General features: G+C 36.2%; 2 protein-coding genes across 3 annotated transcripts in view; both read left to right on the top strand.

The window, feature by feature from the left end:
• The first annotated feature begins 23343 nt into the window (after positions 1 to 23343).
• TTC39C (tetratricopeptide repeat domain 39C) lies at positions 23344 to 130348 on the top strand. The gene is made up of 14 exons (XM_044666556.1): positions 23344 to 23695; positions 57668 to 57716; positions 59937 to 60065; positions 68256 to 68370; positions 75580 to 75928; positions 79112 to 79280; positions 110254 to 110347; positions 112413 to 112520; positions 114548 to 114657; positions 117854 to 117977; positions 121857 to 121954; positions 127299 to 127403; positions 128779 to 128817; positions 129850 to 130348. Exons 1-14 carry the CDS (start codon positions 23529 to 23531, stop codon positions 129937 to 129939), a joined length of 1746 nt encoding a protein of 581 aa, XP_044522491.1. The 5' UTR covers positions 23344 to 23528; the 3' UTR covers positions 129940 to 130348.
• A 10396-nt stretch (positions 130349 to 140744) lies between these two features.
• CABYR (calcium binding tyrosine phosphorylation regulated) overlaps positions 140745 to 144179 on the top strand; it is a 24871-nt gene continuing 21436 nt past the window's right edge. For both annotated transcript variants that reach the window (XM_044658048.1, XM_044658047.1), the window contains exons 1-2: positions 140745 to 140892; positions 140999 to 141052. In XM_044658048.1, coding sequence (XP_044513983.1) covers positions 140745 to 140892; positions 140999 to 141052 — 202 coding nt within the window. The remainder of the gene's footprint in view (positions 140893 to 140998; positions 141053 to 144179) is intronic.

The following is a 144179-nucleotide window of genomic DNA, read 5'->3' as shown; positions in this document are numbered from 1 at the left end:
TGTTACAATGGTTTATTTAATGGTTATCAAATATCCTTTAACACTGCTTCTTAGAGTTATCTGTTATAAGGCAATGTAATCTAATCAAAGACCTGGATTCAGTGTCTGGGTTTGACTTCTTCCATCACTTAGGGTCATAGGAAAGTGTGGGAAAAGAGCTTAGAGTCAAATATGTCCAACTCCCTTTATTTTTCAGGTGGGAAAACTGAGACCTAGAAAGCACACCTGATTTGTCCAAGGTCACACAGGAAAAAAGAAGCAGAACTATGTGTTTATGAGTGAGTTTTTGTTTTCTCATCTGCTAAATGAGGGAGGTGAGATGAGACAGAGCAGCTAGGTCTATCCACCCAGTGGATAAAGTATAAGGCCTGGAGTCAGGAAGACACACCTTCATAAATTCAAATCTGGCTTCAGACACTTACTAGCTGTGTAATCCTGAGCAAGGCACTTAACCTTCTTTGCCTCAGTTTCCTCATCTGTAAAATGAGCTGGAGAGGAAATGGCAAATCACTCCAGTGTCTATGCCAAGAAAATCCCAAATGAGGTCAGGAAGAGTCAGAAGCAACTGAAAGACAACTGACAAAGTATTAGATGGCCTCTGGGGTCCCAGAGCTATGATTTTATGATTTTATAAATGAGATAAAAAACCACTTGTGATATTATTGAGAGATCATGTGGAATAGGATATAAGGCACTGGCTGTGGGAGTATGGAAGAATTGTATTTAAGAGTTATCTCTTACACATATCAGCTATGTTCCTATAAGCAAGTCACTTAACCTCTTAGCACTGCTGTCAATTCTCCTTGACTATACTACAAACAAATTGAAAAGCTATAATGATGGCAGAAGTTTCCAAACTAGGAATTCCTCACATGAATGGAATCATAGGTCTCAACCAAAAAACCATTCATTCCTTTAGCAAATATTTATTAAGGCACATGTCAAAATGTTACAGATGTTCCAGATACTCCTATTTGAAGACTATATTGTATTTATTAAATCAAAATCCAGAATATCATAAAATAGGAATCTGCTGATTATGTATGGCCTATTTTTAGGTAGAAGGCCATACCAAAACAAGCAATGAGCAATAGTTTCCTAACCCCTACTACAGATTCTTCTTAGAGTGATCCACGAACACTGATAAGGTAACAATCTATACAGGAAAAAACAAATGGAAAAAAAGTGCCTATTGTTTAGCCCAGTGATGGGCAACCTTTTGAGCTTGGTGTGTTAAAATTCACCAAAAAACTGAGCATAACTTGGAGTGGTGTGTCACTTCGAGAAAAATATCACAATTTCACAATATTTATAGTTTAAATATCAAAAATGTATAATTATAATACAAAACTGTATTTAATAAACTGAAATAGGTACATTAATATAAGTAGAATTGTCATCTATAGTGCACAGAGTGTCTACACTAACTACAGCAAATGTTTCATCCTCAGCATGCAGCCTCATACTTCTCTGTATGCAGCTGTATGTGGCCATGTGTCATTGAAAATGGCCATGTGTGTTAGTGCTAACATGCATGTCATAGGTTTGCCGTCACTAGTTTAGCCTTTGAAGTGCAGTGAAATGGACAGTCCAATGAATTAGTCCAGCAGTATGTTCTTCTTGGACGAATGCTGAAGATTCAGTTCATTTTCAAGTCAACAAACATTTATTGAGCACCTCTTATATGCTAGGAACTATGCTAGATGCTGTGAAAGTTCCACCTTCCACTAGGAGTTAGAAGAATATAATATGCACACAGACAGAAATTCAATAAGTACATAGAATAAACATAGAAATAAATTATAATATTATTAATCAATAAATATTTTTAAGTGCTTACTGTATGCTAAGCCCTAGGGATACAAAAGCAACAAAAGAGAGTTCCTGCCCTCAAAGAAGTTTACTATCTATCTATTTATCTACCTATCCATCTATCCAGTCATCTATTTATCCATTCATCCATCTATCTATCTACCCATCTATTTATCCATCCACCCATCATTTATGTAGCTATCTATCCATTCATCTGTCATCTACCTACTTAGTCATCCATCCAGCTACCTATCCAACCTTCCATCCATCTATCCATTTATCTAGCTGTCTATCTATTTGTACTATAGTAAACACAAATTAATTGAAGGAGGGGAAAGAGCCGCAACAAATGGGGGCAATTAGGAAGCTCATCTGACAGGAGGGAGTTCTTGAAGATGCTTTGAAGAAAACTAAGGATTCTATGAGGTAGAGTGAAGAAGAAGAGCTGTCTAGGTATGAGAGATGATCTGTAGAAAGGAATGAGAAAAGATGAAATATCATGTGTAGGAACAAAAAATAAGACTCTATGGCTGGATTTTGAGTTTGTGAAATGAAATAATATGTGGTTTGTCTGGAAACATTATTTAATATCAGATTATGAGGCCTTTTAAGTGCTAGATATTTTATATTCCAGAGGAAAAGGGGAGCCTTTGGAGATTCTTGAACACAAGGCTTACATGGTCAAATATTCAGAGTTGGGCCTACAATCGAAGAGAAGAATAAAGACAAACAAAATTGATTTAGAAAACTGCACAGTGGTTTTCATGATGCCAAGCTGTTCCTTTATATAAATATATACATAATATAATTATATTATAAATTATATAATATAATAATTATAAATATACAAATACACACTATATGCACACATATATATTAAATATCAATACTCTATTACTATAGATCAGGTAAAATGCTATAATCCCTGATGAATAAAAATTATAGATGTTCAATAGAGCAATAAAAGGAAGAATTATAGGCTTAATAGACTGCAGCAATTAACCAGTGATGACATGTGCACCAAAAATAGACAGGAAATATATAATTGCAAAAGAAAGCTCATCACATAATATGAAGAGAGGATAATAGATGAACAAGCTATCTACTACAGTGCTTTCCTGGAACATTAAAAGACCTAGAAGAAGACTCCAATGTATTGGTCAAAATCTTCATGGAAGATGGGGCAGGAGAATACAAATAAGAGGGGAACATGATGAGAAGGAATAGATAAGATCTTGCTTTCTGCATCTCTAATTATAACTTCATTTGAATTTTGCAAACCTAATTAATTCAATTCTATTTCATTTTACTCATCCCATCCAACAAATACTGATATGTGGCTAATTTACAGGAAATGTTATAATATGTCCAGGTAGTACAAAAAGGGAGTAAGACTCTGATGCTACCTCCTGTAAGGAGTTTACAATATAATGGGTGTGAGGTACTTGGGAGAAAGGGAGTTGTGTTGACAAGCTATGTAAATAGGTAAATATGGTGCATGGCAAAAGGTGATTCAGTAGTTCAGTGGAGAGAGAACCAGGTCTGGAGTTGACAGGTCCTGGGTTCAAATGTGGCTTCAGACAGTTTCTAACTCTATGACTCTGGGCAAGACACTTTATCCTGATTGCCTAACCCTTTCCACTCTTTTGTCTTGGAATCAATACTAATTATCAATACTTAGGCAGAAAAATTGTTATGAGAAATAAGAGAAGAAAGAAATTCCTGTCAGATGGTGGGAGTAGAGATGAAGGAGATTGCACTAGAGCTGAGTTATGAAAAAAAGGAAGAGATTCCAGTCAATGGAAAAGAGCAGTTGTGGTAGTGTGGAGCCCATTTCAAGTCATGGGGATGCTATGAGACACCTCAGGAGATGGGAGGTTGGTCAAGAGCAGAAAACAGTGATTAGTCCAGAAATGAGAATCCCATTCGAAGCAGCCCTAGGAGATATTCTTGGTAATCATGAATCAGATGGTTTAAAAATATTTTACTTATTCATGATGAAAAAGGTATCCACCATCAAAGAAGGAACTAGTGGAATCTGAATGCAGATTGAAGCATACCATTCTCCACTTTATATCCTCCATGAATTTTTCTCTGCTGTAAACAATATGTGTCTTGTTTCACAACATGATGAACATGGAAATACATAGTATATTACCTACTGTCTTAGAAAGAAGGGAAGGTTGGGAAAGAGGGAGAGAACATGGATCACAAAAGGTCAGGAAATTATTATTAAAAATTGTATCAACATGTAAACAAAAACTTAAAAATTAAAAATAAAAGTAATTTACTTATTTAATTGATACTGAGGAACTTGTAAGTATGAAGAAGGAAAGTTTATATGCGTTACACAAAATCCTATGGCTTAGTCCACAGGACAAAGCTGTCACTTTTTACATAGACATTCAGGTGAAATCCTTTTTGTTTTCTAGACTATTTCTTGCTAATAAGTATCTGAAGTGGGGACACATAGGTCACTCAGCAGATTGAGAGCAAGGCCTAGAGATGGGAGGTCCTGGATTCAAATCTGACCCCAGACCCTTCCTAGCTGTGTGAACTTGGGCAAGTCTCTTAAGTACCATTGCCTAGCCCTTAATGCTCTCCTATCTTGGGACCAATACACAGTTTTGATTCTCATATAGAAAGTAAAGATTTTAAAATAAGTAAATAAATAAAAATGAATATCTAAAGCAGGATTTAAATCTAAATCCTCTTTACTCAGGTCCAGCACCTTATTAGTGCTTTCAAACTCAAAGACAAATTCTTCTGTAATGCATATTGACTTAGAAAATCACAAATTAAAATAACTTATGATGTATCATATTTACTTATATTTATTTTGTTAAATATTTCCCAATTACAGTGTACTTTAGTTCAGGACTTTTGCAGGGCAGGCCTCAGTTTGATAGAGTCTCTACCTATATGATACTGCCTGACTTAAATTTCCTCAGAACATAAAGCAGATTAATTTAATTAGATATTTCACATTTCACCTGGACTTTGCACTGTCCAATCAACTCCTGGTACATGCCTACTGGTAAGATGTTTAGGTTTAACCCAAACTTCTTGTTGGTAGTCAACCTTTCCAAGAGATCCAGATTCATTCTGGGAATTCTTCCCTGTGTCATCATTCATCTCTAGGTCAATGGGATCCAAGATCTCTGGGCCTCTCAAACTTACAAAGTCACTTCCAAGCCTGGACAAGTTCAACTTGATATAGATACTTATTCAACTTAAGTCAGTAAAGAGCAAAAAAAAACCCCACAAACACAAACAAACACATACACACCAAAACAAATTGGGGTCTAAGTGTAAGCTCATGTGGTATGTGTATGGTTGCCATGATGTTGGGTGGGGATAGAGATAAGCCAGACATCCTGACCTCTCACTAGAAATATTGGCTAGATTTTGTCCCCTGAAGTGTTGAAGTGAGAGACAGACAGACAGACAGACAGACAGACAGAGACAGAGGGAGAGACAGAGAGACAGATAGATACAGAGAGAGATAGAAAGCGAGACAGACAGAGACAGAGAGACAGATAGAGAGATAGAAAGAGAAAGACAGAGAGAGACAGACACAGACAGACAGACAGAGACAGAAAGACAGAGAGACAGATAGCTACAGAGAGAGATAGAGAGACAGAGACAGAGAGATAGATAGATACAGAGAGAGATAGAAAGAGAAAGACAGAGAAAGAGAGACAGACAGACACAGACAGACAGACAGACACAGAGACAAAGACAGAGACAGAGAGCCAGTTGGTTGCATCCTCTTTTACCAGTCACAGTACTCTTGCTGCTGTTATAAGAGAGAGAATGACCAAGGGAGCCTTCAAGATTTGCCACATGACAACAAAAAGCAACGTTCTTTTAGTGCTGGGCCACCATCTACCTGGAAGAGATCCCATGTGGTTGAATAGTATGGAGAAGGACCACTCTGAACATATTCCACAGAATGGTCAATTCAATCTCTGCTATACCACAATTCACCTATTGTGATCACCCATTAGTCTCAACCACATATTATTTTATACTTTAATATCACAATTGTGGTAGGATTCCCCCAAACAAAAGGCTCCCTACTTGAATTCTTGTTGCAGCTTGCCCTAGCTAACATTCTTCTGCCAACATCCACATAGCAGAAGTGATAATGATGACAGTGGAGTTCTTTTCTAAAGAATGATGTTTTAGAGTCATAGTTTTCCCCTCACTTTTCTTTCTCCATTGGTATCATTCTTCCACTGCATTGGCCACAGTAAAACATAGTCAGAGTTCATTCAGCTGTATTAATAATCATTCGCCCCAGAGTGTAGGATGCTAGGATGCTGAGAGTAAATACCCTATATAGCTGAGGATAATCGTAACTCAGTATTTCAGAGGGTCAAGATTTCATCGGTGTGGGCATTTCTTCTAATAATAAAGATAGGATCACTTCTATTACTTAGTGGATAATATTGGAGGGTTGCTATATCCAAAATACTCATCAACCTGAAAATTAAACTCAGGAAAATTACAAGTACACAATCCTACATTACTCAATTATCTTGGTGTAGAGAAGTAGTTCCCAAACTTTTTTGGCCTACCACCACCTTTCCAGAAAAAAATATTACTTAGCTCCCCCTGGAAATTATGAAATTGAACTCAGAATAGAATGTAATACAAATAAAGTGTGGCCATCACCTCTTCCCTGGATCTCTGTAGCACCCACCAGGGGGCAGTAGTGCCCACTTTGGGACTCACTGGTGTAGATTTATAGCTCTAAGAAAACTTTCCCAGGCATTTTCTATTGTGACTAATTTTGTGTTAGAAGGGACCCATTCATAGTCCTAACCCTAAAGGTCACTGTCCTGTCTTCCTAGTAAAAATGACTGCCAGAAACAAATTCTAGCCTATCTAAATTTCAGGTCTACCCTAATTTGGCTCCCAGTTGAAACTCATCAATCTCCTGGCCAGTCAATTATTGTGACTGCTAGCTGGCCTAAAAATGGGACTTTCTTAGCCCCTTTCTTTAATCTGGGCATTCGATATCTTGCTAAATTATCTATGTTCAGCATATTCTAGTTCACCCCCTTTCTATCGTTCTCCACACTCAGTTCTCTCCTCTTCCCTATTCTTGCTTTTCATTCTTTTCTAATGGAATGAATACTTGAAAAAACCAAAAACTTGTCTTCTGTCTTAGAATTGATATTAAATATCAGTTCCAAGACATTAGAGCAGGTAGGCAATTGGATTTAAATGACATGCCAAGGGTCACACAGCCAGGTAATGTGTGAGGCAAATTTGAAATCAGAACCTCTCATTTCCAGGTCTGACTCTCTTTCCACTGAGTCACCTAGCTGCCCTGGGATGAATACTTTCTTTTTTTCTTTTTTTAAACATTTATTAATATTTATTTTTTAGAAAAGTTAACATGGTTATATAATTCATGCTCTTACTTTTACCTTCACCCCCTGAGCTCCCCTACCCATGGCTGATGCGTATTTCCACTGGTTTTGACATGTGTCATTGATCAAGATCTATTTCCAAATTGTTGATACCATTGGTGTGGTAGTTTCAAGTCTACATAGGATGAATACTCTCTAATATTCCACTGTCCTGAGTTTTCTCCCCAACCTTGAATCCACAATTATTCTAAAAAAAACTTTGCAATAGCTCTTTTCAATTTTACCTTTAGCACCATTAACACCAATCTATTTCAATGGCTGGGAAATCAGATAAGTCTTTATTACGTTTTTTAAATTTTCACAATACTTTTGCTTTTTAATATTTATTGGAAATTTGAAAAAAAGAAAACAAATTTAGCACAAACATACATGCAAACACATGTATAAAATTCTTCTATGACACATGAGCCTAGGAATGATGAGGTCCTGTCAGCATGGCACTTTTTCAAATCCACAAACTAGAAGAAACGGAATTGGAAATCTTCTTTAAAGTTTGAGGCTAAGACACATATCCTACTACTGCTGGGGAAACAAAGAGGCTTCTCTTATTTTTGAAGTGCTTTTAATTATTCAATATTATTTCTTCAAAATAATGACATTTTATGCACAACAATTAATAGTTCAACCCCTCTGACTTTAGCCAAGCTGCTTACTCCCTAAATCTATTTGTCATAGGGTAGAACAATGAACAAGAGTAAGATGAAGTTCTTTTTCTGTTTATATTTTTACATAGTAGGCACTCATTGTCATTGAATTAGAGAATCTTAAGAACTGAAAAATTACCTTTAACAGCTTCTTAATTATTTACCACTTTCTTTTTTTACAGATGAAGTCTCCAAAATTTTGGCAGAGTATAGATTCTATAACATGGCTCAGCAGATCAGACAAGCTCATATTACCAGTAAGTGACAAATCCAGGACTCAAATCTGAACTCCCAGTCCAGGTTTCCCCCACCCCTCACTGTGCTATGCTCCTTCCCTAAATATTGTGGAAGAAAATATATCCTTTAACAACTAACCTTGTTTAAGGCAGTGATAAAGTTTCACCCTCCCCAGGGGTTTTGTTTTCATTTCCAGAATAGTAGAAGAAATGAAATTGTTCTGAGTTCAGCCATGCATTATTCCTCTACTGGCTCTTGTGAATGAAAAAACAAGTCCCTCAGGTCTCAGGGTATCAAGTTTCTCAGTCTGTGGCTATAAAGTTCTTTCTCATTTCTCCCATCACACAACATTCCCTAATTTCACAGTTTGTTTCCCAGAAGAGGTCACAGAATAGAGAGACTGAGGAGACATGAAGAAAGATGTTTTATTTTTAGCCATAATAGAGCTTGCCTCTCTGGTTTTTTTCCTTCACAAGTACTATTTAAATTAATTCTCAGGGTTAGGGTTCAAATTAATGCTAAGGGCATTCTTCCCAGACTTCCTTCCTTAAAGAAGGCATTAATCAAAGAGCAAATTCAATTTTTGACTCACCAATGAAGAGTATATCTACCCTAAAACAGATCAGTTTGATTTTACTCCAAAATAGTGCACTGTATAAACCACTAATGAATAGAATGCATTACTAGATGACCATTTGTTAGGGATATTGTAGTGAGGATTCCATTAGGTTATGGGTATGATGGTACCCACTTGGGTCATGGAAGTCTCTTCCAAATCTAAAATTATGCAATTCTATGTTTTCTATAATGATTTTTTGTCATTACATTTGTCAGACTACTTGAGTCTAAAAGCTGCTTGTCTTTTCAATGTTGTTGTTATCGTATAAATTGTTCTCCTGCTTTTGCCCATTTCACTCTGCCTCAGTTCATACAAGTGTCATGAAACCTGATAGTCAAAAGCTGTATATTGTGAGGGCTACCCACCCCACCACCTGTAGCATAGGAGTGTTCTTATTTAACTTAAAAGGAGGCAGAATAGATATTTCTAGCCTCTTCTCCAAGGGAGATTTTCATTCTTGCCAGACAGGGAGGCAGGAATTTAGAGCTGGAGGCCAATTTATTCTCCTCAGAGAGAAAGGGTACCAGGCTAGAATTATATATAAATATAAGTTATATCTTAGATATTGTTAGTCTAGGGTAGTGATGGGAAATTTTTTAAAGAGGGGGCCAAAGGAAAGGAAATGCTCATTTGTCAGTCTGTTTCTAAGGCAACTCTTTTGAAGTTTCATTGTATTGTATCCTACTCATTGTATTTGTCAGATTAGGAATAATATGGCACTGGCAGATAGAACATTTCAGGGCTGTCCCCCCTCCCCACATACATCTGGCCCGTGGGCCATAGTTTGCCCATCACTGGTCTAGGGGATATGACCAGGTTCAATCTACCTTTTGATTACTGAGTAATTATTGGGGTAAACTAAAGACCATAACTCTGTATCCAGGGCTTTCCCACCAAATACTAATTCCATAATGCAAACACACAGAGAACATAGCCAAAAAACTCATTTATCCAAATTGGTAGCAAAATAAAAATCATATAAGCTATATATATGAGATATATGGCAGACAATACAGAGGGAAGGAGTTCTTCCATTGGGAGTGAGATAACTCAGTTCAATCAAGAGAGGAAATATCGGATTTTATCCAAGGGGAACCTCCCCAAAATTTCTACTTTAGCAAGCGGGGAATAGGGAAATGATGGAGCTCCTTTCATGCCCTCCCAGAGCCTTTTCCTTCACCAATGGAGTTGGATTTTTCCATCTTCCTTCTCAAAGCTGGAAACCAAATGTAGCTGAAGCAATCAAAGATTGAAGAAGAATGGACAAGAATTGAAGTTCTCTTGCTCTCACCAACTCCTCTCTGCTCCTCACATAGGGCAGGACATTCATATTTATCAATCAGGAAAAAGTTCCATACCAATGAGCTTTGAAAGTAGGATTACAAAAATGTACCCAGGTTTCTCTGAAATTATCTCTTTCATCATTTCTTATGGCAGAGTAGTATTCCATTACATTTATGTACTATAATTTGTTCGTCCATTCCTCAATTGATGGCCACTCCCTTAGTTTCCTGTTCTTTGCTATCACAAAAAAATTATATAAATATTTTATATTATATTGTATTTTCCTTTTCTTTTGATTTTTGTGGAGTTTATATCTACTAGGTCAAAGATTCTAGACAGTTTAGTAACTTTTTGGCTATGATTTGACTTGTATTCCACAATGGCAGGGCCAAATTCATAGCTCTATCAAGAATTCATTAAGGTATCTGTTTTTCCACAGTCCATCCAACATTTGTTATTTACTTTTTTTTAACTTTGTCAATCTGAAATTTGTGAATTATATCCTCATAGCTACATTAGTTGTTAATAAACTGTTTTAATCTCACTAGTTATTAGTGATTTGGAGTATTTTTCATAGGGTAAAGGATAGCTTTAACGTGTTCCTTTTAAAAACTGCCTTTTCATACTTTTTGATCATTTATCAGTTGAGGATTGGCTCTTTGTCTTATAAATTTGAATCAATTCCCACTTCCCAGTGTATCTTGGAAAAGAGACTTTTATCAGGGAAATTTGCTGTAGTTACATGTGTTCATGTGTGCACACAACACACACACATACACTCAATTACCTCCTTTCTTTATAATTAGTTACTTTGGTTTTATTTGTGCAAAAATTTTTTTTATTTATATAATCAAAGTTGTCCATTTTCCCTTTAAGGATCTTCCCTGTTCTTTGATCCTGAACTCAATCTATACATCTGAATGGTCTTTCTCGATCCTCTCATTTGTTTATCATCCTTTTACATATAAGTCATATGCTGATTTAAAGTTTATCTTGGTATAATGGTATAAGATGTTAGTCTGCCCCTAACTTCTGCCCAGCCACTCTCTGATTTTTCCAGTAGTTTTTTTAAAGAGTTTTTTCCCCTGAGTAGTTGAGGTCTTTGAATTTATTAAACACTAAACTACTATGCTCACTTATTTCCATATGTCATGTACCTAATCTCTTCCGCAGATCAACCTCTCAGTTTCTTGACCAGTACAAGATATCCCATCTCCTGACTTTGTGTCTCTATATAAGTGGTTCCTAGTACCTTTAATGGATTCCCTACTACCTTCCCCTCATAGAATTCCTGGCTTCCATTAAAAGTACAGCTCAGATATCTCTTATATGATAGTCTTTTCTGATCTTCCCAGCTATGAATATACACTCTCTCTTGAAACTACATTGAATTCAATTCAATGAAACAAACATTTATTAGGTACTTATTATGTGCCAAGAATTATACTAAATGCTAGTTACATAAAGAAAAAATTAAACAATTCCTGCTTTCAAGGAGGTAACATTCTACTTTACATATACCTCGAATTTATTGTTTACCTGTGATTCCCTCTATCTCCCATTGAGTATAAAGTCCTTGAGGACAGAGACTATTTTATTATTACCTGGTAGGCAATAACATAGTGATCAGAGGAGAAAGTGAGAGACAATTGATTGGGAGCTCATATGCTCCAATGTCAGGAAAAAGTGAAGAAGGCCCCCTCATGTTGGGTGGAATTCTTGTGGTGAGCTTATGGAAGAATATGAATGAGAATAGGTAAGATAGGCAAGCATGGATTGGTTAAGATTTCTAACATCGATGATATCATGGATTCATTTGAATATTTGAATATTTGAGTATCCATAGAGCCTACTATAATCTCTCACAAATAGTTCTTAATAAGTGTTTATTGAGTTGAACCAATACGAGGTTGCTACCAAATTTTTATTATAAAATGTCTTGAAACAGATTAGGCATTACTCATTTTTTGTGTCACTCTTGAAAGAATGGGCCAATCCAGAGTAATGGATACATAATTCAAAAAAACTCAGATTAACCTTTTTTTTTTACATTTTCATAGATTTTAAAGAAAATCTACTTATGCTCCTTCCTCAAGCTGTATCAATATGTGCATGGAGTCTACTGCTAGACCTGAAGATTCATTCTTCTGACCTCTTAAAGTTCACAAGGTCATAGATATCTCCAAACTCTTTCTTTAAAATAGGAAAGAACAGATGTCAAAGCAAAACCTGAGTCCCATATTCATAGACCATATTTCAGCTTCAGATGGTTGAGAACCAGATGCCTGTCCCCTCTTCTCTCACTGAAAACTCACCAGACAGGAAAGAGTCAGATCAAAGTACTAAACTGACTTGTAGTGCCTTTTGTATACATGCCATTTCTGGCTACATAGGCAATCAGAAAGGCTCTGTTTCATCACTTGGTTAGCAGACTTGGAACCAGGCACTGAATGTTGGCGCATGCTCCAAGTCTCTCCAAGGTACTTCTCTTGTATTTCAGCACGCCTCTTTGGAAACATGGTCCCAAGCCTCTTCTACAGATGAGGATTACATCAGCTAAATATGTTGAAGCCCACTTACCAACTCATTATATGTATAACAAGTACAATGTACTTAAGATTCTAATTCAAAGAGGCAAATTTGACCTCATTAGATACCTATATAATTTAGCAGAATGGGACATATTGGGGCAGCGAGGTAGCTCAGGGGATTTGAGCCAGACCTAGAGATGGGAGGTCCTAGGTTCAAATCTGGCCTCAGACACTTCCCAGCTGTGTGACCCTGGGCAAGTCACTTGACTCTCATTGCCTAGCCCTTACCACTCTTCTGTCTTGAAGCCAATACACAGTATTGACTCTAAGATGGAAGGTAAGGGTATAAAAAAAATAAAAATTTAAAAGATTAAAAAAAAATAAAGAATGGGTCATATGCCTGGAATATGACTTTGCAAGCTTATCATAAGTCAAAAGGAACATGATAGTAAAAAGGGGGGGAAGGAAGATTGTATAATAAAAAATATACATGTGGGGAAATGCAAGAGCCAGCAGAAGCAGTGCAGAGAGCATCTGGGTGGAAATCAGGAGAGGAGAAAAAGAAATGATCTGACCACGGAAGCATACTACAGACCATTTGAACAGAAAGAGAGAAAAAAGCTGATGAGTTTGGAAACATCTCAAATCTGGCATAGAAGCATAACATAGATTTAGTGGAAGACTTTGATCATTCAGACATCTGTTCAAACTCTCCCAATAATTTCTTTACTTGAATTAATGATAATTTCATCCTTTGAAAGGAGGAATAATTAGAATAGAAATTGATTTTTACTAAAAGTAAGAACTAATTTGTTTTAGAGTAGAAATAAGGGAAATGTAGAAAGGAAAAGAATACCCTTTTTAGAAAAATTTTAAACTCTTACCTTCTATCTTGGAATCAATTGATTCTAAGACAGAAGAGTGATACGGGCTAAGCAATCAGAATTAAGTCATTTGCCCAGGTTCACACAGCTAAGAACTGTCTGAGGCGAGATTTGAACCCATGTCCTCCTGACTCCAGGCTTGGCACTCTAGCCACTGTATTACCTAGCTGCCCCATCACCCTACATTTAATGTTCTTCTTTAAGAAAAGTGACAACAATTTTCATATTATGTATTTAAAAATGAAATTTAACTTTAACGTGCCTATATTTCAAATGCATTGTACTTGTTATTCAATCAATACATGAATAAAGAAGCATATATTACTATATAGCATTTTAAAATTTTAACTGTATTTCAATATAATTGGTTTCCTTTATATTTTATGTCTTTAAAATCATTATTCTGAGAAGGTTTATAAACTTTAAGAGATGGCCAAAAGGCAGCATGTCATAAAAAAATTAAGATTAACTTCATTTTGGGTATATTGTTGAAGAAATTCTTATTTGGGGTCAGGTCATACTAGATGTCCTCTGTGGTCCCTTCTAATTCTTGAATTCTGTGTCCATACTCAGCATTTAAGTTTTAATGAGAGTTGCTTCACAAATTTTTAGAAAGAGGATAAATTGATAGGTAAATTATATTTTTAACGACAAAGTACTTTCTGAGACTTAATTCCAATTGGTTAAACCACTGGTCCTGAAGTTAGGAAATCTTTAACTCCCTCTTTGAATTTCACTTCTGATATTTATTAGCTGGGGGACTTTGAACAAGATCCAACCTCAGTTTTCTCATTTTTGAAAAGAAAACAGTGGTACCCGATCTTATGGAATTACTTTGAGGCTCCTATGCCTACTGAATCCCTACACATCTTTAAAATGTCACGTTTTATATGAAGTCATTTCTGGTCTCCCTCATTGATAGCAGCTCTCCTTTGTATAGTGTTTTTGTTTATTTTAAAAAACCTAATGCATTTATCATGTCACGATGAGTAGTGTAAGTGGAGAGGTGAAAGGGAGAAGGTCCAGAATTACATGTTCTGGATGAATGTGGGATAAAAGTCACAGAGTTCTATTGCCTGCATAGCAGTTGTTATTTGTCTAGAACAGAAAGGGGCTGCTTAAGGTGAGGTTTAGTTTCCTGACAAAATATTTTACAATCTCTCTTGTGTTTGAGAAAATAGAGTACTAGGAAATTTTACTTTAATGAGAAGGTATGATAAGATCTAAGAACTACAGTATAATGGGTTTCAGACAAGTGACATTTGAACTGAGGGACCCAAGAGCTGGGAGGAGCAAAATTCAGTGGAAGAAAGTTGAATTAGTTGGAAGTTAAAGATTAGCTTTCAGGAGAACTCTAAAGAGAAGCAATTAACAGATGAATGCTAAAAAGAGTTCAAAGGGCAGGCTTAAGCTTTGACTCTGTACTTTTTGGTGCCTGTTGGCTATGAGGGCTGCTTTCTTGACTATTAGTTGAGAATGTTGAATGAGGAGATTAATCTTCAGTCTATTCTGTTTATATCTTGTAAGTATATTGTTATATCCATGTTGTTAGCCCCTTTTAGAAGGTGAGCTCCTTGATTACAAAATCAGTGTCTTTTACTTTCTTTGATATCCCTAATAATTAGCAAAGTGCCTGGCACATAGAAATAACTTACTCAGTATTTGTTGACTCACTGTAGTCTTCCCTGCAGGAGAAAAGGCTTATTAATTCTACTGCGTCCAAGTGAATGATAGAAGTGGCTCAAAGAGCTGTCACAATAGCATCTCTAGGAGATGTTCTTCAGGGTTAATGTCCTGATCCTGAAAATTTCTGGAGTTGACAACCATAGGGAATGAAGAGCAATGCCTGGTAGGGAGAAAAGGCAGATCAGTGTGTCAGGGAGTAGATCCAATGGAAAGTGGCTTGACAGCATTGGAGTTATAAGTTGACTCTCTATGCATGGGCCCTGGTCACATGTATTCTTCCTTGTATGTCGGTGATGGCAAACCTATGGCATGCGTGTCAGCACTGACAGCCATTTTAGATAACACGTGGCCACATACAGAGAAGTATGGGGCCACATGCCAAGGATGAAACATTTGCTGTAGTATAGTGTAGCCACTCTGGGCACTATAGATGACAATTCTACCTATATTAATTTACCTATTTTGGTTTATTAAATACAGTTACATATTACAATTATACATTTTTGTTATTTAATTATATATATCGCGAAATTATGGGTTTTTTTCTCAAAGTGACACACCACCCGAGTTATGCTCAGTTTTTTGGCAAATTTTGACACACCCAAGATCAAAAGGTTGCCTGTCACCGCTGTATGTATATCCCTTCACACAAAAATCCTGCCCAATCCTCTATCTCTATAAAGGTCCTTGTTTCCTCTTTATTTGTGAGAGAGTAACTCAAGGTTTTGGATTTCATTTTTTGGGGGGTATTCTTTAGTTATTTTATTTGCCTTGCCAATTAATGAACTAAATGTATCAATCTGACTAATTTGTTAAAAATAAAATATACACTAAGGGCTCATGGGTTATGGCTTGAAGAGGATTCTTACCTACAAAAATATCTAGAATCTAAATGAACTAAATCTAAATGAACTATCTTCATGGGTGTTTTATTTTCCTGCTAGTCTGAACTCCCTGAATCTTCCCTGGTAGTGCCTACCACAGCGTTCTACATATTGGAAATGTTTAATAAATCTCCAAAACTCGTTTGTAGTTATTCATTAAAATATTTATGTTCCTACCATGTGCAGTGTAGGGCAGTTAGATGGCACAGTGGATAGAGTATCAGGTCTAGAGTCAGGAAGACTCATCTTACATTGAAATATGGTCTCAGACACTTACCACTAGTGTGACACTGGGCAGATCCTGTTTGCCTCAGTTTCCTCATCTGAAAAATGAGCTAGAGAAGGAAATGACAAACTACTCCAGTATCTTTGCCAAGAAACTCCTTGAATAGAATAAGACACCACTAAAATGACTGAACAATATCAAGGTGCTTGGGGTGATAAATAGTCTAACGCTATAGTATCAACATTAATTACTGAAGTTCAGAATTTTAGGGGAAATAAAAGTTTTACACACATATATGTATATATATACATATATATATACACATATGTATATATATATCCAATGTGGGGCTATTGCATTAATAATGTTTTTAAATGAGATATAGAAGTCATATTATTTTTGAGTGTATGGATTGGGGGACAAGTCTACAAATGAATGACGCATATATATTTTCACTTCTTTACTGTTGATTGGTCTGAAACTTGAGTCAAGAACACTTGAAGTGTTCTTAAAAAATGATAATCCAGATTTATGCAAAAGATAAGTAGGATGTAGTTATGTATAAAATTATTTCTTAGTTTGCTAAAGAATACACACTAGGGTTCCTTAACTCTTAAACTCTCTATGTTTCTAATATGAATCAATTTATACATGACTTTCCAGGAATATGTTTCTATTATGTTAGCAGAAGTACTTATATATAAAAATAATTCACTTCTGACCAAGATTTATGTTTCATTTTTATAATAAAAGTACATGAATATACATTAATATGCTGAAGGGAACCTAAAAGAAATAGTCTTTTCTATTATTGTGAAAGACCTTGTGGATGGTAAAAAGTGAAGCAGTCTCAAAGCCTGGGTGATCTAGGCTCAAATTTTGCTTCTGATATCAACTGGCAGTGAGATCCTGGGTAAGTCATGTAACATAATCTATGGCTACTGCATGATCTATGGCTACTGCATGAAACTCCAAGTTGCAGAGAAAATATTGTCTGATATGTACTAGTAGAGATAGTGTCTTTATTTCAGTATTCCTATTCTAATAAAGTCATCAGTCTAGTCCCTATTCTTAGTCTTGTGACCCAAGCTTTAGATCTCTTAATCAACTTCCTCAGTAGACTGCTAAGTCCTATTCTGTCAAAGTCAGTTTTCCTGAAGGCCTTATTAATTAAATCATTCGGTCCAGCCAAAATCTTCAAGCCTAGAGTTTTCCTGGAAAACTAGTAGAGATTTGGCTTTCTGTTCCTTCAGTAGGGAATATATACATTAGTAAATATCTAGATCTATTTCTGTTTGCACTTACTAATTGTGTGACCTTAGGAAAGTCACTTAAATTTCTCTCTGCCTCAGTTTACTTAACCTTCCAGCATTGTTATCAGGATAAAATGAGAAAATGTTTGTTAGCTGCTTTACAAACCTTTAAAGCACTATATAAATGCTAGTTGTTAGAAAAGATCTAGGTGGCTTAGTGGATAGTGTTGCAACTGGTGTCAGATAGACTTATCTTCCTAAATTCAATTCTGGTCTCAGACATATACTAGCTGTGTAACTATGGGCAAGTCACTTAACCCTGTTTGCCTCAGTTTCCTCATCTATAAAGTGAGCTGAAGAAGGAAGTGGCAAACCACTCCTGTATCTCTGCTAAGAAAACCTCAAATGAGGTCACAGAGTCAGACACAACTAAAATGAATGAACCACAGAGCACTATATGAATGGTAGCTAAGAGACCTTTGAAAAAAAAATATGCACTTGACTATCCCCCTACTAGAAGTAATCATGGCAGGTAGTAGTAGTAAGAACCAACTATAACCGCTACATACATCTTGTATGTCTATATGGTTGGTCTCCTCAAACAAACAATAAGCTTCTTTCTATAGGGCAGGGATTATGTCTGGACCTCTTTAATGCCATATAGTATTCCTATTGCTTAGTACATGGTAGGATTTCAAGAGGGTGACTGATAATCTTAGGAGCATATGCCACAGAATCATTGATTTAGAGCTAGAAGGATCTGACAAGTCATCTTGCTAATTTTTTTTAATGGATTAGAAAAGTCAGGTTTGTAGATTTGCCCAAGGTTCCCCTCTTAGGAAAGGGAATTCTACCCAAGGTGCTCCACATAGTCATGATGAAATAATACCAAGTGTTTGGGCAATTACAGCTGCCATCTCTAAAACTAGGATAATATTTGCTCAACCTACTCCACAAGGTAACAATTCCATTAGTGTCTACTATGTACTAAGTGTTGGATCAAATGACCTAATAGAGGGAAAAGTACTCTATGTCCTTAAAGTCAGAGGTTTGCTATGGGACTGTCATTTGCATGAGCATATCTTAGGAATCTACAAATTAGGACTTGATATATTTTGTTGACTGTCTAGCTTTAAGAAAGTGATAGTGAAAATGTTAATTATACAGGTTAAACTTAAAAGAGTGTCTATATTACTTCCTATTCCACCCTTCCTCACACATCCCCAAGCTCTTTGTGTACTAGCACAAAGCTGTTTAAAGCCCTCTATAAATGCCAGCTGTTATCATTCTAAGGACTTTGCCTTTCCTTTCCTTGTCTTGTTTCAAGTATGTTTTTCTTGTGCCCATATTTTTAAGGGTAATGAAAGTCTCATAGTCCCTTAGCATACAAATAAGACATGGTCATAGGTGTTGAGTTAGGGGCAAGGGACAGAATGATTAATTATGGAAACATGGAACAGGCCAGTTTGTTTGGAACATAGAGTGCAGGAAGGAGAATAATTTGAAGTGTTTGGAAAGGTAGGATGAAGACAGATCGTGAATTGCTAGGCATTTAATATTTTATAACCCAGAGGGGAATAGGGAGCCAGAATATTCTTGTGGAGGAGGGTGACATGGTCAGACCCATACTTTTGGGAAGAATACCTTGGCAGCTATGTGGAAAGAGACTGGAGTTAGTAAGTCATTGCAGTAGTCCAAGTTTATAAAGGTTTAAAATAAGAGTGATAGCCACAAGGGGGAAGAGAAGGGTATAGATAACCAAGATTTTTATGTGGGTAGCATTCACAAAACTTGGCAACTGATTTTATTTGGAAGGTGAATAAGGGAAAAAGTCAAAGATGAACTTATGGGAACTGATCAAATCAAGAAAGGAAATGTAGAGAGAGACTAGGAGAGACTACCCAAAGCTAGGGTGTCAAGGGAGAAAACTAAAGGAAGTGCATGGAAAGAAAGAGGGACAGGCCTACCCACTTTGTGTTAAGTAATGATATATGGGCAGAAGGAATAGTGTCAAAAGACATTTGAATGATATAAGCATCAATTTGTTTTTTGTTTTGTTTTGTTTTTAAAGCATAGAGTTAGAATAAAATCTTGATTTGTAATATCCAAGGGACCTTTTTTTGTCACAGGCCCCTTTGGCAATCTGGTGAAGCATAAGTACACCTTATGAAATAATGCTTTTAAATACATAAAATTAAAAAAAACATAACATTATAAAGAAAACCAATGATTTGAAATTAAGCTATTAAAATATTTTAAAATGAGTTCAAGGATTTCAGGTGAAGAATTTCTGCCATGGGGAGTACAGGCATAAAGTGCAAGGCCTGGAGTGGGAAGGCCCTGGGTTCAAATGTGACCTCAAATACTTCCTACCTATGTGACACTAGGCAAGTCATTTAACCCCAATTGCCTAGCCTTTGCTACTCTTCTGTCTTAGAATTAATAGTAAGATAAAAAGTAAGGGTTTAAAAAAATCTCTTTCTTAGGGACAGTCAGTCACTGCATTTATTTCAGTGTTCAGTATATATTTGTTGCAATAATCCACATAGATCATAGATTTAGAACTGGAAGGAACCTTGAAATATATCTGGTCTAATTAGGTAGCTAGTTGGTGCAATGGACAGAGTACTAGACATGTAGCCAAAAAGACCTAAGTTCAAATCCTGCCTCAGACACCTACTGTGTGACTCTGGGTAAGTCACTTAGCCTTTGATTACTTCAGTTTCTTTAACTCTACAATGAAGATAATGATAGCAACTGCCTCAAAGCGTTGTTGTGAGAATAAAACTCGTAAAGTTTTTTTGCAAGCCTTAAAGTGCTGTATAAATATTAGTCATTCTTAATGCCTTAATTTATATATGTGACCTTATTTGATTCTTTTCATCACCTTTTTCAGGTGGATGATGGAAAGTATTTCATCTTCCAATGAGGAATTGAGGTTCAGAGAATTTAAGTGATTTGTCTAAGGGCTCCTAGGTAGTAAGATGATAAAAACCAAGTCTTCAGATAGCCTTCTGATATAGTCTCTTGTATTCAATAGATCCTAGTTTCTTGACTACATTCACCTAACAGTTATTGAGCACCTACTTGGGCAGAAAGGCAAGGGCGGTTTATTGGATAGAGGATTTGCCCAGGAGTCAGGAGGACCTAGAATCAAGTCCTACCTCTGACATAAACAGGCTAGAGGGCAAGTACAACCTTTTGGTGTACAGCACAGCACAATAGAAAGATCCCTGAGTCTGGAGTCAGGATCTGAGCTCCAATGCCACCTCTCATCCTTCATTTGGAAACAGCTACTCTGTATGGTTTCAACTCAGTCACACTATTCCTGATACTCCACTTGGGATAAAATGGATAAACTCATCACCAGAAAACTCACCATCATGGAGATTCTTTTTGTTTTGCAATTCAGATCACTTCAATATTTTTAGTCTCTTCTGCTTCTCTGATTGGAGGGCTAAAGGGTAGAACAATAACTAGCCTCCCTTGATAAAAGATTAAAATGCCAACCATTTCCTTTGCCACCTGGCTACTCTGCTTGTTTTTGTCTCCACTATCACATCATGTCCCTGTACTGTACTAGATACCTTTTCCCTATCACCCCTTTCAGCTTCCTTTTGTGAATTGTCTTCTCTACATAGATTATAAACTACTAGTTTTCCTCATGTGTAATCTCCAGCACTTAGTATAGTGACTGGCACATAGTAGGCACTTAATAAATTTTTATCTTATACTTTCTATCTATGAATCTTAGACAAGTTATTTAACTTCCTTGGGCCTCAGTTTTCTAATCTCCAAATGAGACAGTTGGATTTAATGGCTTCTTAATGCTCTTTCCAGCTTTTTTCCTAAGATCTTGTGAAATTATAGCTGAATCATGGATCTCAGTTGGTAGAGGTGGTATCTCTAAAGAGATGAAATCATAGCTTTTGACAAAAACACATGCACAAGCATAAGCACAAGCCAAAAACTCAAATCCCTAAATGATTTGCAAAGTACCATATGCCACAAATTAAATTCTTAGATGACTTGAAGAAAAAAGTGGAAACGGGTTACCAGTAATCTGGAAAGATTGCAACGATAATATAGAGTAGTGGAAAGTAGATTAGGTTTAAATCCTACCTCTAGTCTTTACTGCCTGGGTGAACTTGGGCAAGTAATTTAACCTCTTTAGACCTCAGTTTCCTTATCTGTATATTGAGGGGACTGGACTAGACTCAGGTCCCTTTTGGCTTTAAATCTGGCCTATGAATTAATTGGCAAATCAAGGGAGCAAGAATATGGCAGTAAATGGAATATGACAGTACCATGGCAATGACATGCAATGTGGTCAAAGTCAAAGCCTTGGTGAATTGTTGACCTACTTTGTTGGATAACCTTTGACTTTTTGTCTTTCTCAGTGACTGAACATGCTCTTCCAAAGGCTTTAGGATTAAAATTAAGATAAATTCCTAAGTAGAAGTGAACCTAGAGAAGTGTAGTGGGGGTTAAGCTGTGTAGATGGGATGATCTTGTCCTTCCCTTATGCTTTTCTACTTTTTTCCTAACTATTAAAGGAAATTTTCTGGTGTTTAAAGTTGTCAATTCTACACTTTCATGACATCCTAAAATGCATAAAACAAACAAAAAAACAAACAAAAAAGCACTCGCCAGGCATCTAAATGCTTCTAAGAACCAATGTGGAGGAAGAATCCTCCTAGGTCGTGACACACCTGGGGCTCTTCCAGGAAGTAAACAGGAGTCCCTGAGCTGGCTAAGGCCCAGAGTAGCTGAGCACCCCTAATAGAGCTGAGGTGTGCAGCCTTCGTCTTTCTAACAGGCCCCCACGTGCTGGAGTGACTTGCCCCTCCTCTTTCTTCCCACTTCCCTCGGGATTGGCTGCTGCAGAGAGAATGGGAGGAGCCTAGCTGTTAGAATGAAGAAAGAGGCTCGATGGGGTAGGGGGATGGGTGTGTGTGAAACAGGCAAGAAAAGGGGAGAAAGAGCTTACACCTGCAGTCCCCTTGGAGTCTAGGAGTGTGACACAAGCACTGAGAATAGAGAAAGGGAGCAGGTGGAGGTTGTCTCTATATTCTTGTCCTTCCTCGAGTTTCTTGGTTTATTGCCAAGATTCTTTTCTTACTCAATTTTTATACTCGTCCTCTCGCCCCGTCTTTTTTCTCCTCCAATTAGCCCTTCTTCTTCTCATTCTGCACCCCCCCCCTCCGCGATTTTCAAGGATGGTTCAGTCCGGGTTGGGGGAAGGGGTGCTGCTCTGGAGCAACCCGGCTTGCACAGGGCTCGAGGAAGTGGAGATCTGCGCGGGACTGAGCGGGGGCCCTCTGCCGGAGCTACCCGCCCAGTGCACCCAGCAGCCTGGCTGCGGTTCGGAGCGGGCGGTGGCGCGGCTCTGGGGCTAGGGAGCCGAGACGCCCCGGCCACTACAGCTCCGCTCCTAGCCGGGAGGAGGGCCGGGTGGGCTGGCTCCGCGTGGGAGCTCCAGGGGCGGGCAGTTCATCTCCCCGCCTTCCCCAGCCTCGAGGCTAGCTTTTCACCAAGGCTAGCGGGAGGGCAGGGGTGCGGGTCCCCTAGAGTGGGAACAAACCTGGGGGAGTGGGAGACGCTGATCCCAGAGCTGGGACTTAAGAAGGGGAGAGCGCTGCAGGAAGTGGGGGTGGCGCCACGGCCCCTCTGGGGACCGGCACAGCGGGGTCGGAGGCACCCCGGAAACGGATTCCGCTTCTGTGCGACCGCGATCTCTGAGCTTGGGGAGAGGAAAGAGATCTGCCGGCCCCGGGGAGGCTGCTGAGTAATTACCGGCAGCGGCGGCGGCCGCCACGCGAGGGTTTGGCTTCCACGTCCTATCGAAGAACTGCAGGGACAGCAGTTGCAGCAGCAGCTGCAACTCCAGTTCTTCCTCCCTGTTCTTCCCCTGCAGCTGCTGCTCCTCAAGCTCTTCCCTGGGCCAGTGCCCCTCGCTCCTGGGGCTAATCAAAGCCCCCTCCCCCATACCCTCGCATCGCAGCCTCCTCTGCCTCTTCCTCCATGGCCGGGTCGGAACAGCAGCGGCCGCCTTGGCGGCGCGGGGATGAGAGCGAGCCGGACTCGGCAGCTGCAGCGCCCCTGCACGATGCCGAGCTGGCCCTGGCCGGCATCAATATGCTGCTCAACAACGGCTTCCGAGAATCGGACCAGCTCTTCAAACAATACAGGTGATACATACCCTACCCCATCTCCTCTGGACCCACTTTCTCATCCTTCTCCTTTACCGCTCATTAACCCTCCTGTTCCATTTCCCTCCACTGGGTCTGGGCGCTGCCCCTGCAACTGGGCACCGAGCCTTCCTGGATTTCTGCCCTGCGCTGTCCCGCTCCCAGATTGATGGCCATCCCGGTGCCCACTGTACCTGATCTGTGTCTTCCCTTTCCAAAAAGAAAACATGCTGTAATTAGCTTTGATTCTTTTCTCCCTCCTCTTCCTTAGTTCTTTCTGCAGCTGCTTTTCCCCATCCTTCTCTTTCCTTTCTCTACCTCCCTCTCAAGGGAGGTGTGAGGGTATATGTGCCAGTATGTATTTTTTATGTGTTCATTGACCACTGTCTCACCATAATGCCCCCTTCATCTCTTCTTCTTTGGAGATCATATATGTTTGGACCAGATATTACTTGAGGGAGCAACCCGAGGTGGAATTGCCTTGTTGTGATCTTAGGCTGTGGAAAGGGAACATTTCCTGGTGTATGTTGTGCAAGGATTTGTAGAAAGATTCCCTCTGATAGTTAACTATTTAGTGGGTACTACTAGCTTCTCTAGGCGCTTTACCTTAGTGGTCTGAAATATTTGCTCTTTGAAAACTAAGATACATAATAGCCATGAGGGATTAAAACCAGACTGAAGACTGTAAAGACTGTATCTTTCCCAAGTCTCCTGAAAACTCATCCTAAAATATGAGCTCCAGAAGGGTTTGGAGAACATTAGAAATGTGTGTTTCTCCTAAGATACATAATGTAAGGGGAGAGGAATAGGAAATAGAAGTAATTATATTAAGCAAAATACAGCTGCACCTGCAGGATGTGTCTGTCTGTATCTTAATGTAGACAGATCAGTAGATACAGATAATGATTCCGAAGTCATGCTTTGCCCATGGTCCTTAACAAGTGTTGGATTTTTCTGATGAGTAAGTTTAAAAAGTGATTTGGGCTTTTATAGAAAGAATATAGCTCGAAGTTAGCCACATAGTAGACAGATGCATAAAGATGGTGGGAGAACATTCATTTTATTATAAGCATTTATTTTTTTTCTGGCTAAACAAGTAGGCATATGTTTTGAAGTATGACAAGATCCAGTAGTCTTTTACACACATTTTCTGTTAAATATATTTCCTGAAAAGTTGTAGCTGTCATCCAGTTTGCATATTAAAATTTGGTTTGGTTGAAGTGATAGTACATAATAGATTTACTATGAGATCTTCAAGAACTACTAAAAATTATAAATGAGCCCATTTATAGATTATATCAGTATTACACCTTTAAAGATGTTAGATCTCTCAGTGTTAGTGATTAGTTTCACTAATTTGAAACTTAGTTGCTATAGGAAAGAGTCTTTAGGCAGGTGAATTTTATAGGTAAACATGTTACATTTTTAGATTTTTTTCATTAATAAAGCTCATTTTCATCCAGATTTAAGATAACCAGACTATTTTCTGGTTATCTTATAGTGTGGTTATCTTAAAGGCAATGAAGGGTAACAGTTTTAAAGGATTCATTTGTAGAATTTCTTGTTAATTAATTACCAACATACTGTTTCAAAGTAGCATACCATGATTTGTTGAGGAACAGTGAGGGAATTCATGAAGTTGAATTTTTACCCTTGCAGCATTTGGGATACTGGTCAGTTAAGTACTTTGGGTCATTCAGACATATGTTAATTTTAGTAGTTGTCCTCCCAAGGCATCCTGATAGCACCCTTTCTCAACATTTTTTATAATATGCTATAGGTGTGCAAACTCTTTGGTTATCTTGAAATTATTGATATGTCTGTCATCCAGATTATACTTGCTTCATCTAGAAAATTGTGTGAACAAACATTTTAGGATAATGGGATAAAGTGTGGGGAAACTCTTCTCTTGGAAATGACATGCAAACAGGTAGCCTGTGTTTGAAGTAAAAATTAAAGCTATTAACATGATTTAATACAGTTTGCTTCTTATCTTTTTCTTTTCTATCCATGCTTCCCCAAGCAGTTTTTTAAGTTTTGAAAAATATTGTCACCGGTTATTTCACATTCTGCTGCATTTTTAAAAAATCTATTTATGATGTAGAAAGCTATAGAGCTCTTAATAATTCCCAACAATGCTTCTTTTTTCTCTTGTTTCACATCCATTCCATTCTGGTCAGCCTGTTTATAGGATTTTCATCTTAATTGGCTAATCTAACAGTAGGAAATAAAGTATCCTTAAGGCTGTTTTCATTAATCCAATTTGGATGTTGAATTTATAAAATTTCAGATTTCATTTTACATTGGTACCTTGCATTCTTATATTGCTGTCCATCCTCTAGCTACCACTCTTTCTCTGAAAAGCAGAACAGGTTAGGGAATATAATCTTGGCCTGGGATTCAGAAAAATCTGGCATTTCAATTCTGATATCCCATTCAGCTCTAAATCCTATGATCTCTGTCTTTTTTTCTTACTTACTGTGTGACCATAAGCTGGTCATTTCATTTCTCTGTACTCAATTTCTTTTTTCTATTAAAAAAAAGGAATAATATACTTGTAATTATCTCACAGTTTTGTTGTGAGGATTAAATGAGATAATGTACATGAAGGACTTTGCAGACTTAAAAATGAAAGCTATTTAAATGTCAGGTATTATCTTTTACTTCTACTTACAGTATTAGAATAAGAAAAAAATCATTTTTGCCTATGGGAAATAATTCTTTATAAAAGTAGATTCTCATGAAAATGAAGAAAAGGAAATAGTTTTAAGTAGATAATTTACTCATACAGAGCAATTGGGATAAAGGGTTTGTTTTTTTTAATGATGCTGTGTATCTATTTCTACAAATAGATTTCATTGGCTTTGGAACTTCTAATAAGGAAATTCCCTCTACCCATGCTAGTCAAACTTATAGTCTTGAAAGTTGTCTAGGAGCACTAAGAGATTTAGTGACTTGTCTATTGTCACATTGACAGTATGTATCAGATGCAGGACTTGAAATCAAAGTCTTAACTGATTGGAAGGCTTGCTCTTTATCCACTATACCACCCTCTCTATTAAAAATTTTTTTTTACTAATATTTTATTTTTTCCTCAGTTACATGAAAAAGCAATTTTAATCCTTTCTTTAAGTTTGTGCCAAATTCTCAACCTCCCTTCCTCCCCTCCCCCTCTCTGAGAAGGCAAACATTCTGATAATAAATTTTACATGTGTAATAATATAAAACATCTTTCCATATTAATCCTTTTGTGAAAGATAACTTAAACAAGCAAAAGTGAAGAAATAAAGTGAAATATATTATGTCTTGGTCTGCATTCAGACTTCATCAGTTCTTTCCCTGGAGGTAGATGGCATTTTTCATCATGAGTCCTTGAGGATTGTCTTGGATCACTGTATTGCTGATAATAGCTAAGTCATTCATTAAGTGTTCATTATATGATAATATTGCTATTACTATTTACAATGTTCTCCTGGTTCAGTTCTCTTTATACCAGTTCATGTAGTTCTTTCCAGACTTTTCTTAAATTATACTTCAGGGGCAGCTGGGTAGCTCAGTGGATTGAGAGCCAGGCCTAGAGACAGGAGGTCCTAGGTTCAAACCCGGCCTCAGACACTTCCCAGCTGTGTGACCCTGGGCAAGTCACTTGACCCCCAGGGCCTACCCTTACCACTCTTCCACCTATAAGTAAATACACAGAAGTTAAGGGTTTAAAATAAAAAAAAATTATACTTCACATAATTTCTTATAGCACAGAACTATTTCCATTATAATCATATATCACAACTTGTTCAGACATTCCCCAATTGATGGACCATCCCTCAGTTTCCAATTATTTTGCACCACAAAAAGAGCCATTATGAGTATTTTTGTACAAACCATTCCTTTCTTCTTTTAAAAAAATCTCTGGGAGCCAGGCCTAGTAGTAGTATTGCCAGATTAGAGCTCTTTGGGCATAGTTCTAAATCATTGTCCAGAATGGTTAGATCAGTTCACAATTCTACCATTGGTGCATTTGTGTCCCAATTTTGTCACACCCCTTCCAGCATTTCTTATTTTACTTTTCTGTTATATTAACCAACCTGATTTGTGTTTAGTTTTACATTTCTCTAATCAAAAGTGATTTAGAGCATTTTTTCATGTGATTATAGTCTTAATTTCTTAATCTGAAAACTGCCTTCTCATAACCTTTGACTATCAATTGAGGTAATGATTTGTATTCTTATAAATTTGACTCAGTTCTCTATATATTTGAAAAATAAGGTCTTTATCAGAGATATTTGCTATAAAATTTTTTCCTTGCTTTCTTCTTTTCTTCTGTGTAGCACAGTATATTTTTAATGAAGTTTTATTATTTGGATGTGTCCTACATGCACCAGCCTAAACAATATTAGTCAACAACAGCATAATAGGCTATCTTTTAAGAGCCAGAAGAGGCTACTTTTCATCTTTAGAGGCTTTTTGACAGATTTTTGCTGATCCATTGGTCTGATGCCCTTGGTTGACTTGGAGCATAATATACGGTCATCAAACCAAGCCAAGGGCTTATGGACTCAAACCCTAGCACCTTGTGTTTATTATTTACTTAGTGCTCTAACCATAGTGAGCTCACCAGGCACAGGCATATTGCAGGCATATGTGTATTTAAATGGATGTTTTGAAAGTGCTTGAAAAGGATGTTCTTTTCATAGACAAACATTAGCCTGGAAATCTTTTTATTTATACTACTCATTTGCTTGTCATACCCACTTTTCATACATAGAATTCTGTTCCAGTCAACAAATATTTATTGAGCTCCCAACTATGTGGAAAGACAAAGATAAACGTTAACTTAGTCCCTGCCTATAATTATGGTAAATGACAAATTAGTGATAGCCAAATTAATGACTTTTTCCTATGTATTTTCCCCTAACACCATTGAGATTTCCCTCTTAAAAAAAAGTTAATATTTATTTTAAGTTGATTGGCATGTGGGTTAGGGATTATTTTACTGATTGTTTTAAATTATCGCTGTAGTCTCCATCTAACTCTTTAGATGAGTGTGGAGAATCTTCCTCAATATGGCCTTCACATCTATGTATACATCTAGCTCTGGTTATTCAGAGACTGTTTTCCTTCTCCTTTCTGTTGCCCACATTTTAGTTATTCTCTTAATTTTTAGTTAAGTACAAAAGACTAGTAGGAGAAGGAAATAGTTAAACTTGATGAGTTGTTACTTCTTGTGTGTTTTGTTTTAAATTGGAAGGAAGAGATAAAGGGGCTAAAATGAAGGGCTTGATTATTACTCTTGTATATAGGCTTCATTTATTACCCTTATACTTTTGAATCCCAGTAGCAGATTGAAATGTTTAACTAAAAAAACTACTCTCTAAGAAAATGACAATGCCTGCCTATGCAAGATATACTTAAGTACTCTACAGTGATTAAAAATGTGATCCTCTCTCAAGGTCTTGGTTTTAAGTTTACATTACACAGCAAGATCAAATAGTGATGACTCCAAATTCCAGAACAAGAAAGAGGAAAAGAAGAATCTTGATAGAGGGCAAGGGCCAAAGGAGTTATACTACCTGCCTTTTTCCCATGTGAAAATGATATGATGGATGTGCTCTACCAACCAAAACCAAGAATATATTTGAATTGGACTTACCTATTTCATGGTCAAGCTGATATTAGAACCCAATCTAATGTCTTTTTTTTTGTATTACTGAATTATAACTGAAATGGAGGTGGAGGCTATGTCTTATACCAGCCCTAATGAATAAACTGCCTAGACAGTTAGCATTTATTAAATATTCACTGTGTACCAGGCACTGTGCTAAGTGCTGGGCATGGAAAGAAAGGCAGAAAATAATCCCTACTCCCAAAAAATTCATAGCTTAATGAGGAGACAACATATGAACAATAATTTACAAACAAGATACAAGAAAAATTGGATAGTCTTAAGAGTTAAGATGTAAAGTTAAGGACTCGTAAAGGCTTCTTGCAGAAGGTAGGACGTTAGCTGAGACTTAAAAGAAATCAGGAAATGGAGAAAAGGAAGGAAAGCATTTTATATATAAGGGTCTGTCAGAGAAAATGTTAGGAGTTAGGAGATGAAATGTTAACTGCTAACAAGAATATGGAGGTGGAGGGCAGGTTATGAAAGGTTTTGAATGCCAAAGACTTTATATTTGATCCTAGAGGTAAAAGGAACATCTAGAATTTATTGAATGTAGGATAATGACATGGTTAGACCAACCATGTATAGTTTGGGTTGAAGATGAGAGACTTAAGGCAAGGAGTCCAATTAGTAGTCTTGCAGTCCATGAGGTGATGACACTGCACTGGGAAGGTAGCAGTGTTAGAGGAGAGAAAGGGTCATATACAAGAGAAGTTATGAGGGTAAATTTGACAGGTATAGGCAACAGATTGGATATAGAGGAAGTATGGATGATATTTAATCTGTGAGTCTGAATTAATGGGAAGAGGGTGGGACCCTTGACAATAATTGGGAAATTTGGAATAGGGGAGAGTTTCTTGGGAAGATAATGAGTTCAGTTTGGGTCATGTTGAGTTTAAGACGACTATAGGATGTCTAGGCAGAGATGTTCAATAGGCAGGTGGAGATTGGAGCCTTGGAGATTGGGAAGAGAGGTTAGGACTAGATAAGTAGATGAATTACAAAAGTTTTCTGTCAGGTGCTGGTAACTTGGAATATTTTTTCCCCTAGTAAAACAAAGATTGTTCAATTTCTATCCTGGCCCACTAAATCTTTTTAAATTTGAAGCTGTACCATAGTATTACCAGCATGTATTCATAGCCTGACAAACATTGGATCTGGGAGCCAAGAAAAGTAGATTTGAGGAAGTAGATGAATTTTCCCACTTTTCCTGGCTTACAGACAAACCTAAACAAAATTTACAAAGGCTCTCTTTGACCCTGTCCTTTTCCCTTCCTTTTCTGTACTCTTCTCTCACTTCATGATGCCATTCTCCATAAAATATCTCTTGTTCCAAGTTTTCCACTGCCCCATGAGGTAGCTCCTACAACTTTTAAAAATGACTATAATGTTAGGAAGTATTTTCCTTAAATTAAACCTAAATATTGTCCTTTGGTGTTTTGTTTAGTGCTTTCCTGGGCACCAAGTTTGTCTCTTCAAATATTTTTAGGGTCATAGAATTGAGAGTTGAAAGTCAGTCAGGCAGTCAGTCAGCCTTTATTAAACACCTAGTTCCAAGCATTATACTAAGTGCTAGGCAAAGAAAGGCAAAGGACAATCACTGCCCTGGAGGAATTCACAACCTACTGGGGGGAGTCATAAGATAAATAACTAGGTACTGAGACAGTATGTGAACTGGGTAATTTGGAAATAATCAACAGAAGGAAGGCACTAGCATTAAGGGGCCTGGGAAAGGCTTCTAATAGAAGGTGGAATTTTAGCTCTGGCTTAAAGGAAGATAGAAGAGCCTGGAGATAGAGATGAGAAGTGAGAGCCTCCCTAGCATGGGGATCACCAGAGAAAATGTCCAGAGCTAAGAGATGGAGAATCTTGTTTGTTATATATCCAAGTCAGTGTCACTGGCAGGGGTGAGGAGAGTTAGTGGGGTAAGTATAAGAAAATTAGAAATGTGTGTGTGTGGGTATGTGTGTGTGAGTGTTTTAAGTTTTGAAGGTCTTTGAACATATATATTTGCTCCTGGAGGTGATAGGGAGCTACGAGATGTTATTGAGTAGTAGGATGCTCCTTAGGAGAATCACTTTAGCAGCTGAATGGAGGATGGATTGGAGTAGGGAGAGACTTTTGTCAGGTTTGCCTACCAGCAGTAGTAGTATTGCTCAAGTATGAGTTGTGGGAGAGCTTTGAAGTAAAACCCTGGGTTGGGATGGGTACCCTTGTCAAGAATGACACACTCCAATAATTATCTTAAAATGAAAAGAGAGATTTATTAAATTGAATATAAGTTGAATTATTGGGTTGAATGGCCAGAGAGGCAAGAGCAGGTGGAATACTGCCTCCCAGAGGAGATGGGATTTGGGATACTTATATCCTGCTGACAACACGGCCTACATGACTAGAGATGGGATGATGGAGTGACATTTTTGGGACTCTGGAACCCAAGATGGGTCATGTGCTTATGTCCTATGATTCAGAGTCAAAAGGTGGTGAACTTGTCTAGTTTAGTGGGTGGTTAGATATCTGAACTCAAAACAAATGCTCTCAGAAGCAAGCTGGAAGGTGCCCGAGTTCATCAAGAATGAAGGGAGAGGCCAGAGGGGATATTCTTCTCACCTCAAAGTCACCTTCCCTCAGCACTGCAGGAATGCAAAGGAAAATGAATTCTTTATGTATTCTCTGGCCTAGGACACCTTTGGGGTTTGGAAGTGTCTAGGGGAAGCCCATACCCCCATATCAGCAGTATCTGAGGAGAGAAGGGAACATAGTTGAGAGATGTAATGAAGGTAAAATGGAGAGGGGTTTAGGATGATGGTGATACTACCCTTGGAATTAATAGGGAAGCTGAGAACGGGGGAGAGATTAGGGGTGGGAATGGTGAGTTCAGTTTTGAACATGTTGAATTTACAATGTATTCAGAACATCTAGTCATTTAATAGATAATTGGAGATGCAAGACTGGAGGGAAGCAGAGAGGAATATTAGGGAAATAGTCCAGCCTCCTTTGCCTGCAAATTTATATCTCAATAGTTTTAACAGATTAAAGGAAAAGTGATATGAAACTATAAATTAGGCATTTATTAAGTACTTTATAGGTATCAAGCACTATGGTAAGTGCTTGGATACAAAGACAAAAATGAGAGTACCTGTTTTCAAAGAAATTGTATTCTAACAGGAAAGTCAACCTGTACATATATAAGCATATGCAGAATAAATGCAAAATAAATATATGATAGCTAAATACAAATGGGTTAAAGAGAGCAATACCAGTTGGGAAGATCAGGAAGGTATAGTATAGAAGGTGGTGCTTGAAAATTGCATCTCAAAGGAAAATAGAAACTCTGTGAAAAGATACTGTATTTCAGACATTGGGGAGAATCAATGCAAAGGCATGGTGATGGTAAATGGAATGCCATGCCATAGAGAGATCTATTCTACTTGGATTTGGTGTGTGGAAAGGGAAATAATGTATATGAGATTGGAAAGATAGGTTGGGGTCAAGTTATGCAAGTTTAAAGCCATTCATGAATTTATATTTGGCTCTAGAAGGAATAGGAATCCACTGAAGTTTATTAACTAGGGGAGTGACATAGATCTATCTTTAAGGAAAGTGATATTGGAAGCTCTGTGGAGGATGGAATGGAGGACCAATTAGAAGGTCATTGCAGTCATCTAGGCAAGAGGTGTTAAGAAGCCAAACTCAGTTTTATGTGAGTAGAGGGAAAGGTGTCAGAATTGTAATATGTTGTGGAGGTAGCAAAGTCAAGATACCTTGAGGTGATGAGTCTAGGACAGTGATGGTGAACCTATTGCATGGTTGCCAAAGGTGGCACAAAGAGCACTCTCTGTGGGCACTTAGCAGCCTCCCCTCAAGCCCCCCCCTTCATTACTAGAAAGGCAGAGCTGTTCCCCTCCCCTTCTCCACTGTGCCTTATGACATTTTTTCACATCTTCCACCCCTCTGCCCAGCAGCCCAACAGGATCGCTTTCTCCTTCCCCTGTGTGGGGTAAGGAGGGGTGGGGTGTGCCAGGCAGTTGGTTGAGGGGAGGGGTACGGTGCTCAGTCTGGGGGATGGGGTGAGGGCAGGATCTGACACTCTGTCTCTAAAAGGTTTGCCAGCACTGGTATAAAAAAAGGGAATGAAAATGGTGTTAGTGGAGGGGAGGTCAGGGAGACCATTTAGAGCTTATATTCTATCAAGGAAGGACAAATCGTACATTTATAGGGAGGTGTATTCAGAAAAAAAATGTAAAATAAATATATGGTAGCAAACTACTGGTTAGTTAGAGAGGGTACTAACATTGAGGGGATCAGAAAGGCATTATTGTAGAAGATGATGGTTGAACTACATCTTATAGAAAATTGAGATAGAAGGAAAACATTGATAAACTGGACAGTTTCCAGAGGAAGGCAACCAGGCTGGTGAAGACTGGAGAAGAATGAATTAGGCTTGGTCAGGGGTGAGGGGCAGAGTATGGAGAAGAATGGAAGTTGCAAAGAGTTCGATTTGGGCTTGATGTGAAGAAAAACTTCCTGACAGTTAGTACTGTCCAAAGTGAAATGGATTGCCTCATACCTGGGAGGTTCCCTCCTTCCTTGAAGGTCTTTAAGGAAAGTCAGCTGGCCACTTGATAGGTGAAATATAGTGAGAAATCCTTTCAAGTGAATTTTGGAGTAGATGACTGAAGAGGTGTCTTTCCACTCAAATTTGTTTTCTTTTGTTTTTTAATTATGTTTTTTTATGGATTGGAAAAAATCTAGATTTCAGTTTAAGTCTGGGTAACATTAGGATTACTCTTAGTGTAGTGAATCAATATCTTGGCTTTGAATTTATTTTGTGTTTTTTTTTCTTTGAATTGTGAATCTCAAAAGCTTTTCCTGTGTATTGGGAGCTGATACTGAGGTCTGTGTTGCTTATAAAGTAAGCACATATTTGTCTACTTCTTTTATTTAGATCTAGGATAAAGAAGTGGGATAAAGTCATTAGTTTCACATTTGTGTGGTACTATTAAGAGTGCTTATCTAAGCCTAGAATTGTCAGGGGAATAATGGTTTACCTGACTCTCTTTCCATTATTTCTAAAATCTACATGTTCAGTAAAAGGCTCAGTTTACAATGGGAATGATTTTTGCTTCAAATATTCTGTGTTAGTGGGCATATATGCTTCAGGGAGCCACTAATTTTGGATTTAATAAAAATTTCCAATAGGTGCTATGAAGTATTCCTAAAGTAACAAAGAAGGAGCACTGGTGTTATAATAATTTATTAATCACCTCCCACACCCTGTGTCTGGCACTGGGAAAGAAAAAAAAAAAAGCTAAGACCTAGTCCCTCACCCCCACCTTGGTGCTTACTGTTGAAGGGGAAAATCAGGGCCACCCATTGAATGAATAATGATAATAGGTGCTGAGATTATTAGAGGGTTATAAAGTGAATTGCTAGATCTGAAGGTTTTCTTTGAAGGAAAACTTTAGGGGAGCAAAGTGACTTTTGGATTGGATTCTAACAGTTGTGTAAGATTTTAAGAAATGGACAGTGATCTTTACAATCAATGTTGAACTGTGCCCCTTTGTACTGCTTCCATAGATACAAATGTTAATGAAGGAGTAAAGTCTAATTAGCCCTGTTCTTCTAGAGAGATTGCCTAAGTAAAATTGGCAAGACATGACAGATAACATTAAACATTCCTGAACAGGTTTTGTCTTTGGGTGGGACTGATTTTCTGTAGTTTACAAAACTTGAGACTAATTTAAAGGAGTTTTGGATGTTTCTCTTAATACAGAGTTAAGGTGTATTGTCTCAGTGTATTGTACTGGGCAATTAAGGCAATGACAAGTTCTGAACTCTTAATTGGCATTAATAAAACCTTAATGAGTAAAAAAATCAAATGAATGGAACCATGGTAGTTAAGGCTAATTCCAAACTAAAGGAAGCTAAATTGCTTGCTATTTCATTATTCAGGCAAAGAAATTCAGTTCCTAGTTACAAAGCTCTTTGGTGAAATACTTTTTAAATTGCAAAACAATGCATTTTCCTGAAAGTAACACTATTATCTACAATGAGTCCCATATAAATGGAAACATTTTTATTACAGATTTGTATTCTTTTGACAAATTTTCATTTTTAAGTAGTCTTATTTATCTAATCAAATTGTGGATTACTGTACTTTGTGATCTTGTTGATAAGCATCCCTATGAGAGTTTGTAGGGATATACAAAGGAATGAAAACTCAATTTCATTTTCTTTTCTTTTTTAAGTTGCACTGGTGAAAAGTTTGGGAAGCAGCTTAAGATAAGAAACATATCTTAATTGTTTTCATAGTTCCCTTATGATTTAAGTGCTTTTCATAGCGAATTGTAAATGAAGCCTAAGGATACTCTGGATTTTACTTACTCATGCTAACCTTGTGTTGGTTAGCATAACTAATTTAACTGATTATGATAATGAATTGTATCCATAGTGAAGGGAGGAGAAGAGAAGGAAACAAGTGTTTATTTAGTGCTTAGTAAAAGCCAGATGTTGTGCTAAGTACTCTTAAAAAATTCTGTCTTATTTGATAATGAGATAGAACTAAAATAGGGGCTGGCTTATAGCCTATGAAATTGGGCCTAACATCAGTTTCACAACAGCATTCTCATTAAGACACTCCATTAAAATTCTGGGGAATGCTTTTTGTCCAGCTCCTATAGATTGCAAGAAATCCACCTATTTGGCTTAGTAAGAACTAAGAATTCCTCTCATTTGTCAGGCTTCTGTCCTGCCTCCTCTGATCAGGTTTGAAGTAACTTCCCCTTGGAATGTATGCTACATTTTAGTAGGGTCAATTAATGATGGTGAGGCATATCTGTAGATCAGAATGATGCTGTCCATTCTTTAGTGCATTATTAACCTAATTGGGAAAAGTGCTAAAAGAGGAAAAGTGAACTTATTTGTTTAACTAGTTTTGGCCTGAAGAATATGCTTCAGGTTACAGTTATATCACTTAACTTTAATGACTGAGGCTTAGTAGGAAATGCAAATAATGAATAAGTTAAACTAGAAATAGACAAAAATGCAAAAAAATAAAGCACAGACATATTAGAAGAGATAATTTAAATGTGTTTTAATTACCTATAAATGTATAGAATAATAAAAAGCAGCAAACTTGAAAAATATTTATAGTTCATCTTTTCTATTGTATTGCAAAGTGTTTTCCTTTCAGCAAAGCTCTAATTTAACTAGTGCAAGTGTTAGTATTACTATTTGATGTTCCAACAACATCCAGAGAAGAAATCCTAGCTCAGATTGTGGCTTGCTAAGGTTGCATCACTAATAATCATGAGAGCTAGAACTTGAGCTCAGGTCTTGTAACTCAAAGGCCAATACTCTTCTCTTTAAGGCAACTAAATGGCACAAGAAGACCTGCATTCAAATTCAGCCTCAGACACCTAACTAGCTGTGGGACCCTGGGCAAATGTCAGTTTCCTCATCTGCAAAATGGGTATAATAATACCATAACTCCCCCACCCCATCCCACCAAGGTTTGGAGTGAGGATAAAATGAGATAATATATTTATAATGCTTAAAGTGCTATATAAATGTTAGCTATTATTACATTCGAATTTCTTTAATGTTAGTAAAACTTTTTTTAGCACTGTTTAGTATTATAACATTTGGACTCTTTATTGAGATTATGTCCTCTAAATAATTTCAGCACATAAAGCAAAAGCCTAATGCCTTCTCTTCCAAACTTTTAAATTTAATTACTTTATATATATATTTGTATTATCTGTGTTTATTATTACATTATATTTGTTTTATATATACTTATACTTGTACTTATATTCATCTTCCCCATTAAAATATTTATAAAGTCCTTGTGAATAGGGATTGTTTAATCCACTGCATATGTGCACATTGCATATTGCCTGATATGTGGTAGGTACTTAATAAATGCTTTTGGATTTGGTGATGACATTATTGGCTAACGTAGGTCTCACTCTCAAACAACAGCTTATGATGGGATTTTGTTGTGTTTTCTTTTTTTCCTTCTTCCCCTCAAAACTGGACAATTTTGAAGATCCAATTCATTATACTTTCAGGCTTGGAATCTTGAAATTATCTTTGACTCCTCTGTCTCCTTTATCTTCATTTCCACTCAGTTATCAAGGTCTGTAGTAGCTGTCCCTTCCTTCCCTCTTTCCCAGGCCCTAGTTACCTTCGTCTAAATTAGAAGACTATCTGTACCTCCCATCTCCTTTTTTTAACCTCCCTTCATTCCTGCTATATTCTAGGAAGATTAATTCATCAGTAATTAATAGAATAGTTTGGTGTCTTCTCAGTGGGTTTCCTAAAGTGTCCTGTACATTGTTCTTGAAGCAATGTCATCATTTTACCACCTTGATTCACTGGGTAGTGGATAACCATTGAAGATTCTTCAATTCAAATTAGTCATTTAAAATCATCCATGGCTGCAAACTACTTTTAAAACCTAACCTCTTACTATTCCTCTTCAGGCAACTTTTGCTTACAATTATCTTAGGTTTAGTCTGTTTTCTGACTTTCTACCTTTATTTGGGCTTTCTCCTCTTATTGACTTTACTCTCTGCTTTTCCTTCTTTTCTGCTATACCCTTCTCCCTGGCCAAATCCTACTGTTCTTAAAAATTCAGCTTGGATGTGACTTCTATCATTTAGCCTTCCATAATTTTTTTCTGCTAACCTCCCAAGAAAAATTCCTCCTTTACAAAAAGAAAAGAAAAGAAAAAACTGGAAGTTATCTCTCCTTCAGCTATATACTTGTTACATTTTGTTACTTCTCTTGCAGGAATATATCACATTTGTTCTATTTTGTATTTTAATTATTTTTATTGTTTAAAAACCCTTATCTCCTGTCTTAGAATTGATACTTAAGTATTGGATCCAAAGTAGAAGAATATTAAGGGCTAGACAATTGGGATTAAGTGACTTGCCCATGATCATGCAGCTAGCAAGTGCCTTGAGGCCAAATTTGAACCCAGGACCTCCTATCTCTAGGCCTGGCTCTCTATCTACTGAGCTACCTAGGTGTCCCTTATTTGAATTATTTTTATACATGTTTTACATGTTTTATCTCCCTTACCTAGCTGTAAACTCCATGAGTCTTTTTTGGTAATTGTGTCTACCACAACCTCCTGATATATTGCTTTGTACTTAGGAAAAACTTAGCAAGTGTTTGCTCACTAAGTAATCTGGGAAACTCAGCTGAATTGCTCAGTTATATTCCAGTGCCTTATCAGGAATGAGCTTACCTAGAATTATGAAACCTGCTATGTAAGGTGAATCTAAAACATGAAGTTCTTCTTCCTTTTTTCAGCAATATGGTAATGGAATGACTTGGGAGACACCTGGCAGTTGTGGACTATGAAATCTAGGGAACCTGCACATTGCTTGTATTTAAAGGTATCTTTGGTGACTGTTCATTTACAAGTCAGAGACAAAGAAAGAAGAAGCAAGGTGCCTTAAACCACTTTGATCCTGCCTCTTTGCCACTTTCATGAGTCTTATTAGGCTCTTAATCCTGCAGTTTACCTACACAGCTCATATTATCTGATATCAGATCATAATATACACCAAGCAGCGGCATATTAATCAGTTTAAAAGAGTATGTCTGTTGTTTCCAGAGGGTGACCTGAAGAATGGTGGTATCCTGGACAGTAAAAGGGAAGTTTGGACTGAAAGAGGGTTTGGGAGGAAAGGAATGAGTTCAGTTTTGTATATGTTGAATTTAAGATGTCTACCAGACATCTATTTCCAGTGGAGATGTGAGACTGGAGGTCAGCAGAGAGGTTTGGGCTGGATAAGTAGATTTGAGAATCAACAGCATAGAAATGGTGATTGAATTACTGGGAGGTGAAGTGATCATAAATGAAACAGCATACAGGAGAAGAAAACCTAGGATAGGACACTGGAGGACACTCAACATTAGCACATGTGACCTAGATAAAAAATCCATTAAAAGAGAGATCAGATAGGTAGGAGGAGAACCAGATGACAATAGTGTCATAGAAACCTAGAGAAGAGATTACCAGGGAATAGAGGGTGATTAACAGTGTCAAAAACTACAGAGGTCAACAAGGATTAGGCCTGAGAAAATTCCATTAAATTTAGCAATTAAGAGATGGTTGGTAATTTTGGAGAAAGTAGTTTTAGTTGAGTGGTAAGGTTGTAGAGAGTTGAGAAGAAAGGAAGCATCAATTGTAGATAGCCTCCTCGAGGAATTTAGCCATGGGAGGAGAGATCTAGGATGAGAGCTGGGAAGAATAGATGGATCAAATGAGGGTTTTTTTTGCAGATGGGACATATTTGCAGCTTTGGAGGATAAGGGGTAAGGGACTCAAGAAAAGGACAACATAGTGTTGAACTGGTTTGCCAAGGGGTCAGTATGGGAAAGGGAAGAGAGTACAGTTAATGTAGGGGTGATGACTTGTGAAGTAACTGAAGGGTTGAGGGATTAGAGGTCTCAGTGAGGTAGAAGAACAGAGTCTAGGGCTGCAAGGCAGAGGGAGAAGTGGGATAACAACAGAGTGTGATCAATTAAGGGGATTTTAGTTCATATCCATGAACATGGAAGTGGGCTGCTATGAGTGTTGACAAGATTAAGAGTATGACTATTTGTGTTGTCAAATGAAGTGAAGGAGTAGATTATAAGAAATGAATAAACTTGAGGAACTGGGAGGTCAGGGTTTTTTGAAGATATATCCATATATATGTTGAAGTTCCTCAGTATGAAGGCAATAGCTGGGGAAGAAAGACTATGAGCCAGTCACTGAACTTATTGAAGAAAAGAGGACAGAGTATCCTGGAGGTAGGTAGACAGCAGCTAAAAAAATTTTCATTAAGTGGTAGATGTGTATTGCATGAACTGCAAAGGAAAGAAGTTACTCAGTGATGGTAGGAGAGGGTGAGCTTAGAAGTGGCCCATGGTGGAATGGAGGGAGATTTGAGTTTCAGCAGGATGAGATTAGGAAATTTGTCAGTGGGTAATAAAGAAAAGATCTGAATAATGTCAGTGGTGGGGTGGAGTGGTGGTGGTTTAGAATCACTGAGATGGAGAGTGTATGATCCAGATGGAATTTGTTAATCATTTGATGAGTAAGTTCAGGTGAGTTATCAACATCACTAGAGGTTTGGTTATTTAAAGTTCTCTGACCCCTTTATTTATTTTGTTAAACATTTTCCAATTACATTTTAATCTGGTTCTGGTAACCCTGGCACTTGGGAGTTTGGTGGAGGTGATTTTGATAATGATCTTTTAGTCCACCTTTCTCCTTTTACATACGAAGAAACTGAGGTTCAAGAAAGTCAAGTGACTTACCCAAGGTCATATCAGTAGTAATAAAACTCAAGAAAAAGTATGAAAATAAATTCCATTTTTTAATCCTTTGAAATAACTTCTATTCCTTTCAAATTTATCATTATTTCAGCCATAAAAAGAAGGCATATGAGGTTTTTTTGGAAAAGGCATTAATATTGAATCATACTTATCTGAAACAGTTTTTTAAATTACAGATATTTAATCTTGAAATGGTAGTGAAGCAAAATTTCCCAGGCTACATGCTAATAGATTTCCTTTTTTTGTGTCAAAACCATTGAATGTTAAGATGTAAATTTGATTGTCTCTTATCCTTTAAAATTTTTTACCTTATGACTATTTTTCTTGGTAATTCATATTGAGTTCACATGTAGATTTTTATTATGAACATTTGACATTACCACCACCAAAAAAAAAGCTTACAACTATATACATTTCACCAAAGAACTACAGCAAACATCATTAAGACAATTTAGAAAAGTGAATGTAGATTATATAGAAGGTATTATACAGTAAAGATATCAAAGGCATGGGGGGAAATGACACATATTTCCCATTTGTACAAAATTTTTATGAAAATAATTGAAATACAAATCAGATATTTTTGATGAAGACATGAAAATACACATTATTCTCTGCCCAAGCTCTGTGCTCTGCTGCCTAGGCTCTGCACTCCTCAGCCTTGGGTCTCAAGTCCTTGCACTGCCCTTAGGGATGATCTTAAGATGCACCAGCTCCTTCTCCAATTCGGGGTTGTCACCATTACTGACCAATGCCTGGGCACTGGCTATGCTCTCTTGCAGCTGGTCCACCTGTAGACTGCCCTTGGCTGCTGTAGCTGAGAATGAGGAGGAGGTGCAGGAGGAGGTCTCAGCCTTGGCATCCACGCAGTTGAACTGCAGCTTATGGGCATCTGTTTCCATGCTGGGCTCCATAGCTTCATCCATGGCTTGGGCCACCTCCATGATGTTGTTTACAACACCCACTGCTGTGAGGGTGCTGCTAGGGAATGCTAAGCAGATGAGATTAGGCCCCCTCTTAGCCTGTACTCTCCCCCTCCTCACACAGAACAGATTTACCACTACTTTATCTATTTTATTTGTTTTTTCGACATTCCAGTTCCTGATCTTATTTATTAGTTTAGTAGTTCTTTTGTTTATTAATTTCCTCTTTAATTTTTAGGATTTCCAATTTAGTTGTTATCTGGGGATTTTAAATTTTTTCCTTTTCTAATTTTTTAAGTTGCAAGCCCAGTTCATTGATCTCCTCCCTCTCCATTTTGTTGCTATAGGCACTCAGAGATAGAAATTTTCCCCTGAATATTGCTTTGACTGTATCCCATAGATTTTGATAAGTTGTCTCATTATTGTCATTCTCTTTAATAAATTGTATAAGTTTCTATGATTTGTTTTTTGACCCACCAGTTTTGAATAATTAGATTATTTAATTTCCAATTAATTTTAAATTTGCCTTTCCATGGACTCTTATTAATTATAATTTTTATTGCATTATGAAAAAATACATTATACGGTAATGTTTAAAAATAATACTGAAAGGGGGCAGCTGGGTAGCTCAGTGGATTGAGAGCCAGGCCTAGAGACAGGAGGTCCTAGGTTCAAATCCGGCCTCAGACACTTCCCAGCTGTGTGACCCTGGGCAAGTCACTTGACCTCCATTGCCCCTTACCAATCTTCCACCTATAAGTCAATACACAGAAGTTAAGGGTTTAAAATTAAAAAAATAATAATACTGAAAGTCAGAGAATGGAAGAATTTCCCATTGGATAGTTATAAGAGAACTGCAATGAAACCAAGAAAAAAATGAGCAGAGAGAACTGCTGAAAAACTATCGGATTGCACAAGAACTAACAAGTGGAAGAGTTTTCTTTTGTAATTTTTGTTCAGTTCAGAATATAAACTCTTAATCCCCAATAAAATTATTTAAAATGATTAGTTTTGGAAATTGTCCCACATGCTTTATTTATATATTGCCACTGCTAACAGCATTGTTGGTTAAAGAAACTAATAAATGCTTCATACTTCATTACTTAAGATTGATAGACTCCTCATTAATTGGCTAACAAGGAAATAGAAACCTTTTAGTTCATTAAATATAATCTTGTCTTTACCTTAAAAGGATCATGTAGTTAATGAAGTTATGATAGGAATACTTCAGTTCCACTCAGCCATTCATTCATTTAGGTCATTTGGCAAACACTTGTTAAATACTTACTGTATACAAAGCCCTGTGCCAGGCATTAGGGTAGATATAAGTTTAGATAAGAATTGTTCTCTGCCCTAAAGAAGCTTCTGTTTTAGTAGGAAAGAAGGGTAGTTAACATTGGAGTATTATCTTTAGTAATTTGCCAAAGCATTTTGTGAGGTTTGGGGGGAGGCAATCTGGGAAGTCTTCCTAGGGGAGATAGCATTTATATTGGACCTTAAAGGATGGGGAGGAATTCCAAAAAATTGATTTTTAAAAAATTGCTAATAAAAGCAAGACTTATTTTAATGTAGGTTTTATTTATCTTTCAAGTAGTATGAAATATGCTCTGATGAGTACGTCATATTTCTAGCCTGAAAGCTTTCTCAGACTATGCTAACATTGTTTTACATGATGATTGTTTTTTATATCTTAGTGATATGTATATTATTTTCCTTATTTGAAATAATTCTGTTCACAAGAGGGAGAAAAAAGAAGCACTTGAACATTTCTTTGTACCACTGCTAAGGGATATATAAGACATTAATTTTAAAGATTTAAAAAGTATAGGAAAGTAAAAATATTCATACAAGTTAAATAAGATATATTGAAAAATTGACCATTACCAGCAAAACCACTTTACCGTATATTTAATTATTTGTTTATATTGTCTATCCCACTAGAATAAGGGTCGGCAATGTATGGCTCTCGAGCCATATCTGGCTCTTTTGAGGGCCAGATATGGCTCTTTCTGCAGGAGCCATAAAGTCAATTTTTTTTCAGGTGCTGTTACAGGAGCGTGCACTGTGAGCACTGTATGGCTCTCACAAAATTACATTTTAAAGAATGTGGCATTTATGGCTCTCACGGCCAAAAATGTTGCTGACTCCTGCACTAGAGTATAATCTTCTCAAGGACAGGGATTGTTTTGTTATTGCCTTATATTCCCGACACCTAGTACAGAGATAGTTTTTAATAAAATGTCAGTCACTCAGATGTCAGTCACCCCTTGAAAATTATTGATTTTCCTTATCCCCATAACTTCCCCTCCCAAATCAGTAACTGTCAATAGCATTCTCTGTCTTTGACCTCTCACAATAAATCAAATAATAAATCAAATTCATTTACTATTCAGAGGCACTGCATTTTTTTTTCATCAGGTAAATAAGGTAGTGATAGGCTATTAGGGTATAGAAAGGAAATAGCATGGCCTCTACTCTCCAGAAGGTTATAGTCTTGATTGAAATTATGCAATATGCACATGCAAAAAGAACTTCAGGTAATTCTTTTTTTTTTTTTTATATTTTCTGCCTTAGTATGAGTTCTAATTCTTTTTTTTAAACATTTATTAATAATCATTTTTAACATGGTTATATGATTCATGCTCCTACATTCCCCTTCACCCCCTTCACTCCCCCCACCCATGGCCGACGCACATTTCCACTGGTTTTGTCATGTGTCCTTGATCAAGACCTATTTCCAAATTGTTGGTGGTTGCATTGGTGTGGTAATTTCGAGTCCACATCCCCAATCATGTCCACCCCGACCCATACGTTCAAGCAGTTGCTTTTCTTCTATGTTTCCTCTCCTGCAGTCCTTCCTCTAAATGTGGGTAGCATTCTTTACCATAAATCCCTCAGAGCTGTCCTGGGTCATTGCATTGTTGCTGGTACAGAAGCCCATTACATTCGATTTTACCACAGTATATCAGTCTCTGTGTACAATGTTCTTCTGGCTCTGCTCCTTTCGCTCTGCATCAGTTCCTGGAGGTCTCTCCAGTTCGCCTGGAACTTCTCCAGTTTGTTATTCCTTTTAGCACAATAGTATTCCATCACCCACATATACCACAGTTTGTTCAGCCATTCCCCAATTGAAGGACATACCCTCCTTTTCCAGTTTGTTGCCACCACAAAAAGCGCAGCTATAAATATTTTTGTACAAGTCTGTTTATCTATGATCTCTTTGGGGTACAAACCCAGCAATGGTATGGCTGGATCAAAGGGTAGGCATTCTTTTATAGCCCCTTGAGCATGATTCCAAATTGCCAGCCAGAATGGCTGGATCAGTTCACAACTCCACCAGCAATGCATTAATGTCCCAATTTTGCCACATCCCCTCCAACATTCATTACTCTCCCCTTCTTTCATTTTAGCCACTCTGCTAGGTGTGAGGTGATACCTCAGAGTTGTTTTGATTTGCATTTCTCTAATTATTAGAGATTTGGAACACTTTCTCATGTACTTATTGATACTTTTGATTTCTTTACCTGAAAATTGCCTATTCATGTCTCTTGCCCATTTATCAATTGGGGAATATGAGTTCTAATTCTTAAGAGAAACATGGGTTAGGACAAGCAGTTGGGGTTAAGTGACTTGCCCAGGGGTCACACACTAGGAAATATTTAGGGCCACATTTGAACCTAGTTCCTCCTGACTCCAGGTCGGTCACTCTTTTTACTGTGCTATCTAGCTGTCCCTCAGGACTTGGTAATTCTTAAAAAAAAATAACAATAATATATGTGTGGAGTAATAGTAAAATTTAGTTTAAATAGTGCCTTGTCCTATAATGCTTCATACTTTTTCCTTGACCTAGAATGCCCTCTGTCATCAACCCCCAGTGAATTCCTGCTTGTCCAGCTCAAATGTCAGTCATCCCTTAAAAATTCTTGATTTTTCTTATCCCCATGACTTCCCCTCCCAAATCAGTAATTGGAAATAGCTTTCTCTGTCTTTGGCCTATCACAATATTTTACTTGCATCTCTAGAATCTGCTTATATATTTTGTACATATAATCTAAATACACATACATGTAAACTATATACAGTCATTTCTTTGTACAAGACTGGAAATTCTTTGAGAGCTCTGTATCTCTCAATCTGTTCTAATGAAGGGAATTCTAAATGCCAGTAGTTGTAATATACAATATCTGGGAAGTAGAAGAGCAAGCTATGTCTTAGATAAACTTTTATTGCTTACCACAGTGCTCAGCACACAGTAGGTACTTCATAAATATTCAGATTATATTGATGTTCTTAAAGATTAACATAGCATATTCTATATTTGGTTTAAAAAGAATAGAACTCAGACCAGCACCCTCTTCCCCTAGTCAGTTTTTCTGTTTTATAGGATTAGTTGATAAAGCCAAGAAGTTATTTTGCTTTACATAGCATATATAAGCACAAAGCCTCAAACTTAAGAACTTGATAATACATTTGTAGATGTGGAACCCAGGTTCCTTAGGCATGGGCTCTAAAGTTTTTTAGTAGAAGGGGGAAGTTAAGGTATTTTGAAGGACATTAGTAGTGTTGGAGGGAAGATCCTAGAAATGGAGAAGTGATCAGTTCTGTCTATGTTGTAATAATGCTAACTTGTGCCACAGTGCATTAAACTTTACTTTTCAGTGAAATTTTTCTACATGAAATATATTTCATTTTTCATAACATCAGTCAATATAAAGGTCACATATGCTTCACAACCATCTTTATTAAGGAGATATTCCTACTATATTACCTCATTTTGATGAGGTGCTTCTGAGTTTTAGAAGGCTATGCCAGTGAAATGTGAACTCTGTTCTGCCAAGTTCCTCCAAGCTATAAAGGTTATGAATATTGTCCCAGAAATAGAATATGTATACTATCCAAAGATGAGCCTCATTCTGTTAAGAGAGACTCATTCATATTAGATGATGATTATTTTGGTCAAACAACCAGTAAAACATATTTCATAGAACAAAGGCATACCTTATATATTTGTGTTGAGGAGCTATAGACTAAAGGAATGTTTGTAGGAGAGAGAGAAAACAATGATTGAAAGAGCGAATGGTTTTTTAACCCAAGTTTTTTAAAATCGATCAATCAATTAATTAATTTGCCTGTTTAGTTTTTAATTTTAAATTTTGAATATTTTCCCATAGTTACATATTACATGTTCTTTCCCTCTCCCCCAAACCTCCTAACCCCCCTTAGCTGACATGCAATTCCACTGGGTTTTACATGATCAAGACCTAATTCCATATTATTGATAGTCGGACTAGAGTTATCGTTTAGTGTCTACATCGCCAATAATATCCCCATCAGCCCATGTGTCCAAGCAGTTGCTTTTCTTCTGTATTTCTCCACCCACAGTTCTTCCTCTGAATGTGGCTAGTTTTCTTTCTCATAAGTCCCTCAGCCTTGTCTGGATCCTTGCATTGCTGCTAGTGGAGAAGTCTGTTATGTTTGATTGTACCACAGTGTATGAGTCTTTGTGTACAATTTTCTCCTGCTTCTGCTCCTTTCACTCTGCATCAATTCCTGGAGGTCATTCCAGTTCACATGGAATTCCTCCAGTTCTTTATTCCTTTGAGCACAATCGTATTCCATCACCAACCGATACCACAATTTGTTCAGCCATTCCCCAATCAAAGGACATTCTCTTATTTTCCAATCTTTTGCCACCACAGAGTGTGGCTATAAATATTTTTGTACATGTCTTTTTCCTTATTATCTCTTTGGAGTATAAACCAAGCAGTGCTATGGCTGGATCAAAAGGCAGATAGTCTTTTAAACCCCTTTGAGCATAGTTCGAAATTGCCATCCAGAACTGTTGGATCAATTCACAACTCTACCAGCAATGCATTAATGTCCCAATTTTGCCACATCCCCTCCAACATTCATTACTCTCCCCTGCTATCATTTTAGCCAGTCTGCTAGTTGTGAAGTGATACTTCAGAGTTGTTTTGATTTGCGTTTCTCTAATTATTAGAGATTTAGAACAATTTCTCATGTGCTTATTGATAGTTTTGATTTCTTTATCTAAAAATTGCCTCTTCATGTCTGTTGCCCATTTATTGATTGGGGGATGGCTTGATTTTTTGTACAATTGATTTAGCTCCTTATATATTTGAGTAATTAGACCTTTGAGTTTTTGTTATAAAGATTTTTTCCCAAATTGTTGCTTCCCTTTTAATTTTGGTAGCATTGATTTTGTCTGTACAAAAACTTTTAATTTAATATAGTCAAAATTATTTATTTTACATTTTCTGATTTTTTTCTAACTCTTGCTTGGTTTTAAAATCTTTACTTTCCCATATATCTGACAAGTATACTATTCTGTGCTCACCTAATTTACTTATAGTTTTCTTCTTTATGTTCAAGACATTCACCCATTCTGAGTTTATCTTGGTATAGGGTGTGAGATGTTGATACAGGCCCAAACTGTCCCATATTGTTTTCCAATTTTCCTAGCAGTTTTTGTCAGATATTGGGTTTTTGTCCCAAAAGCTGTGTTCTTTGGATTTATTGAAGACTGTCTTGCTGAGGTCACTTACCCCTAGTCTATTCCACTGATCCTCCCTTCTTTCTCTTCACTAGTATGATATTGTTTTGATGACTACTGCCTTGTAGTACAGTTTAAGATCTGGTACTGCTAGGCCACCTTCCTTCACATTTTTTTTTCATTAGTTCCCTTGATATTCTTGGTCTTTTGTTCTTCCAAATGAACTTTGTTATAGTTTTTTCTAATTCAGTAAAAAAGTTTTTTAGTAGTTTGATAGGTATGGCACTAAATAAGTAAATTAATTTGGGTAGAATGGTCATTTTTATTATCTTAGCTCGTCCTATCCATGAGCACTCAATGTTTTTCCAATGGTTTAGATCTAGTTTTAATTGGGTGGAAAGGGTTTCATGGTTGTGTTTGTATAATTCCTGTGTTTGTCTTGGCAAGTAGATTCCTAAGTATTTTATATTGTCTAGTGTGATTTTGAATGGAATTTCTCTAACTCTTCCTGCTATGATGTGTTGGAAATATATAGAAATGCTGATGATTTATGTGCATTTATTTTGTATCCTGCAACTTCGCCTAAGTTGATTATTTCCACTAACTTTTTTGTTGATTCTCTAGGATTTTTTAAGTAGACCATCATATCATCTGCAAAGAGTGATAGTTTGGTCTCCTCATTGCCTATTTTAATACCTTCAATTTCTTTTTCTTCTCTAATTGCTACTGCTAGTGTTTCTAGTACAATAATATTACATATTGTTATATACAACAATAATTAAATAAAAGAGGTGGCAATGGGCATCCTTGTTTCACTCCTGATCTTATTGGGAATGCTTCTAATTTATCCCTATTGCAGATGATGCTTGTTGATGGTTTTAGATATATACCATTTATTATTTTTAGGAAAGGCCCTTCTATACTTAAACTTTCTAGTGTTTTCAGTAGGAATGATATTGTAGTTTGTCAAAGGCTTTTTCAGCATCTATTGAGATAATCATGTGGTTTTTGTTGGTTTGCTTGTTGATGTGTTCAATTATATGAATGGTTTTCCTAATATTGAACCATCCTTGCATTCCTGGTATAAATCCCACCTGATCATAGTGAATAACCCTTGTAATCACTTGCTGGAGTCTTTTTGCTAGTATTCTGTTTAAAATTTTTGCATCTATGTTCATTAGGGAGATTGGTAGTTTTCTTTCTCTGTTTTTGATCTACCTGGCTTTGGGATCAATACAATATTTGTTTCATAAAAGGAGTTTGGTGGAACTCCTTCTTTGCTTATTGTGTAAAATAGTTTGTAGAGTATTGGAATTAGTTGTTCTTTAAATGTTTGATAGAATTCACTTGTGAATCCATATGGTCCTGGAGATTTTTTCTTGGGGAGTTCTTTAATGGCTTGTTCAATTTCTTTTTCTGATATGGGATTATTTAAGTATTCTATTTCTTCTTCTGTTCATCTAGGCAATTTATATTTTTGTAAATATTCATCTATATTACCTAGATTGCTATATATATTGCCACATAATTGGACATAATAGTTTTAATGATTGCCTTGATTTCCTCTTCATTAGAGGTGAGGTCTCCCTTTTCATCTTTGATACTGATAATTTGGTTTTCTTTACTTTTTTAAATTAGGTTGACCAGTACTTTGTCAATTTTATTTATTTTTTCAAAGCACCAGCTTTTAGTCTTATTTATTAATTCAGTAGTTCTTTTACTTTCAATTTTGTTGATTTTTCCTTTGATTTTTATAATCTCTAATTTAGTTTTTAACTGGGGATTTTTAATTTGTTCCCTTTCTAGTTTTTTTATTTGCATGCCCAGTTCATTGATCCTTGCCTTGTCTAATTTGTTGTTATATGCACTCAATGACATAAATATTCCCCTGAGTACTGCTTTAGCTGCATCCCACAGATTTTGGTAGGATGTCTCATCATTGTCCTTCTCTTCAATGAAATTATTAATTGTTTCTATGACTTCTTTTACTATCTGATTTGGGAGAGTCATTTGGTTTTTTATTTGCCTGTCCATGTTCCCTTACTGATTATTAGTTTTATTATTAATCTGAAAAGGTTACATTTATTATTTCTTTTCTTTTGCATTCGTTTGCCATGTTTCTATGCCCTTGTACATGGTCAGTCTTTGCTAATGTGTCATGTGCAGCTGAAAGAAGGTGTGTTCCTTTTTGTCTGTATTTATTTTTCTCCACATATCTATTAAATCTAATTTCTCTAGGATTTCATTCACCTCTCTTATCTCTTTCTTATTTAATTTTTGGTTTGATTTATCTAGATCTGAGAGAGGAATATTTAGATCTCCCAGTAGTATAGTTTTACTATCTATTTCCTCCTTGAGCTCTGACAGTTTTTCCTTTAGAAATCTGGATGCTATACCATTTGGTACATACATGTTGAGTACTATTATTTCCTCATTATCTATACTGCCTTTTATAAGGATGTAATTACCTTCCCTATCTCTTTTAATCAGATCTATTTTTACTTTGGCTTTATCAGAAATCATGATTGCCACTCCTACTTTCTTTTTCTCAATTGAAGGCGAAAAGATTTTGTTCCAGCCATTGACCTTAATCCTGTGTATGTCCACCTGCCTCATGTGTGTTTCTTGTAGACAACATATGGTAGGATTTTGGTTTCTAATCTACTCTGCTATATGCTCCTGTTTTATGGGTGAGTTCATCCCATTCACATTCAGGTTTATAATTATCAGCTGTGTGTTCCCTAACATTTTGGTATCTTCTCCTAGTTCTGCCCCTTCTTCTTACACTATTTTCTTTTAAACCAGTGGTTTGTTTTAAATCAGTCCCCCTTGTCCCCTCTCTTGGTTTACTTCCCTTTCCACCCCCTCCTTTTCCCTCTTATTATTTTTTTGAGGCCTAATAAATTCCCCCCCTCTCTTCCCCTCCCCTTTTGAGCTCCCCACCCGAATGCCCCCTTGATTTATCCCTTCTAACTTTATCCTTAGGGTTAGATAGAATTTGATATCCCAGTGAATCTAGCTACTCTTCCCTCGCAGGATTACTTCCGCTGAGAGTAAGGTTTAAGTATTTCCTATTAACGCTCTCTTCCTCTCCTTCTTATAATAGTATTTATCCCCTCCCCTTCCCATGTCCTATTTGTGTGATATAGATTATCCTATTTTTCTTATTCCTTCAAGTTACTCTTGGTGCCATCTTCTATTCCCTTCCCATTTTCTGCCCCCCATATCATATTAGACCATTTAGTACTCCAATCTCTCCTTATGACTAATTCTTCTAATTACTATAACAGAGTACAATTTTTTAGAATTACACATAATATTTCTCCATATAGGAATACAAATGATTTGATTTTATTGAAACCCTTAAAGAAGCAAATGTAAAAATAAGAGTTTTCTTTCTTTCCCCCCTCTTTCTTATTTACCTTTTCATGTTTCTTAATCCAAGTTTTGAAGGAGAATTGGAAGATGGATTTACCCCATCATATGTTCATAAAATTAAAGCTTCCTCATCACCATTAATATTATATCTCTGATATGAGATGCCTCCTAAACACTTCATTTCTGTCCTCCTTATCTTTTGGTGATTTGTAGGAAAAAATCTGTGTTGGTGAAAATACAATTTTTGTCCTTAATTTAATCTAGACCAAAATGCTTCCTCCTTTGTGTCTCTTGGATATCCTCCTGTGAGTTTGCTATTGTACCCGCGTTGTACTATTTTATGAATTCTCTATTTGGACTCAGAATACTTGAATTTGAGTCCAAACCCTGCTCTACTTTTGTGACCTTGAACAAATCACTTAACTTTATATCTGTAAAGAGATTAAAACTCTAAAGTCTTTCCATCTCTAAATCCCCAGTCTAATGGGCAGGACATTCTAAATAGCAGCAGTGACAGTATAAAATATCTAGGAAGTTTAAGAATATGCAAATCATTTTGAAGTTTGGGAGAGATTTGCTTAGCTGAAGCAGAGAATCTGATTGAGGAAGGAGCTATAAATAAAGTTAGTGAGATAAGAGGTAGATTGTCAGAGGACCTTGAAGGTCAGGACTTGTAGTTATATTTGTTAAGCTGAGCTCTAGAAAGGCTTTGATAGCTTTTAGCAAAGGAGTGACATGATGAAAACTATATTTAGGAAAGATGGTTTGAACAGCTGCTTAGAGTGAATTGTAGAGAAGTAGCAGAGAGATCTGCTAGGCGCAATTATAGTAGCCCATTTATGAGGTAATAAGAACTTGGCCAGACAAGGGAAGTGACTCAAAATTTATAAAGGAGAGGTAATGGGGAACAGACTGTAAAGGAAGAAGCAGAAGAATTTGATGATGAACTGAATATGGAGAGAAATGAAAATACAGAATCCCACAGAGTTTAAGGACCTAAGCTTCAGGATTATGGAAAAGAGTAATTTAGGGGGTAAGCTTTAAAGTTTATGGCATATTAAAATAGGTGCATGACAAATATTTGATTTTCTTGTTTCCTTTTCCAAGTAGGAAAACAGCAGAGATATCTTCCTGTTTTTCTCACTTTGTAATAAGTGATCATCTAAATTATAAAAACTACCTTCCATTATTCCCTATCTGCATTATGCATTTTCTTTTTTTTTTTAATACAAATTCAAATTCATGCCCCAGTAGAACTCTCACCTTGATTATTATGAGTGGTCTTATAATTTTTCTATTAAAAAGACTTTTATTATTTAATCCATTTAACCTATCAAAAAAACTGTTATACTTAGTAATATCATTAGCATGATCATGAGAATTGATAACAGGCATTCATGCCTGTTTATTTTGAAATTTGAATGCATTTGTATATTTTGGGAGTATATATTTAAAATATGTAGATAATATATTCACAAACTCATTATGTGAATCATTGGTTTTGGGAGTGAATATTTCCTTTTAAATTTTTTTAAAAATTTTATAATCATAATTATCTTGCTGCCCCTAGATATCATTAATGACAACTGGTTTAAAAACATTCTCTTAGAAAAGAACATTTTTTAGCATTCAATCCAACTACCCTACTTTTATAAAAAGCCTGTTTTCATGGAACTTATTTCTTTAATTGATTTTAGCATAGCAGTGATAATTTTACTTTGTTATTTTTGGAAGTAGTTTTTAAAAATCATTAACACTTTAAATGAATTGTTCTTTTTGTGGGTATGCAGCATCCTACCTATTCAATCTAAACAGCTTTACAATATTTGTCCATGAATATGACAATCACATTAAAATTCAATTCCAGTGGATTATTGCTGTCTTTGTTTTCCAGGAAGAGAATAGTGATGGGTTAGTTGGAATTAGTCTTAGATTACATCAGCAAAAAAAAAATTCCATAGTAAAATCCTTTTCTAGCTTTATTTGTGTGTCTTGAGAGGAACTGCTCAACCAAAAACTCTGAACTCTTAGCACTTTTTGCCTCCTTTCATTCTTGATCATACCTTTCTATGCATTATGCTTATGTGGACATCTCTCTTCTCTCTGTATAAAAACTTTTTGGGAAGAAAGAGAAAAGACTTCATCTTTGGTACTTAACTGGTACATTAGCAAGTTAGTAAATAATTGACTGTGTATTGAATGTTCATTATGATAGAGATATTGAAGAAAAAAGTAACTCAGATTTAAAATACTGACAGTATGATGGTATGTATTTTTCTAGCTGTTAAGGGTAGAGCTACATGGCTTGGTGAAGGTTTATACAAGGCATAGCATTATTCCTATTCATTTTACTTTGGAAGAATTAAATAATTTTTCTTAGTAGCTTCTCAGAAAATATTTTTAACCATCTTTCTTCTGACAAAAGATTTAAATGTGCCACTAAACACCCTATTTCCAGGGGATTTCGGTAAGTGGGAGTAGAAACAACTAAGCTTACATGCTGTCTTATAGAATAAATAAAGATGTTAATTACAGGATCCTGTAGTCTTCCATGTGAGGCCACTAACTAATAGAAATGCAAATCAAAGGCAGAAATGTACTTAAAATGTTGTGAGAGAGGCAAACTTTGGATTACATCTGTAAGTAAAATGTAGATACACCAAAACTTGTCAATGAAGTGAATACTAAAAAAGACCAAGTAACCAAACCATTTCCATCCACCACCACTCTTTCCTTGCTAACATAGAACCCACTTAGGAATAGTTTTCCTTTGAGCAAATGATGGGGAAATAGAAAAAGAGGAGAGAAGTAGGACTTCTTTTAGGAGATGTACTGTTTAAAATCTCATAAGATAAACAATGAATTATGATCAAATATGTTTTATATTTTAAAATTTCAATTTTGTCTCTTATTTTAGTGGTATGGGTGTCTGTAGCGTGTGTGTGTGTGTGTGTGTGTGTGTGTGTGTGTGTGTGTGTGTGTGTGTATTGATTATTTGTATGGGTATGTGTTTCTTTGTACCCAACTGATTTTTAGGAGGCTTTTCAAATATTGGTTCTTGGTAGCCTGAATTCAATTCTGTCAGTTGTTCACTCATGACAGTAAAAGTGAAACAAAGAATATAGTTGTTATAATTGATTGAGTAGATACAAATTAGTGACTTTCTTAGCTGTCCTCCCAACCTCCCACCCCATCCTGAGTCATTTACTTTATTAAAGCCTGTGTGGCCTTGTGGAAACTGCTTCACTTTTCCTAGATCTTAGTAGCCTTATCTGTAAAATTAGAGAGGTTGGACTAGGTGATTTTCTAAGGTACTTTCCATCTCTGAAATTCTATCTTCCTTCATGGAAAATGTGTTTCGTAAGACCTTCATAAGATTTTAATTTTGAAATAATTTTAAATTCAAAGCTATCATTAGTGAATGGGGTTACTATACCAAAATTATTCTTATAAATTAGATATGTACACCTTGAAAGGTTCATATATGTACTTTAGGTATATGCACACTATTTTAAGGCTGATATGCTTTTAAAAAGTATGAATATGTTATTCACAGTCACTCTTTAAAGAAGTTTATTTAAATAGGTTACAGTAGTACATCAGTCCCATAGGTTGCTAGTGGAATGTAATTTAAGTTGATTTGAAACGAAACTTAGTTCATTCTGGTTAGTTCCTTAAAATAGAAATAACATAGTATCATATAGAATACAGTCTCCAATCTTCAAACAATTGACTTATGAATAACTTTTACTTACCTATATTATTGTTTCTTTCTACTCTCTCTATTCCTTTGCCTTTAACTCCCTGTTGATACAGCCCTAAGAAGCTCTTGTCTTCACCTTCCCTCTGTTATTAGGAATTGTTCTTCCTCTTCTGTTACATATTGTTTGCTCAAGTCTAATGCTAGTTGCCTGATCATTGATTCACACCGCCTTTCCTTGTTATTCTACTCTTCTGCCCTCAAGCCCTTTTCTTTTTGTTCTTTTGATTGGGATTTTCTTTCTCTGTTAGGGAAAGGACGTTGAGGTTTAATATTTAATACTATTCACCCTACTTTTTAGGATTAGGGGTGAGCCTACACTTGTGATTTCATCATTGAAGGGAATTCCTGGTATAGATTATCAGAGCAGATCTATACTTTTTGTGTCTTCTCCCTGATGTCCAGCCACTAGAGGGAAGACAGAAGAGAAGAGCAGATATTATACTCTGCCTCATCTTCATGATTTTCTTTCCTAGTTGGTCTCTAGCTTCCAGTCAGTGTATGTGTGTGTAGGAGTTAGATACATACCGTTATAGTATCTCCTGCTTGACCTTCAGCCTCTGGGGAAAGAGGAGAAGCCCCATTACATTAATTAGTCTCCCACCGCTGAGCTGAAGAGAGACAACACCCTTTTATCAAGTTTCCAGTAGGATCTCTTGCTATAGGAAAAGAAACCCCCACTACCATCTCCATTCTTTCATTCATTCTCTCTCTACTGACTCCTTTCCTACTGCCTACAAACATACCTATGTCTTCCCTATCTTCAAAAAGCCCTCACTTGATCCTTCTATACCTATTAATTCACATCCCACGTCTTTCCTGCCTTTTGTGGTTAAGTTCCTTGAGAAGGTTATCTATAATACATGCTTCTATGTTATCTTCTCTCATTCTTTTCTTAACTCTACAGTCTGGCACCTGGCCTCCTCAAAAAAAAATGTTCTCTTAATTTCTAAATCCAATGGCCTTTTTCTCAATCCTCATCTTCTTGGCCTCTCTGTAGACCTTGGCACTGTCAGTCACCCTCTTTGATTTTATCTTCTTTTCTAGTTCTCTTAACAATACTCTCCCCCTGATTCATTCTCCTCCTACCTAACTGACCACTCCTTTTCAGTCTCCTTTTCTGGATCTTCCTCCAGGTCATGTCCATTAACCATAGTTGGCTCACAGGAGTCCATCCTGCGCCCCTTTCTCCCTCTATGCTGGTTCCCTTGGTCATCTCATAGTCTCCCAATCAGTCTGATTGTCATCTTTATGCTGATGATTCTCAAATCTATTTATCAGGCCCTGACCTCTCTGCTGACCTCAAGCCTTATATGTCCAATTGCCTATTAGATATCTTGAGTTGAATATCTTGTAGACATCTGAAACTCAACATGTTTAATTAAATTATCTTTTAACTCCAAACCTCCCTATTATTGTCAGAATTCTAAAGCATAGGTCCAACATGTCATTCCCCTAGACAGCAAACTCCAGTGGCTCCCTATTATCTCTAGGATTCATACAAAATCTTCCCTTTGGTCTTCAGAGTTCTCCATAACTCTCTGTCTCTCTTTACCTTTCCAGGTTTCTTCTTTCTTACACTTTACAACCCTTGCTGTTCTTTGCACAAGATACTCTATCCCCCAATTCTCCAGGCATTTTCACTGGCTGACTCCCATGCCTATAGTGCTCATCTCTACCTCATGGTTTTCCTGGCTTCCTTAAGTTCCCACTTTAAATACCACTTTCTACAAGAAGGCTTTCCTGGTCTCCTTTAAGTCTTTCTGTTGATTATTTCCCAGTTATCCTATATCATTTATCTGGTACATAGCTGTTTACATGTATTCTTCTCCATTAGATTTTGAGTTCCTTAGGGCAAGGGCTGTTTTTTTTGCCATTCTTTGTATTTCCAGTGCTTGGCACATAATAGGCACTTAATAAATATTTGTCAATTGATTGATTGTAATTTATAATCTTAAGAGAGTTGCTTAAAGCACTGAAAAGTTAGGTGACTTGCCCTATAGTCACATAGTACATGTCAGCCAGCAGAGGTAACAAAAACTTGATTTTCTGTATCTTCGTATATCTATCTATAGCACCTAAAGGAACACTGGATTGGAAGCATTGATATTTAATACCTATATTGAACATTATGTAGAATAGAAATCTATTTTTATAAATCACACATTGTTGGCTCAAAAATGTAGAAACAAATGTGCTGCCCATGTGGCTTCCTATTCCAAAGAGCCTTCTTGGTTTCTTGGTTTCTGTTTGAGAGAATTTCAGAATCTGTCTGGACAGTGAAGCATTTCTACCCTTCTACTGCCAAGATTATATCATTATAACAATTATCATACTTTTAAAAGGGGGCATCAAGATTAAAATGGGAATAATTTTTGTGTTTCCTTAACAGAAATCATAGCCCGTTAATGAGTTTTGGAGCCAGCTTTGTCAGCTTTTTGGTAAGTTTACTTGGGAATAAAACAAAGGGAGAAAAGAATAAATAGGCTTCATATGTCTCTTCTTTACCTATTGTTTGAAAAAACAATATAGAATTTGAAATTGAAAATAAGCCTGTATTATTAAGCAATGCATACTGGGTCATTTTTCTTCCTAATTTGAAAATTAAGTTGTTTATGAGTGCTCTTATTTTTGATATTTTACTTTTATATTTTATTAGAAAAAACATAAATTGTTAAAATATAGATACAGATGAAAAAGCTGCCCAAAAGAGAAAATTCTCTCTAGGATTATTAAAAGGAATGAAATTTGAGTTTAAGTAATAAAATTATACTATAATTATAAATGTGGATTAGGATTGGCAAACCAAAGTTTGCCAATTATCATTACATTAGAACTTGGTTATATAATAAATTGAATAGTAGGTAAGAGTTACTAAGTTGAGTACTTTTTCTTAACTCATACTTAGAAAACTTTATGAGATATTGTGCAAAAAAAACCCATTAAGTAAAGTGTGTTTTAGAAAATCTTAACAGTAAATGGATTTTACAGAATCATTTCTTTCCTCCAATTATAGACTGGTAAGTAGAGGCATTGACAGTGTGTTTGTGTGGAGAATTGACCAAATTGCAAAAGGAATAGAAATAATAACAGCAATTAATATTTATGTAACATTTGCTGTGGGTCAAGCACCAGGCTAAGCTCTTTAGATTTATTTTTTCATTTAACCTTCACAACTATTAGGGGTGGTAGGTACTATCATTATCTCCATTTTGCAGAAAAGGAAACTGAGACCAAAAAAAGTTAAGTGACTTGCCCAGGGTCACACAGCCAGTAAATGTTTGAGGCTGGATTTTGTCTTCCTAATTCCAGGTCCTACACACTTTTCACTGCATTGTCTAGCCTTCTCAGTTAGTATTAGCAGACCAGGAAATGGCATCAAATATAGAAATGGTCATCTATACTTGTACATCAAGTAAAGATGGTCAGTGTTATCTCTCTGCCCAGTATTAAAGAAGAATCTTGCTGCATGAGAAAATCATTAGATTTTTAGGTCTCAAAAAAACCTTAGTTTTTCTAGTCTTTTTTTCCTACTCACTTATTAGACATGTGACCTTAGGCAAAATATCTTATCCTTTAAGCTTCAGTTTTCTCATATGTAAAATAATTGTGCCTGCCCTCTTACTCTTCCTAGAGTTATGATAAAGATGAGTGGAGATGGGAGGTATTTTTGTTTCGTTTTTCTTTTTTTATATGTGAAAGTACTAAAAAATATGAAGTGATGTTAGTGGTAATAATAATACTAATAAAGGCTTTTATTATTGACTTTTCTTCCTCCCCATGACAGCAACTAGTTGAGCAGGAAAATCTGACTTGGAAGCTAGGTCTCACTGTCCTTTTTCTGAGGACAGCAGAATTTTGGGTTTTTTTTCAGTGGGTCTTTTTTTTAATAGCAATCTAAAACCATTGTTATCTTTTGAAAAGACTCTCCAATGTCAGATCAGATAATTTTTGAGCTCATATCTACTTCTGACACTCAATAAGTCTATGATATTATAATACAGTAGAAAATCTACAGGACTCAGGAGTCCATAGAACTGGATTTCAGTCTCATGCTTTAGCTAAATTATCTGTGACTTTAAATAAGTCATCTTGTAGTTCTCTCATCTATAAAGTGAAGGCATTTAACTCAGTGATCTACAGCTAATATTTTTTCAGTCTGTTCTAAAATGACTTATTCCCCTTGAACTTCTCTGAAACATTTTATGGAACCAGGAACCTTCTGAGAAGGCAGAATAGATTTAGAACTGAGTACTGAGGGTGAAAGTGGAGTTGAGTGTGCTAATCAGATGGTAAAAGTTCTTTGTTACTCTAATTAGTAGTAAAACACTCAAATTTCGGGTAGTAAAGATTGTTTCAATAGTAATTACATACAGGTTTATTTGTATAAATTTTTCATCACCGATGTAATATGGTAGCTTTTTATATTAGATTTACTGGTAGAAAATTGAATCCAAGATAAATTTTGATTCTGGAAAATTTAAAGACTATTGAATTTTTCCTTTTTGTAAGAACTAATTGAAGGAGATTATTTTTTCTTTTGGGTGGGCTAGTAATTTTATGTGCATATATTTTTCCCCTGTCAAAGCTTGGATGTAATAAGTTGTCTTAAATTTTCTGGTATTTTATAATTCAGTCTTTCACATTTTTATTTCTGGAAGAATGCCATGATGACATTTGAGGAAGAAAAAATGCAATTGGCATGTGATGACTTGAAAACGACAGAAAAATTATGTGAAAGTGAAGAGGCTGGGGTTATTGAAACAATCAAGAATAAGATCAAGAAGAATGTAAGTACAACATCATTTAAATGATGAATTTGACATTTGGAAATATTGTTGCTCAGTTCTGACATTACTACTATGCCATGCATTTAGTAATCAGAACATTGATTTTTCTATTATTAAAAAGAATAAGAAACTCATTTACATATTTATCAACTGGAACCTGTTTTCTGATTAATAGAATACCTAAAAGTAATATTGTCTTTTAGTATATTGTATTCAATAATAATGGGTATTCTTTAGGTGTGTAATGATGATTTGGCATTCCTATGTAGAGATATCTTTTCTACTTCTCTTGTAAAGTCTTCTGAATAACCCATAAGTTCCTTTCTACCTTTCTTGAGTAAGTTACCAAGGGCAACTAGAGATTTCTCAAAGTCATCAATTTGACATTTATGAGTTAGAAATTAGGGTGGGAGAGATGGGAAGGTTCAATATTAATTTTTCTCTCAGGAAGACATTTTTAACACTTGAATGGTCTTTATTTGTTGACCTTTGACACATGGGTATGACTACTCTTGAACAAAACCTTTTCTTTATTAAATTTTGCTCTTGAGATTTCACTTAGTAGGTATTTTTACTTTTAAGTGGATAACAAGAAAATATAGGAAAAACATTTCCAAGAATTTTTCAGTCCCTTTGTATTAATGTATTGAAAACAAACAAGAAAACTTCTACCAATATATTTCAGGGACTTAAATTTTTTAGCACACAATAATATGATCACATCATGGCCCTTTTTAAAAATATATATAATTAGGTGTAAAGGTGAAAAGTAATGGTTGGACAATAATTTTATGAAATTATGTGGTCACCAATATTTATTATATCTTGAGTCAGAAAGATGGAAGCTAGTCTCTCCAGATACTAGGAAAGGAGTCAGCCTTTCACTCACCCCATGAAGTAGTCCAGGAGTCAGAGTCCAAGTTGAAGCCAAGCTACAAGCCCATGAAAGTTGCAGTCTCCAGCTAAACTCCCTGGAAGCCTCTCTCCAGTCAGGAGACTCTCTCCACAAGACTGACTCAAGACACAAGATTCATGGCTCTTTATGGTGATTTCTTGTCCCTGCCCCTTTTCACAGGGACCAATCACAGTTTCCAAATTGTCTAGTACTGCCTAGGCTCTAGTTATAGATGTTATTCAGAGTAGCTAAAAATTTAAAAATCACCTGTGGATACTTTGAAACTCTTATATTTCTTTTTCTTATTGCATGGACTTTTTAAAAGTTTCTTTTTTTTTTATCTTTACCTTCTGTCTTAGAATTAATACTAAGTATTCGTTCCAAGGCCAAATAGTGGTGAAGCAGTGGGGGGTTAAAGTGACTTACCCAAGGTCACACAAGTAGGAGGTATCTGAGGCCAGATTTGAACCCAGGACTTCATATCTTTAAAGCTTATTTTTAGTTAATATTTAGTAAAATTTACTGTAGATATGATGTTTTACAGCAGTCATTTCTGTAACTACCAGGTAAGCTCTAACTATTTCATCTTCTTAAAATGACATTTATAGGAGAAAAATAATTTAATGAACATGCCACACACTCACAGGTTGACCACAATAGCTTTTATGCTTTCTCACCAATATGTAGAATCTTTGTTGTGTTCATTATATTAAGCCCATAGACAAACCATTAGTCAACTTGACTCTTCTTGTTATTCACCTCACAATAATTTTATCTGAGAGCATGAATTATTTTTTCTAAGTATGTTTAAAAAACTTTTTTTTCAAACACTTTCCTTCTGCCTCAGAATCAGTACTATGTATTGGTTCCAAGGCAAAAGAGTAGTAAGGGCTAGGAAATGGGGATTAAGTGACTTGCCCAGGGTCACACAGAAAAAGTTTTTTTAGCAATCTTTTTCGTTTTATTTTTGTTTCTCATTTAAACCCCCTGTTCTTAAAGCTCCAAACTCAATTCACTCTCAGGCAGCATTTCTTAACCTGTGCCTGGGAACCTACATTTTGTTTTAATCATTGTATTTTAGTATAATTGGTTTCCTTTGTAATATTGTATATTTTTGTGCCTTTAAAAACATTATTCTGAGAAGAGGTCTATATTCATAGATTTCATCAATCTGCCAAAGGTATACAATGATACAAAAAGGGTAAAATAACTCTACTGTACTAGACTTCTGAAGACTTCTTAAGAAATGTTGGGAGTTCCTTGGGGGAAAAGTTAAGAAGGATATGAGGCATAGGAGCAAGACTTATTTCCATGTTTAACTGAGTATGTGGGAAGCCAAGTGTTACTCTTTAATTAAAAAAAAAAAAAATATATATATATATATATATATATATATATATAGCCTATAATTCAAAACACTGTGAATGTCACTGAGGGGAAACAGAAGCAAAACGGGAGCAGCCCCTACCCTCAAGAAACTTATATTTTACTGGAGGAACAAGAGATATTGAAAAGGATAACTTGTCACTTTGATTCTTGGGAGCTATCATTTTGTTGGTGTCTCTTCTCCTTCCTGTGAAATTTTTGTCCATGTTTTCTATAAATTTTCCACTTTGGAAAGCCATGCTGTATCACTTGGAGAATGTGGGTGTTCAAGAAATGGACTTTTGTTGTAGCAAGCAGGGATCATTGTACAATTATATAATGGAATAAAATTATATAATTGAATAAAATCACTTGGTTACTTCTCAAATATAATCTATTGCAAACTCCTCCCCCCAATTCTGAAGCCCAGCTCACTGTCTATCTGTATCATTTTTCCAAAATGTGTATCACAGAATCATAAGATTTCAGAATTGGAAAGAATTCCATCACCTGTCTCACTCGGAGTAGGAGCCCTCTCAGGAACATTCCTGAGAAATGTAATTCTTCTAGCTCAAAGACTTCTGATGATGGAGACAAGAGCGTCCTCCAATCTATTCAACTTTTTAGGATTTTTTTTCCCCTTATATGATGACATTTTCTTTTGTGTAACTTTAGTGTATTGCTTCTAATTCTGTTTTCAAGGAAAGTAAAACAAAGTTAATTCCTAATCCCCTTGCCAGTATTTCAAGCACTTGAATTCATTTATATTCAATAAATGTTTATAACTTGTAAAGCAGAATGCCAGGTACCAAAAATATAAAGGGAAAAACCCAAGACAAGACTGACATTAAGGAACTTGCATTTTCATTTATTAAGTACAGTTCATTCAAAGGGCTTCTATACTAAAATAATATTCAGGAATTCCATTCCTAGAGCTGTCATATTTCAAAAACATTAATTTTAATTTTGTTTACTATACTTCTGAAAAATCCTTTCCCAGCAGCACTTCAGAATTAGGCAAGGCCTGAATTATACTGCTGCCACCCTTCATGGAGTTAGTATTACATGAGAATGTGAAATTCTGTTTTGCAGGAGGGAGGAAATAGCCATCACCCCCCTGAACTCAGCACTTCTGTAGACCTAATTTCTTTAGATTCTTGGGCTCATTATCTTAGAACAAACATGGTTTCTATTCTCCTCACAGTTCTTATGACCTTCTTTTGGACACACTCTAAACAGTCAGTATTCTTCCCAAAATTTGACTGTCAGACCTAAAATCAGTATGAATCAATATTCTAACTAGTACAGAAGACAACAGAACTTTCCTCCCTTTATCAGCCCATCAAAACTCCTTGATTTCTTTCACATGATGACTGTTATGTAGCCATACTTTCCTATCCTGTATTTGTACAATTGATTTTTTTTGAACCAGAGTGTAGATTTGACATTTATTCAAATTTTAACATTTATTAAATAACTACTGTGTGCAAAGCAGTATGATAGGCACTGGTGATACAAAGCAAAAAAATTAAAAAGTCCTTACCCCAAAGAGTTTACATCTCATTGGGACCATATCACATCTACATATGCATATAATAAAGTGTAGTACATTGTTCGAGAAAGGAGAAAGTACTAGCAACTGGGTTATTAGTTTGCAGTGGAGTTGGCACCTGATATAAGCCTTTAACTAAGAAGATTTTGAAAGACATTGATGAGGAAGGAATCCATTCAAAGATGGGAGGATAATTTGTGGGATTACATGGAAACAGGAGATGAAATGTGTTGGGTGAACAGTTAGTAGTCTCGTTTTCCTGGAATGTAGAAAGCATGAAAGAGAGTAGTACTATAAGGTATAATAGAAAAGTTTAGATAGGAGCTAGATTGTATTGTTACATTGAAAATTAAGATAAATTGAGAGACTGAGCAAGATCAATTTATTAGTTGGGCTACTATTAACCAATAAATTATATAAGTACAGGTAAGGACAGACAATATACCTTGTAGAAATGTACCAGATCAGGGGGCAACTGGGTGGCTCAGTGGATTGAGAGCCAGACCTAGAGACAGGAGGTCCTAGGTTCAAATCTGGCCTCAGCCACTTACTAGCTGTGTGACCTTGGGCAATTCACTTGACCCCCATTGCCTAGCCCTTACCACTCTTCTGCCAATACACAGTACTGACTCCAAGACAGAAGGTAGGAGTTTAAAAAAAATACACACACACACACACACATACACACCAGATCAGCTTTTAGGCCTTTAAAGATAAGGTATGATAGAAAAGAGTTTTTCTTTTAATTATGGCTTTAAACGGAGACAAAAAACTGATTTTCTGATCTCAACTCAAGGATGTAGAAAGATGATTTCTGGCAGATGCACACTCAATTATAAAAATCAATTATATTGTAGAATCAATGTAATAGAAATCTATACAGTAGAAACTAGAGGTAATTTTAATTTTTATCTTTTTTCAGTATAAAGCATTGGATACCAGACTAAGCAATCTGTATTTTGTCCTAATAGGGAACCATGAAAGGTTTTTGAGCAGGGAAGTGATATCAATACATCTATGCTTCAGGGAGAATATTTTTGCTAGCTCTATGGAGCATGGATTAGATAGGAGAGAGCTTAAAAACAGGGAGACCTGTTAGGAAACTGTTATAGTAGACTAGGTAAAAGATGATAAGGGGGCTCAAACTAGAACAGGAACTGTGAAGAGAAATAAAAAAACAAATGAGAGAGTTGATGTGTAGGTAGAATTGATTGGAATTATTTAGTAAATGATTTAGATATCAAAGGCAAGAGAGAAGGAAGAATGGAGGAGATTTTCCAAGCTATGAACTGAGGTGAATAGGAAGGTGATAATAAGCTCAATACAAACAAGAGAGTTTGGGGAAGGTGAAGATTTGGGGGAGGACTATGTAAGTTTAGTTTTTTGACATGTTTAGCTTCATACTCCAGGGAGACATCCCTTGGAGAGATGTCCAGAAAACATAAAGTGCAGGGATAGAATCTAGGATTTAGATTGGAGCTGCGTAATGATAATTGAATGGATGAGATGGACAAGATCACCATAGTATAGAAAAAGAAAGAAAAGCAGGGCCCTGGGCAGCACTTGGAGGGTGGGAATTGGATAGTGATTTAGCGTAGGGGACACCAAGAAGGAGTAATCATACCGATAGAAGGAGAACCTATGGGGGCAGCTGGGTGGCTCAGTGGATTGAGAGCCAGACCTAGAGAAGGGACGTCCTAGGTTCAAATCTGGCCTCAGACACGTCCTAGCAGTGTGACCCTGGGCAAGTCACTTGACCCCCATTGCCTAGTCCTTACCACTCTTCTGCCTTGGAACCAATACCTACTAATGATTCTAAGATGGAAGGTAAGGGTTTAAAAAAAAAAGAGAGAGAACCTATGGAAGCCAAGGGAAGGGAAGATTTATAGGATTAGATGGTAGTCATTGGCAATTTAAAGTCTGCAAGGTTAAGGACTAAGAAAAATAAATCATCAAATTTAGTGGTTGGAGTTATTGGTAATCTTTGAGAGAGCCATTATCTGTATTAAATTTCATTTTCCTGAATTCCATAGATCATTTGAGTCAAAGCTTGAATTTATGAAATATTTTACAGTTTTACAAACTACTTTCTCTTAGCAACCCTGTGAACTAGGTAATATTTTTATTCCCATTTTATATGTGCTGATGCTCAGACTTGCCTAAAATCACATAACTGGTAATTGACAGACTTGAACTTGGGTCATCTGATTCCAAGTCTGGGAATTTTTTCCCATTATGCTAGTCTTCAGTAGTGGAACGAAGGTCATTCCTTTGAGTAGTAACAATTTAGTGTTTTCAGACAGTTTAAGAATTGTGTGATTTTTAGCACCCTATTTCCACTGTTTTGCAGTCATCGCTACAGAAACAAAAGAGTGCCATGTAGGCTGAGAAGCAATTTTTAAAAATTTTTGTGCATTTTATGAGTTGTTGTAGCCCCCCCCCCAATTATCACATACATAATGCTCAGATTTGTGATGAGCCTTCTCTTAACTAAGCTGGTTCTGAGAACCAAATGGACTTATGCTCAGAGTTTTTCAGTACCATAAACCTGATGCAATTTGCACTCTGGCATCAAGAACCAAGTCATCACCAGAACAAAACAAGTCTTCTGAATTTTTTTTTGTTGGGAAGCTAATCTCTATGCCTTAAAATTTAGGACCTGATCACTAACTTTTATTTTGGTCAGACTGACTCCTCATAGCCTGTTTTATGATATCTGGGAAACTACATATAAAAGAAAATTTACCCTTCAGATTGCATCATAAATGAATAACAATTCTTTTTCTCCATAAAGGAGGGTGGGGAACAACAGTGAGAGGACCATTGCCTCCACACTTTTTTTCTTTTTATTACAGGGCAGTTCCAAGGGATGCTAGGCAGAACCAAATTATCTATAGGCAGTTAAGGTTTTTATAAGACAGCTTTTACAACTAAAAAATTAGTTCACTGTCTAGGGTCCCCAATTTTTTTCTCTCCTGCTATTTCAACAGTAGTATGGTCAACATGAGACAACCTCTCAAAGAAGCAAAATTGAGCCTAAAATTTGAGTTTCTTCCACACTGGATCTCAGGCCAGCTCCTTCTTTCACTCTGACAACAAACCCTTCTGTGTTGCAGGTTAGGGAGGGAAGAAGACCTATTAGTATCTTTAGTCTGGTGGTCCCAAGATCTTATCAATTAAAGATTCAGAAAAAGGAGTCTGTTTGAGGACATAAGGACAAAAAGGGGAATATTAGTCATAACAGCTATTCTCATTATTAAGCCCTATCTCCCATATCCTGTCAAAGAAACACAAGATGATACTTAACAGAGAAACCAGAAAATTTAGGAATTGTTTACAAATGCCTATTTCTGTCTTACCAATGTTATCTAGGTTTATATTTCACAAGACAGGCTTTACTATTCCAAATTTAGTTGCAAACTGTAGACCACATCCCGTTTTCATCTTTAGGAAATAATATATACCCCCTCCTCCCAAAAAGCACTCCCAAGCATGTTTGCTGTGAAAGAAGGGCAGGTAGAAGGGATTGTGGATAGACATTGGGAGCCTGGAGTCAGGAAGACTCAAAGTTCAATGTGGCCTCAAACATTTACTAGCTGTGTGACTGTAGGCAATTCATTTACCCTCTGTTTGCTTTAGTTTTCTCATCTACAAGATGGGGATAACAGTAGTACCTATCTCAATGGGTTGTCGGGAGGATCAACTGAGGTGCTGTTCATAAAATTCTTAGCACAGTGGCTGGCACATGGCACTGTATAAATCCTATCTCTTATTATTGTTATTATGGTTTGCTAATATACTGGCATTTATATGGTGCTTTAAGGTTTGTAAAATACTTAACCATCTGTCATTTGATCCGTATAACAACCAGGGGAGGTAGATGCTATTATTATGCTCATTTTATAGATGAGGAACCTGAGGCTGAGAATGGTTAAATGACTTGACCCCAAAGAAGAGCTCTAAGAAGGCACCCCACTCCCATTTGTTAAGAGGTGGGAAACTATGGATTTGGAACAGTGGGAATTGTAGGTAATATAAAAACAAAAGATATCAATAAAAATATTTTTTTATTTGAACAGGTTTTTAAAATTCACTTGTAGTTACATAACACTTTCAGACTCTTTTTCTAATTCTGTAAATTTGTCTAGATGTTTCATAGGCATCATTTTTAAAATAACAAGTCATCTCTTAATGGGACTGTAAACAGTCTAACTGATTAATCATGACACATTTTTGAGTAATTCTGTTTCACAATTCTAATTTTGGAATTATTTCATTCAATGAAAAGAATAGATATCTGAAAAGGGTAGTACACAGGATTGCCAATTTTATGCTTTATTATGACATTTTCTTTCCTTTTTTTGCATTATTCAAACAGGTTGATGCCCGAAAATCTGCACCTTCTATGGTTGATCGACTTCAGAGGCAAATAATTATAGCAGACTGCCAGGTTTATTTGGCTGTGCTTTCTTTTGTGAAACAAGAATTGTCAGGTAATGCTGGAGTGTTTTTAATGTTTTATTCTATTTCAGTGAGTAAATTATCAGTAGTATTTGTTTTTTTAGAAGGCCTTATATTTCTGCCTCTGAAAACATTGAGTTCCTCTTTGGGACAAGATGTTTCTTATTGTTATTTACCACTTAAGAAAGTAAACCAAAAACACTGAGCAAATACTTGGCAAAATATTAATAGTAGCTGTGTCTCTGCTTCATCCTGTTGTCTCAGCAATGCTTAGATAGTTACTTCATATTGGTGATAAAAGTGGAGGTGGCCATTGTCTTCTATTTCATATTTCCTTTCTGTGTGGGAACCAATCGGGTGCCATGAATCTTAATATGAGAAATTACTGGTTTGACCTCTGTTTCTCAAATAACAGATTTGAAAGGCTGAAAAAAGGCATTACTAATATTCTAGTTTCCTCAAATGATGAACATTTTAGCTTTAATTTTTAAAGGTAAATATCATTTTTGTTTGGGCATAGAAAAATTATAAGTGCTTCTTCTCTTTAGCTGTCCACTGGTACCTGATTTCCTAACCAGAAAAATAATGTTTATATTTAGCAGAATAAGCTACTTTTTTAGATATTCATAGTCAAGGGCTTGTTCAAAACCACTATTAAAAACCTGTCCCATGAATTGGCAAGATCCAAATTCCAAAGAATTAAAATTCACAAACTAAGAAACTAAATTTTATTTTTAAATTGTGAAGAATATTTTGCTCTTTAGTTGAGATGCAAACTGTCCTCATCATACAATGTTATGAAGTCATCTTCATGCATTATTTGAAAAATCAAAAATGTTTAAATTCTAAATAGGCCAATTTAAAATAAAATTTGAGTTTTACTTGAGTTAATACAATATGTATATGTTAATACAATAATGCTCTAACATTTCACTAACATGAATACAACCTATAGATGTTATGTCTTTTCATTTGCATCATCTCAAAGCTCTGCCAGTAACTTACTGGCCCAGCTATTGAATGCTCATCTGGTGAAAGGCCTACAAATCAGAATATGTAAATGCTGGACTGGGCTGCAAAAAGGGAATAGAACAATAATATTTTTTAAAAATTGTCATATTTCTTTTGTCCACGATAGGGCATCAGAAATGAAAGAATAATGGAGTTTTTCTGGAATTCTATGTTCAAAAACAGGAAATCTACTTCTAAAATCTTCTTCTGTAGGGACCTCATACTAAGGTTGTCAGTCTTCTTTATTTTTCCTTCTGATAGTTGAACATTAAAATCCTCTTGGAAAGAAGCTACTTTTAGACAGAAATTGAGGCACGAGTTAATTATTTCATCAATCTTGGTTTTTTGCAGGATCAGTTCATTTGAGTTATATTTAGTCTTTGCTGTTTTGACAGTGTACCTACCTGATTCTTTCTGCAGCTAAACAGCCTTGTATGGATATTAAAATGAAATTGTGACAGACAAGACATTCTCAGATTCCAACAAAAATAGTTTTCTGCTGAGTAGCTTCACAGATATTTCAAAGCAGCAATATACAAAATGAAAATGTGCTTATCTTGCCTTTCAGTAGCCCACTGGTCTAACATTTTATTTTCTTCTATATTGACTTTGCATTTGGGAATTTTTTTCTAGGTGTTTTTTTTTAATGGACACATTATACATAACAAACATTATATGTATATGTATGCACATATATATACATATATATATGTACCTATGTACTTATCTATCTCTCTATCAAAACCCTTACCTTCTGTCTTAGAATCAACAATACATATTGGTTCTAAGACAGAAGAGCATGCTGTAAGTGCCAGACAATGGGGATTATTAAAGGACTTGCCCAGGGTCACACAACCAGATTTAAACACAGAATTTCCTGACTCCAGGCCTGACTATCCACTGAGCCACCCAACTGCCCCTTTATATATGTGTGTGTGTGTGTGTGTGTGTGTGTGTGTGTGTGTGTGTGTGTGTGTGTATATATATTTTTTTTTTTAAACCCTTACCTTCCATCTTGGAGTCAATACTGTGTGTTGCAGGGGTTGGCAACGTATGGCTCTGGAGCCATATCTGGCTCTTTTGAGGGCCAGATATGGCTCTTTCTGCAGGAGCCATAAAGTCAATTTTTTTTCAGGCACTGTTACAGGAGTGCACTGTGAGCACTGTACGGCTCTCACAAAATTACATTTTAAAAAATGTGGTGTTTATGGCTCTCATGGCCAAAAAGGTTACCGACCCCTGGTGTATTGACTTCAAGGCAGAAGAGTGGTAAGGGTAGGCAATGGGGGGTCAAGAGACTTGTCCAGGGTCACACAGCTGGGAGGTGTCTGAGGCCAGATTTGAACCTAGGACTTCCCATCTCTAGGCCTGACTCTCAATCCACTGAGCTACCCAGCTGCCCCCCCCCACCTTTTTATATTTTTAAAAACATTTTTATAACAACTTTGTAGGGTTACAGAGAAGCGAAACATAGTAATCACCGTTATCCTTGTTGCTCAAGCTCATACAGCTTAGTTGTTTTTGTTTATTGTTGTTTTTCAGCCAGGAGTTGTGGAAGGGTCCTACTCCTCAATGAAATACAAATACAAAACAGAAATATGAAACCTGGCGACCTGTGAGTGAGTGAGCAGCCTTACTTACATCCAGGGCTGCCTTCCCCTCTATGGTTCCTTGGCCCTTGCAGGAGGAGCCAGTCTCTAGGGTATGAGGAAGGTGATGGGATGTGGGGTCTGGGGACGGTTCCACAACCTGGAATCCAAGCCCTGCCATGAGGAGATGGCCAAAGAAGGGTGCAATGGGCTGGGACTCGGAAGGAATAATGGGGAAGACAGGGCCGTAGAGCTGAAGAGAAAGCCTTCTGGTATTAAGGGACCGAGGCAGGACCTATGGTGAGTCTTTGGCTGGGATTCCTTCCAGAGGAACCTATTGGTCAGGGAACACTGAGGACTGTAGGGAAAGAAGTTTACTCCTAAGCAGACAAAAGCCCCACTTCATTTGCTTACCCTATGATGTGAGGGGAGAGCATTTGAAGGAAGATAGGTGCTGCTTCTACTGGGGGGGGGGTACACTAGAACACAGATACTTGCAGTGTAGGTGGCTAGGTGGCTCAGGGGATAGTATTGAACTTGAAGGCAGGAAGATCTGATTATGAATGTTGCCTCAGACTCTTAGTAGCTGTATGACCCTGGGCAAGAGACTTAATCTCTCAGCCTCAGTTTCCTCATCTGTACAGTGGGGGATAATAAGAGTATCTTCCTCACAGCATGTAAAGTGCTTTGCAAAAACCCTTAAGCACAGTATAAATGCTAATTATATCATCAATTAATTATTCAACAAATCAAACATTTTTAAAGTCCCTACTGTGGCCCAGGAATTGATATCATTGTTATTAATAATGCCTGTGGTAGTAGTAATCTACCTCTTCACTAGTGGAGATGTACTACCTGTCCATCCTTCTTACCCCCTACCCCCATTGCCATAAAAATCTACTTTTGGGAAATGTTAGTGTATTTTGGCACGTTCATTTTACATTTAAACCATCTACCCATTACCATAAAGGGGTGACAGGGTCAGTGATCCTTTTGTGGGGACAGGGACCCAATCCTGCTTCCTTGCTAGCCTGGACCTTGACTTTATTCCAACTGAGCAGATTGTCTATGGTTTTCTGTTTGTGCCAATTAGCCCTTTCACTGGCACAGAGCTTTCAGGAGCTGCCTGCCTGATGGATAGTATGTGACATTTCAGAGGGGCATCTCATCGTTAAGTCATCTCATCATGAAGAGAGGAGAACAGAATGTGTATGGTGGGGAGGTGGCAGGCTGTTGCCTTCCTCTCGCTGCTGTTGCTGCGTTGTGAGTATGACATCACTGACTGCATTGCTGCAGAGGACTAGCCTTACGAGTTTTACCCCAGGAACTGCAGTATTATTGAATATGCAGTGCCAACTGAGACTGGTCCGAAGTTCCCTTAGCCTCCATCTAGTTCAGCTTTGCCGTGTTTAGAATTTGATGAAATTATAATTATGGGAACAATGTGGTGAATTTACCTTAGCCCCAAATTGTATTTGGGCCCTCCTATAAGAATAAAATATTCCCTAAGTGAAAAAAAATTATTTTGAATTTCATTGCATCCAGTTCTTTGTCTTAAATTGCTTAAACTTACATTTAAGGTTCTATTTACCTTCCTCCAGTTGAGAATTGTAAAATTTGTGGAGTTTTATTATTTTTAATGTGTTTTCAAGTAACAATTATGATTTCAGATTCTGTAAGAGGCTATATTTGTTTCATTTTTATTTTAAAGTGGACTTAAGAGAGCTTTATGAAATTTGTTCAATGGTGAGGTTTGCTGTTATTTTGAGGCTAGGATAATATTCCTACTGCTTCCACTCTTGTCCAGGTTCACATTACTTCCAGGCAGAATTATTTTAGCAACCTCCTATCTGATCTCTTTTTGAGCTCTTTCTATTCTATCTTGCATACTGCTGTGAAATTAATTGTCCATAAACATTATTTTTGTTATGTGCTTCTTCTGCATTCTGCTATTTCCTACTGTATCAAGAACCCACTTTTCTGCCTAGCTTTCAGAATCCTCTATACTCTGGATGTACCCTTTCCCTAATCTAATTTTGCATTGTTGTTGTTCTTGCATTCAGTCATGACCCCGTGGACCATAGTCATCCATGGGGTTTTCTTGGCAAGGATACTGGGATGGTTTGCCATTTCCTTCTCCAGTGGCATGTTTTTGTACTACTTTCCAAACTGTACCCTCTGTGCACCTGAGAGCACACTGTTAGCTTGATAACATCATTTATTGGTTCCACGAAAACATGATGTTAAAGAAAATAACATTACAGAGAGGCAGTTGGTTTTATCAGAATGCTGATAAGCTGTGGTGCTCTCCAGGCTGCTTTCTGGACTTTCTCCACTCTGCTCCAAATATCCCAGAAGCCTCACTTCAGCCTTGGGAAGGCATCCTCAGGTATCTCCTCTAGAACTTCCAATGAGATAATATTTGTAAAACCCTTCCCTTTGTCCCTGTCACATAGTAGGGGCTTAATAAATACTAATTCCTCTCCTTTTTCTTTTCCATTTAAGGGAAGCACCCAGGCCAACCATGACTCCTTCCTCTCCAGGTTTCCTCTCTGACTTCTACCTGTCTCCTCACGAGGCACCTAGGTGTCCTTTGCTTTTCAGCTTGAGTTTAGATTTTAGATGTTCACTTTCCCCGTTAGGATGGAGGCACCTCAAGGACAGAGCCTGGCCTTCTTTCAGCTGGTATCTGTATCCTCAGCTCTTAGCACTGTTTAGGACACAAGCAAGCACTTAATGCTTGCACAGGAACTGGAACTCTTGATAGAGAGTCAGAACCTGGGAAGGCCCAGGAACCTAAAACTGTCAGGACAGTTTAGGTAGGAGGTGATTATGTCATTGTGTTTTTGCAAAATGACATTGGTTGGGGTGGCGGCATGGGCATGCCAGTACTGGCAATTTTAGCAAAATGTAATTAGCAATTAATTATTTACTGTTTTGCATTGTTCATTTTTATTATTATTTACATTTGTTTCTTTCCAGTTATAAGCTCTTTGAGGGTACAAAACTGTCTTTAATGACCACAGTGCTGAATGCAGTTTGTATAACAGGTAGTCAGCTGATAGTTGATGAGAAATTAGGGTTTCAGAAATTCTCAGGATCAAGAATTTTTTTGTAACCCATTCTTTCATATTTTCAAGCATGACTTTTATTTTTAGATTTGTTTCTTATTTGTTAACCTTTTGCCACATTTTAATTAATCATCTCTCTCACCTATATGTACGTGTGACAATGCTGAGATCTACATTCTTCAGGTTGCAGAAGTGATTCATTATTTTGGCCATACCTACAGTGTTTTCATTAAGAAGAAAAAATCATAATCTAATGTTTTGTAGGCCCATTTATGTGTTTTCCTTCTTTCTTCTGGCACACAGTAGTGGTAAAAGAGGATTAGAAGGGCAGCTAAGTGGCTCAGTGATTAGAGCATCAGGCCTGGAGATGGGAGGTCCTGGGTTCAAATTTGTATAACTGGGCAAGTCACTTAACCCCAGTTGCCTCATGCTTACTGCTCTTCTGCCTTAGTACCAATTCTTTATTGAAACCAGAAGGTCAGGGTTAACAAAACAAAACAAAACAGACTTAGAATCAAGAGACCTACATTTGAGGCTCAGCTCTATGTAATTATGAACAATGACTGAAACTTAGTTTTCCTCACCTACAAAATGGGCATAGTAGTACTTGTATTACCTTATTGTGAGCAAAGTACGTTGTGAAACTTAAAATGATGAATAGATGTGAGATGGATTTTTGAGGGTGGGAATTGGTAAGTTTTATTCTAATAACACTTTCATTCAATAGTAGCCAATAACTTTTAGATTGGATATTCTGTTATATCGACAGGAAACATGAGAATTATTGGTCAGTGAATTGATATCTGAATAAAATACAAGCCCAGGTCTCTCACTCACCCTCAGTAACCTGGAGTCTTTTTTTTTTAACCCTTATCTTCTGTTTTAGAATCAATACTGTGTATTGCTTCCAAAGCAGAATAGTGGTAAGGGCTAGGCAATAGGGGTTAAGTGACTTGCCCAGAGTCACATAGCTAGGAAGTTTCTGGGGTCAGATTTGAACCCAGGATCTCCCATCTCTGGGCCTGAACTCTCCATACACCAAGCCACCTCATTGGCCCTTGCTGGTTTTTTTGATGCCTTCTTCGTGATCCTACAGTTTTAACCTACATTCTGATAAAGTAAAGTCTTAGCAAAAAATAGTGGGAGAGCTTTGAAAATAGCAGCTATTCATGTCCAGCAGGAGAATGGCTTATTCTAGGCACCCTCTCGTCACTAGACAGCCTTCCTGGATGGGAGCTCCATGTGTGATGTACGTAGAGAGAATAGGGCTGTGTGGAAAGTCATTAATATTGTGGACTAAAAAAAATCCAACTGAAGAAAACATTTGCCAATAGTTCAAGCAAGCACGTATAGAATTGTGACTGTTTTAATATGTAAAATGAAAAATGTAGATTGTCTTCTTATCTTGGTATCTGTGCTGTTTCCTCTTAAAAATTGGCCTGAAGTCTTATCTTGGCTGTAAATATGCAAAACTGAACATTCTCCTAACTGCTCTTATATTCAGAATGTGATCATTCATGCGTTAAAAGAGCCTGTTTTTTCCTGACCTTTTTCTCTTTTTTTTCCTCAGCATACATAAAAGGTGGTTGGATCCTCAGAAAAGCCTGGAAAATCTACAACAAGTGTTACCTAGATATTAACGCCCTACAGGAAGTCTATCAGAAGAAGCTGACTGAAGAACCTTCTGATGCTGCAAACGATAACCACGTTCCTGCAGAAGGGCTATCCGAGGAATCCCTCAATAGACTGAAAGGGGCCGTTAGCTTTGGATATGGACTTTTTCATCTTTGTATATCCATGGTGCCCCCAAACCTCCTCAAAATCATCAACCTGCTGGGTTTTCCTGGAGACCGCCTGCAGGGCCTCGCGTCCTTGATGTATGCAAGTGAAAGTAAGGACATGAAGGCTCCTTTAGCTACGTGAGTAGCTATATTGCAATGCTTTGGTAGATAATGTAGTGTTGAAAGTAAGTAAACTTCAATCAAAGATGAGACTTTAAAGGAAACATCAGGTAAAACAACCAGTTCTTTGGCACAATTTGATGTTCCTCACATCATTGGGAACTTTTATTCTGTAGGAGTATGTCATGTAGAATTCTGATAGTCAGACCTTAGTTCTCTTAAAATTCTAATAAAAATGAAAATGTATTTTAGTCTGGTTAAATGAAGGAATCATGTAAATCAGAGAGATAGAGCCAGAAAGGTGCCCCCCCGAGGCCATTGAGAACAACCTTTCACTTTACAATTTCAAATGCTTTTTGGAGATGGTGTGATTGTGAGATTATCTTCCCTGATTTGAGTTTGGAATTATGAAAGCTCATTATACATTTTTATGTGATCCCAAGAATTCTGTTCTTACAGAGACTTTAAATATTTGGAAATCTAGTTTGTGGCCCATTAGTCAGTGAGCTGGTGTCATAAGTACAATTGACGTTTTACACATCAGTCAGAGCCAGTCGTGTTATTTTGTTCTCTCTGTGTACCAATTGGAAACAAAAGTTCTGGAACGGGTGGGCAGAAAAGCCTCTTCCAAGCTGGCTAGAACAAAGGCTTAGGCAAGGCTCTGACTTCCATGGTCGTCCCCAGTGAAATCATGGAAGGCTGTCTTTGGGAACCCAACTGTCCATTGGCGTTAAATAATGATGCAAGAACTTCTGCCTGAAGTTACACCTTACCCCTACCTGTCAGATCCCTCATACGAGTGGATGCTTTCAAAGGAGACCTCTGTGAACTGTTGACATAAGCCCAGAGCCCGGCACCTAGTAAGTGCTTAGATGCTTGCTGGCTGGCTAACATGCAAGGGACTTTGCTCTCTAACTCAAGATTCATATTTATTTACACAGTACAGTGGGTAGAGCTGGCCCTGAAAGCCCAGAAGATCTAGGTTCAAGGCTTGCCTTGGTCTCTGTGACTTTCCAGGTCCTATGTTTCAGGGCGTTACAGACTGACACAGGGTTCAGACTCGGTAACTCTCTCACACTGTAAGTGTAAGAAGGGGCTGACCTGCTACATTGGTGGAGGGAGTTTCCTCACCAGGGAATTCCCTATGCCAGCGAAATCACAGGTCCAGTCCCCATCCCCATTCCATTACAATTTTGAAAAGCATCCTTCAGTACGGTCCTGTGAAAATAACAGAGACGATGGTCCTTGATTCCAGAATTTGAGTTGGAAGGAACCTCAGCAGTCTTCTAGCGCTGCTCATTCCTGTGGATTTGCTGCTGTCATTTGCTCTACAAGTGCTTATGTCGCCTCTGCCAGGGAGGAGGAACCCACCGCCCCAGAGGCAGCCCTGTCCACTTTTGGACACTTTTAACGGTTAAGGTTTTGCTGACATCAGAGTTAACGCCTACCACTGAAACTTGGATCCCTTGCCTCTGGGTCTTCCCTCCAAACTTAGGGAAGTGTGTGACCCCTTTTCTGCTTCACAGCCTCTGAGAGGAGATGCTTTAAATAGAGCTCTCACATCCCTGAGACCTTATCTTCTCTAGGGTAACATTCCCACTTCTTTCTCCTGATCCTTATGGCCCTTCCAACATCCTGCTCTCCTCTTTCTCCAACTTGACAATGTCCTTCCTTAACTAGAATGCCCAAAATAGAGCTCAGCGTTCCAAATGTGAACTGATGAGGGCAGATCATGCTGATACCTTCTTATTCCTGGAAGCTTTTGCGGGTCAAAATTGCATTTGCACTTTTTTTTTTTACTGGCCTCATTATTCATGTGGATCCCATTAATTTCAAAGTTTTCATTTAATGAATTAATCTTAGTCCTTTGTGTTGATTGAATAAAGAAGCTAATGGTATAAAAACAGATGCTGGGAAATACTTTTCTTAAGAGAATAGACTTTGTAAACCTTCTAGAATTTTGTGGAAAGTGTTTGGACTTGAAGTGAGACCTGAGCCTAAGACCCAGCCCCTCCACTGAACTAGCTGAAGGACCAGTAACCTCTGTGTGCCTCAGTTTCCCCATTGTTTCAATGGGGATACTAATACTTGCATTACTTATGTCACACTATTGTTGTGAGGAAAGTATTGTTATACATTGTAAAGTGCTAGAGAATTGTGACCAATTACTGGGCATGTTTATGTACCTACAATTGTCATGGCAGTTATTCTTCATTTTATCTATTCATTCAAGCAGGTATCTTGTTAGATTATGTTAAGTACATCCTTACAAGCAATAAAATAACAGTTCTTTTAACCTTCTATAATTATATTGGTTTTATTAGTCTCAGAGTGATTTTACTAAATTTATAAAAACTGATTATATTGTGATCGTTCCAACCTTTAATGAGGTAAAATTTATGCTTAAGTTTTAGAATAGTGTGGGAAAGGATCTTTTTTCTGATCATTTTTGCTATTTAATCCAGTCCATTATAATTTAAGACTTTAGCTTGTTATTTTCAGTTATTAATGTCAAGTTATGAAGTTTATATCCCTAACCTTTATGAGTTACATCTATGACTGTCTATATCAAAGCCTATCTGTTTATTACACAACACAACTATCTATTTTGATGAAGACAAATAAAATTCCTACTGGGAAAAGTGGAAAGAATATGGTAATTCACGTATTTTAAAGGGGCTGAAAGTACATAGGATCTTAGATTTGGAGTTGGAATGTATCTCAGAGGTCATCTAGTCTAGCTGCCACATTGTACAAATGTGGAGACTGAGGCCTCTAGTGAAGGATTAATGTTTTTAATTTGTGCACTTATTTCTTTACATTTTACACTGCACTTTTGTTTGCATTCATTGCACAAGTAAATAATTGTTTGAATTTTGACTGGTTGTTTGCTTGACTTGACTCTCTAGCTATCATTTTTAAATGATCCAAGAAATGGAAATGTTTTTATAATTGTAAAGAGCAGGATGCTTTTTATCTTGCATTTAACTTTTTAATTAGCATTTTCAAGAGTTTTGACATAGTTAAAATATACTAAAAGAGAGTCTTTTTTTATTTCAAGAGGCTATACAAGTCCACATCTGTGTCAGAACTGAGTTTAATGAAAGATATTTGGGGGATGCAGGACATGTGCCCTTTAAAATAAAAATGAAAAAGACCAGTAAACTTTGTATTTAACTTCACTGTCCTGATTTTCTTTAGATTAGCTCTACTGTGGTATCACACTGTAGTTCGTCCTTTCTTTGCCTTGGATGGCAGCGATAACAAGGCAGGCTTGGATGAAGCCAAGGAGATTCTTCTGAAGAAAGAAGCGGCTTATCCAAATTCTTCCCTGTTCATGTTCTTCAAAGGACGAATACAGAGATTAGAGGTACAATATATCTGATTTTTTAAAAGAAAATTATTCATCATGTCATACTAATTTCAGTAAGTATATTACAAAATAATGTCAATTTGAATTATATGCATTTTGTTGAAATTCTACAGAATATTCTTTTTATCTTAATAGGCAAGTTTTCAGATAATATTCCAAAATAAACCAGAAGTATCATGGACAGGAGTCTCAGAAGGAACAGCTTGTATTTTTGTCCTCTTGTGGCATTATTGCCACTAAAGAAAATGTCAGGAATATTCAGTTATTTCTTTTTTAGTTGAAGGAAGGATGATACAAAATAAAAGTATTTATTTTAAGCTAGTGAGCGAGAGAAAATTTGTTGTTTTGCAGTCACGTCTCAAAATTTCCTCATCCATTCAATTAACAGATATTTCTTGAGCATCCATTCTGTATCAGGAATTATGTCAGATCTAGAGATATAGACCAAGAGTGAAACAATTACTCCTCTCAAGAAGCTTGCATTCTCTCTAGGTCCCCCAGCTCCAGGTCCAAGGATGTATCATGCCCACACAGTCAAATTCCTACTTCCTACATCAAAAGTTGCCTTAGATCTAAGCACAGTATGCATTTTAAAACTCTCTTTAGATGTTTGCTAGAACTTCTTTAAGGGCCTCCTCTCATTCTCCTACCTTTTTCCTTAACCATGCCCTGATGGTAAATGCTGCTGGTTGTAGCAAGCCTTTTGCTTCTTGATAATTTGGAAAAATGACAAATACTATTTTTGAAGTTGGAAACATAATAAAAATCATAGAATCTAAATGCAGGTGGCTACTGATATAGCAAATGTGGCCTGATCCGCAATGCAGTTAAGGAATGGAGAGGTTTAACATCAACTACCTTTTATCCATCAGATTAATTTGCCATTCTAAAGACCAGTAAAGATTTTTAGCCAGCTCTAGACTTTCATGAGAACTGGGATGATTCACTAGGTACTTAGTGCTTCATTTCACCTTCATATTAGTTACTTAATATGTAAGGCCCCCCTAATACTGCTTTTCCTTTAGGGGAAAATCATTCTATTAACTACATGCATTCCCTACTTAATACATTTTTGTACCTTCATGAATTCTACATTAGGAAAGATAATTTAAAGTGGCACTTAGTTCTATATGACACTAAATAAAAGAATTATTTTCATAGCATCATTATTTGTAATTGCAAAAAAATATGGAAGCAGCCTAAATGTTCAGCGGTGAGAAAGTGATTCCATTTAATGGAATAATATAATGCCATTAAAACAGACAAGTATGAGGAATATTAGGAAATATGGATAGTTTTTATAAAATAAGACAAGGAGAAAAAGTAGACTTCAAAGAAGAGAGTTCATACTGATTATGACCTTATCAGAGAAAAAAAATGTCTGAATAAAGGGACAAAAAATTCTGCTCAGAACTTAACTGAAAAATTAGAACAATTTATCATTTGAATTTTATTTACTTAAATGTAAATTGGTGCAAAGTTTAATCTATCGAACATATTTATTAGTTTATAAAATATTTTTAAAAAACTAAGCGTGCCAATAAGCAGACTGAGTAAAATTAGTCGCTAAGCATTGATTAAGTTCCTACTATGTGCCAGGCACTGGGCTGAGCACTGAGAATACAAGGAATGGCAAAAGACAGTCCCTGATCTTGAGGAGTCCACAGTCCAGTGGATAAAACAACACACACATGGAAATATGTGCAAAGGAGAAATAACTTCACTATGTCTCATCTCAAGTACTAGCTTGGATTATCACCAACCTATTTGATTTGTGGTTTGGGCCATTGGCCAAAGACCATTACTATAAGGTTCAATTATATTCAAATAGATCTATGATCTTATTAATGGGAGTATTCCCTTCTGTTGTAACCCATCACTGGATATATGAGACTCGGGGCCATAACTTCATCCCAGGACATCTCTCCAAATTGCCAAATGCTTTCCTTGCCTTCTCTTGCCATTGCAAGGATCCCCAAAAGCAGGTGTGCTATCCATCTGTATTCCTTGTTTTCTACAAAACTTGCCCATCTTTCTTTGTTAAATATACATGATGAATATACAAAAATGACTTAATTTATACCACTTATTCTTTACGATTTCTTGTTTGTAATATGATGTTCCCTACTCACATTTGGCATGGCCTTTTGATGATCTTTAATTTTGGTTCTTCAGAGACTAGTATTTGATCATTTACTGCCATGCAGATATCCTGGGAAGTAGGTTAATATTAAGTGATTTTCTTGAGAGAGAGAAGTTTGGCATATAAAAAGATTTTTCTGTTTCCAACAGGCAATCCATGTTTTATTTATTCTTACTTATACTGATAAACAAGCCCTATAGGTTGTCCATTCAACTTCATTGCATCATCTGGACAATAGACTTTCTATGTGTACCTGATTTTACTTGTGTGAATGTTTAGACCAAATTCCTAAGATTATGGATCTCTTTTAGGATGTGTTCCAGGTTATGATGCAAATATCTGCGAAAAGGTGTGTCTAGAAGATCTAATTATCTATGAAAAATCCTTTGATTTAGACTGTACTGGATCTTCTTCTAACATTGCTTAACACTTTCATTGCAAACCAATTCTTGAATTTTTTTCCTTGGCAGTGGAAATCAGAATCTAGGATTGATTGATCTTTATTTACCTCCTCTCTTTCATGAACAATATCAAAAAACTAGCCAGAATTTCAGCCAACCAATTTTTCATAATTCTTTCCTCTAGAGTTTAGAGTTTCTGTGTATTATTATAACTTGGAAGTGTTTCGGCTCTTAAGTGCCTTTCAAGGTATTTTCTAAAATCTAGCTTCCCTCAGGGTACATTATATATGAGAAAAGAAATTTTTAAATGATTCAGCCGTTGTATCTTGAGAACTATTTCAGAGACCAGAGTTGGTCTAGTAGATAGTAATTTCCTTTTTAGACTATAAGTTCTGAGAAGATTCTTTAAAAAGGCAATCTTTTTAAAACAAAAGCAAAAACTGGCAATAGTTACCCCATATAAGTAGGACTTTGATAAATGTTAATGATTGTTGTGTGAAAGTTAAAATAATATTCTATATAGTAACATGGTTGAGAAATACTATGTAGATAAGCATTTTTTCAAAAGAATTCTCTTTTTTAAACCTAGCTAACTAAATTTTTAGAATATATATATGCAATATTATATTGACTAGGAAAGAACTCTATATTTATGTTATATCTATCTTAATTCATGTTATTAATATTTTCTTGAAAGCTATTAAAGAGCTATGAAGAATAAACATTTATGCTTTGAGAGGTTTTCCTTCAGTTTCTCCTTTACAGTTACAATCAAATAATTTTGATGTGACATTTCCTTTCTAAGCCACTTAATTTGGTTGTAAATTTAGTTCCAACTGTAGGCATTGTTCTTTAAAACAAAATGAGTTTTTCTACCCCAGTTAGTTTCTTTCAGCACCTCGGAGAATGGCTAACAAACAAGGATACCTTGTTATTGATATGGTCCTGTAAATAAAACATCACTATTGAACTAATAGCTGTGGCTGAGTTATAAAATCAAGGCTAATTAGAGATATTTGAGGGTTCTCTAATAGTTATAATCTGACACATTTTCATACTTACTGGACTTGTGTCCTATATAATTAAATTAGTACATCATTCCCTTACTTATGTTATTTGCCAAATAATAGAAATCAGCATGGGGCATTCATGGGTTGCATTGGACTCACATTAAAGAATGGTTAGTTATTCAAAGATCCAAAATTATCTGGTTATGAAGGATTTCACAGAATGTGAATTCCCAGTGACATGGTTCTCAAATGTGTGTGTATACATATATGTGTATATATGTAATACCTACTCCAATAAACATTTATTAAGCACCTACTATGTATCAGGAATTGTGCTAAGAGCTGGAAATATAATTAATAAAAAGAAAGATGGTCCCTGACCTTAAGGAGCTTATACTCTAAAGGGGGGAGAAAATATACAAAAAGGGGCAGGAAATTGGGGGGGCAGGATACCAGGGGGTAGTTGGCATAGGGGCATCTTTTTCTTTGGAGTTGAATCCAATTAAGAGTAGCAGATGCAAAGTGGAGTGAGCCAAGAATCCAGTTTCTGCCCTCTATGAAGGAAGGAATTGGGAAGAGCTTAGTGTTTTGCCCTCTAGCCCTCAAATGAAAGAGGAGAGGAGACCAAGGGGAGGTAGTGACAGTTAAGGCTTGAGTTAGCAGGTGATGAGTATTGAAGTGATGAGCTTATCCTGGGAGGGGCATCTTATTCTGTGTGGTTGAAAGCAATATATGTATACTTTTTTTTACCTTCTGTCTGAGAATTAATACAGTGTATTGGTTCCAAGGCAGAAGAGCAGTAAGGGCTAGACAATGGGGTTAAGTGACTTGACCAGGGTCACCCAGCTAGGAAGTGTCTGAGGTCAGATTTGAACCCAGGACCTCCCATCTCTACACCTCCTCTTAATCCACTAAGCCACCTTGCCGCTCCATTTGTATACATTTACTATTTATGTCTTTATATAGCACATAGACTTAGGTGATGTGTGTTAGATGTTTTTTGTCCAATATATGATAACTATTTTGTATATAAATCAGAAAAACTAAACCTGTACCTGTGTTAAAGGTGGCCTAAATCAAGAAAAACACATATTTAAGAATATCTCATATATAGACATCTGAATATTGTAAAGATATGTTCAGCTTTTAGAAAAGACAATTAAGGAAAGATGACCCTATAGAACTCAACTTAAGAGGTTCTTTTTCACCTTTTGTGTTTTCTTCATAAGGACTTTGTTAGATAACTTTGTTACCTAAGTATTCTATTATAGTTCATTGAATACTTGGAAGGCTAAGGCACAGAGAAGCTTTCAGCTCAACAGTTATTCCTATTGAAATTCATATCAAAATGAAGATAAAATATTGTCAAAATCTTAAGTGGATGGGAAAAAGTATGGCCTTATTTAATCAGAATTTCAGGAGCACATTTTTCTATGTAAAGTGAAGTGTAGCCACAGAATCAACTCTTGATCATGATATTTTTTATCCTTGCCTTGGTAAGTCTGATTTTTTTGTAGACAGCTGACTCAGAAATGATTCAACAACCACAATAAATCATTTCCTACTCGTTAAAGTAAAATCATTTTTATATTTTGATATGTCATTTGGTGCCTTCTATGTTGAGCACCTTTTAATTCTTTTCTCATCAAATGTATTCATGCTGTAAAGGTGTAAGGCTTTTGTATAGTCTAGAAGTCTTTGCTATCTCTCATTTCTTACTCCTGAACTATATTTTCCAACATACGTTTTTCCGTCATCATTTATGCCTGCCTTTGAATTAAAGTGACTCATAATCTAAGTAAGTGAAGCCTTAATTTCAAGGCTTCTAATATTTAGTACTTTGCAGAAATTCTTTATATATTCATCCTTTGCAACAGATTCTGACACATAAATTGCAGGGTTTTTTCATGGTCTTTTTGCAAATGTCATGACCACTGCAAAATGAGAAGACTCAATAATGATATTAAATTATGTCTTGCCTTTGAATGCATAGTAAAATCAACTCTTCCAGTTTCTTTGCGGCTCCAAGGAGAACCTGTGAAAATCTTTCCATTTAACTGCTCTCTTCTAGCTCTAAATGTATGAGCTTATGAGTTTCCATCTTTTATTTAGTTCCATGAATTCCTTAGCATAACCATTTCATGTTTTATTTCTTTAGATCTGGTAGCTGTTCATTCAGTGACTTCTTTCAAGAAATTGTGTTTCTTTTTCCTTCTCTGTTACCTTCCCAGGATTATCTAGTGATTCAGTTTCTCTACATTATTTTAAAAATTGTATTAGCATTAATTTCTGTTTTGCTTATCTTTAATTTTGGTTGGCTTTTGTTTTTATGTGTGGTATATAAGCTGTTTCTCTTGCTTATGGGGTTTCTTTCTGTTATTTTTTTGGTGCAGTATTTTAGGAGCTTGACTCCCTTCAATCTAATTACTCCAGCATCTTACATTAGTCTTTTCTCCCAATGTTGTTGTGCAGTTCAAACAAAATAATAGATAGGATGTGTAAATTATGAAGTGCTATAAAATATAAGTAATTGTTATAGTAGTAGTTGTTGTGGGTGACCTTGAATGGTTCTGTTTTATTTGCAGTAAAAAACAAAGAAACAAGAGATAGTATGGGTAAGGAAACAAAAGTAATGAGGATTTTGCATTCTTCAGGTTGTGCTGATGCCTAAATTGTCTAGTAAAATGAGATACAAATGCTGTAAAGCTCAAGATATGGTTTTGGTGTAACTATAAAGCAAAATAATTCAGATTTTTTTACTAGTAGTAAAATAAACTAGAAGTCTGAGGGACGTGGCAGCCTTGAATTTCATAATATGATGTAATACTATTCACTGGTGTATCAGAGAATGATTTTTGTTTTAAATTAATTCATGAAGCAATAATACCTGATTTTAGCAGTTTGCATGTGCCTGAGGAATTATCTTATTACTTGAAAATTCCACTACTGAGTAATTAAAATTTGTTTTTGAAATGATTTCACATTGCCATAGCTATTATCTATTTCCTCTAACATATTAACATATTTGAGTTATTTGTGACAAGTAAGTAGAATTTTATCTAAAACTTAGCCTGTCAACAAATAATTCAGAGATTCCTTTATGAATAGGCTTAATTTATTCCCAAACCATGCAAAACCTAACTTGAATTTTGCCCTGTCAGGTTAATCCCTTTAAGACCTGTAACCTCTTATTTGAACAATTTTTAAAAGTAAACTTCCCCCTAGCATATAATGAATAACCTTGCCTTTTAAAATAAAGTTTACTGAACATAATTCAACCTTTTGTAGGTAACCCAGGATTATTTTGATTTTCATCAGGTTTTATGATGTGATGAAGTTGTAACTTGTACATGGTATAGAACCAGATTGAATGAAGAGACTATGGAAGCTTAAGGAGAAAGTCCCTTATTTGAACTTGCATTTTTCTCACTTGTCCCTGTCTTATTGAGATAGAGTGAAGAGTAATTTCTGATTGCCCCTTTCTGCAGAGTTAGTGATTTAGAGGCTAAAGCTTCTCCTTTCAAGCAGTTTTTGTGTCCTGTAGATAGTCACTTTTGTGGCTATCAGTGTTTGTTTGCCTTTCAGTGCCATTTCAACATTCTGTACAATTTCCTCTATCAGAATGGTGAAGAACTATTGGCATCTCTGTGTCTGTCTAGCTGACTCCTGTTGATTTTGCTCACTCATCTTGACCACTCTGGATAGTGGTGGTCAACACATTTGACACTGCCTGGCTGCTTCTCATCAGGTTCCTTGGCCAGATGATCATCTGTGTCTCCCTGCTGAACTGCAGCTGACTTATAAGGTTCTGCCCTGAGTTCTTTTTTTCTCTCTTTACTCCATTTCTTGGTATTCTCATCAACTGCCATAGTTTCAGTATCATCTCTGTACTCCAGTGATTCTGAGATCCTGCCTTTTTCTTTCTCTTGAACTCCAATTCCATGTCACCATTTACTTGACATCTCCAAATGTAAGTCTTAGAGGTACCTCAAACTCAGAGGTTTGGAAATGGAACTCATCTTTCCTCTTAATTCCACTCTGCCTTCAAATTTACCTAATTTTGTTGAGGATACCACTATCTCTCCAGGTACCCAGGTTCCCAACATGAGAATCATTTTCAGCTTCCATCCACTGTTGAATTGTGTCATTCGACCTTGATAACATATATTGCAATAAACCAACATTTTTTAAATGATAACTATAGGACAAGAAACTATGCTAAATATAGTAGTACAAAGACAAAAAAGACATTACATTCTATTCTTCCAGGGTAAATAACCATAGACAAAGTATAAGTAAATATAAATTATATACAAAATAATTCCTAGGGAAGCACTATTCAGCTAAACAGATCAGGAAATCTCTTGTGCTTTTAGATCAGCTAAACATATCAGGAAAAGGAGGTGACCCTTGAGCCAAACTTTTTTCTTTTAAACACCATGATGAATTCAAAGAAGAATGCTCTACATAACAGAGATCCACAGTTTCATGTACAATCCTTTTTTTATAATAACTTTTCTAAAAAAATAAAAATTACTTATTTAATAAAAAATTCTACTCTGTGTATGTTGAAATGTTCAATTTATTTGGTGTTTAAGTTCAGAATAAAAATATAAAAAACAAAATTTAATGAAATGATGAGTTCAGAATAAAATTTTTCTTTTTAAACATTTTTCCCAAATATGTATACAACCAGTCCCCAATATTCTATCCTTTAAATACTCAGTTCCAAATTCTCTCTTCCCCCTCATTGAGAAGACAAGCAACTTGATACAAGTTATATATGTGCAGTCATTAAAAACTGCCATGTTATGTAAGAAAACACAAACCAAAAAAAAAAAAAAGAAAGAAAAGAAAACAACAAAAATAAAGAAAGCAAAATATACAATATCCTTTGATCTGCATTCAGACTCCATCAGTTCTTTCTCTACAGGGGGATAATATTTTTCTTAAGTCCTTCAGAATTGTGAGAGAGAGAATAGCTAAGTCACAGTTCATCATTCTACAGTATTCCTGTTACTTTGTAAATTGTTCTCCTGGTTCTACTTACTTTACTTTGTATCAGTTCACATAACTCTTTCCAGGTTTTTCTGAACTCATTCTGTTCATCATTTTGTATGACATTAGTATTCCTTAACAATCATATGTCACAACTTGTTCAGCCATTCCCCAGTTGATGATCATCCCCTCAATTTCCAGTTCTTTGCCACCACAAAAAGAACTGCTATAAATATTCTTGTATATATAGGTCCTTTTTTTGAGCTGAGCTTTTGAGACTATGAGAAGATAAAGAAGAAATACATTCCTGTCATAAGAAACTGCTTCTTTTCACTCTACCTCTACCCTAGTTCAGACCCATATCACTTCTCTAATAGAAAATGACAATAGTCTCCTAATCCTCCTCCATAATTAGTTTTTCCCCTTGCTGATTTATCTTCTATATAGCTTTCAAATCAATATTCTTTTTTTATTATCATGTAAAACACGCTTCCATATTGGTCATTCTCGTAAGAGCAAATTCATACATAACCAAAACCCTCAAATAAAACCATAAATACACTGATATGAAAGACAACTCTATCAGTTCTTTCTCTGGGGGCAGACAGCATTCCCAATCATAAGTCTTTCAGAATTGTCCCAGATCTTCACATTGCTGAGAAAAGCCAAGTTTTCACAGTTGATCATTGAACAGTATTGCTGTTACTGTGTACAATGGTCTCCTGATTCTGCTTATTTCCCTCTGCATCCGTTCATGCAGATCTTTCTAACCATGTCACTTTTTTGCTCAAGAAACTTAAAGCAGTTCCCTGTTATCCCTTGGATAAAACACAGAGCCCTCCATTTGTCATTTAAAGTCCTTACAGTCTTTCTTCAATCTTACTTTCTAACTCATTTAACATTATTTTTCTTACACTCATGCATCCTCTATTACAGCCAGACTAAATTAGTTGCTGTTCTTCATATGTGACATTCCATTCCCTACTTCTTCATCTTCACTCAGTTTATCTTTTGTCCCTGGAATGTGCCCCCTCCTTGCCTTGTCTTGTGGGATCTCTAGCTTCCTTCAATCTCCGCTCAATTGAATCATTTTGTGACCCATCCCCTAGTTGTTAGTTTTATTTCCTCATGAATTACTTCATAGTATTTTGGGTCTATATCTTTATATTTACTTATTTGAGTATATGTTGTTTCTCCCCACTAGGGGAAACTGAAGGCTTCTTAAAGGCAAGGACTGTTTTATTTTTGTCTATGTCTTCTTGTCATCTGACATAATGCATTGCACATGGTAATAGTTCTATAAATGCTTGGAGAATTCCTCACCATTTCAAGATTGCATGGGAAAGAGCTTTATTTAGATCCTACAGATTCTTCATTATCAGAAGATAATGACACTGTCTGGGGAGGCCCACTTATGTAGTCCCTGCTACTGGGTAGACTGAGACTGATGGTTCTTTGGAGTTTGGGAATTCTGAAATCACTAGAATTAAAGTTGTTCATGCTTAGTCTGGCATTAATATGGTGAGCCCCCAGGAGCAAGGAGTTTCCAAGCTCCCCAAGTTGGGGCAAACTGTCCCAGTGCAAAAAATAGAGCTTCTGTGCTGATCAGCAGCGAGATTGGGCATATTAGCAGTAGCCACTATATTTCCTACCAGGGTGAGATGTGGAGACACAGTGTCAAAAAAGATGATGATAGGGGGTGCTGGGTAGCTCAGTGGATTGAGAGTTGGGCCTAGAGACAGGAGGTCCTAGGTTCAAATCTGGCCTCAGACACTTTCCAGCTGTGTGACCCTGGGCAAGTCACTTGACCCCCATTGCCTGCCCTTACCACTCTTCCACCAAAGAGCCAATGCACAGAAGTTAAGGGTTTAAAAAAAAAAGATGATGATAACTTCTGACTTGACATAAACCAAAACTTTTTCAGCTTCTAATGTTTTAATTTGAATATAATTCCATACCCAACCAGGATTAGAAATGACAGCTTAAATATTATTATGAGATTGAAGGTCCTGTATTATGAAATTGATGCTTGCATGAAGAGACAACTTTCCCATGAGGTTCTTCCTGTAATAACATGTCATTGTGAATAACATTCTGCTCCAGAGGTTGAATCATCCAGGTAGATGGTAAAAATATTCCCCTTCATTAATTCTATTCTCTCAGAGGGAGCTTTGTACTTGGCCAGCAATAGAATAGCTTTCCTGTGTAAGCCTATGGCTTTAAAATCATCTTTCACTAAAGATAGAGTTTATAGAACCAGTCAGAAGAAATTATTCTGGCTATTCATTCTTTACTTTTTATTCTGGAAGCTATCGAAAAATGTGTGATGCCATTTAAGCCCTGGAACAGTTGACAATCTCCATTCATCAGAAATTTCATGATGTTTGAATCTACAAACTGAGCTTATGTAAAAACTGTTATCCCTCCTTATTCTGCTTAAATCTAGGGGAATCTGATTCACTGGTATCTGACACATTGGCCTGCACTCACACTGGTGGCTAATTTTTATCAGAATTGTAAGATGTGTTCAAGGGAACTCAGAATGAATTTTTAGGAAAGTATCACACAATTCTTTGGTACCATCATGGGGTTTTTTTGTTACTTTTTTTGTTGTTGTTTAGTTTAGTTTAGTTTTTAGTTTTTGTTTTTCATGATTTAATTTTTCCACTGGCTTTTACTAGCCTTCTACTATCACTATTTCACCTTGGAACAAGAAAGCTTCTGGTCTGAAAATTTGCATAACTCAATTGCTGCATTGGCTCATAAAAATAATTTGCTGTTTCATTGAATATTGGACTAGAACTTGGATTCATTCTGGTCTTTTTTTTTTAGCCAACAAGAATTCATATAGAATTTGACATATTTCTCTGAATTAAATGGGTATATTACTATAACAACAATAATAACTAGCATTTATATAGCACTTAAAAGTTTATAAAACGCTTTACAAATATTATCTCATTTATCCTTACATCATCCTTGAGAGGTAGGTGCTACTATTATCCCCATTTTATTAATGAGGAAACTGAGACAAAGGTTAAGGGACTTGTTCATGGTCACACAGCTACTAGTATATGTCTGAAGGTCTTCCTGACTCCTGGTCCAGTACTCTATCCACTGTTCCACCTAGCTGCTTCTTGGCATCCCCTGTGTCCTTTGTTCTACTAATTCTTTACTTTTGTCCATACTGTTCTCTATGCTTGAACGTGTCCATGCCCTGTCTTCCCCCTACCCCTCACCTTACCTACTTAGTTCCTACCTGTCTTTTAAAAATCTTCAGAAGAGTGTTGCCTTCCCCCTTGGGCTCCATATATAATACTTTATTTTGCACATTTCTAGTATATCATGGTTATATCATGTATTATATTTGCCTGTGTTGGTGTCTCTAACAAAGGCTTGTTATCTGCTCTAGTTCCTAGCATAGCTTTTTTACTCAAAGAAGAAATTTAACAAGCATATGGGGCATTGAGTTTGTTTCTTATGGTTGTGCTCCACAGTTTTAGATGATACAGTATCTCTAAAGAATTTTAATAGCTGAGTCCTAATAGCAGATGGATTAATCATACTATACTCTTTCTTTTAGTATTTTACTGTGTACTCTTTTCATGATATATGTCTCTTAAGCTTCTGCCCTTTTTCTTTTCATCTTGGATTTTTCAAACAGGTTAGATAGTTGAATAATTTTTCTGGAGTCTTTATTTCCAAAATTTACAACTGTTTTACATTGTATTCAGTTCTATTTTTTGTTTTCAGTAATTAAGAGATAGGAGAGAGGGAAATGTGAATTGCATTGTACTTAAAGAAAACATACTCTTGTGAAACTGCAGGAACCAGAATGGAAAACATTTGAGGGGAAGATAAACAGAACAGAAACAGGAAAAATATTGTCATTGGAGTACATTCAGACCACCTGGACAGAATGAAAAAATAGATGAATTCGGGAAAGTAGCACAAAGGCAATCATGATGATGAAAGATATTGAGTTCATACTATATAGGGACTGGTTGAAGAAACTAAGGATGTTTATGAGTCAGTCAGTAAGAATTTACTAAATGCTTATTATATTTTAGTCAATATACTAAGTGCTGGGGATCCAAAGAAAGGTAAAAGATAGGTCCTTCTCTCTGGGCATTCATAGTCTTGCGGGGGAGACAGCATGAAAACAACATATACAAATATGGTGCAAGATAAGTAAGAGAGAACTGCCAAAGAATTTTCATAGAAAGTATGATTTTAGCTTGGACTTGAAGGAAACGAGGAGGTGCAGATGAGGAGAGAACATTTCTAACATGGGACAGTTAACAAAAATGCCCAAAATATGGAGATGAAGGGTCTTGTGTGAGGAACATCAAGAATTATGCAAAAATGATAGTCTCTTAACTTAAGGAAAAACAGCCTTGGGAGGTAATGGATTCCTCCACTGGAGGTGTTAAAGCAAAGCTTGAGTTGACTTCTCGTGTGATGTTTAAGATTCTCATTCAGAAGTGGGTTGAACTAGCAAGCCTCCAAGGTCTTTGCCTACTCCCAGATTTTAATGTTATGGTTTTGTTTGACACCCTCGAGATATACTTTATCTTGGAGACCTGTGCTTTTGAGGTTTAGGTACATGATATAGTAAAGAGGTTTTATGCATATTTCCTTGAAGACTTTTGAAATATAGATGACATTTTTGTGCCACTTCATTATGGACTCATTCTTCTAACGTCTAATACTTGTTGGAAATATTGACTACTATTTTCAAGAAAATTATAGCCTTTTGGGGCTGTAATAATCCTTCCAAATTACTCCGGTACTATTTCCTTACCTCTACAGATACAGATACTGCTACAGATACTGTCTTTTTTGAGTGGGCGGGGGGGGGGGGGGGGGGGGGGGAATGTCTGCTTCCACATTTAGTGCTATTCGTGGAAGTCTGGGGTTTCTAAAAGGCAGGTCTCTAGATATTTTAAGTTTTACTGTCAGCATATACCCATGAATATATACTTTATTCATATATATATATATATACAGAATATATATATGTATACAGAATATACAGAAAAAAATATATATATATACAGAATATTTGACTATTGAGATATAAAGCCATGAAGTAGAATATCTAGGCATTGGATCTCAGGAAGGTTATAATCATTTTGTGGGGGGAAATACTTTTTTTTCAATAAGACAGAAATTAGCCATTAGATTTATAGATAGCAACGAAGGGTGACTACCACTGGATCTTTAAAGACAGAGCCAGGTAAATGGACTAGGTGATAAATATGTGGTTTGAGTTTCTTCCTTGGTTATTTTTTAAAGTGTTAAGAGACAGATTTATTTTTGCCATCTTCCTAATTCTTTCCTTTGGTTCTCTGGTTTGCATGTTTATTTTTCTCCAATTAATTTTAATAAGCATATGTAGTTTTTTCATATTTCTCTCTGGTAATATACCTGACCTTCTTTCTCCCACATAATTTTTCATTGGTAATGTAGTCCATACACACCCACAGTGCCCCTTTCCATTGCCCTTTGGGTAACCCACAACTTTAATCCTTCAGAAAAATTTATTGCAAAAGTTACAGCCAGAAGATATAAGCCATTGTTCTTTTTGGTAAACTACAACCAGAAAAGAAGGTGGAACAGTCATGTGAGAAAAGTGAGGTTTAATCAGTGATATCCTTCATGTGGTATCAAGAGATTTAGAACACTAATGCCTTGTTGGTGGAGATGTGACCTGACCCAGCTATTCTTGAGGGCAATTGGAGCTATTCCCAAAAGGCTGTAAAACCATGTATACCCTTTGATCCAGTAATGCCACTACTAGGTCTGTATCCCCAAAAGATTTTTAAAAGGGGGAAAGGACCTACTTTTACAAAAATATTTTTAGCAGCCTTTTTTGTTGTGGCAAAGAATTGGAAATTGAGGAGATATCCGTTAATTGAGGAATGGCTAAGCAAATTATGGTATGGATGGTGGTTACTATAATATTGTACTATAAAAATGATAAAAACGGATGATTTCAGAAAGAGCTGGAAAGACCTTCATGAACTGATGCAGAGTGAAAAAGGCAGGATGAGGAGGACATTGTACTCAGTAAAAGCAGTCTTGTGAGATGGTCAACTTAGCTGCTCTCAGTAATACAATGATCCAGGACATTTCTGAAAGAATAATGACAAAGAATGCTATCTACCTCCAGAGAAAGAACTGGTGAAGTCAGAATGCAGATCAAAGTGTACTATTTTCACTTTAATTTATTTGGGGTTTGATTTTATATGAATATTCTCTTATAAAAATGAACAGTATGGAAGTAGGTTTTCATGATAATACGTGTATAACCCAGATCAAATTGCTTACCATCTTTGGGAAAGGAGAGGGGAATGAGACAATTTGAATCATATAAATTCAGAAAAACTTATGTGGAAAATTATTATTGCATGTAATGGGTAAAATAAAATATCTTTCATAAAAAAGAATCCCTGAATTGTTAGAATACTTTTCAGGGCTTTTCATCCTCCTTTGGTGTCCACCTTTCACCCAACTTTCATCTATGGCTCGAAGAACCTGCAGCACTCAGCAGGTAAAACCATCTCAGCAGATGGGCTAAACCAAATAGAAGATTAGTGACAGACCTCAAAACCATTGGTGAGTTAGGAGGATGTCTACCCCAAACATGGCAAGACTTCCTCCAGCAGTCAGAATTCACTAGCAAGTCAAGACATTACCCCATGGTCTTTGAAAACAAAGGACAAACAGCCACATCAGCAGGGAAGGAGGAATAGCCCTTATGCCTTATAATCTCTTCCAGACTTTCTCTATCGCCCACCTTTATTTAGCAACTTCTCCTTTGAGGTTCACACTATTTAAATTTATCACTCAATCCAGATCCTGGTGGATGTTATCTGCTGAATCACCCCAAGACAATCTTCTTCCTTCCTCCGTAAGTTCATTGCTTGGCTTCATAATCTTTCTCTCTGACACAGCCCCTACTCTCTTATCAGAAGATCTCAGTGTACATATTGATGCTCCTTCAAATGCCCTAATCTGTTGGATTATCTTCTATTCATTTCACTTGACTTACTCTTCTAATCCACCTCAGCTACACATAAATATTGTCATAGTCTTGATTTTGCCATCAGCAAGAAGTATTCTATTTCCTTGTTCATAAACCCTGTAATTTCTTTATTTGATTGCAGTTTTTATCATTTCATCTTTCCCTCTGCCTTATGAGCCTTCACTAAGTTGGGAATATGCTCATCATATTTTCTAATCCCTCCACATTTCAGATCATTACTAGGCCAGGATTCCTGTTCTAGATACACTCACCTCCCTTCTATATTTGACTTCTTGGTAAGTCAACTCAACTCTTCATTATCCCTTACTCTAAAATCTTTTGCTTCCTTCATTGATCATTTGCCATTTTCATTGTTCTTAATCATATGGTTCTCAGTGGAACTAGAGAAAGTCACCAGGATATACCAACTGGGTCCAAAATGCATGGACCTTGGTACAAATTTATGTTACATAACCTCGCCTAGACCCTCTCTGCAGCAAGACAATCCTTTTACATCTCCATAATTAATTTTGCTAACTCACTTAAAATAGGAACTTTTCAAGACCTTTTCATCCTTCTTCAGGATTCCTTCAGAATGCCTCTTCCATCTTCTCAAGCTGAGGACCATATCTCATACTTCACTGTAAAAATTAAGACCATTCCTAATGTGGGGAATACCTCATTTTACAAACTGGCTTCAGAGTCTTTCTCTCCTAAATCCTGTTTTTCTGGGGACATCGGCAAATATATTGAAGCTCCCTTGAAGTGTAGGGAGGTTTAAAATAAAAACAAGTTTAACCAAGGTAACATTAAAGAGATTTTTAAAAAGAGAAAATGTCCTTTTTTGGAAAAAAAAACTTTTTACCTTATTTTTCTTGTTTTTTGTTTTATTTTATCTGTTTTCTCTAGCAACATGGCTAATGTGGACCACACAAGTATACACTATATCAAATTGCTTGTCTTCTCAAGGAGGGAGGAAGAAAATTTGGAACTCAAGAAAATATTAATGTTAAAAGTTAGTAAATGGTAGTGCTGGTTCCATATCCAGTATTTTGTTATTGTCCATTCATGCCTGACTCTTCTTGACCTCCATATTATATATTATATTTATATTATTTATATATATAAGAGGTTTCCTGGCAAATATACTAGAATGATTTCCTTCTCTAGTGGATTCTCTAATTATTTATTACAAATTACATGTAATAAATTCTCACGAAAGTTTTCCAAAGTTATGTGATCCAAATTGTCTCCCTCCTTCCCTCTCCCCCAGGAGCTGGTAAACAATTCAATCTGAGTTATACATGTATTACCATGTAAAACATTTCCATATTATTCATTTTTATTAATGAGTAATCTTTTAAAACCAAAACCCTAAAACATGTACCCAAATTAGTGATAAATTATATGCTTTCATCTGTATTCCTACTCTTGACAGTTCTTTCTCTGAAGGTAGATAGCATTCTTTTTCATAAATCCTTCAGACTTCTCTAGTGGATTAAGGAAAAGATAGTTTAGTGATTTGCCTAGAGTCACACAGTTAATATAAATATTTGAGTCTGCATTTGAACTCTGACTCTAGGCCCAGAATTCTATCCATTTGCCTACAGGGCAAACAGGGTTAAGTGACTTACCCAGAATCATGCAGCCAGTAACTATATGAGGTCAGATCTGAACTATGGAAGATGAATCTTCCTGATGACAAGTTTATCCACTGCACAACCTGGCAACTTCCTAAAATTCAGTATGATTTCTAACACTGCTTGGATTCTTCCCGTCCTTTCCCTGTTCCACATCTCACTGCCTTCATACAACCTAACCCAGGTCTCATTTTTCTTCTTGTACTTTCCATCCTCTTATGAACCAATTCCACTTAGCCTTGCAACTTTTATCATTAAACCCAAGAGACCAAATAACTCATTCCCTCCACTGTTCTCCATTAGCTCTTACTTTAAAACAACAAAAATGAGGCTTTTTGTTCATTATTCCTTGATTCTTAGGAGAACTAGATTTTGTTCTGAGTAGAACAAGATAGTTCTGTGTGACTCTGTTCAACAAATTAGTTATAAAGGTAAAGTGACTAAAAATTAAATTGGAAAAGATTCTTTTAGCATATGGGCAGTTTCATTTGTGTGCACTGGCAAGTGTGGAAGCTGAAATCTCAGATGATTAACCTCTCTGCTGTCCCTGTAACCAAGGCATTTGGTGGCAGAGCATTTCATTGCATGTGTTGAAGGGCAAGCCTTCCTCCTGTAATTGAACAGCTTGCTGTATCAGCATGATGTAATGGTTTTATTTATAGAGTAAGAAAGAGATTCAATGAGGGAAATAATTCCCAGAATTCTGGTTCATAGTAGTCTTCTCTCTCTTCTTACTACATGAGTCTCTCTTTCTTTCAGTCAAAAGATGCTGTTTGTTAAAAAGTATGCAGTCAGGGAAAAAACGAAACAAATTCTTAGGTAGAAGTGACCAAGAACATATTTTTAGTTTCTATTTGCTAAAAAGGGAAGCTGTGTTCCATGGCTTTAATGACTCCTTTTCCTTCTAGCAAACAGGGATGACAGTAAACCAGAAGTGCTTTTAAGTAAAGCATCTTTGCCTTATCTGTGTTTTAGCCCTTTCTATGCTGGCTACATGGGTGGAACAGATTTATAGGTCAATCTTCACCCATCATTCATACTTTTAAGTATGCTAATTATATGAATAAGAGGATCAGCTTTCAGGGATGGAGAGGGGACATGCATAATCTATTGTTAGAGCCTCCTTGAGAACCACCTTGTTAGGACATTGATTCTGCTGCATAGTAGAAACTAGTACAGGGTTACAGGTGAGCCAGGTAGCATTATTCTGCTTTCTGTGTCTAAATGAGATATTTTCACTTTCTTTTTGGCCATTTTGCCATATTTGTTCTTTAGATATTTTAGACAGTTATAAATAAGACCTTAATAAATATTAACTTTTTGGCAATGCAACTGAAACAGCTGAACATAGCCACAAAATTCAGACATCATAACTGTAATCAGAGTACTCTAATCATATTATTTGTGTGCTGTGTTCACACCTAGTGTTATATCTCAGGAAAGGAAGAAGCCTCAGTAACCTCACCCTTAAATACACATGTACATATTTTTATAAAGTTTTCTTTAATAGTAAGTACGTCTTTTTAGTAACTTATTAAATAGAAATGGTAACAAATAGTATGTTTACCTTGTCGTTATTTTTAAATTGAATGATTACCTAATATTTCTTCCATTAAATATAATATGGATTCATTTTGAAAACATATATTCTTTGCCATGTAAACACATTTTCCATTATGGAACTTAAAATAGCCATACACAAAAAGTGCTCCTTTTTATCAGATATTATTTTTTGGACCTCTGTTGCGATAATCATATAATTTTTCTTTTTTTTTTTTTTTTTAAAGTCTTACCCTCAAGTATCATTTCCAAGGTGGAAGAGTGGTAAGGATGAGGCAATTGTGGGGTTAAGTGACTTGTCTTGAGCAGTGATGGGCAAACTACAGCCAATGGACCAGATGTGGCCCCCTGAAATGTTTTATTGGGGTGTGACATTATTCCTAATCTGACGAATACAATGTATAGGATACAATACAATGAAACTTCGAAAGAGTTGCCTTAGAAATAGACTGACAGATGAGCATTTCCTTTCCTTTGGCCCCCCTCCCCTTTAAAAAGTTTGCCCATCACTGCTCTAGAGTCATACATCTTGGAAGGGTCTGAGGGCGGATTTGAACCCATGACCTCATGTCTCTAGGTCTGGCTCTCTGTCCACTGAGCCACATGGCTACTCTATGCATATAAGTTTTCATAGTGCTTTAATGTCCTGAATTGTGTCGGTATTGAAAAAGCATTTACCATGCCAGGTTCTATAACAATTACTGGAGATGCAAAGAGAATAGCAAAACAAGCCCTGCCCTGGAGGAGCACTTACATTCTCCTATCATGCAAAGTAGATACAAGATGACAGTAGTACCAGACATTGGAGAAACCTGTAAACTTCTCCTGCAGAAAGCGGTGTGGTGCCTGATCTAAATTTTAGGGGAAATTTAGAGAATTTCTTTCAAAGAGTAAATTGATTTAAGTTTTGCTTTTCTCTTTACTAGTTTTTAGGATTTTTGTATCTATAATTGGTCTCTGATATTCCTTCTGGTATTGCCTTTTGGGGGAGATTTAAACCATATAGATTATTTTACCAACATTTTTAATATTTTGGGAAACTTTACAGAGGGACAACTATGGTAGAATCGAAAGAACTGGTAATTATTGGCTTGTGAGGAAAATACCTTGAAAACCTTTGAATATTATATAAATGTATGATTTGTTAATTTTCTTTACCTTCTAAGGGTTTTCTGTATGTGATTTCTCCAGTGACCCATGCCTCCCTCAACCAGTTTTTCTAATGTCATATTAAAATTTTAACTCTTTCTTTATTATCTGTATTTCTCTTACTGTTGACTTTTAACTAAATCTTCAAATCCCTCTTTGGAATGTAATAGAGTCTAGCTTTGGGAGCTTGATTTCTCCCACTCTCATCTTGTCACAATACCTTGGCAAGCTATAATACTTATATGAAATTCTATGTCAAGTTGTTATTAAAACATCCACCAGGGGGGTCCGAGTGAGATTGGTGAAGGCTAGACATTAACCAGGGAAGCCAAGAGGTGGCTAAGGAAAAAAGAGAGATCAGTTCAGAAAAGCTCACTCCCCCCACCTCTGGGCCAGTTGTCTGAGGCAATAAAGCATTTTCTTTGTAGTTTAGAAAGTTTTCCTATTTGTATAGTATAAAGTTTTTCTTATTGGGCTTGGCTGGCCCTTCCGCAGGGGGAAAGAATCCTAGGAGGAGGCTCCTTTCTGGACCGGCCCCCCCCCTCCCCCCCCCCCCCCCCCCCCCACGGTCTAAGGAGGGAAACGTTTGTTTGTTTCACAAGTTGCTTTAACAGTTTTTAAGGAGACGCCCGAGTAACCACCAAAGCTGGGCTTCCCGAGAGACCCCTGGTGGCCACGACGGGAGTAGACCGATGGGCTTCAAAGCGCACCCCAACTGGGGGTTTCCACCTTTCTCAGCTGGAGGAAGGAAGCTCTTCTTCCCCCTAGCAAATTTCAACCAAGTCCTGAAATCGAAGTTCCGGACAGTCGATCTGCCAAATATACATCTTATTCAGATCTTTATTTCTATATTAAAAAAAAAAAAAACAACTACAAAAAGGGGGCAGCTGGGTGGCTCAGTGGATTGAGAGCCAGGCCTAGAGACGGGAGGTCTTAGGTTCAAATCCGGACTCAGCCACTTCCCATCTGTGTGACCCTGGGCAAGTCACTTGACCCCCATTGCCTACCCTTACCACTCTTCTGCCTAGGAGCCAAGACGGAAGGTAAGGGTTTAAAAAAAAACAAAACAACAAAAAAAAAACTCTTACCTTCTGGCTTGGAATCTGTACTGAGTATTGGTTCTAAGATAGAGGAGTGGTAGGGGCTAGGCAATGGGAGTCCGATGACTTTCCCAGGGTCACACAGTTAGGAAGTATCTGAGGTAGTTTTTGAACCCAGGACCTCCCATCTCAGGATCTGGCTCTCAATTCACCGAGTCACCTAGCTGCCACCATTTCTGTTTATTTAAAGAAGATAAAGTAGTGTTTGTGAACTGACCAGAGTCCTGGGTTAAAGTCTAGGCTTGTTAATGTTGAATTGGAGTATTTTTCAAAAGACTAGAATGGGGGCAACTAGGTGGCTCGATGGTTTGAGAGCCAGGCTTAGAAATGGGAGGTCCTGGGTTCGAATATGGCCTCGGGTGCATCCTAGTTGGGTGACCCTGGACAAGTCACTTAACTCCCATTGCCTGCCCCTTACTGCTCTTTTGCCTTGGAACCAGTATTCAGTATTGATTCCAGGAAGGAAGATAAGGGTTTAAAAAAAAAAAAAAGACTATAGTGAAGAGTGGCTTCAAACTCCCTTTCTGACACTAAGCCTATGGGCCAATCAACCTCTAAACTTCAGTTTTACTTCATTTGTAAAAGGAGGAACAAATCTCTAGAGTACTCTCTTACAGACTTGTTAAGGTCAAAGCATGCTTTGCCAACTTTTTTCTCCATCTTTGTTCATGTGGACACAGTTTAGCACAATGTTTCTCTTAACAGGTGCACAGTGTTTATTGAATTGAATGTCAGTTCTCTTTTTTAAAGAAACTAGATTGGATTGTATCTTACATTTAGAAAGTACTTATATTACAGATTAAAATGTTTACAGCTCTGAATAAGAATAGTTTAATAATCAGCTAACAGCAGCATCAATAAAACAGAAGCATGAGGCAAGGATCTAAAAACTTTGCCAATGGGACTCTGGCCAGAGCCCTGAAAAGCTATGACCTTGCCCATCCAATTGGTGTTACTGAATGAGAAAGGTATACATAGTGATGCCATATTTGTGTTTCATCTGTATTCTATCATGTCATCAAAAGAGATAGTATTTGTAAATCACCCAGGACAGTGCTGCACATAGTAGGTATTTATTAAATTCTTGTTCCTTTCCCTTACACTTAGTCCATGGGACCTGGAACTATGGAGATCAGGTGAAACAGATTAAAATGTACTTGGAAATCAGCCCATGTGCTAAAAATAGCATTTTGCTCAAGAAAAAAATGTAATTGGGAAATATTTAACAAAATAAATAAAAAAAAAAAAAACATCCACCAGGGCAACTAGGTAGCACAGTGGATAGCGCACCAGGACTGGACCCTGGGCAAGTCACTTAATTTCCATTGTCTAACCCTTATAGCTTTTTTTGTCTCACAACTGATAGTAAGGGCAGAAAGTACAATTTTTTAAAAACTTACCTACCCCAAACCCCCAAATAACTTACCTGCCTTTCTAATTTTGTTTCTTTATATCAGTAACAACCAGAGTGTTGTAACAGAACTGGCATGGGCATTGTACCCCCAAAACCAGAGGAGTGTTTCAGGAGAACTATAAGCAGGAAAATTTCTTTGCCCCCTTCTATCCTCATGACTCCTAACCCAAAATATCTGATAACTCCTACAAAATCCTGAGAGAGGATTATTCTCCTTGAATGGTCCTTTAGATGGACAGAGAAATACACCTCCAGGCTATACCTCGATACCATCAGGTTGTATCTAAGACATCTACCTGTCATGTTCCCTAAACTATGAGGGACACCCCCAATGTCTTCAGGCAGACCCTGGTCAGATGACCAGACCCCCCCATGCCCATGCCTCAGTGTATACCACTCTTAAAGTCACATCTTCACCATGGCACAAAGTCACGTCTCCACTGTTGTAAAGAGTATAAAGACCCCAGAAATCGTGTCAGCTGGGGGAACAGCTTTTCCACCCGTGCTGTTCCCTTAGGAGGCAGTCTTCTACCTATGCTGTCCTCCTGGCCATATTCAACATTGCCTTCTAAATTAATAAATTTCTCTTTTTATTTTTAAGCTAAGTTTTGGAGTCTTGCAAAAGGTACCCTTCCTGAACTCCGGGGGTTTACCTCAAGCTCCCCACAACATAAGGAATAGTAGAGTTGGATATAGGTTGTAGTCCAGGCTTTAACTTTTAATATCCAGATGACTGTGAGCTAGTCACTTAACCTCTGAAGCTCAGTTTTTTCTCCTGTAAACAGGAATGATATAATACTTTTCCCATTCACTTTATTAGAGTATTGAGAGCAAAGCGCTTTGCAAACTATGAATGCTACATCCCTGTGAGCTCTTCATTGATAACAATGCTTCTGGGTCCAATATCCTGTGATTTTGTTATCTTTCTAACTTTTAAAAGGAAGGTCAGCTTAGCTAGATACTGTAGAATGGTATTTCATTTCAATTTTTCTTAGCTCTGTCAGTTTCTCCTCTTCAAAATCTAAGGGATATAGGACTTTTGGAAATAACCCTCATTCCTAATACTTAAATATTCCTTCAGTTTTCTTCTTGGTAACCTGTAAGATTCTGTCCTTTTCTGTTAGTTCTAAATTCTACTAGCAGGTGATGTTTGTGGGGAGGAATTGGGGAGTGGGAAAATGGGACTAGTTCATCTCTGTGATGTTTAGGAATGGAGTTCTTTACCAGATTACTGATACCCTTGCTGAGATGGTTTAAAAGTTTTTATTGCCTTGGAATAGGACTACTGCATTTATGACCTTTTCTCATTCATCAACACCTACTATTGTTTGCAAGAGGCTACTACAGAGACTCAGGGATTAAGAGAGCTATTGGGCCTGGAGTCTGGGAGACAGTTTAAATCCAGCCTCAGGCACTTTTTAGCTCTGTGACTTTAGGTGAGACACTTAACCTCAGGCTACCTAAGAGGCTGTGAGGCAGTTCTGGGGCTAGAGTACTGGACCTGGAATCAGGAAGACCTGAGCTCAAATCTAGTCCAGACACTTCCTAGTTGTGTGACCCTGAGCTAGTCACTTAACCTCTGATTATCTGACAAAAAAAGGATCCACTGGGAAAAGGAAATAGTAAACAACTCCAGAGTCCTTGCCAAGAAAACTCCTGAGATATCCATAGTTTAGCAGTCACAAAGAGAGGGACACAACTGAACGAATGAACAGCAATGACTGTTATTTGCAGATTGCATTTCTTTTATCAGTTTTCTAGGTTTGACAGCTTTTCCTGAATTATCATCTGTATCATTTGGCTATGATTTTTGGATTGCTAGGCAACTGGCTTCTGTGAAACAGATTCTTAATTTCTTTGACTCACTTCTTTAATTCCTAATAGTTTCCATTGCGATTATCAGTTTCTTTATAGCACTTGTTTTTAAAAACACACCCCAAACACACAGTTCTCTACAAATGTAGTATTGTCTTTCAGTAGGTCATCTTCCCCTAATTATATTCTTAAGAATTAAGAAGAATTATATTCTTCCATAATGTTGAAAAATGTAATCATTTCATTTGTACTTGGCTTTTAGCTGCCATGAAATGGTTTTGGGATTTTGTTTTGGGCTTGTTCTCTTTCACTGTTGCTTATAATTGTTAGTTGGACTGTTCCCAAATTAGGATTTACTTCAAAAAATCTGATATATTAAGTACTTGACAATGGCTCAGCCACTCCTTTGACACCTGACTTAGTCATCTTGTATCATTAATTGGGATTAGGGTTGGTTGTTCAGTTAATTAACTTTTGGTATGTATACCTATTTTGTTGTTGTTTAGTCATTTAAATCATGTCTGACTCTTCCTGACTCCATCTGGGGTGTTCTTGGCAAAGACACTGGAGGGGTTTGCCATTTCCTTCTCCAGCTCATTTAACAGTTGAGGAACTAAGGTGAACAGGGTTAGATGACTTGCCCAAGGTCACACAGCTATTAAATGTCTGAGGCTGGATTTGAATTCAGCAAGAGGAATCTTCTTGATGTGAAACCCAACGTGGTCTATAGCCTACATTCTTTTGTTAACTTAGAAAAAACACAGAACTATTAAATAGTCATAAATCCACTCTTTAATCAAGGGAAAGGGGGAACTGGGCTACTTGGCCTCTTGTGCAGAGCTGGGCCTTATGCAGAGTCCAGGATTGAACACTGCTTCCCTCTGCTCCCTGACCCCCTGGGAGTGACACCGCCCTAGATGAGGACTCCGAGGAACAAAGGAAATTGGGGAACTTATATACCATTTGGGAAGATCCAGGGGCTGGGAAATATGATTGACATTATACTGGTAAGGATGGGATTTACACTCTAGCTTGGGAAAGGAATCCTAGCTAGAGGCTAGGGTGTAAGGGAAAAGACTGCTTACACAATGGATACTAAAGGATGGTCCCTGCCCTGGTGTGTCTTCCTGGGAAAGGGTCTTTGATACAATGGGGAAGACTACCTAAGAGAAAAGGGTATTTAGCATTTACCCTGGGGTCCATTATTCAGTCTGCAACTGCTAGCCTGAGATACCTTCAGGGTGGATTCCCAACTGGGAACTAGCACAAGCTTTGGAGGTCTCCAACCTACAAACTATTCTAAAACTTGGGGTTCATCAGATCTCACTAATCCACAAGTCTGGGGTCTCTAGATTCCACTTTCATAACTCCATCAAAGTACCTTGCATATAGTAAGTACTTAATAAATACTTGGTGATTGATCTTAAATTCTGCCATTGTCGCCATTGTAAGTAAATATACAATGAGGAGCACTGAGGTAGCACAGTGGATTGAGAGCCTGACAGGAAGTCCTAGGTTCAAATATTAACTGTATGAGTCTGGACAAGTCACTTAACCCCAATTACTTAACCCTTAGTTCTCTTCTGCCTTGGAACCAATACTTATATCAATTCTAAGACAAAAGGTAAGGGTTTAAAAATAGATAAATAAACATGTACTGCAAATATAGAAGAGTGGGCTGAATTTGTATTGACACTAGAGTTTATGTTTTTGATCCTGCTTTCTATAAAAAAGAAACAAATTTCTATCAAAATGTCTTAACAAATAATTTCCCTCTTCCTGCTTAAAACAGAATGCCGAAGAAATTTAGTTAATTGAAATATTATTGTATATTGAACAGTGGGGCATTGAGTACCTAGATAATTTTCTGTAATTTTAAACTAATTGTACATAGTGGCATCTCTGCTATCTAAATACCTCAATATTAAGTCCTTAGAGAATGGAAATAGTCACCAGAAACTGGCATTTCAGTAATTCTTTCAACTTGAAATTCCCAGCTGCAAATGGCAAAAGGAATATGAAAGAGATGATGGTGAGAAGGTATTTGTGGGATGGCCAGGCATGCCGTGATTGCAAATTAAACCTCTGGAACTGGTTTGACAAGCTGGATCCAGAGATCAAAGAGTCACTTGGAGCAAAGCACATTATGCACCAACGCCCCATCTTTCAGGATCCAGATTAAGAACAGGGCTGTGAATATAGGCATCTTAACGAATTGTTCCCATTTGGAAGCAGGAGCAGGAGCAGCTAGGGGGCTCAGTAGATTGAGTTCCAGGCTAGAGATGGGAGGTCCTGGGTTCAAATGGGACCTCGGACACTCCCTACCTGTAGGTTTATGAGCGAGTCACTTTACTCCCATTGCCTAGCCCTTACCTCTCTTCTGCCTTGGAACACAGTTTTACAGTCCAGAATACAGTACACAAAAAGAAGAAGCATCCCGAGCAACAAGGCGATGTACGTAGCAAGGACTTGTGGTACGGCAGAAGTAACTGCCCCCAGAATTCAGATTCTCCTTCATGTTTACTGCACGGGTGATTTTTGCCAAGTCCTTTAATCTCCTTAGACCTTGATCTCATCTTGTAAAGTGAGGCATTTGGAGTAGATGGCCTCTGAGCTTCCTTCCAGCCTTAAATCTCAGACAGCCTCCACCTCACTTGCAGTCTAATGAGGGAGCCACCGTGTGGGCAGACTCTGGGAAGCAAGTTCTATCCAAGACAAAGAGGAAACAGCCTAGAGAGGGCACTGGCATTGAGAGAGGCTAGGGAGGGCTTCCAGTAAAAGATGGAGTTTTTGTTGGACTCAAAGGAAGCCAAGGAAACTGGCCATGAGGGATGATGAGGGAGAGCACTCCATCATGGGAACAGCCAGAAACACCTGGAGCTGAGAGAGGGAGGGTCTTATTGGTGGCACAGCAGGAGGCCGGGGGCCCTGGATGGAAGTATACATACTGGGGAGTCAGGGTGTAAGGAGACCAGAAGGCTAAGAGGGGCAAGCTTACCAAGGCCTTTGAATGCCAAACAGCAGTTTGTATTTGTTCCTGGAGGCCATAGGGAGCTCCTGGAGTTTATTGATTAGAATGGTTGGTGGCAGGATTTGAGCTTTAGAAAGATCACTTTAGTGGCTGAATGGATAGCAGATTGGAATGGAGAGAGACTTGAGGCAGGCAGACTCAGCGTGAGGTAATGATGGTGTCCAAGGACAAAAAGGGCAGATTTAAGAGATGGCTATTGTGCAATAATGCTTTTTTGTGATTGCACAGGTAAAATAAGTATCATATTTCTTGTTTCCCCAATGGTTGAGTAAGGGGGTACTGATGAGAAAAGAATTTGGAACCAAAAATAAAAATTGTTTTTTTAAAAAAATTAAAGAAAATAAGTGACAGAGGTGGGATGATCAAGAGAACAATCTTTTGGAGGAGACAGAATAGAATGGGATCCCTTGAACAGATAGAGAGGTTAGTCTAGGAAGGGAGCAAGACCACTTTATTTTGTGAGACCAGGGTGAAGGAAAAAAATAGTGACAGAAAGCCCCTGGGTAATAGGACATGGGAAGGAGGAGAAAAGAGGGAGCTCTCAGGGAAAAGCCTTCATTTTTCTGTAAAATCTGAGACAAAGTTTCTCAGCTGAGAGAATGGGAGGAGAGAGTCCATGGTAGGTTTGAGAAAGGATGAAAAGGTCTGGAAGAGATTTTATGGAGAAGGGGATAGTGAATTGATAAGGGGAGTGCAGTGGGATTATCTCCCTGTGGTGAGGGCCTAGTTGAGATGGTATAATATAAATTGTCAGTGGACCTAGTCTAAACGGTTGCATGATTTTCTCCATCTTCATTGAGCAGCACTTGAATAGGAGCTCAAGTGGCAAATGGTAGAAGTGATCTAAAACTGAATCTTGGCAGCGTATGATTGGTGATATGATAAAAGGGGTAGAGATTCAAGAGAAGACAGTATAGAGTCAATTTGGTTCACAAAGAAGTTAAGATGGAGAGAAGAGGGGATAGAGTTTCTGTCTGTTTCTGCTAACCTTGACATTCTGTAATGTTATTATGATTCTACTCAGAATTAATCTGTTTTGAAGTCCAATAAAGACTTATTCCAGTACATTTTTGTGGCATGGAGGGGATCCTGGGTTTTTTAAGGTTATGTTACCAAAGCACATTTGAAGAAAAGCCTTGATCATAAGTCTGGTGAGGAGATGCATGACCAAAAGGATGATCACTAAATGATGAATTCTTCTGGTCGTAGCAACTTATGAAGAATAAATCCTAAAGCATATTCTTTTTGTTTAGTCATTCAGTTGTGTCTGACTATTCATGACCTCATGGACCATAAACCATGGGGTTTTCTTGGCAGAGATATGGAAGTGATTTGCCATTTCTCTTTCCAACTCATTTTATAGATGAAGAATCAGAGAGAGTCAAGAGTCAAGTGACTTCCTAAGGGTCACACAGCTAGAAAGTCTCTGAGGCTGTATTTGAACTCAGGTCTCCCTGACTCCAGATCCAGTGCTTTATTCACAGAACCACTAAAACATGTAGGAGTTTCAATTCCTTTCGGTGGAAGATGTATCACGAATGTTAAGGAAGCAATAGATATTTAGAAATTTAAAATTATTGTTTTAATACTATTTGCTCATTGTTTCTGTTGTTTTGTATCCTATTTAAATACTGTACTTATAATCAGCCTACTAGTCAGAAAATATTTATCAGGCACCTACTATAAGCCAGGCACTGCACCCAGTACTGAGCATCCGAACAAAGGCAAAAGATAGTCCCTGCTCTCAAAGCACTCAGAGGCTAACAGAGGATAGACAACTACAAAAACTGTGTACAAACATGAAACACTCTTTGGCTCAGCAGCACCACTAATTTCATATGGGATAAATGGGAGATACAGAAGGGGAGATTAGGAAAGGTTTCCTGTAAAATGGGATTTTAGCTGAGGCTTAAAGGAAACCAGGAAGCGGAGATGAGGAGAGAGAACAATGCATGCATGGGGACAGTCAGAGAAAATGTCCAGAGTCTGGAGGGATAGAATGTGTTGTATGAAGCCAGTGTCACTGAGATCTGCAAATTCACATAAAAAAGTATGGCATAAAAAAGAACTTTTTAGTATAAAAGGAAAACAAGTTCATTTTTTCTCTTGATAATCCGTACTTTGATGGATCTGTAGCCTTGAAGGGAGGCAGAGGCAGTATGGTAGAAAGATATTTGGTGTCAAAAGATCCTGAATTTGAATCTTGGCTTTGCTATTTATTTACTACCTGTGTGACTTTGTACAGTTCACTTTCTCTCTTTGGGCCTCAGTTTCCTCATATGTAAAATGAAGACATTGGACTAGATCAAACAGCTCTTAACCTTTTTTTGTATCATGGAACCCCTTTGGCAGTCTGCTAAAGCCTATGGATCTTTTCTCAGAATGGTTCTAAAGGAAAATCGATAAATACATTGAAATACAGGTATAAAAATATTTTTAAAACAAGTTCATGGATCCCAAATTTTAAAGACCCCCCCAGATTAGTGGACTCTGATGTTCCTTTTCAGCTCTTTCTTTATAATTCTTTGTTCATCAGTACATGTCCTTCCTTCATAGGAGATCCAACCTACTCATACCTTCTTATCCTGTGCCATTTTTGTCCATGTCTTTTCATAGGCCTTCCACAAAAGATAATTTAGTGTCTTGGAAGACATATTTTGTTTATTTTTAATATTTCATGAATACCACTACAGGACTTGGACCAGGGATTTTTCCTTCACTCACACTAGTAATAGTTACATGAGGCTTTAAGGTTTGCAAAGTTCTGTACATGTTATTTTATTTTATTTTTCCTCATTATAACTCTGGAGGTAAGATTTTTATCCTCCTTCTATAGATAAGAAAACTGAGACAGAAAGAGGTTAAATGACTTACTCAGGATCACACAGTATATGAAGTCACATTTGAACTCAGATCTTTACTGATTATAGGTTGTACTACCTAGCTATCTACATTACTAGTACACCTCTTTTCCACAACTGTTTTTTTAAAAAAAACCCACTTCTTCTGTCTTAGTGTTAATACTAAGTACTAAAGCAGACTTTTGGGGCCATCGAAAGTGCCACCCAGTTTCCCAAATGAAATGGTGCCCAGTTTATTTTCTCTCTGCAGTCTGTTCAGGATATATGTGCTAATGTACCATCCACCATCCAACAGTGTTATACTCTGAACAATAGACTCATCCACTTCATTTTTCATACGCATATTGGTAGCTCAGTCCTTTGTAAGTGGTTGTAGCACTCATTGATGAGATCTCATAGGAGGGCTTGATGAAATCAACAGAATGTCTTCCACAGCAGGAACTTCTGGAGACCTCCCTATGTCTAGGGAAACCCCTCTTGTTTGACTTTTGTGCAAGGCAGCCTCCATGACAATGGCAGACTCCTGTAATGGATAAACATGAGTGAGTGCCCTAAAAACTGAAGAAATAGAAATATCTTTGTGTACTCTATCTAGTAAGGATATGTTTAATGGAGAATTAGGACTGGGATTAGGTTCTCAAATGTTTACAGAATTTAGATAGATACTGGAGAAAACATCTCAAAGAGTTTCACTTTTCAATAGTTCATGATAGTAACTATGACAATTTTGCATTATGATGATATCGATTGCAGATACACTTTTAGATAATAGAAGTTAATTCAATTTTGTGGCTTCTGTCTCTTTTTTTCTCCCTTAGTGTCAGATCAACAGTGCCTTGACTTCTTTTCATACGGCTCTGGAACTTGCAATAGATCAGCGAGAAATTCAGCATGTCTGTCTCTATGAAATTGGTAAGTATAAATTTCACACCTCTTACTGCCATAGGATATCTGGCGTCTGCCTCATCCTTAGTGCATTTCAAGCCATAAATGTTTTTAAAAGGTTTCTATTTTATCTAATAACAAAGACTAGAACTAGCAGAGTATGTAATAATAATCTGCTGTTCTCTCTTGACTTCATATCACTACCCTAAAATGGTGTTATTTTACTTTGAAAGGTCATGGGAAAGCATTAGGATGAATATTAAAATAAAAATTTAATTGCTCAAGATCCCCTTAAAATATCTACTTCATTGAGCTGTTTATGAGCATTGCATCCTCCTTCCTTGCCCTTTTTTGCCTAGGGTACTTTGTAGTTGGTATGACATTAAAAAAAAAAAGACAGAGAGAATATTTGTTTTGCATGACTTCACATGTATAATGGATATCATATTACTTTCCTTCTCAGTGGGGACAGGAAGGTCTTAAGGGAGGGAGAAAATTTGGAACTCAAATTTTTAAAATGGATGCTAAAAATGAAATAAAAATGGGAAAGATTTCAAATTGATTAAAATACTAAACTGAAAATTAAAATTAAAATTAAAACACTTGTGCACTCCATTCCTTACCCAAACACAGGTACTCATCAACAGAAAAATAACAAACAAAGCAAACAAATCTTTCAACACTTTAAGAGTCCTTTCAATTAAAAATCAATGTTTCTCAATAAGATACTCCTAATTAAGAGAAAAAATGCTTTGATGTGGCCTTTTAGTCACTGTTTTCCTAGAAGCCCCTCACTGATCTGCTTTAGCATTATCTTTCTTTATGTAGCTACTTCATCATTCTTGAGGTTCAGGTGCAAATGATTTCTTGCTTGTGATTAAAAACCAAATTGAGGGTAACCCAGATACTCAAAATTACCCAGTAATTGATATTCAATTTTGAAATAGCCTTGTAATAACAGCAGGAAATTATTAAATATGGTCATAAAATATTTTAATGTCATCTGCAGTTTTCTGAAATTTAATGGCCATAAAGTAGCACTTAAATGTGTCCCAATGAAATGGAAGGAAATACTTTATCTTTTTTCCCCTACTCATTTTTTTTTATCTAGATCATGACTTTGTAGTAGCATAAATTAAAACCTCATCATGCTGTCAGAATTTGGGAATAATTAATGACTCAAGACTGTTACAAAATACATAAGCTTCATATCAGAAGCCAACATCCTAACATTGGATTCTATAAGAGCTAAATGCCAGGCAAGCCTTTTTATTTGAAGATCTCTAACAATTCCTGTAACTAACTATTAGGAATAAAATTCCTTTTCTGTATCTTATTATTGGCATAACAGATGTTAATTCTTTTCTGGACATTCTACTGGGCAGGAATTGAATTGGGAAATGAGATCCTTTACTAGTTCCAGAAAACTAACTTATTAAAAAAATTAAAGAAGAGACATTCCTTTGCATCTGTTTTTTTCATCATTAAAAAGTTCTGCCTTATCATTCTGTTTCACATGACAATTTGGAATTCATACAATGAATCAGAAAAATACTTTAGACTTTTTAGAATTCGCACTTTGTAGAATACTCTTCAAGGAGGTAGTGGCAGTGTTTGAAAGCCTGCTTTTGTTCATTGGATTCAATGCTATTAATATGAACACGAGGCCATAAATATTGACATACACATTTCTTTTTATAGTCTTCTGTTCATATTAATGGGGAACAACTTACTTATAGTGAATTGTTTATATTTTACAACTCTATGAACATATGCATGTATATTTTTACTTTTACTATTGGACTAATGCAAATCTGACAGCTAGATAAGGCAAACTGCTGTTTCCTAGAAATCTTTAAATTGTTCCCTACTGCACTTGATTAAATCAAGAAGTACTTTGCCTTATTTATAGCTTCAATATTAGATATTTTTCTGGGGATAAAGGAGTTTGTCTGGAACTTCTCAGATGCACACTTATGGTAGCTGAAGACAGAAACAAGATCATCTGTTGAGAATTCCAAAGTTAATAAAAAAGCTGGCTCTATAAATCTTATTACTTTTCGATAATCATTTAAAAATACTTCTTTTTTAGGTTGGTGCAGTATGATAGAACTAAACTTTAAGGATGCTTTCAATTCCTTTGAAAGGCTGAAAAATGAATCCAGGTGGTCTCAGTGCTATTATGCATATTTAACTGCAGGTAAGTGAGTGTGGCTTTTTTCTCTGGCCTGAATGAGTAATTCAATATTGTGTAGTTTTACAAATGAGCATAATTAGAGAACTGCTGCCTCCTAGTGGGGGGAAGAGTCACAGCAGAGCAACTGATCTATTATCAGATACATACATTTATATTACTATCATTTCAACTTAGAAGGGATCCTGAGAGATAATCTTCTCTTCCAAAAGCTTCAGCAAATCATTTCAGAAAGATGTCATAAATGTAGTTTAATAAAAAGAATGTGGTTTAAAAATTGAATCGCTTTACATGCTGTCTACTTACTAACAATGAGCTATTCTGTATATTTATCATTTGAGATCAAAATTATGAAGGTTCATGATTAACTCACACAGGAGTTCAAGATTAGTTTTAACATTCCTTTCAAATATTTCCTTCTGTAGTGTATTTGACTTTAACAAGATAACATTTCTCCTTTCTATCCCTCCATGGTGAAATGTAATTAATTATGAGATAGAGTTTTATATATTCTGCCTATCTTCCTATATAGACAATCTCCCATCAACCTTGTTGTTGGGAGGACATTATTCCTTTATGAGGTTCCAGTACATTTTTGTGTTTATGTTTGCTTGTTTTTATCTTAAAAGCACAATAATTTTTATGTACTATCAACTCATGCTATTGATTGGTTAATATGATACCCAGTTTAAGGCAATATTCAGAATTTACAGGAGTCAGAGAAGAAAATTAATCAGCAAGTAATTATTTTAGTGCAGCATATTTAAGAGTTGGAGGTAAATCTTATTAGAAATTAAATGAGCTAGGATTGTTTATCCAAGAGAAGGGAAGGCTGTAGGGTAATCTGATAATTTTGAAATCATTCCTAGACCCTCATAATGTATAAAAATCTTCACAGAGCATAGAAAAAGGAAATAAACTCAAAATGCACTTTGTGTTTGACAATGGGATATTCCTTGAGCAAATATTTATTTTGTGCCTCATACGCAGGTCCATTACCCTGCCTTCCTGACTTTGTGTTAACACTATGAGAGTCCAAGACATATCAAGGCCAGGCCCACAGGCTCATGACAAGACACTGTGTTAAGTTTTTTGAAAAAGAAAGTGTCAAGGCCTGGCCTCAGAGCCAGGAAGAGCTGGAATCAGATCTTGCCTTTGACATCCTGGCTATGTGATCATGAGCAAGTCAAATTGGCCTCTTGATGCTCCAGGCAGCCCTCTAGGACTAGAAGTTGAAGAGAATGCCTGCCTGAATTGGTCATAGGAGATGCCTCTCTATGGAGTTTCCTATGCCAGTAAAATCACAGATTCATATCCTATTCCTGTGAGCATTTAAAAAACATTCTAGAGAGTCTCAGTCTCAAATATGTTGTAATCCAGTAGAGCAGATGAGATGAAAATGCAGATAGCAACAAAGACAAAATAGCATAGGATGCATTTAGAAAAGAATCTCCTTCCAGCTAAAGTTATAAGGGAAGAGAACTTAACAGTCCATGAACACATGAATGAATGAACTTCAAGTTTCAGCTCAAACATTCCACTTCCTTCCCAAGAAATCCCCAGTATACCAGCCTTTACACCTCTCTCTTCTCTTCTCTTCTCTTCTCTTCTCTTCTCTTCTCTTCTCTTCTCTTCTCTTCTCTTCTCTTCTCTTCTCTTCTCTTCTCTTCTCTTCTCTCTCTTCTTGTATAGCATGTAGCATATTCTGCTATAACCTAGCAGTTGACTACATTCTTCTAAGCATAGCTAGCTGTTTACATGTGTAGATCTCCTCCCTAGAATGTTAAAAGATATTAGAAAAGAGAGAACATCTCCTGTATTTAATATCCTCCTCAGCAGTGGGAATACAAGTGTTTAATCAGTAAATCTGTCTAATTTTTCTCAGTATGTTGCAGCCCTTTTATTAAATACTTGCTCTCTAAAAACGTTTGCTTCTATTTGTTTCCTGTTCTGCAATGTGGGCAGTATATGATGAAGTTTTCCTCAGTTACCAGTTCTGATATCCTAGAAAACATCATTGTGATTTTTTACAGTTTGTCAGGGAGCTACTGGTGATGTGGATGGAGCACAGGCTGTATTCAGAGAAGTTCAGAGACTTTTTAAAAGGAAAAACAACCAGATTGAGCAATTCTCAGTCAAAAAGGTATGTTATATCAAATCTGATATTTGATGGTTTGGCCATTTGTAACCAATACTACTTTGGGGAGATATCAGATAATTACATTAAAAGCCAATGACATTAACTGGGCAAGGGGTCCCATGCCTGTAATTCCAGCTTCTGGGGAGGCTAAAGCTAATAGATCCCTGGAAATCAAAAGTTCTGAGCTTTAGTGGACTAATAAGCTTGTCAGGTATCCACACTAAATCCCACTTTAATATGGAGAGTCCCAAGAGCAGGGGATCTCCACGTTATCCACAGATAATCTATATAAAGATTGGAGGAAGGGCTGGCAAATGCTGGGAAAGAAGTAGCAGGTACATGGTTTTCTAAATTGGAGAGCGTGAAGAACATTCAGATTTTGTCTAAAGAGAAATAGGTGTGGGCCAGAATTGCTCACCAAAGAAGGCAGGATTCTAAGGAACAACCTCCCAAAAGAAATGTTAATCAAATGGCATTATCCTGAGTTATGTGGCACTTACATTTATTTTGGACTTTAATCTCTTAATAAATTTAATTTATTTAATAAAATTTAAATTTATTAGGTTTGATAGAAAGGTAATTTAATGAAACAATTAAGCATGGATTAGAACAATAAAAGGATATAGGTGGAAGTAATAGAATTGAATAAAATAAAAAATTCAATAAAATCATAGACCCCCCAAAAAAATCCAACTTCAAAGAGCTTATTAAAAATATAATTCTCTTACAAGGGTTTTGCATTTTTATGAGTTAAGATTATTTTCTTTTTCATCTATATTCCTAAATTTTCCATGTTTTAATAGTGTGCCATGTATAAATGAGGCAAATTTGCATGTATTCAAGATGTTAAAGGAAAATCCTTTGAAATATTACATAAATTCAAATATATTAGATATACAATTATTAGAATGACTATCATTCATGCTGAGCATGAATTAGATACAGACATATCCTATATAAAGCTACCTTAATTAACACTAATTCATCATAATGTCCTTCCTTCAGTCGGTCTTCAATACTGAATAGTTGACTTTCATGGTTTTAGGTGTTCGACTGATTTTATTAGTAACCTCATCTTCACTTAGTAATCTATTGTCACTTCACATTGGCAACTGTACATTCCTGGCTATAAGCAATAGAGAAAAAAATGAGATCCCAATATGTGCAGTTTTGTGGAGTGGCTGATATCCTATTAAGCACTTTACTAGTCTTGTTCATCTGACTGTTATAAAGAGCTCCATCTGCATTCATTGCATATTTTCATTGTTTACCTTTAAAACTCAAGTTTTGTGTTGCAGTGATGTTCCCAAAGTGTAGTGCAAGGTCTTTGGGCTCTTAAGACGCAGCATGAAAAGTCAATGATGTGGCTTAGTAAAAAAATGAAGGTGTTAGATAAACCTCATGCTTGAATGTCCACAGCTGCTATTGGGCTGCCAGTTTGACATTAATAAATCAACAATTTATTATATATGCAAAAGGAGGAAAGTATTTATGGCACTGTAGATTTCATGGGTTTTGAAAAGTGAATATTATCTGAAGTCAATGTTTTGTTTTTAATGAGATGTTAGTATAAAAGGTTACAGAATTCTAGGCAATTACTAGTGAGAAAAATGGTTTGCATGTTGCCAATTTTACTGCATTTTATAGGTTATTTCATGGTTACTGTGTTAGGAAAGTACACATTATCAGAATTAATGTTTTGTTATAAAGAATTATATACAAAAAAGTGTATTTTCAATAATCTCTAATGAAAGATTACCATTTTTGATGGTCATGAGAACCTAATTCCCTATTTCTCTTAGGTTTAATATATTAACATTTGTGTTTTTTACTTTCACAGCATTTAGTTTTTTTTAGCAATGCTACCAAGGTAAAAGTTGAGGACTGACTATACATTAAAACAAAATGTCACCCTAAGTGGGAAACAATTTAAAATATCTTTATCATTCTCCCCAAAATAGCCCAATTCAGCCAACCCTCTCTTATAATCTGTTATTCACTTCTCTGACCTAAATGAATTTTTTATTTAAAAAAATATTTTGCCATGTTTCCATGATTCATTTTCTTTCCCTCCCTCTCTCCCTCCACCCTCCCGGAGCCAACAGTCCCTTCCACTAGCTTATACCAGTGTTATCACTTATACCTGTTTCCATATTATGCATTTTTGCAATAAAGCAGTCTTTTAAAACCAAAACTCCAAATCATATACCCATATAAACAAATGATAAGTCATATGTTTTCTTCTGAGTTTCTGCTTCCACGTTCTTTCTCTCAATGAGGATAGCATTCTTTCTCATAAGTATTTTGGGATTGTCTTGTAATAGAAAAGTTACATTGGATTGTTCCACAATGTTTCACTTTTTGTGTATGATGTTCTCTTGGTTCTGCTCATTTCACTCTGCATCACTTCCTGGAGGTTCTTCCAGTTCATATAGAAATCCTCCAGTTTATCATTCCTTACAGCACAATAGTATTCCATCACTATCATAGACCACAATTTGTTCAGCCATTCCTCAATCGAGGGACATCCCCTCATTTTCCAATTTTTTGACATCACAAAAAGTGTGCTGACCCAGATGAATTGATGCAAATTCACTTATTCCCACTGGTTACCCTTTTCCTTCTCTAGAAAAGAGGGGAAATGGGAATTTGATTCTTGAAACCTAAAGATCTAGCTTTAATTATTTATCCTTTTATAGTCACACATTGTAATGAGTGTTAGCATTTTTCATTGTCTCATTTCTCAGGAAGGATGGATCATATTGTTCTTAGTAGTGGACATATTTCTTTTGTTGTTGAGGATGAGGCTACTTGGGCAGGATAATATACATAAGATATGGAGACTTTCACCTCAAAATATCAGTCACCCTCAGATTTAATGAAGCCATAAGAAAACATGGAAAACCCAAGCACTTAGTGAATTTATGGAAAGCTTACCAGCTGGAAGTAGGTGACTCAGTGTGTAGGGATGATATATTTTAGAGACAGAGAGCTACAGGTCATGAAAAAGGAGGGTGTTTTTCCCTAGAGATCCTTATTATTTAGCTTTATTTTCCTCATCTGTAGATGTTAAAAATAGTACCTACCTCCTAAGATGGTTGTGCTGATAAAATCAGATCGTATTTGGAAAGCACTTTGCAAATTTTAAAGCATTGGACAAATACTAGCTATTGCAATTTACTATTTTAATAATTTACAGGCAGAGAGATTTCGTAAGCAAATACCTACCAAAGAACTCTGTGTGCTAGCATCCATTGAAGTGCTGTATTTGTGGAAAGCCCTTCCAAACTGTTCTTTTCCCAACCTACAAAGAATGAGTCAAGGTAAGAGTATTTTATGCCTGCTTTGTTTGTCCAGTGATGGTTTTTTTCTCCTATTTGTTATTAATCTGATTCAGACATGGCAAAGATGTTTTTCCTTAGATAAAAGATATGGTGACTGAGAACATTTAATAGAAAGCAGTAGAAAAAATTAAGATATTTGAGATAAGATGTACATGTATTATCAGAAATACATGGTGGCAAAATTTTATTTACTATAGATATTACATTTGTAATCAATTATCAGGGGATTTTTTATAAATCCATATTCTCTCTATTAAAGAAACAGGACATGAATGTTATTGCAGTCAGTTATTGGATCTTGGCATATAAAACTTTTTACATGAATTAAAAAGGGATGGATGAGACTTTTTCATTGTAGTAATAGTTGTTTGGGTGATTTGTAAATTTAGAATTACTTTAAAGTTATCTTTAGGGTGTTAATTAATTTAAATGAGAACTTCAGAAATATTACTACAAAATGAAATGGATTTTAAAAAAGAAATATACCAGAACTTGTACATCCAGATTCTTCAAAATTGTTAGCTTGAAAGGTTCTACACCGAGGCCAATGATGCTGCCATTGTACATTTTAGAATTACCACTTTTGCAATGGCTTTTGAAGCCTGCAGCTTATTCTTTGGAGAAGCTTCAATGATGGGGGGTGGGGGGGGAACAGGTACATTTTATTTTCTCATATGGCTCAAAGTCACCTAGAACTAAATTTGATGAATAAAGTGGGTATTCAACCTGGATAAATGTTGTTTCAGGTTAAAAAATAAAAAAAGTGGTGACTAAAGTAATGAACCTGATTTTCTTATGATAGGGTACTGGGCCTGGGGTTAGGAGGTTGAGTTCAAACCCTACCTCATACACTACCTACCTAGATGTGTAACCTTAGGCAAATCACTTAACATCTTTCTCCCCTCAGTTTCCTTAGTGATAAGAGGAGAATTATAATATCACCTACTTTATATGTTTTTGTAAGATCAAGTGAGATATGGGGAGCTAGGTGACTCACTAGATAGAGAGCCAGACCTAGAGTTGGGAAAATCTGGGTTCAAATCTGAACCCTATAACTATGGAACTTTGGGCTGGTCACTTAAACCCAGTTGCCTAGTCCTTATCACACTTCTCCCTTGGAATTGGTACTTCATATAGATTGAAAGGCAAAAAGTAAGGGTTCCCCAAAAAATGACTAAATGAGATAATATTTGTAAAAAGCTATTAGCACACTACTTGACACATAGTCCCTGCTTTATAAATGCTTATTCCTTTCCTTTCTTCACATGTCTCACAAACTGGCTCTGAAGGTATTTACAAACATGGGGCTCCTAAAAATGTTTTGAATATTGGCAAGATCATCATTGAAATAAGTTTATAGCTACTCAAGTACAAGTTCCATTATGTTTATTTTAAAATGAGTCACATTGATTTATTATAATCTCACCTATTAAAATGAAGACAACATAGAATCCTTAAAAATATCCACCTAATAGGGGCAGCTAGGTGGCTCAGTGAATGAGAGCCAGGTAGTCCTGGGTTCCCATGTGACCTCAGATATTTCTCTAGTTGTGTGACCCTGAACAAATGTCTTGATCCCAATTGCCTAGCCCTTAATGTGCTTTTCTGTAAAATAGAGAATATTGAGTTAAATTCCTTCTGACATCTCTCCTAGCTTTAAATCTATGATCCTCTGGCTTCATTTTCCCTGTTGAAAAATCTTCAGGAGATTCCCCTTATTTATAGAAAAATTCAAACTCCTTAGCTTGAAAGACATTCAAGCCTACCCTTACAATCTTATCTCTAAACAAGTAGGAATTCAAGAATTCCACCTTTTTTTTGCTAGACTGTATTTATTACTTCCCATATGTTCCCTACATCCTTCTTTCTGTCTTTTTTCATCCTGTCCCTTTGCCTAGAAATTTCTTTTGATCGCCTTTGTCTATTGCAATCCTATTTTGCTGGGCTTAGTAGCAGGAAGAATTGGGTTCAGATATCACCTTACCAGCTCTTACTTTGGGAAAGTTACTTCTTGTGGTCTCGTTTTCCTCAACTATAAAATGAGAAGTTAAAGGATTCAGTGGCCTCTAAAATCCCATCTAGCCTTAAATTTGAATTTTTATGGTTCTTCATGGCTCAGCTCAGATATCACATTTGCCATGAAACTTTCTGTGATCTTCTTATCCAAGGTAGAAATCTTGTCTCAGTCTTCAGAATGCCCATAGAACTTCATGCATTTCTTAAAGTATTTGCTATATTTTATAGAGTTATTTGTGCACTTGTGTACAAGTACACTTGTGTACTTCCCTCCTTCCTTTCCTCCTGGACCATAATTTGTTGAAGGCAAGAACTATATCTTCTTTTTCTATCATCATAGATGCTTTTGCACATAGTAAACACTTGATAAATAATTATTGGATGAATGAATTAAAATTTTATGTTCATTGGGTGAAGTTCAGCAGTAGCATCTTTGTTAATTCTTCAGATATCTGTATATCAGCATTGCTGGTGGAGTTGTGAATTGATCCAACCATTCTGGCAATTTGGAACTATGCTCAAAGGGCTTTAAAAGACTATCTGCCTTTTGATCCAGCCATAGCACTGCTTGGTTTATACTCCAAAGAGATAATGAGGAAAAAGACTTGTACAAAAATATTTATAGCCGCGTTCTTTGTGGTGGCAAAAAAATGGAAAATGAGAGACTGTCCTATTGGGGAATGACTGAACATATTGTGGCATCTGTTGGTGATGGGATACTATTGTGCTCAAAGGAATAAAGAACTGGAGGAATTCCATGTGAACTGGAATGACCTCCAGGAATTGAAGCAGAGTGAAAAAAGCAGAAGCAGGAGAACATTGTACACAGAGACTGATACACTGTGATACAATCGAACATAACGGACTTCTCTACTAGCAGCAATGCAAGAATCCAGAGCAAGGCTGAGGGGCTTATGAGAAAGAAAACTAGCCACACTCAGAGGAAGAACTGTGGGAGGAGAAACACAAAAGAAAAACAACTGCTTGAACACATGGGCTGATGCGGATATTATTGGGGATGTAGACACTAAACAATAACTCTAGTCCAACTATCAGTAATATGGAATTAGGTCTTAATCAATGATACATGTAAAACCCAGTGGAATTGTGCATCGGCTAAGGGGGGTTAGGGATGTTTGGGGGAGAGGGAAAGAACATGAAACATGTAACTGGGAAAATATTCAAAATTAAAATTAAATAAATAAATAAAATAAAATAAGATAAGTTACAAAAAAAAGAAATATATAGATTGTGGGAGACCTTCAATGAACTGATGCAGAGTGAAATGAGGAGAACATTGTACACAGGAAGCAAAACATTGTGGAATAATCCAATATAATGAACTTTGCTACTAGAAGCAATGCAACAAGGCAGGGCACTCCTGAAGGAATTATGGGAAAAAATGCTAACTATATTGAGAGAAAGAACTCTGGGAGTAGAAATGCAAAAGAAGAACATATGACATCACTTATCACACGTGTATGTGGGTATGTGATTTTGGGGTGTCAGTTTTAAAAGATCACTCTACAGCAAAAATGAATAATATGGAAATAGGTATCAAATAATAATGTTTGTACAATCCCTTGGAATTGCTTGTCGGCTCTGGAAGGAGGATGGCTAGAGGGGAGGGAAAGAAAATGAATCATGTAAGCATGAAAAATGTTTAAAAATAAAAAAAAATTAAAGAAAAAAGGTATCTGTATATCAGGGAACAAAGTTTGAAGTTCAGAAACATAAGATTGACCGATATGCCAAAAGGATGAAGTATTTGCCTAAAATCATTGATGATACTTAAAATCTTATTTGTCCTTCCTCCCATAATCTCCTTCTCATCTCTCAAAGCTTGCCATGAGGTCGATGATTCATCTGCTGTTGGATTAAAAAATTTACTTCTTGGTGCCATACATAAATGCTTGGGAAATTCAGAAGATGCCATTCAGGTAACCTGCTAATGTTTCTGACACAGATTAAAAAAAAAGGTTCCAAAATGTGTACTTGGGAGTAACAAAAAATGAAGTGTTTAAATTTTAAAAACAAAACCACATTACACGATTTGTGTGTATATGTGTAGTCCATAGACTTCCTAACAGTTATAATTAACAGTAAAATGTCTTTTCATGCACTGTAATTTATATTTTATTAAAAATAGTACTTTATGAGAGTCACAGCCAAGCTGGCTAACAATAGAACAAGTTTCCTTGCAAAATTCCTTCAGACAGACCTAGAAAACATAACACACTGAATCCTGATAGGAAAATCTGTAGAAAAGTCACAGTGAGTCATTTTTCTAGCCCAACTCATTATAGAAATCAGAAGCCTATAGGTTTTTCCTTCATGGAACATTCTAGTATAGGGAAACACTTTGCACCAGGAAAGGCAAAGGTCCTAGACCCATAGGAAGGCATCCATACTGGAGGTTCTTAAATGGAGACAGAGGTAAACTGACAACTTCCCCCCCCCCCCACCTAGTCTTGATTCACAGGTCATTGGCAGGGACACTTGTGTCTACCTTTCCCCTGAACTAAGCAGCAACTGCGTGACTCGGATCCCAGGAGGGCAAATCAGGGTCTCAGTTCAAGCTTCTAGCACATGGCTAAAAATCTCAGAAAAGAGGAGGCACTGTGATTCTGTTACTCTGAACCAGCAGAGCTTCTCAATAGGCTAAGAGGAGCTGAGTCCAGCAGCATCTCTTGCTCAGACTCATTTTCAGGTCAGAACTTATAGACTTCAGACCAGGGAACAGAAATCAGACTTTACCCTGAATTGAACCTCTTTCTGAGCAATCTTATAATAACATAACAATCAGTGCCCTAAGAAAGCAGCAATAAGATGAGCTCAGAGTTAGGAAATAGACTGGAAGAATAAGCAAACAGAAGAAGAACCGTACTAAAAAAACAAAGAACTTTTATGGTGACAGGGAAACTTAAGACACAAACCCAGAAAGGAATGACTTCAAAATATGTATAAAACCTCAAAGAAAAACACTCCTTGGTCACTGATTCAGCTATAATTCCTGGAAGAAGTGAAACAAGAATTTAAAAAAATTAAAAAGTGAATGTTTTTTTTCTCAATGAAATGAGAACACTACAAGGGAAAAAGGGGGGGAAAAATGAGAGCTATAGAAGAGAGAATTTGGAAGGAAATTAACAGGAGCAGTTAGGTAACACAGTGGATAGAGTTCCGGGTCTGGAGTTGGAAGGACTTAAGTTCAAATCTGGCTTCAGACACTTCTTAGCTGTGTGACCCTGAGAAGGTTAATTAATCTCATTTGCCTAGCCCTTGCCTTTCTATCTTAGAATTGTTACTAAGACAGAAAGTGAAGGGGTTTTGGGGGGTTGTTTTTAAAAAAGGGAATTAACAGTTTGGCACAAGAGGTACATTGATTAAGCAGCCAACTCTAAATATTGTAATGGACCAAATTAGAAGCTAGTGATTCCATGAGACAAGAAGAAATATTAAAATAACTAGAGATATAGAAGCAATGTAAGAGCTCTCATAGCAAAAAAACAAACAACCTAGAAAACAGATTGAGGAGAAAAGAAAATTAAGAATCATCCAGCTGCCTGAATGTCACAACTAAAACAATAGGCTAAATATCACATTTCAAGAAATCTTAAAAGTTTCTCAGATTTCTTAGAACCACAGGGAAGTGGTGTGGAGGGGAGAGAAGGAAGGTTAGGAGAAACTGCCTCATCCAGGGTGCTCAAGTAGACATTTAAACAAACAAAGAGGGACTGATACTTCTAAATTTGAAGTGGTTAAAGGAAGCGAGAATACACATACCTGATGAGTAACACGAATACATTCCATTTAACAGGGAGGTAGAAGAGAATGGGTTAAAGAGGTGAGAAGGAATTAGAGGGAGGGATTAGTCCTAAGCAAAACAGACTAAGGATGTACCCAAAAAAAAAGTAGCACTTTTTGAAGTAGCAAAAAATGAGGGTGCCTATAAATCAGGGAGTGACTGAACAAATAATAAGAATGAGTGATAGAATACTATTGTGTTATAAGAAATGATGAAGGGAATAGTTTTAGAGAAACTTCAAAAACTTATGATCTGATTTAGAGTGAAATGAACAGAACCAGAAAAAACAATTTATTCAAAGTTAACAAGGGTAAAGGCAAACAACTTTGAAAGAATTAGGAGTTCTTATCAAAGTTATGAGCAACTCTGATTTCAGAGGATAAATGATGAAATATGCTGCCCACCTCCTGATAAGAGAGGTGTAAGGCTGCAGGGAAGATTTGAGAATGAAACATTTGGTTTTGGACATGGCCATTGTAGAAATTTGTTTTGCTAGATAAGCATGTTTGTAATAGGGATTTTGTTTTAATTTCATTCACAGTTGGGGTGTTGTCAGGATGGGCAAGAGAAAAGGTAGATTTTCAGTGATTAAACATATAATTTTATACAAATACCTTAAATTTGTGTGGTGTTTTATAGTTGCTAAACTGCTTTCAACTGTTTAATTCTGTTAATCTTGAAAACAACACTGTGAGGTAGGTATATCAGATTCATTTTCATTTTACAGAGAGGGAAATGAGTCATTATAGTGTTACTTGTCCAGAATCATATTATTTAGTAAATGATCGATTATGGAAGTTTTAGAGATGCTGCTTTACAGTATAAATCAACATGTTCTGATACAGTATGTTAACAAAGACATGCTAGTCCAAATTGAAAGAGACTGAAAGTGAAATTTAGAAGGAAGTAGAAAATTTTGACACAGGAGTAACATCCTGTGACCCAAGTTAATACTTAAATTAGCAGAAGTCAAAATATGCTTTCACTTACTGTTCCAGTCCTCTTTCTGCAGAGAATATAATAAAATCATCACTGTTTGAGATGGAATAGTTGGTAATAAAGCAGATTGAATAGCTTCTATAGATAAACACAATACATAGCTTATAAATAGATCTGTGAAAGCATTTTTTTCTCACTTGATTTTAGTTTTTCTAAGACATAGATTCCTAATGAGATCATTCTCAGCTAAGTGTTAATATTTCAATACCCTCGAGGCTTTGACTTTAAATTAATTCCTTGACTATTAAACTTAAGGAATATACTCTTTAAATTAATCTTAATATGAGATTGAGGTGAAATTAATACATGAATTAAAATGATTCTATTTTAGACCAGAGTATATAACTTTTAAAACTGTATCTGTTGCCTGTGACAGTCCAGAAGACAAAAATACAAAATGGCTCTCATAACGTTATGGTATTCTTTCGCTTCTACATTGGTGATAGAATAGATAAAAGGTTAACAGAGGGTGCAAAACACACAGTGTTTACATTGTAAGAACTGACTTAATTTTTAGTGTGAATCCTTGTACAACAAGTTGGCATACCTTTGGAGGAAGTGTAATGAAGGCAGCTTTGGGCTTTTAATCAGAAGTCTCATTCCTGTGTATTTTGAATTCTTTAAGAAGAAATGCAGAAATTTCTGGATGAACACTACAAAAAATTAAATTGAGAGAAGGTAGATTTTTGGTGATTAAAAAAAAAAAACAATTTTAAAGTAGTACCTTAAATTTGTATAGTACTTTGCTTTCATTTGTTTGCTAAACGGCTTTCATCTGTTTAATCTTGTTAATCTTAAAATCAACACTGTGAGGCAGATCCTACCTCAGACTCCACTGTGTTATAAAAGCAGTTGCATAAAGGAGAAGCCAGTTCAAAGTACACATAGAAGAAATATATTCTATTTTTTTAACCCTTTTGTCTTAGTATCAAGTCTAAGATAGAAGAGCAGCAGTCTAGGTTAAGTGATTGCCCAGAGTCACACAGCTAGAAAATATCTGAGGTCAGATTTGAACCTAGATCCTCTCAATTATAGGTATCATACTCTAGCCGCCCTAAAGAAATGCATATTTAAGGAGACCTAATTCATAATTGCTGAAGGTTTGATTTTCATGTTATTTGAAATATGGGAAAGAAATTATTTCACAAGTCATTCATTGGCATTATCATACAGAAAGGTGGTCAGAAACTAGTAGCTAAGTGAATAAAGTCTTGATAGCAGATCTATAGGAGGATATGGACATACAAAATAAGAAGGCAGAGGTAGTTTGTGATCTGGGATTGGAAGAGGAACAGGCACTTATTTATCTCTCACAAGGTGCCTGGCACTGTCCTCAGTGCTTTACAAATATCTCCTATAGCCTCACAACAACCTTGCAAAATAGAGGATGTTATTATTCCCCTTTTATAGTTGAGGAAAATGAGGCAAACAAAGGTTTAGTGAGTTACCTAGTTTCACACAGCTAGCTAATATGTATGTGAAGCTGGCTTTGAACTCTCTTCTTCCTAACAACAAGCCCAGTCCTTTCTCTACTGTTCCACATCATTACCTCAGCATTGGTTATATCATCTTATCAAGTATCCCTTCCTCATCATGACTAACCCCATCATGGTTTTGCTATATCGTGGGTCAGTATAAGAAATTAAATTACAGTTTTGAGAAAGTTTTGCAGAAGCTGCAGATGACATTCAGAGACCAGCAAATGACACAGAAAAAGTTTAAGAACTAATTTTCACTTAACATTGACTTATATATAATCAATGATTAAATATTTAATCCAAATTTTATAAGATACTGTAAACACCTCATTAAAGAAAAAGAAAAAACTCAAGACTTCTTTCCTAGTCTAAAGGAGGGCTAAACATTTTACACCAATTTTCCAGATTGTGGGAGGCACCATACCACAAACCCCAGTAATGTGGAAGAGATACCTGTACATTGAAATTTTGAAGTATTTAAATTCTAACAAAGCACTTGGTGTACTAAGACAGATGATTAATTACTCAGTTGTTCTAAATAAGAAGTAAATGTGTAACCTAAAAAAGATAGGAGGTAGACTGATTTAATGGAAATAACACTAGATTTGGAGTCAGAGAACTAAGTTTCCAATCCTGACTCTCCTTTCTACACCTGTGCAGTGCAATCTTGGACAAGTCACAGTCTCTCTGAGCACTTACATCCTACTGTCTCTAAATGCTTCAAAATCATGATTAGCCTAGGAATGGGCTCTATAGTATGTACATTTTGCATGAAGGAACTTGGTAGAAAAGGAGGTGAAAATTTTAAGTCTTTGAAACAAAATTTGAGAAAGAAGGTGATGGAGACCTTGAAGTGAGTCAGTAGAGCATAAGAAATAAGGGGAAGGGGGAGTAAGAAATATAGAAAGCCATAGAATAGAGAAAAGCAGATCCAAAAGAAATTTTTGTTCAGCTATAAATGTAAAAATGAATTAGCTTAAATACCATTTATTTTATTTACAGTTCTTCCAGAGAGCTGTCAAAGATGAGTTATGTCGTCAGAACAACTTATATGTTCAACCATATGCTTGTTATGAGCTTGGCTGTCTCCTATTAGATAACCCAGAGGTAAGAGAATATACTTTATATAGATTAATGTTAAGTTAAAGTGTGCAACGGTATAGAACTAAAGCAGCCTTTAATCGAAATAAATAAAGTCATAAGGGATAGTTATTCATTTTTTTTTGTATTGAGTTCTCATATTTTTCTTTTAAGTAAAATTTACATCAAAGGATTGCTTAATTACCCTATTAAATTTTAGTTCTCAATATTGGCTAATGCTTTTCCTTTCTCCAAACTTCCAAGAATCTAATCTTTAGAAATAAGCAGTAAATTATTTCTTATTTGCTCATTTCTAACTAAGTATGCATTTCCTTTAGAATAAGAATGATAACTAGTACTTTTCGGTCAATGGTAGTCCATTTTGAGGTATTATCATTTGTTAGTTACAACTCAGTGTTAGACACTGCTAAGCCATACTTATCTGACCCTAATTTACCTTATCTTATTTTGGTGCATAACTGGAATATATTCTTAGTACTTTCTTTTCAAAAGTTAATTATATGTTAAATTATTTAATTAATCCTTTCAGTAAATTCAATTGCTTCTTTAATATGAAGATTTTATAAATTAAACTAAGGTAGGAAAATTGTGGCACTGCTCCTGTCTTTTCCTAACTTGAGTTATAATGCTAATAATTATCTCTTATTGGAGACATCTGTATTTCATTTAAGGAAATATTTAAAATTTTAAATTTAAATAGAGTTTTTATAATTTGGGGGACAATAAAATGGAATCTTACTTCTTTTCAAAATGTTTATTGTCTTTACCACAATGAGCTTTTACCTTCTAATATTATTTTCAAAAGAAAACTGCTAGTCTTCTTAATAATTATGATTCCAAATCTATTTCATTAAAAATTAAAATTACTAGATATGGAACTGTCACTAATGGTCCAAGCCTTTGGTATTCATTTGTTTTTTTAATTCAACTATAAACTTTTAAACAACAATTGTGGGGTATATGAAAATTATTTATTAACAGACTTCTTATATATTATATTATGAAGGAAAAGTTTCAATTAATTCATATGAGCAGTTGACCCAACCTCTTTTTATTATAAATTTAGACAAATAGCAATGTTTATATAAAGGTTATATATTAAAAACAATAAAACCACCTGAGAGGATTAAATAATTGTTGTCAGAGTATGTTAGGGAAGACTTGAAAATTTTATGCTTTCCTTAATAATTGTATTTCATTATTAATGCAGTGTATTATTTTTAACAGTTCAACAAACATTTTTAAACATCTTTCTATGTGCCATTTAGTTCTGAGCATGGTAGAGTAATGTTAAATGTTCTACTTCATGTACATTTCCAGTTAAATGTCTTTTGCTCTGATTAAAATTTACAAACTTGTTTTTTTCTCCCCACTTTTATAGACTGTGGCAAGAGGTAGAACTCTTCTTTTACAAGCAAAGGTAAAGATACTCACCCAACTAGTTCTCCCTGCTTCTACTTTTCCCTTTCTGAAAGATAAAAACTATATCTTTTTAGTTTAAAATTGAGTGTTAGTTTCCAGAAAGTTGTTATGTATAAGTGGGAGGGGGAGGGACTGGTATAATAGAGACTGATACAATGAACATTTATCATTCAAGATCTTCCTGATAGGGCCAGCAAGGTGGTTCAGTGGATTGAGCACCAGGTCTGGATTTGGGACATCCTTGGTTAAAATCTAGTCTCAGATACTTCCTAGCTGTGTGATCCAGGGCCAGTCATTTAACCCCAATTATGTATCCCTTATTTCTTCTCTGCCTTGGAACTGATACTCAGTATCAATTCTAAGGCAGAAGGTAAAGGATTTTTTTCAAAAGACTTTTCTGGGACAACTAATATGTTTTTAGAATAAAAATCTTTGTATTTTTTGTGTTAGAGTCTTAATGCTTAAAATATTTAAATGCACCCATTCTTTAAAGTGGAAGAGGTGGGGCAGCTGGGTAGCACAGTGGATTGAGAACCAGACCTAGAAACGGGAAGTCCTAGGTTCCAATCTGGCCTCAGACACTTCCTAGGTGTATGACCCTGGGCAAGTCACTTAACTCCCATTGCCTAGACCTTACTACTCTTCTGCCTTGGAACCAATACATAGTACTGTGGAAGGTAAAGGTTTTTTAAAAAATAAAAATAAGATAAATCTTTTGGCTTTATAGCTACATTATTCTAATTAACTAAGACTCAATAATATTCCCTTCCAAGCAACATCACTTAAGAATTATCCTGCAGCCAATATGGAAGATTTTCTTCATAAATGAACAATCTTAGTTTTCCTATATGAAGTTTATAAAATGCATGCTTATTTGAGTCTTTAGGGTGATAAGTAAGAGAATAGCCTTAATAATATCTCAGTTAGTTAAAGAATTATGTATTTTACTTCTGAGAATACAAAAATTATTGTGAAAGACTATAGCTCCTTATAATATTTTAACTTTAAGTAATTTTATTTGTTCTTTCAGGAGGAATTCACTGGCTATGACTTTGAAAACAGATTACATGTCCGCATCCATGCAGCCTTAGCCTCTTTGAGGGAAGTGGTACCTCAGTGACAGACAGAAGTCTTGATTTCTTCCATCCCATCCCACATGATTTTCTGCACTTTAAAAAAAACATGCAGAGGATACAGCTATTGGGAAGATCAGCTTTTCTTCTGAAAACCACCTGTGCCAGAGATACATTTTTGGAGTTGAGCTGACACATTAAAAAACTCCTCTTCTGAACAAAAACTTGAAAAAAATAGTCAGCTGGTGAGAGGGTTAAGTGACCTTGTTCAAACAATTTAGAGTTTTTTTTTAATTTCCCTTTTTGTTTGTTAAGCTAAATATAGTTGACCTGTAATTGTTCAGGAAAAAATTATTATAAGCACACATTTGACTTGATCACATTAACAATTGTATTATAAAGAGTAAAATTAATAATAAGATCACCACCTACATTTGTATTGCGCTTTGAAACAATAAAAACACTTTCCAATCTTTTTAACTTCATCCTTATGATGGTCCTATGAAATACATAAAACAGCATCATCCCAGTATTACAGATGACAAGACACAGTGGCTTGGTCCATGTTGCCCAGTGAGTTAATGATGGGGCAGGGTCTCCTGGCATGATTACCATACGAACCCAATATTCTTTTGTTAAAAAAATTAATATAGAGCATAGGCCTCCATGTTTTTTCTTAGAAAAAAAGCTACATACTCTTTTAGCTCAGATGATGTAATGTAAAATAATTATTTCTCCAGATTATTTCAGTATTTTTCAGAATAGCAAGGACCAAATTTTTTTTCTAAAGACAACCTAAAAAAATGAGGGGAACAGAAATTAATTGTTGGGCCAGGGCTACAACTATTTAGAAAACTTAATTTGATAGCATATTCTAAAAATTAGATATTTAATACTTAAGTTATGGGATTTTTTTACTTTTCTGTGGTTAAAAGTGAAGTTACTTAAATCTAGTTTTGAAATCCTTCAACTGGATTTCTTATTATAGTTTTTTATTTGACATGGATTTGGGGAGAGAAAGGTTAATTTACAATTCATACAATACATACAATACTGATTAATAATTTACATTCAATTCATTAATGATTTTTCTGGGCTATGTATTACTAAGATTCAACTATTTTCCCCCATGGCCCCGACCTTGGATTATTAAATGTGATAACAAAGTACTTCAGTCACTTTTAAGTCCCCTTATTCCTAATTTTCTAATGTCACCTAACTTAACCTCATGCATAGTACACTACCCTAGTGGTGATGTCATAACTAAATTCCTCAGTCTGTCTTAATCACTTCTGCCATGACTATGCATTTGATTTGAACAAATCTGTAGTAATTCCCAAGTATAATTTTCATATGACTTAACTTGACACATTTTTAATTTGCTTCTCAGAGTTCACAACAGGAGAGAATTTGACCAGAGTATTGATGAATTTTAATCTCCTGGGAATTATTCGTGAGGAAATTAAAGTAGTAATTTCTTTGAAAATAGTATTTCCTCATATATTACTAGCCACTTTTTAGTGGACTGAGTTACCAAAGTGTTTTTCCAAACCTACTTGATTCAGGAAATCCATCTTCCATTGGTTTAGGCACAAGGGAAAAAAGTTTGGACTGCCCTATTTGTTAAATGATTAGATTTAGAAATCAAAATGTGTTCTGGTTGGGAATTATTGGGGAGCTTCCATCAATATAGCTGTGACCTCTTTTTAACAATTCTATGGGCTGCATTTGAATTCCCTCGTTTTTCTGGGTCGAAGGGAAGAATGATGAATCTTTAGTATGTATCAATGCAACTTTTGTTCTCTTCTAATCATTAGTGTGTGTAGCTATTCAATCCAATGAACATTAAACATCTCTCTAATGTGTTTGAGGATCATTCTTGCAATTCTTGCTTCAATGTTGAGCCATACTTAAATTGTCCTGTCAGGCAAAAATATTGGTAAACCTATTATTAATTATGTAAAGATTATTCAAAAGTCCTGTGATTTAGAAGTAGTTTGAAACAAAACTAGATTTTTTTAAACTTTTTCATTTGCTGCTTTTTACTTCTTTCATTCAAGTATAGTTCATTTTAGAGTTCAATGTTTTATGTATAGATTTTTAAATGGACCATTCTTCCAATCAGTCTAATTTACTCTTATAGTACCTTTTTGTTAACATGGGAGAGATACGAAAGACACTAAATATACTAAAGCAGAGTGTAAGTATGTTGTTCATTTAGACTAACTGAAAGCTGTATTTTTTTCAAGTTGAATAAGTGCTTTGAATTGATATGTTTTAGATACAAGCCTTTCTTGCCTATGTGCTTTGATTTGCCTAGTGTGATTACTCTGATCGTGATCTGTGCTATAATTCATTTCTATGTAAATCTGCTTCCCTTTCTTCCTACTAATTTAGAAAAGAATCACTTAAGTGGAAAAGGCTCAATATGTGTATTATTTCATTGTTTTGTTTTTTTCCTGTTTCTACCACTTCTCTCTTCCTACTTTGGGAGATTCTTTGGAGCAGCTCCAATTTATAAATATCAAGTATGCTTTTGTATTAGATTATGCCTGTGATGAGATCAATATCAAATGTATATAATGTCATCTACATAAGTTTTTATGATTTGGAAAACTCGGAGGCATGATCTAATAACAATAATAGAATATGCATCTTGTTGACCAATATTCTTAAGATTTTATCTTTAATAAAAAGGTCAGACATCTTTATTTTTAGCTCACTATGGCTATCTTCTACTCAGTTTTAACAAAAGAATTTTTAGATGTCACTGAAAATTAGGATATTTATTGTGGTGTATTGTAAAAGTAAATAATTTATAGAACTTGCACTTTTATATTTCTGTCCAGTAAAATGAAAAGAAAACACCTAACTCGTGGGGTTTTTTTTTCCAAACTTTACTGTAAAAACCAAAGCCTTTTTAGATTGCTTCCTAAGGCAATCTTGATGATAAATAATTTTAAGTGACTTGTCATTTGTATAGGATTACCTGTATTGTGTTCAATCATCATTTTATGAATGAGTTTGTGTGTGTCATTTGAAGGAACTGAAGCCTGAAGGATAGAAAGTGAAAAGGAACATGACTGTAACATTCAAGGATTTGATGAGTTAGGAGGTGATACACTTGTTCCACCTGGCTCCTGGAAATAAAAACTGAAGCAATGGTAGAAGCTGCCAAGAGGCTTATTTAGATTTGATTTCAAGATAATCTTCATTATCATATCGATCTAAAGGGAGAATATCTTGCCTTGAAAAACAGGACTCCAAGGAAGCAGAAACTGGATGATTTCCTGTCAGATATGTTATAATGGGGATTCCTTGGGTATATGAACTGGACTAGGTAACTTCTGAGGCCCCTTATAATTCTCAAATTCTGTGATTTTGTGAAAAGAATGGTAAAATGATGAAAGTTCTTCCAGGCATAGTGTGAAGAGGAGGGCAAGACATTCCACCTCATGGCCTTTAGTTTTATCATCTATAAAATAAGAGATATGGACTTTGATCCCTAAGGTCCCTTTTAACTAATTCTTTTAACCTCTATGACCCATGAATTCATCATCTTGTCAGATGAGTAATGATGATTGGCAACATCTTGATAAGGTACACCAAGGTGGATATTTATCTACTTAACAGAGAGGGCAGCTTTCCCCCTGGAGCATATCAGGTGGGCAAAAATGGTACTTCAGAGAAAGTTTTAAAGCATTGCTAAGAGTTTGGAAGAAACTAGGCAAAGACTGACATCTCATATGATATACCAAGATAAAGTCAAAATGGATAAATGATTTAGATATAAAGGGTGATATCACATGTAAAAATGAAAAAATGTGCCTGGCAGATTTAAAGAAAAGGGAAGAGTTTGTGACCAAACAAGATGAAAAGGGTCACAGAAAGTAAAATGCATAATTTTGATTATGTGAAATTCGAAAGTTTTTGCACAAACAATACCAATGCAATCAAAATGAGAAAGAAAATAAGAAATGGAGGGGAGCAGAGGGATTTTATAGCAAGTTTCTCTGATCAAGGTCTCTTTTTTTAAATATATGAGGAATAACACCATATTTGTAAAAATAAGTGCCATTCCCCAGTTGATAAGTGATCAAAGGATATGAGTAGGCAGTTTTCAGAAAAAAAAAAATCAAAGCTGTCAGTATTCACTTGAAAAAAGTTTTCTAAATTTAGGAAATTCAATTAAACAACTCTGAGATACCACCTTAACACCTCTCAAATTGGATAATATGACAGGAAAGGAAAAATATGCTAGAAGGGATGTAGAAAAATTGGAACTGTGTCTAATGGACTATAAAACTACCAGGTCTATAGCCCAAAGAGAGCAAAGAAAATAGAAAAATCTATATTTGTTAAAAATATTTGTAACAGCTCTTTTTGTGATGGCAAAATCTTAGAAATAAGAGGATGTTCTTTGGTTGGGGAATGGCCAAACAAGTTATGTATGATGATTTGGGGATTTTATTTTTTGAAAGGGCATTTCATTTATTTATTTCATATGCAGACATACAAAGCATTTCCATATTAACCATATTGTAAAAGAAAACACGGACAAAAAACAAACAAGAAAAATAAAGTTTAAAAAGTATACTTTGATCTGCATTCAGACTCTTATCAGTTGTCTCTCTCAGAAGGAGGATAGCATCATTCATCTCATAAGTCCTTTGGAATTGTCTTGGATCATCATACAATATTGTGATTACTGTGTATAATATTCTCGTTTCTGCTCACTTCACTTTGCATGAGTTCAAAATAAGTCTTCCCAGATTCTTCTGAAAGCATCCTGCTTGTCATTTCTTACAGCACAATATATGGCATATGATTGTGATAGAATACTATTGTGCTGTAAGAAATGACAAGCAGGATATAAAGGGATTATAAACATTCTCTTTATATGATGTATATGTACACATATGTATGTGGATCACATACATACACATTCCCTTTTCAACCTCAGAGGTAGGTAAGTGCTAGTGTATATGTATGTATGTGCATTTATATGATCCAAAAACTGTAAGCTCAAGTTTAATCAACACTGACATTTCAAACAAACTAATGTGACTTTAGGCCACATGAAGAGAGAGAGGCATGGTTCTCAGGAAGTAGGAGGTGAGTACCATTATGTTCTGCCCTAAGCAAACAATACCTGGGAAACTTTTGAACTTTGGGTTCTGCATTTTAGGAAATACATACTGACGGGAAAGCATCAGAAGAAAGCAAGCAAGATGTTGGAAAATATGGAATCCATATCATATGAGAATTAGTTGAAGTATGTATATCTAGTCTGGGAAAGAGAAGAGCTGTGAAGTATGCAATCATCATTTCAAGGATGCTCATGGAAGAAGGACTTAATTTATTGTGCTTTCTCCCAGAGATCAATTAGGCACAATGGATGGAAGTTGCAGAGAGACAGATTTTTGGATCAATGTAAGGAAAGTCTTTCCAAAACTGGAGCTATCTATAACTTGAATGTGCTCACTTTTTAGGGAATTAGTATTTCCCTCCTAGGAAGTTTTCAGGGGATCAAATGTCAGGGGAAATTCTTTATCTGTTGTGACCTGAAATAGATGGTCTATGAATTCACTTTCAGCTCTTAGATTCAGTGTTTGATTAATAGTCTCATATATGATTATCAAAATAACTTGAAATAATGTGAAACATTAAAAGAGCAACTTCATTAATGTCATCTACAACTTCATAATCTTTACAAAACCAGAAATAATTGGATACATATTATTAATGAAAGCAATGACATCTATCTAGTTAGTCTTCTGTAAATTAATCTAACAACTTTCCTGCAAAGCATCTTGCAGAATGTTTTTGACTTATGAAGATAGAGTGGGGAGCAGAGTATATGTTTACATATTTATACTCATATATTGACATATGAGGAAGTATGTTACTTGGTAGAAAAAGAGAACTTGTATTGTGTTCCTTGTGGAAGGCTGGATTGTTAGTGGAAGGAACACTAGTTTTGGAAACACAGAATCTGGATTCAAATCCCAACCAACTAACTACCTATACGACTTTTCAGTCATATGTAATCACTTACCTATGGTTGTTATGTATGACTTCTAGGTCCCTTCTACTTCTAAATTTAGGATTCTATGATGTAAAGTGGAGTTGAAATTACTTTGTAGTATCAGAGTACCTGGAAAGATTTAAAATTTTACCTTCTTTCTTTATGAAGAAATTTTTGAAGCAATGTTGCCAAAATCTTGAATATTCTTAAACATTTCCTCTGTAATCTGTTTTTTAATTTAGACTCTACTTGTACTCAAGTTGGATGATCTGATAAGTTTGATGTTAGCACCTTAAATTTTTAAATAGGGATATAACTGGACCTATCATTTCTTACTATAGGTCCTCCCTTTGAGGAAACTCGCTTTACTCATACAGATTAACTAATATCTTAACAACAGAGACTAGAGTATGATAAAATGACTCCAGAAGGGTCATCCAGCCAACTGTATAATGGGAAAATGAAGAGATCAAGGATTTGTAGACTTCACAGAAGCCTCCTCCCTTTCATCATTAACATGTTCTTTGAGAAAAGAATCTGTAGGCTCTGGACATGGCAAACATTGAATAAAATGACAAAAAAATTATTTTGTAGGATTCTTCCCTGAATCTGTGTGTGCATACCATATAATTTCAGCAAAGATCAGAATTAGAACAGCTAGAAGAAAAGAACAATAAAAATCTGGTATGCAATGGAAAGAATTCAGTCACAAATCATTTTTTAAAGTAACTGGTAGATTGCTTGCTGCCTCAAGGGGGTGAAGGGAGGGAAGGGAGAGAATTTGGCTCAAAACTTTTAATGTTAAAAATGGTTTTATATATAATTGTGGAAAAATAAAATATTGAAAATAAATATTTAATCAATTTAAAAAGTAACTGATGATGAAAAAAAATTGGTTATTGTCTCCCAGAAATGATATCACTGATTATAATGTTTATTAGAATAGAAGTTGAACTGATATAAATCAATTGCTGTAACAAGGTGATCAAAAGCAAAAAACAAAAAATCCTTAGTATGCAAGCATTTGTCTTGTTTGGCAAAGGAAGAAAGATGGTAGCCAAAGTTAACTGCGGTTGAAAATGAGTAAGCATGATGTGCCAGACACTGAGTTAGGCCTTAAGGATACAAAAACCATAAGTCAAACAGTCCCTTCCCTCAAGGAGATTGCCTTCTACTGGTGAGTAAATAACCTGTATACCAATACAAGTATTGTACAAATATTTGCAAGATATGTAACAGCACATATAAAAGTAACTTTTGTATGTTTATGTGTACCTTATGTATACATATGATGTAAATCTACACAAATAAATATTTTCTTAGGAGAGACAATATGTCCTATATAAATAAATCTACAAAGAATATTACCCACCTCCTAACAGAGAGGTGATAGACTAAACCTGCAGAAAGAGACACATTTTTGGACAAGTCTCTCTTGAATCATGCCATTTCATGGCAAAGGGGTTTGAGTTCATTTGAAACTGAGCTATGTCATGAAGCGTTACTGAAGACGGACAGGCCACATTGGAGAGTTCTGACAAAAGGTAATCCACTGGAGGATGGTCCATGGGGTTGTGAAGAGTGGGCCACAACTGAATGACTAAACAACCTCATGGGAATTTGTTTTGCTTGTCTATACATATTTATTACAAGGATTTTGTTTTTCTCTTTTTCACCATAATGGAGTAGGAAGGAGAGAAAATAAATGCTTGTTAATTAGGAGGGGAGGGATAATAAAATATGGCTGAGAGAGAGTCATTAATGGTAAGGCAGTTCAGGAAAGGCTTCATTCAAGTTGCACTTGAGGAGTCTTGACAGAAGATGATTTATAGGAGGGGAAAGTAAGAAGAGTATATTCCAGGCATGGGAGACAGCCAGTACAATGGTGTATATATATATATATATAAATAATAATGCTAGTTTGGCTTGATGGTAAGGGAAAGGGAAATATAATTTCTTTGTAAAAATATAATGAAGATGGAAGTTGGATGATTAGGATGAAATAGTATATATTTTTTAAGCAGAGAAAAATAGTGGAGGGTAAAATTGATCCTCAAAGATATTAACTTTTTAAAATTTCAGAAAAAAAAAGTTGTTTTTGGAGTCAAGAAACCTACTAGCATTTAGATTCCAGTCTTTTTCTTGCCACATTATTTGACCCTGGGCATGCTATTTTTCCCCAACTGGGCCTCATTTCTTCATCTTTAAAATGAACAAATTGGACCTGATGATCTTTTGTGGCCAAGCTCCAAGTCCAGAATTTTTAACTGTGGGATTTAGAAATCATTTCATATTTCCTTCTTTCTTGTGGTGGAAGCTGCTGTGTTAAAACTGTAGTGACCTGATTTTTTAATTTTTGTTTTTACTGTTCTCACACTCTTGTGTATCCCAAAACAGACACTTGCACAGATTCAGAGTCACAAAAGGAAATTTTCTCCATATTAGAGTGGAATGAAGCATGTTATAAAGTTTGCTCCTCTCTCCTTTAAAAAAAAAAAAAGAAAACCCATCTCGTTATTGGCTGCCAAATGAAGGACCTCCCTTGAATCCTGCTTTCCTTAGGAATTGCCTTTTCCCTTTCATTAAAAAGTTCCCTGCCTAGCCTGAGCACAGGTACCCCAAAAGGCACGAAAGAACACCTGTTGGTCCAAGAATTCTGTGAAAGCCAGGTCAAGTGGTGCGTGTTCCCGCCTTTGTGCTTGGCGCCGTTTCATTGGCCGTGGACCACCGCGGCCCCTCCCCCCTGTCCCTGGAGCCTGGGTAAGTAGACCACGAGATCATTATGACACCACAGGACCCTCGCGGGGACCACGCCCCTTCTGGTATAAAAGGCCTCCCTAGCGTTGCGCCCCTTTACAGGAGCCGCCGGCAAGGGGGCAACGAGGAAGCGTCTAGAGAGTAGCTGAAAAGGAAAAGGTGCGAGGGTGCCCAGAGAAAAAGACCGACTTACCTGAGGGCTGAGGGCACATTCCCTCCCTTTGGGGATGCGAGTATTCCCCCTCCATTCCCCTCCCCGACCCCCACCTCCCACCCACCCACCCCCGAAGCACTACACAGCACGGGCTTCGTGGGATCCTCTGGGGAGGGAGGGGGCACACTGGCATTCCTGCCCAGGAGAAGGGGTGTCTGGGGGAATTGGTGGGGATTCCCTAGAATTGGGGTGGGGGATACCTAGAATGTCTTCTCAGAGGAGCGGGTGTGTATGTGTGTGTGGGTGGCCTGAGTGACAGTCCCGGGGTGGAGACCAAAAAGGAGGCAAATTGTCTCCTGTAAGGGTTGGAATTGGGTTAACCTACTTTTAAATCGAAAGGGGTATTAATGTAAAATCAGTGACAAGAAAAAAAAAAAAAGGAAACACATGCAAAAATGGAGGTGGAACCCTAATTAAATGGGTCAAAAAGAGAAAGGCAAAAACCACTTAGACTCTGGTTCCCAACTCTCTTGGGGTCAGAGGGAGAAATTACTTACTTTGGGGGCTTCTTTTTTATGTCCTGTACCATTAATCACCACCAACAATCACGCCAGGCAAAAAAAAAAAAAAAAGGACAGAAAGAAAAAGAAAACCCAAACCTAGAACAATGGGCTAAATAAATAGTAGTTTGCTGATATTTTTGGATGTGCTTTTCAGATTTATTTGGTTTTTACTCATTTTATGGGCCACATGAGAAAGGCAAGATTTGGCATCTCTTTTTCTTGTGAAATTTAAACCCTCACTTGATTTTTTCCCATTTTGAGTATAAATAATACACCAGTGACTCTCAGGACTTTTTGCCTTTGTTCTTTTAGTGTTCAGAGTAAAGTGCTAATTTAATGAGAGGATACTGTGAACACTAACTTGCTGGCCTCTACTCTACCCCTATCTCTCCCCCTCTCCCTGCTTTTGCCCAGTACTCTTGTTGGTCAGCATTTTTCCAAGCTGACTAAAGCAAAGTGGGACTAATGCTTACCTTCAGAGCTCCATGGCCTTCCCACTGAGAAAAGGGGTAAATGAGGCATTTTTTCTTTGTCACGAACTTTTTTTTTTTTTTTTTGCTATTTTGCTAAGTAACTTTTCATAGTTTAAGAAGCTTAAAAACTTTAAGATAATCATCCTCCAAGCCAGTATGAAAACCCTGTTTCTAACAGTAATGTGAAATATGTTTTTTAAAAAGCCAGTTTTATGCTTTTTCAAGTTGCTTTAATGTTAGTAAGATAGCAACGTTTGCTTTTGCCACCAAGAAAAAGTGAAAAAAGAAAACTTTTGGGTCTCACTAATAGCCCTAAATATGGAGAGAGAAAAAAATGTTGAGAAAATGGGGTAAAAGGGGAAGAGAAAAAAGCAGGAATATGGGGTTAATTTTTTTAAAAGGAAAAGTTTATCACATACCTATAAAACACATTCACTGTGAAATCAGGAGGAAGTGACTCTCTGTTCATTGGCGCCCTTTGTTGTGCTTGAAAAGTTACTTTCCGTGGTGGAGAATCACTTCATTTATACTGGCAAAGGTGAGAGATGATACTCAGGGATATTTTTTGAAAAACAGATTTATTTACTGTTGCTTTTTTCATGTAGAAAACTACTTGTTTCAAGCCCTACCCTGCCTTTTCCTTATTTGAACCATCAGCAAGATCACCACATAAAACCAAAGATGAATGTCTACAAATTTGAAATGAAGGTAGTAATTATAAATAGGAGGTTGATTCGTTCATAGAAATTCCGTTCATAGCTTTCGGTCATAAGGAACATGATTTGTTCATAGAAAACATATTATTTGACTTGATTTCTCTTTGTTGTAGTTGAGAGATTGCAATCAACTAACAGCATCGTCATCAACATCTCCCAAAATGATTTCTTCGAAACCCAGGCTTGTGGTTCCTTATGGCCTGAAGACTCTACTGGAAGGAGTTAGCAGAGCCATTCTCAAAACCAATCCAGCGAACATCACCCAATTTGCAGCTCTTTATTTCAAAGAGCTGATTTTGTTCAGAGAAGGTTTGTTTCTTGCTGTTTAGATACAAAATTCTTTTAGAATTCTCAATAAACCAAAAGCATTTAATGTTTACACCACTATCTTTTATTTATTTTTTTTTTCCTTCAGTAAATTCTTCATTGGATATAAAAGACCTGGTTAAACAATTTCATCAAATCAAAGGTAAGAGAATTTTAGCCTATCATGATGCTTAGACTTTTATAAAGTTTAGTTTAGATTATTTGTTATTATCCACTGTAACATTTTGGAGAATTGTTCAGTCCTTTAAAAAATCCACACATTTTCAGTACAGTAAAAAAAAAAAAACAACCACTTAGTGATATAGAGAATTTAGAGTTTTTAACTATTAAAAACATAACAAAGTAAAGATTTAAAGGCACTTTTTAAAGGAGATTTGTTTTAAAAGGGGAGGCTTATATACACTTTTATGATTATTTAAATAAAATCCATCTATAAGAAAGTTTCTTAGGAAATTTAAACTTGAGTAATTTACATAAACTTTTTCTGCTCCAACAATATTTGCAGGGTCGATGTAAAGTAAAAAAAAAATTTAATTTGTTGTCAGAAAAAGATGGGAATTGTGGGATTATATGAACTTCATTTGCTTCCAAGTTGATATATCTAGTGAACAAAAAGTCAGAACACTGGAAGAAATGAAAATTTTTCCTGTATTAGGAGACTGGGAGTAATAAATAGGGGGAATATTTTCCTCCATCTGCATGTAAACAAATGAAATTGATTCAATACAATGCCCTTATTTTGCCACACTTTACTGTTTTGTTGGTGAGGCTATATATAGCTAGTCTCAGTAGAGATTAATTAAGCTATAAATTAAATTAACAAGAATATGGTATTAACAAGAATCTAGTATTCTTACTTGCACTATTAAATCATGACCAGTTATTTAAAAATTAAGATATTCAAGGCATGGTAAGTGGCATTCTTTTTTTACAAATTCAACTTTCAAGTATCTGGAGAAGCAAGGATCTTTTTGGGGGTGGGGAGGTATTGAGTGTGGTTTTTGTTTGCTTTTCACATCAGTATCTGCAAATAAGACTATAGTTTCCAAATGTAGGTTTGGGAAGTTTAAGGAAGAGGTTAGATTGTAGGCTTTCTGGTTGAATAGACTTTATTAATAACAGTAGTGGAATTTTGGATGAGTTTGTAGGGAACAGAACAGCTAATTGGTAGAGACCAGTTGTAATTGGTAGGCATTACTTAATGTAGCTAATGGAGAAATGTTTATATCATCTTGGCTATTGTGGAACAAAGTTGATTTATATGACTTCATCAAGCAGAATCGGGATCCCTCAATAACATACATATGGACATAAAAGTGGATTTACTTTTAGATTTTTGTTGCAAATAATAACAATAGCTCCCATGTTTTGCCAAATACTTGTGTAATAAATGATAAAGTTATCTAATTTTGATCCTCACAACACAGTAAGGTAATAATAATATGCCCTTTATATAGATGAAGAAAGCAATAATAATATAAAATATAGTTAAAGGTTTGCAAAAAACACTTTACATAAATTATCATTTGGAAACTTGTAGCTCAGGAAATTTAATACATAAGTAGACTGATAATAATTTTTTCCAGTGTATCTAGCTCTTTTATAACCACTGTACCATATGTGTTTATAGGTTTCTCCAGGACCCATCAATAGAGACATATATTTCTGAATATTATCTATTATGTGAAACTAGGCCCAGTGGCTCAGGGATTAAACATAGGTTCTGACTCAGAATTCAGCAGCCACATTCAGTGCTGACTCTTTAAGACAGTGGTTCCCAAACTTTTTTGGCCTACCGCCCCCTTTCCAGAAAAAATATTACTTAGCCCCCTGGAAATTAATTTTTTTAATTTTAATAGCAATTAACAGGAAAGATAAATGCACCTGTGGCCATCACCACTCCTCTGGATCGTTGCAGCACCCACCAGGGGGTGGGTAGCGCCCACTTTGGGGATCACTGCTTTAAGAGTTGAACAACAAAGTAGTATTTGGGGAGGGGCAACTAAAATGGCTCAGTGGATTGGGAACTATACCTAGAGATGGTCCTGGCTGTGTGATCCTGGGCAAATCACTTAACCCCCATTGCTGTTCTTAATACTACTCTTCTGCCTTGGAACAATACACAGTATTGATTCTAAGACAAAAAGGTAATGGTTTTAAATTTTTTTTAAATAGTGTATTGGCTATCAGTAGGATGCCCTTTTAATTTAGGTTACAGAGAATGAAATTTCTCCAGGGAAAACTGAAGGGCATTCCTTAACTCTACTGATAGAGTATAAACTAATTATTAATATAACATGTAAGGTATATTTATTATATACATGGGGTTTAAGCACAGAGTCTAGGCAAAACTTGTTCACTAATTGGTAGGAATTGTAGAAGTTATTTATGGTAAATGCATGAAATTTAATTCCAAAGAAATGAAATGTGATCCCAATCTTATAAATTTCTAGGCCTTAAAGGAGGGTTATTTTCTTGGGATTGGTGATGCTTGATGCTCATAGAAGGTATTTGATGATGTTTGTATAGTGATCCTGGGAGTCAGACAACTGAGCCTCGATGACCAATGATGTAAAAAGTCACTCGTTTGTTTTTTATATGTAAAATGAAGATAGTAGTAATAACCTGTTTAGGCTAGCCTAAATCAGAATTATTATTTTGAAACTAAATGAGTAATTTTTTCAAACCTTTTAAATTTAAGAGTGTATATATATATATGTGTGTGTATATACACACACATATATATATATTAAACTATGATATTGATGATGATATATTGAACTGCCAAATTGTCAGATAGTCAACAAATTCAAATTTGGCAAGTGAAGTAAGCCTTACCTACTGTGATGTCCTATAGGGCAGTGAATGAAAATGAAAAGGAGTCACAATTCCTGTTCTCAAGACATCATATTACTAAGTACCTACTGTGTAGTTAGGCACCACTAGTGCTGAACTTGACTAGAAATAAGAAAAGAAAGACAGTTTACTCTGAGACTACAAGTTTTCACAATCTTATGCAACATATGCAAAACTAATAGGTACAAACAAGAATATATTGGAGATCACAGAAAAATTATATATATATACATATATATATATAAGAGGATAATAGTCTAGGTAATCAGAGAAAAATATATTAATACACATGGTACATTGGAGATAATCAAAGAGAAATTTCAGAGGAAGTTGGTATATATTAAAAGTAAGTGGAAGGACTTAGGGCTCATATCCCAGAAAAAGGACTTCAAAAGGGGAACCCTGAGTGTCCA

The sequence above is a fragment of the Gracilinanus agilis genome, chromosome 1 (genome assembly GCF_016433145.1).
Source record: "Gracilinanus agilis isolate LMUSP501 chromosome 1, AgileGrace, whole genome shotgun sequence".
In the NCBI taxonomy this organism is placed as follows: domain Eukaryota; kingdom Metazoa; phylum Chordata; class Mammalia; order Didelphimorphia; family Didelphidae; genus Gracilinanus; species Gracilinanus agilis.
The sequence above is the reverse complement of the archived record's forward strand: the minus strand, read 5'-3'. Positions and strand labels throughout refer to the sequence as shown.

Bases quoted from the DNA above. Each gene is read 5' to 3' on its own strand.
- TTC39C (XM_044666556.1), top strand. From the start codon at position 23,529: ATGGCCGGGTCGGAACAGCAGCGGCCGCCTTGGCGGCGCGGGGATGAG. The intron at 57,717-59,936 runs GTAAGTTTACTT...TATTTCTGGAAG, and splicing joins CCAGCTTTGTCAGCTTTTTG to AATGCCATGATGACATTTGA. The intron at 117,978-121,856 runs GTAAGAGTATTT...CATCTCTCAAAG, and splicing joins CCTACAAAGAATGAGTCAAG to CTTGCCATGAGGTCGATGAT.